The sequence below is a fragment of the Sciurus carolinensis genome, chromosome 6 (assembly GCF_902686445.1).
Source record: "Sciurus carolinensis chromosome 6, mSciCar1.2, whole genome shotgun sequence".
NCBI lineage: Eukaryota > Metazoa > Chordata > Mammalia > Rodentia > Sciuridae > Sciurus > Sciurus carolinensis.
The window spans coordinates 18478377-18622555 of NC_062218.1; the positions used below are offsets into that span (position 1 = coordinate 18478377).

The following is a 144179-nucleotide window of genomic DNA, read 5'->3' on the forward strand; positions in this document are numbered from 1 at the left end:
GTCCTGTGGGTCTAAACCAAGGAGTGAGATAGCTGGGTCAAATGGTGGTTCCATTCCAAGTTTTCTAAGGAATCTCCATACTGCTTTCCAGAGTGGCTACACTAATTTGCAACCCTGTCAGCAATGTATAAGTGTACCTTTTTCCCCACATCCTCACCAATACCTATTGTTGCTTGTGTTCTTGATAATCGCCATTCTAATTGGGGTGAGATGGAATCTTAGTGTAGTTTTGATTTGCATTTCTCTTATTACTAGAGATGTTGAACATTTATTCATATATCTGTTGATTGCTTGTAGATCCTCTTCTGTGAAGTGTCTGTTCATTTCCTTAGCCCATTTGTTGATTGGGTTATTTGTATTCTTCGTGTAGAATTTTTTGAGTTCTTCATAGATTCTGGAAATTAGTGCTCTATCTGAAGTATGAGTGGCAAAGAGTTTCTCCCACTCTGTAGGCTCTCCCTTTACATTGCTGATAGTTTCCGTTGCTGAGAGAAAGCTTTTTAGTTTGAATCCATCCCAGTTATTGATTCTTGCTTTTATTTCTTATGCTATGGGAGTTCTGTTAAGGAAGTCTGATCCTAGGCCGACATGTTGAAGATTTGGACCTACGTTTTCCTCTGTAAGATGCAGGGTCTCTGGTCTGATTCCAAGGTCCTTGATCCATTTTGAGTTGAGTTTTGTGCAGGGAGAGAGATAGAGGTTTGATTTCATTCTGCTGCATATGGATTTCCAGTTTTCCCAGCGCCATTTGTTAAAGAGGCTGTCTTTTCTCCATTGCATGTTTTTGGCACCTTTGTCTAGTATGAGAAAACTGTAGGGTTTGTATCTGTGTCCTCTATTCTGTCCCATTGATCTACCTGTCTCTTTGGGTGCCTATACCAGACCAGAAGACAGGAAATAGTTAAAATCAGAGCTAAAGTCATTGATATTGAAAAAGAAAAAAGAAACAATTGAAAAAATTGTCAAAATCAATAGTTGGTTCTTTGTAAGAATAAACAAAATCGATAAACCCTTAGCCACACTAACAAAGAAAAGGAGAGAGAAAACTCAAATTACTAAAATTTGGAATGAACAAGGAAATTTCACCACAGACACGATTGAAATACCAAACATAATTAAAAGCTATTTTGAAAATCCATACTCCAACAAACTAGAAAATCTCGAAGACATCAACAGGTTTCTAGAGACATATGAATCATCTAAACGGAACCAGGAGGACATACACAATTTAAATAGATCAATTTCAAGTAATGAATTAGAAGAAGTCATCAGAAGCCTGCCAAAAAAATAAAAGTCCGGGACCAGATGGGTTCTTAGATGAATTCTACAAAATCTTTAAAGATGAGCTCATTCCAATATTCCTCAAAGTATTCCATGAAATACAAGAGGAGGGAACCCTTCCAAACTCATTCTATGAAGCCAATATCACCCTAATATAAACCAGACAGAGACACACCAAGGAAAGAAAATTTCAGACCAATATCTTTAATGAACATCCACGCAAAAATTCTTAACAAAATTTTAGTAAGTTGCATACAAAAATATATTAACAAGATAATGCACCATGATCAAGTGGGTTTTATCCCAGGGATGCAAGGTTGGTTCAACATCTGAAAATCAGTAAATGTAATTCACCGTATCGATAGACTTAAAGTCAAGAATCACATGATTATTTCGATAGATGCAGAAAAAACATTCGATAAAATACAGCATCCCTTCATGCTCAAAACACTAGAAAAAGTAGGGATAGTGGGAACATTCCTTAACATTGTAAAGGCCATTTACACTAAGCCCATGGCCAATATCATTCTAAATGGTGAAAACTGAAAGCATTCCCCCTAAAAACTGGAACAAGGCAGGGATGCCCTCTTTCACCACTTCTATTCAACATTGTCCTTGAAATTCTAGCCACAGCAATTAGACCAAAGAAATTAAAGGGATATGAATAGGAAAAGAAGAACTCAAATTATTCCTCTTTGCTGATGACATGATTATATATTTAGAGGAACTGGGAAATTCCACCAGTAAACTTTTAGAACTCATAAGTGAATTCAGTAAAGTCACAGGATATAAGATCAATGCTCATAAATCTAATGCATCTTCATTCATAAGTGATGAATCCTCAGAAAGAGAAGTTAGGAAAACTACCCCATTCACAATAGCCTGGAAAAAAAAATACTTGGGAATCTATCTAACAAAAGAGGTGAAAGACCTCTACAATGAGAACTACAGAACACTAAAGATCGAAATTAAAGAAAACTTTAGAAGATGGAAAGATCTCCCATGTTCTTGGAATAGGCAGAATTAATATTGTCAAAATGGCCATACTACCAAAAGTGCTATATAAATTCAATACAATTCCAATTAAAACCCCAATGATGTACCTCACAGAAATAGAGCAAGCAATCATGAAATTCATCTGAAAGAATAAGAAACCCAGAATAGCTAAAGCAATCCTTAGCAGGAAGAGTGAAGCAGGGGGTTTCGCGATACCAGAACTTCAACTATATTACAAAGCAATAGTAACAAAAATGGCATGGTATTGGCATCAATTTCTCTTTTTATGGGGAACAAGTAAGAGGTGTTCTTGTGAATGTACATCAGTGAATTGCACTGTGAGGCACATGATTTAATCCCCTGAGGCTGGGGATTCCGCTTGGTTGTCTGGGTGGAACAAACCTCGCAACAAATTATACTTTAACAAAGACTGATTGAACTGTAGAAAGGCTTGCAAGTCAAAGATGTATTAATTCATGAACAAGTGAAACAAAGAGATGATGTTTTGGTTTCAATTCTTCCTTCTCCAATGTTTATATGTTAAAGTCCTAACCCTCAATTTCTGTGAAAATGACCCCATAAGAACTCTGCAAATGTGAACCAGGTGAAGATGAGGTCATTGGGGCGGAATTTAATGCAAGTCAGTGACTTAGAATTGGAGGAGCCAAAATATGTGGAAGAGAAAACCATGTGCAGTCAGTCACAACAAGGACATGGGGCAAGGGCTGAGGTTCGAAGAATGGATGTACATACCTGCAAACCAAGGAACAACAAGAGTTAATGGCAGTGTCAGAAGGTAAGAGAAATGTGTGCAAACATGAGTGGAAGGAAGGAGGGAGGAAGGAAGGAATGCCAGGAGAGAAGGAAGGAGGGAGAGAGGGAGGAAGGACAGATTTAGCTTGACCCACTATCTGAACTTTAGCATAATGTGAATATACATAAATATATAATATATGCTATAATATATAACATAAATTCATATTCATATATAAAATTTCAGGTATTAGAAACCATCTGTTTAAAATTCATGTATGTCTATGCACTGAAATATATCTGGAATAGAAGAAAGTTTGAACTACATATGTTTACTTAGATCCATATAAAACATAACTTATGGGAGACCACAATATTTCTAGTAAAGAATATTAACAAAATGCCCTGTAATAAATCCATGGAACAATTTACATGAGTCTAGGCTCCAGAACTGCGGACAATAAATTCGTATTGTTCCAAGGGATCCCACTTGTGGTACCTTGTTATAGCAACCGAAGGAAACTAATTGAGGTGGTAACATTGGTTCCAAGAGCCTTTGAAGGACTGTTAATATAAGCACTTTATTTTCTCAAAGTTACCTTAGGCTAAAGTGAGATTCAAACTGGGTAATTTCCTAAAATGAGGTAAAGCTTTAATTTGTGATTGAATTTTAGTTTATTTTTAAGTTATAAGTAATGTACACTAAATCACATATTTCAGAGGTGCAAATTTTTAAAATTTTAATATATGTATATTCCTATAAAACTATCACTCCAGAAAGTGACCTCATCATCCTGCTTTTTGAGGTCCAAAGCATAACCAACCCAGCACTAGTCTGGTTTTGTTACTAGTATACAATAGTTTGCGTTTTCTGTAATAAACAGAATCACAGAATAGAAAGTCTGTTTTGTCTCTTTTCCTTAACCACATTTTCAAGATCCAAGAAAACTTTTGCATATTTAAAATGATGCATTTTTATTATTGAATATTATTCCATTTAATAGGCATATGATTTTTATTATTATTATTTATTAATATTAATAAATTATTTATTAATATACCTCTTGCCAAGTGTTTCTCATTTGGGAGAAATTTTAGGTGCCAGGTGATATTGGATGTGTGGAAATGTTTTTGGCTATCAGGATTCATGGAAAATGCGAAAGTTACTGCTATTACCAGCTAGTGGGTGCAAGCTCTACACACCCTGACAAAGGATGAGCCTACACCCATGTCAATACAGCCAGGGCTGAAAAACCTGCTGTTAATGGACAGTTGAATGACTTTCAGCTTTTGACTATTATCAATGAAGGTAGTGTTTTAAAAGTAAATGTAAGGTTTCTTCTTTTATTTTCCTAGGTAAATGCTTAGTAGGGAAATTGATCTACTTTTCTGAAATAGTCGTAGGATTTTATGTCCCTCTCATCAGTATATGAGAGGCATGGATTTTGATTTTGTGATTCTTGAAACAATATTTATCAATAATATTTATCAAATAATCTTTAAAAAATAAATTTTGTAGTAGAGGTATAGAATTTTCTTATTTGATTTTATTTTCATTACTAAAGATCTCATGCTGTAGGACTATAAGAAAAATACTGTTTTACCACATACAATTAAGTGTCAACATTTTTAGCTGTATTTTGACAGACTAAAACTCATTACGACTGCATTGATTTGCAAGTAAATTATCTTTTGCTTTTTGAAAAGTATGGTAAGCCAGGATAAACAAGAAATACTCTTATTTATTTATTTTTGCACTGCTTGGGATCACACCCAAGTCTTCGTGCATGTTGGGTATTTGCCATTCCACTGAGGTACACACCCAATCTTAGAAATTTAAATTTTAAAATAAAATGCCAACACCAATAATTTAGAATCAACTTATTTACACAAACTAATAACGGGAAAATTTTGTTAATTCTCAATTACTCAGTATCTGTGGTTATGTACTTTCTTCTATAATTTTATTATGTTGCTGCAGAAATAATAATACAGCTTTCAAAGCCACTGGCATAATAGAAATTGGTAATTACAAATTAAGAACAATATGTTTTGTGGATTATGTATTGAAATGTCTAATTTTAAGACAGTTAAGTATGTATTTTTACATATATTATTATTCTTTCACATTTTAAGGATTCTAGAATATATGACTTTATGATCTGCATTTTCTTGTTATTTTATTAAAAAGTAATGGCAAAATAATGATGTAGAAAGTGATATCCTTCATAAAAATCACAACATGATGAACACAGATTTTACTTTCAGGTTATCTGGAATTTTGAAAATTTTGTTAAATATAAAAGCATCCTTAGTCAGACATTTTTGCTGTATTATATGAAAGAATATTTAAATTATATTAAATATAAACCCTCTAGAAATAAATTGGAAAAATAATACACTTTTTAGGGTATGAAGATAAAGAACTCAAGAACTTAACACCAAAAAATCCAAATTACTCAATCAATAAAATACATTTTATTGGGTTTTAAGTCTGCCTCACTCTCCAGGGCACAGCAGAGCAGTTATCCCAGTTCCCAGTCTAGCCTGGTCCAGTCTTGGATCTGTCTGCCAACAGGCTTCTGTTCTGGGCCAGTGGACGTCTTTTTCCCTTCTTCCAGAGGTACAAAGCCACTCATCCTTAAGATTCTGTTCAAAAGTAGCCTTCTGCCCACCACCTAGACACCATCGAGAAGGAGTGGTTTGCCAGGGATGCTCAGGTCACTTATGGTGCGGTATTGTCACTTGTGCTGTCTCCCAGATGGGACCTAGGCATCTTGAGGATGGGCAGGTTCTATTCACGTGGGCTTCCCACTCTGTATGCAATGTCTGCTACACAGAGTCCTCAGTTTGTCACAGTGAGAAGGGTAAATAAAGGAACGGATGATATTTTAAAATACAATTTGCTGCCTTTGGGAAGTTAGGAAAAATTAAAGCCTTTCATCAATGCTGCTTCCCTGAATGAAAAGTTAAATGTGAACAAATTCCCTGGGACCTGAGGCTTGCACTTCACCGCAGCAGCTTCTGCCAAAGATCTGGTGCAAAGCTTCACTGCAGAGGGGTTGCTCTCTGGAGCTTGGGAGGAGCCCCAGGTCCCCATTGTCTGTGAAAAAGTAGCCACTTCCCAGAGTGGAAGCAGGGTGAATTACAAAGGCACTGCTGCGAACCTTGAGCAAATTGAAGTAATTCTGGGCTAACAAAATGTAAATTCATTCCACAAAAAGCTCGTTAGTGCATAGCTCAGGAAACAGTATAGGGTCCATGATCATCTCAGTTCAGAAAATGCTGTGTTGCTATGGACATGGTTTGTCTTGACCCTTGTAACTATCTAATAAAAGTAGGAGAAACAAAAGAAAAAAAAATTAAAAATAAATAAATAAATAAATGGCAAAATAACTAAACAGCTCAAAAGAAGGAATACAAGTGACCAAAAATACTTGAAAATGCTTAACATCTTTAGAATAAGGGAAATGCAAAACAAAACTATACCAAGATTTCCTCTTACTCCAGTCAGAATGGCAATGATCAAGAAGACAAACAATACATGCTGTCAAGGATGTGGGGAAAAAGCTACACTTGTACATTGTTGGTGGGACTGCAGGTTAGAAAGCAGTGTGGAGATTCCTCACAAAACTAGGAATACAGCCAACATATGACCAAGCTATCCCACTCTTAGGTACTTTTCCAAAATATATAAAATCAGCATATAACAGCAATTCAGACACTCAATTCATAATAACTAGGTTATGGAATCAACCTCAGTGACCATTAATAAATGAATGGATTAAGCATTGTGGTATATATACACATGGGATTCTACTCAACAACAAAGAAGAATGAAAATTATGGCATCTGCTGGTAAATGAAATAAGGCAAACTCAGAAAGTCAAAGGTTAAACATTTCTCTCATATGCAGAGGCTAGAATAAATTAAAGAGTGAAAGAAGGATAGGATATCATAAAGATGAATGGAGATCAATAATGTAGAATAAGGGAGGGGAAAGAGGGCTTCATGAAGGAAATCATATTCCATGCATGAGTAGTTTGTTGGAAAGAACACAACTACTATATGTAACTATAAAGTTCTAAAAAAAATTGAAATTAAAGAGAATATTCCTTTCTCAAGGAATGGGTAAGGAAGACTGGAGTCTTGGACTGAATTTTTCTTCCAATTACATTCATTATGATTTTCACTTGAGTAGAGCACAGCCATTTAGTATCTGTAATTATGCCATATGTAACAATTTGTCCATTTATCTGCCTCTGTATTGATCCACTTAATATTTATCTGTCAACTTATATCATTAACCCCAAATAAATTAAACTGTAGAATTTTTTCATCATTATCTCTCTCATGCCAAGAACCTCTTTTTATCTCAGCATTCATTTATCATTTTCATATATGCCTTGCCATAAATTGTCTCTGGTATTCTATTACATGGATATGCCATCCATTAGTACAATGTATATTAACTACAAAAGGAATGTTTGTTCTGTTCCAACAATAACAATAAAAGTTTTGTACCTAAACAAATGACCACAGTTGTATTCTAATAGAGGTTTAGAAAAATATCACAAACTCATGAAATAGTTTGAGATTAAATTAAAAACAATAACATACTTCCTGATTTATTTCTGTGGGCAAATATTTCATTTATACCCAATAAATCTTAATGCATATTGTCAACTCTTTATCAGAAACATTATGCTAATTGCCTGTTATCTTTCTTCCACACAATTACCATCATTGTATATACCTTCATATTTTTAATAATTTTTATTTTGAAAAATAGCATTGCAGCTTCATTCCTTTTTTTTTTTTTCATTTTCAAAGAGATTGAAACTTTCTTCAATTTTTTGAACTATGTATTACTTTCTGTGTTACATGCATTCATTACTTTGGTTATTTTTCCATCAGAGAGTTTTGTACTTTGCAACTTTAATCTTTATTGATTTATCATGTACACACAGATAATTTCACAAATGTTTGCAGCTCAGTACATTTTAACATGCTGTGATCCCTCAGATTTAGGTGATTCTCTTGTCCTGTACCCTTGTAATTTCTATCCCTCTCTGCCAGGGTGACACAATTCTAACTTCTAGCCTTATGGAATCATACAGCATGTAGCATTTTGTGCATTATTCTCTTCCTTAATACTGTTTGTGAGATTGTTGGTTGTGCAGTGTGTGATTAAAATCATTTATTTTTATTGTAGTGTAGAATTCTATTATGTTTATATGCCACAATTTATTTACTCACTCTACTCTTGGTGAGATATTTTACTTTTAGTTTTTTCCTCCTAAAACATTTCTGATAGTTTTTCTGGATAGTGCTTCCATTAACATTCTAATTTCTATTTCTTTAGAAATTTCTGGAGGAATCATTCTTAGACGCAGAATTTCTGGGTCTAATATCCATGTTTGCCCATGATGTTTGGCAGTCATTCACACCATGAAGGGCAATGAATGAGTGCTATAACAGAACATCCTTACCACTCATTTGCATTTTCTCTTCATTTCATTTCAGAATACTGAAAAGTTTCTTCAAATCGAAGATTCTGAATGAAAGGGTAGGAGCTACTTTAAAATTCAATGATTAAAAAGAAGCATATTATTCTCTCAACCTGGCCTTTTTAAGTGACTTTGTATTTTCCAGTTTCATCTAACTCTGGGAGTGAAATCAGCACCTCTCCCTTTCCTCAAGCCCAGGTACGAGGAGAATACCAGCAGAACAGGGAGAACGAGAGTTGCCACCTGTCCCTCTTGCCTGGTCAGCCCCAGAGCCTGACCCATTACATACACATGCATACCCTTTGACTCCAGCTTCTGCTCTTGCCTGCATAGAACCCTAAAGTCCTTGGTACATGGAAGAAAGATTTCTAGGCTACCTGCTTCCTGATTTTGTCTAAACGAAGAATAACTTCATTTCTTGCTGCACCAGTGTTTCTCTTTGTCAATGAAACTCCATGTAGCAGACCTGGTCTGGTCTCTCTTCTTCTTGCACAAAAGGGCCAACTGAGTGATACCAATACCAATATAAACTATCTTGTAAACTTTCTAAAATTAACATCACTACCTCAATAAAGTCACATTAAAGAAACCATAAAGGTAATCACACACATGCAAATATATGGAAATGTGAAACAGCATCACAATATTTCAAGACGGGGGAGAGAAGAGTCTGGTCTTTTAGTAACCTCACCCCCAGCCCCCAACACCAACTCTCAGGTGGTGGTTACTGTCAACATTATTTATATTGCATTGCAGTTCTAATTGCCATGTTTAAGATAACTGTGAAAATAAGAACATTTTATGAATATTTTATATTTTGCATTTTTGAACCATCCAAAATCTTTCATTTTCAATCAAATCCAATTCTTTTACCATTGTTAGTATCTTCCTTATTAATTTCATCATCTTTTTCTTCATCTTTTCCAGGAAACTCTTCTCTCCCCCGTCGTGAAATATTGTGATGCTGTTTCACATTTCCATATATTTGCGTGTGTGTGATTACCTTTATGGTTTCTTTGATGTGACTTTATTGAGGTAGTGATGTTAATTTTACAAAGTTTACAAAATGGTTTATATTGGTATTGGTATCACTCAGTTGGCCCTTTTGTGCATGAAGAATAAAAATAAAACATCGTTAACAGAGGGAAGTTTAGAGAGAAATATTTATTATAGTTATTATATTTAATAAATATTTATTACATTGATTCCCATAGCAAGGTGGATACCCCATAGGCAGATGAACAAGGAAAAGTGGCTGCCCCACAGGCAGAAAACAAGGAGATCAAGGGCTGATACCGATTTGGACAAGGTTAAAGATGTACCTAAAATTTTGTTACCACCACCAGTGTTGCTTATCTTTCAGCATGCAAAAGCATTTAAATGAGAGTCCTGGTTTCTTTCTGGCAAGTGACTGTGATCCTATCTCCTAATACTTGTTGTGTGTTCTCCTGTTGTTTTTTTTGAGCAGTAGAGGAGGTTGGGAAGGTCCTCCTGACTTTAACCTTAAGCATGGAGCATGCAGTACATTTCTTTCAATATTTACCATCTTAAACTTAACCAATATCCCTGTTTCACTCTTTCAAAGCTTGACTGACTTATTTTCTTGTCTAGTTGTACTGTTTTACTCCTCCAGGTTAATTTCAGTAAAATTATATGACTCTAGTAAAACAACCCCCCCAAAATTTTATTTTGTGACACTATTTATGTTTTAGAGAAACGTGCCTTTCCAAGAAAAGATCCATCTGCTTTGCTTGTCCTTCTGCTTCTAGGATTTTCTTTAGATCAACTAATTGTGAATGCAAGAGAAATGAAGAAACCAGTGCCTAAATAGAAAGTAAAGTTTCTTGTTTTGTCTAAGTAGTGTTTTGCAATAATATGAAAGGAAAAGTTCAATTAAAATTGACATCTTTATGATTTTTATCTTTTGTAAGAACTTGATATTTGTTCCCATGAACACAAGCCTCAATGTGTGTTATTCCAGAGTACTTCATAATATTCTTCATACAGGTATTTTTTCCCCATATTTCTGTTGATTTTTTTGTCAAGGAATTTAATTTTAATTTAGTTAGTGATGTTGTTAATGGTGGTGTTTCTCAATTCTTCCTTCTAAATATTTCTAATTCATTATGAGTCCCCACATTATAGAGTATTTTAACAGAAAAGTGCTTGTTTACAATATTATTATGTCAATTAGACAAAATTAAATCAAAACAAAAAATAAAAATCATATTTTCATTAAGCTTTCCTCTCACTTAAGTACTCATCTAAATATTAATTATTCTGTACTATCAGACATGAGGAATGATGTCTAGTGATAGAGTATTATTGTTTGCTAGGTAGGATAGTCAGCCATGAGCAGGGGTGGAAGGGAAAGAATGATAAAGGAATTTAATGGACAGAAAAGACATGAGACATATGCATCAAGAAAATCCATAAGTCACAAACTGAAACCATGAGAAGTCCTTTTCTTCCCCAGGGGTTTAACCCAGGGACACTTAACCACGAAGCACCAACCTCAGTCATCTTTAATTTTTTTTTTTTTTTTATTTTGAGACAATGCCTTCCTAAGTTGCTTAGGGCCTCCCTAAGTTGCTGGGGTTGTTCTGGAACTTGTGATCCTATTGTCTCAGCCTCCTGAACTACTGTGATTACAATCATGTACCACCACATCCCCAGCAGGCGATCATCTAGAAATGGGGTCAAAATGTCCAACCTGCTCCAAACCCTAGAAAATTATGAACCTTTAAGGGAACTATTGCTTAAAATCCTGGGAAAACTTATCAAAGCAGAAAAGCTTCAGGAAAATGGGACCTTCAGGAAAATGTTGATAAGGAACAACATTCCCCAGCCATACTTAATGATAATCTCTAGAACAACTGTTGATAATTGATATTTTTATAATTTTTTAATGTTTTTTAAGAATATGGTATTTTTCTATGTCCACACGTCTAAACTGTTATCTGGAGTACTGGCTTGTGCCATTCCATGTGCTATTTCTAGACTATCCTCAACCACCTCTTGAAACAAGGTCATCATGACCCTCACATAGGAAGATCACACCCCAATGAATAATTAACCACTTAAGCGGGGAGAAGAGAACAGAAGGACAAAGAAATTCCAACTCTTTCAATAACCCTTGGTCCTGTCAGATCCACTATTTTCTGCAGAGATGGCTCTGCACCACTCACTGCCTGTACTATATTCTGTTCTCTAATTCTCCCTTTCCCAAATTAACTCCTGCCTGCTACTATGTGTGACTTGTCTCAAATTCTTCTTGAAAAATTGTGAGAACCACTGATTGTGAACCTCCAGCAGTCACTTACTCTCTGTGGGTGGGTTCCCTCTGCAACATAATCATGGCTTATTCATGTATCTTTCTCCATGGAATGTTTGTCTGCTGAAGTGTTCACTAGTTTTGTTTGTTTTTTGTTTGTTTGTTTGTTTGTTTTGTATTGTGCCTAATTCCTTGTCAAACCTTAGTTGAAGACCCAAAGCATTAAGACAGTAATGATGTCATTAATTTGGACACTTAAACTGGACAGTTGAAAGTTTGCAGGTGAAAGAAATGTGCTATCAGCCACAAACTTTCTTAAAAATAGACTTAAATTAAGACAACTGGTGGGACAAATGATCATATCAATATGGAGGAAAGGACCTCTTATACACAAGTCATTGAAAATCCAAAAATTAATTCATTTAAAATGCATACTGATATAAATTCTATCCACTTATTTTTGGATATGGTACTTATCTTAGTCTGTTTTAGGTTGCTATAACAAAGTACCTGAGACTGGGTAATGTGGTGCCGGGAATTGAACTCAGGGACACTTGACCACTGAGTCACATCCCCAGCCCTATTTTGTATTTTTTAATTTGGAGACAGGTTCTCACTGAGTTGCTTAGCACCTCCCTTTCACTGAGGCTAACTTGGAACTCTCCATCCTCCTTTCTCAGCCCCCAGAGCCCGTGGGATTACAGGCGTGTGCTACCACACCTGGCTAATCAATCTCTTTATAGTGAATTGCGATGGTCAGCTCAGGGCTTTCATGCATAAGCAACAAGATGATCCCTTTTTTGACTTTCTTTATAAATATTTTGCAGTGTCAAAATTTAAGGAGTATCAGTCTTTTAAATAATGGTGAAATGTACTATGACTGATATAAATAGTGTCTAACCTGATTTTGAATTTCAAAAAAGTGGCACATATTTGAAAACAGATGACATGGAAAGGTAGAATAATAAACACAAAAGGAAAATGGAGGTGTTTTGAATGGGAATCTAATGTATTTTTAGAGCTTTATTTTTTGCAGCGGGAGGGAGTTGGGGTTACCAGGGATTGAACTCAAGGGCATTAGACCAGGAGCCACATCCTCAGCCCTAATTTGTAATTCCAAATCCTCCTGTCTCAGCCTCCTGAACCATTTGCTGGAATTACAGGTGTTCTCCACCATGCTTGGCTTAGAGCTTTTGTGAATACTCAGATTGAGCAAGTAGAGGATGTCTCTACATAAACATTATCCTGATAAGAATAAAGAAAACTTGAAATGATGTAGAAATTCTTAACCCTATATAGACAAACACACACATACACACACACACACACACACACACACACTACTTGTATAATTTATCTTTCTTCCTTCCTGCCACCCATCCTTCTTTCCCTCTTCTTTCTTTCTGTCCTTCCTTCTTTCATTCTTACTTTTTTTCCAACTCATTTCCTCTGGGATGCCTTCAGCACCTCTCTTGGAAAGACCACGTGGGTGGTGTCGAAATTAGTTCCAGATGTCTGTGCCATTCATGTCCTTGTCATTAGAATTCACTAGATTTTTAGTAAGTTAGTTGATTTTTCCCAAAATTTAAATATATCATTTATTTCAGACCTAAAAAAATTGTTGATACCATTGACAAATACAAACATTCTCTGCATTAGAATGTTTAAAAATAATTCAAAGTAACCAAACATTTTATTATTAGGTACAATCACAGGTCATGAGTTGTTTCTGTGAATCCTCATATATTTTCAGACTCTGTAAATGCAGTCTCCATTCTAAACACTTCAGTACATGTGTCATGTTTTCCTCCCTTGTTCCTAGATATATTTTTATTTTATGCCAAATTATTGATTACAGTCAACCATCTATAAAACTAGTAAACTATAAAGTTACCAAAAGAACAAGTAAATAAAGTCCTCTGAATGGTGGGAACTAACCCAACATCTGAGGCTTGTCATGTTCTTCTCTTCCTTATTATTCTGAGTATTAGTGACTGTTACTTGTGAGTCATTCATGGGTGAGTATATAAAATCAAAGTACATGCTATGTAGTATTCTGTTTTTCCCTTCAGTGGTACCAGTGGTTATATGATGTGGGGTAAATATGTAAGGGAAAAAGCACATACAAAATTTACTACTAAAAGTCAAATAAAAAGCAAGTTAACAGATGATGCAAAAACTGTTCTCACTGAAAACAGAATTTGTTTTTAGTGTTTTACACTTAATAAAATGTTCTGTAAGGTCTTCAATACTTTTGACTACTGAGTCATTTATACAAGAGTGCTGGGATCAAATTATTACAGAATAAGTTAAAGTTTTAATGATAAAAATGGAATTGAGTTTTGTTTATACTTTTGAAATTATATATATTAGAATTTTACAAATAATGTTAAAAGGTGGTTATTTTCTTTTTATTCTTGTAAAACAATATTGCCCATGTTATATATAGATTTAAAGCATCATTTTTTTCATCAGAGTAACAAAATTTTTTCAGTACAGTTAAAATATTGATAGTTATTCATACCTTCTGATCTAGAATTTCCTTCCTAGAAATTTATACCAAGGAAACAATGTAACAAACATGAGAAGTCTAAGTCCTTTAGGTGATAGTATTTTGTATCATTGAGCTAATAAATCTCTTTTCTTATATCTTAGGGTTACCTGCACACTTAGCTGAGAGAAATGATAGAAAAAATTTAAATGTGACTTTCAATATTTACTTACTTTTTATGTTCAGTTTCTCAAACATTTTATATTTACATATAAATTTATAAGCACACAAATCAATATAAGAGTGTTCATTGGGACTAAATAGACTTCAGATATTCTGGTTTTCTTACTTATAGTTTTTCTGATCTTAAAAAAGATTGATAAAATTAAAATGTTTAAAATTAAGCTTTATTGGTAGTAAATTTCTATTTTAATAATGCATTTAATGGAAATATAGTGAATAAATGCCAATGAGGCAACTTGTAATTTAAAAACAACTACAGTAACAAATATGTCACAAGTTATGCTTTCATAGAAGATGGAGAAAATATATTTTCTTTCTCCTTTTTTATTTTTTTTTCCACAATACTGGGATTTAACCTAGGGATGCTTCACTACTGATCTATGTCTCTACCCTTTGCTGCTGCTGCTTCTTCTTCTTCTTCTCTTCTCCTTAATATTATTATTAGCACCGTCATATCATTGTTTCAGTACTGAGGATTGAACCTGGGGGTGTTTTATCACTGAGCTATACCCCCAGCCCTTTTATTTATTTATTTATTTATTTATTCTTTTGAGTCAGGGTCTCACTGTTTGTTGGGAGAAATTCTAGTTCTTGGGTGGCAGCAGTGAAAGTCTCAAGTGTGTAAACCTGCGGGGAGGAGCGTTCCGTTTCGCCCACCTAGGAAAGTACACAACTCCCCCAAACTGACTCAGTGTTACCAAGGGAATCCGTATAGGAACATGGTGGTCTGATCCTCCGTGGCACATTGTGATTGGGCAAGAAACCTATAAATGTATAGCTGTTCCCACAATAATGGCGTTTGCAAGCTGCTCACCACAAGTTTGCTTCCACTCAACTCCCAGAGTCTGGGTCTTGATTCTGCGCTGCTTACCCCAAGTATGAGCTAGCCTAGCACAAGAGAAGCTACAACTGTTGTTGAGGCTGGCCTTGAACTTGGGATACTTTTGTCTCAACCTTCTTAGTCACTGGGATTAGTTCTGTCTGGACCACCACCATGCTGGCTAAAATTTACTATATTTTACAACTCTATAAAAAGCATAAAAAAGCAAAAGGTATAAACTCTCAACATAATATTGTCTGTCTTAGAAGCAATTTTATGTGACAAGCATCCTAGGAATATTTAAAAAACTTAAACAAAAAAATAAAAATAAAAAAGAAACAACTTGACATTCAGGCTGCATTTATTTCATTCCACAGTATATATTGTCAAGCTGTATTACATCAATTTTTACTTTCAATGACTCTGCTTTCATTAAGTTTAAAATGTGTTGGCAATTTGTTTTCAGAATAAATTTGGAAAGCACTTCTCTGTTCTCTCATTGATGAAAATATGTTTCTGCTGATAATATTCATTATAGATTAACAATGCTCTACTGAATTGATACATATATTAAATATCATTTTAATTTTAAATTTTAACCTGAATAAGAGATAGAAATTCTGAAAATCATATGTATTTCCATCTCATTAATTTTTAAATTAATGAAAATTATGATCTGTGGTATTCTTTTTACTATTGTTTTGTGAGCCAACTCTAATTTAACACATAACATTTCAGGTATTACTTGTAATTATTAAACAGGTATACAGAATAATACATGATTTATCAAATCTTTTTTCTAAAGCATATGCATATCTGTAATGGTCAAAGTGGATCATCGAAAATTAATTCATCAAGAAGGCAGTAAATACTTTCTTCCTGCAGTCTTTGTGATAGCTTTTAGTTAATTTTCCAAAGTTTTGCTTTGTTTTCTATATAGTTTGTATTGTCTTTGTTTTTTCTACTTTTTCCCCATTGATATTTTATTCTTTCTTGTTTGTGATATATTGCTCAACTCATTTTTTTCCCTATTTTTATTATTTCTTTAGGGATATCTTGAAAAAAAAAAAACTTTCTATATGGAGAGAAGATGCTACCTAATCTGCTCTTTGTATATTCTGTTTCCAAGTGTTGCCTTTTCTCTATGAGCTAATACTACAAGTGATATGCAGTGTGCATGATTTTAATTAAATTGAAATTTTTGTTATTGTAATGACTAAATATTTTGTATTTAGACATATTTCTATTCCATTAAAATTTCAAAGTGCATAGTAAAATCAAATTTTGCTGTTGTTCATTGAATGCAGTTGCTGACACAACTATTATTTAGTATTTTCTGATCACCTAGGGAAATAGAACTAGAAAAGTTTCTTTAAAATTCTACCTGCAGTGACTCAAAAAAGAGATCTTACTCAATACAGAATATTAATTAGCAGTTTAGCACACCAATAAAATATCTCATAGTTTTCATTTGGTTGCTTATTCCATCTAGAAAAAAGAAATATATATATATATATGCATATATATATATATACACACACATGAATATGTGTGTATGTATGTGTATTTTAATTATATATGTGTATATATATATTTAAATATACACATAGGATAGAAAGTAGATATTATAAGTCATCAAACTACATACAAAATACAATTTGACCTCTACTTAGTTTAAGATTCTAACATTTTTCATTCTTCGACACAGGACCTACAAACTTTCCCCATGCAATCAGAAATTCTCTAAACATGTTGTTCTGCATTATTCCAAGGTGTCTCCGTAAATTTTATTCCCACATTGTAGATTACCTGGATCTATCTTGACTGCCTGCTTTTGCATGTTCTTTTCAATATTCTAACTCAAGCATCACTTTTTTTGAGTCCTCCCTTGATATCTCCCTTATTATAGTCATCATTTGTTACAGTTACATACTCTAGTACCTATTAGCACTATTAAAAGTAGGTGTTTCTCCCCTAAAACTGGACTACTAAGACCATGTATTATGCAACTTTGTTTCAACCTCTTCCAGAATTCAAAAATCTTAAAACACATTGTTTATGATATATTTGTTGTAGATAGGATATTGGGAGCAAAGTAGGAGTGATAGAATTTGAGCATCTTCTATTGCAGCATTGGTTCTATTTTCCAATATTTTAACTAGGAGTAGTTGCACAAATAATTATGGAACAATATCTCTATGTTTTTAAAATTTTATATAAGTGTGTAAATATTGAGTCTGAGTGGGAAATCTTTCTTCCTCCCCCATATATAAATATATACCTGTGTGTATACATACATACATACATACATATATATATATATATATGCATCCACAAACACACACACACACACACACACACACACACACACACACACAATCTGTACTCTTGCATTTTAAAATAAAGAGACAAATTTTGAGAAATAGCATTTAATCAGATTTTATAAAATGTCAAATGCGAGTGTACGTACAGCCTTATTAATTATGGGAAGGGACCTGTAAAATAAATACCCTCATCATTTCAGAAATGTATAGTTAATATGAAATCATACAATACACATTTATTCTCTTAATGTTTAATTTTCCTTAGAAAAGTAATAGTTTCATGCTCCTTATGTTCTGTTAAATAAGTTTATCCCATTCTATTCTCAACATATTTTAATCCCAAAGAATATATATACTTTGGAATATGTTATCATGTTACTGAAGAGAAGGAAAAATTAAAATTCCTGGCAAACAAATACATTCCAATCTGAAAAAAGATGTAACAGTGAATTTAACAGAAGGTGAATTGCTCACAAAAGGAATCAACATGTAACTATATAAATATTTATAAAAATGTTTATATATTACTTTAGAATCCCCGGAGAGAAAGTGCAAAATTCAAGCAACTGTAGTTTTTATTTTACAATTTGCAATTATGAAAATCTACCATTTCATTTGTATTTATCTCAGTATAAGCAGTTTTACCTGAAGTTGCACAGAATTCTGTGAAGAACATTTTATGAAGGGCATTTTACTTATTTCTATACCATGAGAATAAATTGTATGCTTTCTATGTCTTGAAGAACTGACTTCTATAAATGACATATGGTCCTGAATCATTTTCGGAAAAAAAAAAAAAATGAAGAAGAAAGAAAGAAAAAAAAAATACCTCCTATTTTCATGCTGAACAGTCATTTAAGTTCATGACAACTTAGCAAAGTTTGCCATAATAATACAGAGTAATCAACTGAATAACATAATATTTAAGTAATAAAGAATTTAAGCAATCCCATATTCTCTCATTTTAAATTGAAATTTTAGAGAAGATATTTTGGAATACTAACATAGTGCACATTCACAACTAGCTCAACAAATTATCATGGTATGTTCACTTCATTAAAGAACAGAAAGTAAAGTTTCCTTTGGACTTTCACCCAAAGTTAATAATCAATAAAAATAGTGTCATTATTTCTGGGTATACACTACACAAAAGCTACACACACACACACACACACACACACACACATATATAAATATATATATTAATTAGCAGAACTGAAACCTGAGGCCATCTATGTCAACATGATTTAAAAATCTATTACATAAAAATTTTTTCAGGAAAATAAAGCTGTCAACCAATAAATAATTTCATTGCTAGCTTTAGAAATTTCCTACAAACCAATTAGTGTGGCAAAAAACTGTCCTCTGAGACAATAGCTTGCTCACCCATGCAAATAGCTGTTTATTTAACAGCAGCTTAGGAAGACTCACTTCGAGGCCCTCAACTCCCAATAGCTTTCAACCCTCAATGCTTATGTCATGCACTTTACTAATTTTATTCAGCTACTGCACATGAAAGTCCCCAAATAAGCACTGAGTGCGGAACCACACCACATATAAGCATTATCTCATCATAAGGTGATGCAAGGCAGTGTTCTCCCACACATTTATAATTCTTTTAAACTTTGTTTTGCTTAATCGACATGTTTGATTAGTCTTCTGGGAAATTAAAAAATAGCAAATAATTCTGAAGATTTTTCAGGAACCGAGCAAGATCCTCTTCCCATTGTGGTTCAACAAACTTAACACGGAAAGAGGGAGTTTTCCCAAGGCCTTGTGAACAATGGTAATGTAAAGTTAGTTTTGTGTGGAATGGGAGACCATTTTTTCACTAGCCTCTCAAATTTTTAGCCCTGGGAATGAGAATTGCGTTTTAGGGATCTTTGATCAGTTGATGATCTTTCACACTTGATTAAAAAAAAAAAAAAAAAAAAAAAACCTGCTGCTTAGATTATTGCTGATTTTTTTTCCCTGTATTTTCTCACCAGAGGAGACTTTAATGAGCAGTTCATGGGGAGAAGATCAGGAATAAGTTCATTAAATTTGTCTCTCCATTTGACTGTAAGTACAACTGAGTTCAGAAGATATCATTAAAACCAGCATCTTTATAGAACCAATTCTGCTTTGAGTTACCTGTAAGGATTTTATGAGACCTTTCTTGGATCTCTCCTGTTTTATGTGTGAGAATCTGCATAGAAGAAGCTTTAACTCCAAACCTTTGTTTGACTGGAGTCACAGAGGCACTGGTATTCAAACAAAGAGAGTAAAATACTGTATAAGCGGCCCATGACAAATTTCTAAGTTTGTTCAGGAATCTCTCACCTTAATCTCATAGGTTCATCTCAGTTTAGATCCACCTCTTCCTTCATCCTACATTCTCCACATGATAATCATGCTTTATGATATTATAATTTCAAGTGATAAAATTTCTCCACGCATCTTTGGAAATTAAAATAGTATATTTAGGACCCTTTTGTATAACAAGTGTTTGAAAAGTTTATTAGAATTATAATGGAGGGGAAAAAAGACCAATTTTCTTATGCTCTGACAATATTTGTTGTTATAGAAACTTCCAAACCAATTTAGAATTCCAGTTTCTATTCTTAAAATAATTTTTAAAAGTCTATAGGTAAGACAAGAGAATGAATGCAAAAATGATGAAAACCCCCTCCTTCCCATGCATTTCCTCTTTAAATCTTGACTTGAATGGCCGGCTTTCATCTCACAATTCTTTGTTATTCTTCAAAGGCTCTATTTCTAGCACCTCTTTTTGGCTCCCTTTTGGTCTAAAACACCAAAAGCGCAATTGTTTCCTAAATTTAAACATACTTTATTAAAGAGAAAAACCATTTTTGCCCCATTTTAGCTCTGGTATTAATGATTTGAAGGTCATTTTCAGTTATACCACAAAGCCTAGATAGGACTTACAAAATTATAGAAAGGAATTTAGAATAACCGTAACAACACATAATGTACAACTTCCAAATTTATGTCAATTGATTTATACCATAAGGAATCTCAGTGGCAAGTAAATAAATGAATTGAAAGGCAGAATGTGAAAAATCCTGGGGTGACATAAAAGACCCCAATATGCATGAGAAATCAGAGGGAATTAGCAACGTATAAACATCATACAAGCCTTAATGTTTTTCTCATAAATCAAACAAACAAACAACACTTTGGATCCTAATCCTGTCCTTTACAGATCTAAGTGATGAATGAGGTTGCTGGATGTGAGAACTGAATATGAAATTCATCATTGCACCCATAAAATCACAAAAAGTGATTTACCTCAATATTAAATGACAACATAAAATGTTAATTGATAAGGATGCTGAAATATTAATCATAAATCCTGCTATTTTTACATAATCTACCTGGGAATTAGCAAATTACTTGGTATCTTTAATAACCCTCTATTATTCCGTTTCTGACACAATGACTTTTGACTAAGATTTTTAACTAACATTTCTTTCATCCCTTTTGACATTTTGTTTACTAGTTTATTAGTGAAGATCTCTTTTGCAAGGTGAATTGCAAACTGAACGCTCATTTTAAATTCCTGAGGACCTCTTCTCCCTGCCTCAATCAAAATTAGGTTTTAACTTATATGAATGTTACCTTAAATCAAGCCTAAACGTAATTAATTCTCAAGGTATCCAATACTTTTAATCCAAAATTTCAAATGGATTAGTTAAATCTATCAAATATGTATAGAACCTTTGAAAATCAATAGCTGAAGAAAGTTTATTCAAATGTTTAATGTTCCTCTAATATTTAGATGCTAACAAAACAAGGCAGGGGGAGAGGAAGAAAAGAAGTTCATTGGACTAGACAGAGGAATGAAAGAAAGGGAGGAGGAATAGGAAGAGGAAAAACAGTGGAATGAATCGGACATAACTTTCCTATGTTCATATGGGAATACACAACCCGTGTATCTCCACATCATGTACAACCACAACAATGGGATATTTTACTCCATGTATGTATAACATGTCAAGATATACTCAACTGTCACATATATTTAAAAGGAACAATTAAAAAAAACAATGGGTAAAAACTGTAGGACAATGTTTAAATATGCCTTGTATCAGTTTTTGTCTCTTTCATAAATTCAGTGAATCAGGATATAGATTTGTTTAGGACATCAAAGTCAAAAAGAAAAATAATTTCAGTACTGTGGTTTTTTTCTTTGCTACTTGAAGGAATGCACTTAAAATTGTAGATCTCTTATCTATTTTCATAGTGGAATAGCAGATGAAGTTAGTATATCTATCTGTAGCATGATAATCATAATTCCAGATTTGAGATTTTTTTATTCAGTGACAATTTGTCATATTCGGATTAATTATTATAAATTAGAATAAATAATTTTATAGGATTAATGTAGCATACATCTCACCGATGGAATATTTTTGATGAGTTTTTACATATTAATCAATCCCCTCATTTGAATTTATACATTGATGATCTTAAACTTTTGTGTTCTGTTTGAGTAGATATATAGACTACATTTCTCAATATTATGTTCATTTTAGTAGGGCATGGGGTTGAGTTCAGAATAATGGAAATAAGTATTAAAGATATTTTGTCTTATGTACTAAACACTGTAGTGCTTATTTTAAATATATCTTTTCATGTTATCTTTGAAAAATCTCATAATATGTGTACTAAAGCAATACTGATATAAGAAAGAAAAAAGATTTAAAAGACTTCAGTTGTCTAAGAAAGTACATAATTGGTTCTAATGTTCAAATGAGTAATAGATCATGCATATTCAGTTAATGTTTGTCAACAAGCTGCTATGTTCTGGTTTCTAGAATGTGTAAATATATTGCCTTACACAGCATGAAAAAGACTTTGCATACATGGTTATGTTAAGGATGTTGAGATAGGAGACTGTCCTGAGTGTTTTTGTAGGCCTAGTTAAATCACATGAGTTTAAAATAGAGATGTTTTCTTGGCTAGAATCAGTTGGAGATGGGATTACAGAAGAGCAGAGAGATTCAAATTGCTGGCTTTGATGAATGGAGATAGGGTCCCCCACATCATGGAATGCAGAAAACCCCTGCAGTCTGCACACAGCAAGATAATGGAGTATCTCCTAGAAGTTCCAGAATGCACTGGTTCCCACAGGCCCATTCTAACCCAACTACACTCATATCAGATATCTGACCCATAGAAGTATATAATAATATACTTATGTTGGATTAAACCACTATATTTGTAGTAATTTGTTACAGTAGCATTAAGAAAATAATGCAGTTGTTTTAATAATAAAGATGAAATTACAACCAAGAGAATAGGTTTTCTTTTCCCATGAGAGTTTATAGTATAACAAGAGAACAAACATTAGTAAGACCTTATCAAATTATTGTACCTTAATTTTAACTGGGACTATGGAAGGAAAAAATAAACTCTATAGATCATAGAACATAAGGTATATAGCATATAAAAAGGAAATGCTTATTACTGAATATTATTTGGGTTCCAGGTAATAAATGTACAGTGTTACAGTAAGCCAAACCTGCAAGTTTGTTGACAGGGAAGTGAGATGCTAGAAAGAAATGGAAGTCATCAAAGTTTTAGGCATTAACTATAACTTTAAAAGAATTTTTTTTTAATTATAAGCAGTCTGACACCCAGAAAATATGTACTCAATTTTCAAAATCACAAATGTTCTCTAAAATTAATAATCTAATAAATGTTTATCTTGATTAAAGTGCATGGAAAGCTGGAGTTTAAATTATTTGGTCACAAAGTGTTTCTAATAATACAAATTAATTCAAATGCTGCAATGCTCTGTCATCTTCTTTTACACTATAATAGAGATGATTTAATTGTCCTCCACTGTCATGGAACACAGCCAGGGATTAAGCTGATGAGGTTGCAAACAATAAAAAATGATGAGACGTGGAAAAAAGAATCATTACTTAGTGAAGGAAGTCTTGCTTTACTCTTTCTTGACAGCAGAACTAATATAAAAACGATTGCCTTGTTCCTGCTCGGTTTTGCATGTGTTTTGATTGTGTCAGCTGAGGGTTTTCAAGTGATTTTCTTTTGAATGTTTCAGAGACACTCATCCCCCAATAGGTTTTCCTGTGTAGATTCGAAAGTGCAAAGTGTGCTTAACCTTAAGTGCGAGGGTTGTCTGTGCAGTTTGATTTTCTGTGTGATTACTTCCAATGATTGTCTTTCTTCCCAAGATGACATGTACTTTTCCAGCCAGATTATTTTTTCAAAAGAATTACATTCCCTGGTTCTACAGAGAGCTGTGCCCATTTACTGAAATATGAACTTGAATTTCTGAAAAAGAAACACCAGATTCTCAAACTAATATGTGTATTAGCTATAAATTGCTGTAATTTTTTTTCAAACTGAGGCGTATTTCAAACAGGCTAGTTTTGCTGCACAATAGAAATATTATTTTATCCCATTTATTATTATGTGCAGAATGTAACAGATTGAGGTATATGTACATGTGCAAGTGTGCGTGTGTGTGTTCATGTATGTAAAACAGGATATAATACATTGAAGGAAAAAGTTCAATCAAGTAAATGAACACTGATAAATAATCCAGAATTCATTTTATTTATTTATTGCAGAGCTTTTCACAATTAATCATCCAATGATTATTGCCTCACTACACACAAGCAGACACAAGTACATAAATACACTGCATATATGAGTGAATGTGCTTTGGTAAAGAGAAGTACCCACCAAAAATTTGTTGTTTTCACTTTATATAATCAATTCTCTTGTAATATAACATAGATATGTCTATGCACATGATATTTCACTCAAAAATAGACTAAAAGAAGATGTATTTCTGTTTGACCTTTCTTATTCATATTCTACAAAAGAGCACCTGAAATCTAGTGTATACCCAAAGTATGTCTGTTGACTGCAGAATAACTGATTTTGAGGCAATGGATGCTGGTGGGGATTTATCATACAGCATAATAACAGTCTTACAAAAACTTACCCTGGTTAATATTAGTTTATATTGTTACCAGTGGAACGCCCCAAATATCATCAGACAATTTATTATTAAAGCAAAACTACACTTATTACAACCTCAGTGAGTCGAGGAAATACAACACGGTGACAGATTTTCAGTGTTTTGATAGGGAGGCCTGAAGGGGAGAGATTTTGTAGCTGTGACTATAGCTCAAAGGATTCTTTCAAGGTGAGAAGCAGATTGATGATGGGCAAAATGTAGAGCAAAGAATATTCAAGTTGTTGGCCACAGTATGGTGAGGGTTTTGAAGCAAGTTTTGCTAACTATTCCTGAGTAGGTAAGCTATTTGCCTAGGTTGCTTCAGAAAAATTGTTTGTTTTTCAGTCATTTCCTAAGGCAAATATTTATTTTTTTTTGGTGCTTCATACGTTTTAAATTTTCCTTCAAGAAAAAGGTTTATAGCAGAGAGAAGAGGAAAAAAAACCACTAAACTAACCTCAGAGGCCTCATTCCTGTCCTTCAGTCTAAGCTAGAGGAGAGGCCATTATTATGCGGAGCTTTCTCCATCCAGATCCACACTGAATGTTGAAGATACATGATATGTCAGTTTTCTGTTAGTTATTCTGACCACCATTAAGTTGTTTTTTCTATTCCTTGTTTGGATGAACATCTTTTGTGTCATTTAATAAGACAGTATCTGCACACAAGAACAGATCCTACCCTCCATCCAGTAAGCCTAGCAAACCATCGATGAGAATTGTATTAGTTATCTATTTGTGAATAAGCAATTACCCTAATGCATAATGATTTTAAAAATAATAATCTTTTTTCTTTCTCTTACTATTTTGGAGGTCAGATTTTCAGGATAGTGAATGAAGTAGCTAATTATTTTTTAAGGAAGTTGATTCTTGATAAGAATCTGTCAAGAAGTTAATATGTATTTGTTGATTGGGACTGAAAGAATTTTTACTTTTAAAATTTGGCTTTTTTATTATACATGAAAGTAGAGTCTATTTTGACAGATTTGTGTGAACATGGATTACACCATATTCTCATTAGTATCCCAGTCTTGTGGATATACATGATGGTGAGATTCAGTGTGGTGTATTCATATCTCGACTCTCTAGAACATCTGCTTGTGAACTGGTGGATTGTGGGTAGATGGCCTGAGTTCTTCCTAATTTGCATCTCTTCCTAATGCCACATAGACGCTCTACAATACCACTGTTGGAGTCCACCTGATTAAATGACTAAAGAGGTCAAAATGGAAGCCACATCAGAAGTCACATACTGTCACCGCTTCACACCTGGTAAATTACATAGAACAGTTTTATGAGGATATAGGGAGAGACTACTTGAGTTTATGAATAAGAGGAGGTGAAGGTATTTCCATACTCACTTGGGGGTTGTCTACCATGTGACAATTTATCAAATTGTATAGTTCTATGATATATGTGATTATTCTCTGGGACTTCTTATATTATAGATCTCATAAAGTTATATAGATATGTAAGTAAGCATTTTTTCTCCTGAAGTAGCTACTGAAATACCCAGAATGGCAAATGTGAGATCTAGAGTTTAAAGTCATCAGCTCTTCATTCTCATTTGCATCTTAGTTGAGTTCTTTGACTTTATGCATTCTATAGTGTTCTTGCTATCATCAAATTGTAGTATGAAATGTCTCAACTTCTATGCATTGTGTAAAGTCTGCAATCAAAATGTTGAATGACTGTCGCCGCCTGCGGTAACAGTCGTGCGGATATTGTTACCGCCTGCAGCAACAATTGTGCGGTATTTATGAGAGGTGGACTGGAAACAAACTACTTCTACTATCTTTCTTTAGTGGGCTGCTTTCTTGCTTATTTGTTCCCTAGCTTATAGAGGAAAAAAGACTTTGCTTAGGAGAGAAACAGAGACTTTGAGAGGAAAGACAGAGACTTTGCTGAAGAGAAGGAGTCTATGCTCATCGGAGATGCTATGCTTATCAGAGATCTATATCTTCTTAGTTCTGCTGCTTCTTCTTAAAGGTGCATCCTGCATCCTGTGTCCTTCACTCTACTATCTAGAGGTGTGGCTTTACTTCTCTGTTCTGCAATCTGCAACCTGCATTCTGCCATCATTCAGAGGTGCTGCTTAACCGTGCTTATCTGGTTATCCATGGTGCTTCCTACAGGTGTGTCTTATATACCTAAGGCAGCCAATCAGCTTAGGATTAAATAGCACAGTTGGAGCATGCGCCACGGTACCAATCAAGAAAGAATGAGGAATATCTGTTGACCACTAGCACAAAGGAGACATTAACTAATTAGGCAAAGGTAGATCACGCTGTGTTAACATTAATTATGTGCCACCTCTTAGCTCAACGCCAGCCGCCATCCTAGGGCTACCCAAACATGTCTTCTGCAAATGACAGAGGAAAACTTTGAAGAATTTTCACTGAGTAATTAAGATTTCAAATCTGGATTTGAAGTTCTGTTGTTCTTCTTTTAAAAAATTATTTAGTAAGTTTTTTTGGATATATGTTTGTTTTGTTTTGTTTTATTGTTGGAGGTAATAGAAATAAGTGTCCAAAATAGACACTGAATGTAGTATTGGCATTGTGAAAACTGCACTAATTTTTTAATGCGTTAGCTTTCTATGGTTACTATAAAAATGGTCACACAGTGTTTAAAACAACCTAGACTAATTGTTTACCATTCACCAGATTAGAAGTTCAATACAGGTCTTTCTCCAGTTTCTAGAGTCCAACCACATTCTTTGACTTAAGAAACTTGTTTTTGTCCTTGGGGTGCTATAAAAAAATACCATAGAAAACACACAATTATTTCTCACCATTTTGAGGGCTGGGAAGTCTAAGATCCAGATGTTGGCAAATTTGTTTTTGTTGAGGACCCACTTTCTGATTGGTAAAGGGCTACCTTCTCCTCTACTCATTCGTTCCTTCTTAGGTGCATATTCATGGAGAAAAATGAGAGAGGTAGATGGGGAGGAAGAGAGAAAGACACACATACACATACACATACATGCTCAGAGCAAGAGAGAGAAAAAGGGAGATCTCATAACTCTGTGTTCTCACTAATCCCATCACAAAGGCACTACACTTATGACATCGTCTCAACCTAATTACCTCCTAAAGGCCCTAATCTGTGGTTATATCAAACTTGGAATTAGAGCTTCCACATGTCATTTTAACAGTCTGCTGCTCCATCCTAAAAGGCAGAAACAAAGTCAAAGTTTTCATCACATGATAATAATCTAGCCTCATTTATTCTCCTTCTTTCACTTAGGAAGATTGTTGTGATTGCATTTGAACCACTGAAATATCCACTATAGTGTCCTAACTTCATGATCATTAATTAGAATCACATTTGCCACATTTATTTGCCACATAAGCTAACATATTCATAAATTTTGGGATAAGGACCTTGCATCTTTGAGGAGTCAATATTCTTCTTACCAAATCATTTTGATTCTATGAAGTCAGCTCTAATAGTCAGTAGGTTCTACTATAAGAAATCCTGTAGCAGTCACAAGAGTTGATTGACCATTCCAGTGTTAATCAGTAGGGAGGCATAAAGTAGAGACCTCAGCACACAGAAAAGAGGTAGACTAAACATGGCTTAATAATAAGCCATTTGTAAGGTTTCCAAAAGTAAGAAATATAAACATATTCCACTTACTCAAGGTCATCTTTCCAAGAGTCCTCTTTCTGAAGATTTAGTTGCAGAGGTAGTCTTCTATAAATGGTTTATGAGTGCTGTTTCATTGTTGTTTACCTCCTCGTATGGCATGATCAGTTTTTTCTTCTGTTTTGTTTTATTTTGCTTTTAGCTATCTAATTCCTGGTTGTCTGCCAGATAAAATGTCAGCGAGTAGTGCCTCTAATTGTCGATGAACCCAAATGTTTCATCATAAGGACTCAGTGATGAAAAGAGCTAGCTTACCACCTAAGAAAAATATTCTTCCAAATAGCACTGAAACAAATGCATGTTTTTACCAAAATTTGAATAAATTGTAGCCAGTTCTTAGACTCTTCTAGGCAATGACAAAATATGTCAATAGAAATATTCAGAATAATAACTTTATAAATAAACATACTTAAAAGTAACCTGAAAGCACAAAAAGAGGTAATTAGAGCTGGGACTGCTGAGTCACAGGCTCTCTGGGGACAGCATGGTGGCCTTGAGCAGGCTGGGGACGCAGGTGGGACAGGGCTGCCCTGACTTGTGCACTGGTACAGAACAGCCTATCTTCAAACAGCCAGGGTGATCCAGCACAGCGACTTGGTCTCCAATTCAGGGTCTGGGCGAACTGTTCCTTTCAAGGAAAGCTGGGTGGTGCTAGAGTATGGAGGAAAGGGCAGGCCACAGTTGGCACTGAGCCCCTGCCTCCAGGCTTACACCTATCCTCACTTCGCCCATCCCTTTTCAACAAAAAGCCTTGGTGTCCCAGGAAGGCGCTTTGGCCCCTCTCTTCTGTGCCTCTGAAAGCTGTTACAGAGATTTTGTTCTCATGTCCCAATTAACTTCCTGGATGGGTGGTAGCGGTAACCCCTGATATTTTCTAAGTGGGAATCTGCTTTGATGGTATCTTAAAATGTAGATGAATCTCAGTATCTCTTTAAACAGCAAGACCAGTTGGAGATTGTGGCATTAACACATAAGGCATGGGGTGTACCTGTCCAGAATTTTGGCAACATAGAACTCAGGCCATAATACTGCTACTACTCTAGCATCTTTATCCCTGAAGAGATCTGAGGATAGAGAAAATGAGGAAAGTTCAAAGGAAAGAAATAGAAATGCAAAGAAAACAATAAAGTTTGAAATTTTTCCAAGCATGTATTACTTTATAGTCAATGAGTCAGCAAGGTTGGAAACCAGAAACATGTTGTTGGTGTGCTTTGGAGGTTGTGGCAAAAAAAAAGTACTTAACGGGTTCAAGAGTTTTGCGGCCCCTTTGGTGAAGATGACAAAGATGGTTCTGTCTGGTTCTTAGGTCATGATTAATTGGAAAACATGTATGGAATATTTAAGAAGGTTAATACCAGAGAAAGAACAGTTGATGGTACCTCACAGGCCCTAAACTACATAATGAACTCATTGCCACTAATGAACTCATGAAAAGATACTGCCCTAACTCAGTACTGGTAATTACTGATGTGAAGCCAAAGGACCTGGGACTGCCCACAGAAACATATAAATTCAGGGGAAGAAGTTAATGATGATGGAAATTTAACCTCAAAAACATTTGAGCATGTGACCAGGGAGCAGAAGAAACTGAGGAAGTTGGGGTCAGAAACTTGTTATGAGATATCAAAGACACTACAGTGGGCACTCTTTCCCACTGGATCACAAATGATGATCATGATTTGAAGGAACCTCCAAGCTTTTCAATATCAGGAGCTACCTGGAGAAAGTAGCCATGACCAAGCTGCCCATTAACCACCAAATCAGCAACCACGACCAAGCTGCCCATTAACCACCAAATCTTCTACCAGTTGCTGGACATCTTCAACCTGCTGCCTGATGTCATCCTGCAGGAGTTTGTCAAGGCTTTTACCTGAAGACTGAGGACCAGACAGTGGGGCCTGGCTGATTCACTCCATAGTTGCTCTGCACAACCTCATCAACGATAAGATTGCCAATCAGGATACAGAGAAGAAAGAAGGGCAGAAAAATGACTAGGAAAGATGAAGAGAAGAAAAAGTGATGTGAAGAAAGAAAGAAGAGAAAAAGGAGGACCAGTAAAACATGTAGTTTTTTTAATTTATAAATTTAAATCTTATAAACTAAATCAGTGTGCCATCAGAGAATTTTTTTTAACTTTCACTGCTTGTTAAAATGTTGTCCTGATGAGAGCTCTTTGTCTTCAATGACTCTTGCTGTGGCATTACATGATGTAAATGACGGAGGGACTCATCTCCAACTCAAACAGCAGCCTCAGCTGCTGTGCATTGGGGATTATGATCGCACAGGATGCATGTTGTGTGAGAAAAGTGAAGAGACAACAGCAGAACATTTTGGAGCTCTTCATTCCTTAATAACAGAGTTATTAAGGAGTTGAATTTTCCCCATCTTGAGAGATTCTTGGGGTCTCTTTCTCATAATTGACAAAATTGCTCCACAGAATGTGCAGGTCTTGTACATTCTCTGGTTTGTAAATCTTGAGTAATGACACTTCTGAACTCTTGATAACCACACCACATTTTGGAACCACACTCTGACATTCTCAGGACTTGGGGTCCAACTTCATGTATTGTTTAGCTTCGAAGACTTAATTAAATGGCTTGGTTTAATTTAAAACAAAAAGGAAAAAAAAGGAAATTAGGTAGTGGGAAAAAGAAAGAATAAAAACACAGATATAATGTGACAATGTGCAGATTTTTCTCTACAGGATTTCTATCTTGCCCAGAAATCTGCATGATCTAAGGGTCCCTGAGGGAAGCTATCTTCTTGCAAATACTATTGCTGCTGGAAGAATCCTAAGAATCATCAATGAGTTGTAGTTGGGGCAGTCTTTCCATGATTTGAAGACCTATGCCTCTTTATTTGAAATAGGAACCCCACAATCAGTCTCCTGAAGTGCTTTGGTTTTACTAGTTGTCCATGCTGCCTGATATCAATCTTTGCATTAGGGTCTTTATCTTATGTCCCTTCCAGAAGACCAGATATTAGATTTGAAAAGCAATTAAACACACATTGTTTAGAAGAGTATTGAGATAAGGATTCAGGTCCTTTCACTGATAAGAACATATCTCTCGATTTCTTACAGAATTTACTTAATTAAGGACATTTTAACATCAGAGGTAATATTCTTAGATGTAGTGGCCTGTTACTAACTCAACCCACAGATTAACTGAAGAAAGAAGAAATAGCATAGATGATGAAGGTCATTTTATCGATTTTACTTTCAGAATGCCTTGTGTTCTTTTTATCTTCTCTAAATTTAAATTGGTATAAACAAGGAAGTCTGATAAAGTAACAAAACTTTGCCAAATTCCTTAATAACATTCTGGTAAAAGGGTTTTTCCTTCTGGTTAAAGTGGTGCATGTCTGTAATCCCAGGGACTCATGAGGCTGAGTCAGAAGGATTGCAGGTTCAAGGTCAGCCTCAGCAACTTAGTGAAAACCTATCTCAAAATGAAAATAAAAAGGGTTGGGGATGTGAACACCCCTGGGTTCAGTTCCAAGTACCATAAAGACAAACAAAACAAAACAAAACAAAAAACAAGTGAAACCAAAAAAACTTTTCCCTACTAGAGGGAGATAGGTTAGATTTCCTGAGGCTGAAAAAATGTCTCTAATGCCAAGAAGAAACAGTGATCAGGACAAAAGTAGAGTCCATTTCCACATTAGTTGTATGAGTTCATTTGGATTTTCACAAAGGAACAAATTACCTTCTGCTAAGATTCACCTGGTCAATGATTGATATAAGCTGCAAAGGTCTACTTAGAAGTGTTCGAAAAATCTCTTCCTCACTATTGAGTACATAGTTTAGTCAGTTTATTTTCACTGGGCTGAAGTAGGCAATTTCACGGAGTTTTATGTTAATCCATGCTAGTAGAAAGGATTAGAGTGAAATGCCTTCTTAAGTTATAATATAATTTGTGGGGATACAGTTAAGAATTTCCCTAAGAACAAATTGAGAGAAGGAAGAATAGATCAACTGACACAATGTACTTCGATTGCATCTGATGGAGGAATTAAAATCTCGAAACAAATGTGTTGTATATACATAAATCTGAGATATTAATTCATTAATTTGTTAAAGAGCTTTTAAAATACCTTTAGGTTAATTACCATTTGGAACATGTCAAAAAAATGATATTATCTTTTATTTTTCTTCCTTTTATAAGGTGAAGGAGCAAAACTTTGGGTCACTGAATGCATCTTCCAAGAAATTTCAAGAAAGTTTATTCATCAAAGACATATTAACAGTGTATAATTGGAATTGAGGGACTAAATTTGGATGAAGCAACATCAAATATGTCCAAAAAGACAAGGTAGGAGTATAGGTCTTCATTTGTCAAAGTCAAAATACTTACTGAAATATAACACTTTAAAAACCAGAAACAATTAAAATGACTACATTATTTGTTTAAATTATTTCATATTGGATAAAAGGAAAAGTTTTATTTTCTTCTTTTAAAATAAAAATGTGAATTTATTTTTATCACCATAGCAAATAAATTAACATATGTATTACACTGAATGTGGAGTCTTTGTTCCCAAATCTTTAAGAAACAAGCCAATATCCTTTAATTGGCAGGTTTATTCACACCTGGCAGTAATTATACAAGTATGGTCTCTATCATTTCTTTAATACCTTAAACTCACACACAAAAAAACCAAACAACCTAATCAATAAATGGGCTAAGAAACTGAACATATTTTCACAGAAGAAATACAATTGATCAACAAATATATGAAAAAAATGTTCAACGTCTCTAGCAATTAGAGAAATGCAGATCAAAACTAGATTAAGATTTCATCTCACTCCAATCACAATGACTATTGTGAAAAATACAAGTAATAATAAATGTTGGGGGGAATGTTGGGAAAAAAGGCACACTCATACATTACTGCTGGGAATGCAGACTGGTGAAACCACTCTGGAAAGCAATGTGGAGATTCCTCAGAAAACTTGGAACAGAACCATCATTTGACCCAGTTATCCCACTTCTAGGTTTATACCCAAAAGTCTGAGAATCAGCATACTACAGTGATGCAGCCACATCAATGTCTATAGCAGCTCAGCTCACAATAGCTAAACTATGGAACTAACCTAGGTGTTATTCAACAGATAAATGGATAAAGAAACTGTGGTATATATAATATGATGGAATATTACTCATCTTTAAAGAAAAATGAAATTATGGTATTTGCTGGTAAATAGATGAAGTTGGAAAACATCATACCAAGGGAAATAAACCAAACTCCAAAACCAAAGGCCAAGTGTTTTCTCTGATATGCAGATGCTAATTCACAATGGAGGGGTGGGCGCTAAGAAGATAGAGTTACTTTAGGTAGAGTGAAGTAAAGGGAAGGAAAAGCGTATGGGGGTAGGAAGGATAGTAGAGTGAAACAGACATTATTACCTCATGTACATATATGACTGCATGACTGGTGTGATCCTACAACATGTACAATCAGAAGAATGAGAAATTATATGCCATTTATGTATAATTTATCAAAATGCATAAATGTATTCTACTGCCACTTGTAACTAATTAAAACACACAAAAATAATTTAAAAAATGAATCCAAATTTTTTTTTTTTTTTTTTTTGTAAAGAGAATACAAAGCCCTCAGGTGTCAAGTAGGTACACTAGCAATGCAGGGTGGGAGTTACCAGGATGACAGTAGTGGCTTCATTATAATCCTGAAGTGAAATTGCAACTGAACCATTACTTTTACAGAAAGAATCAGGGTCAGGGAGATTAGGTAACCTAGAGTTTATTGTGTGAGTAGTAACCACAAGAAACAAGAATTAATGTCAGCTTTGTATGGCTAAAAATATAATCTTCCTGGCTTTGAATTAGAAAAGTGAACCAATTGCATACATGTTTGGACAGAAATAAAAAAGAGAAATCACAGATTAATCCTAAATTTCAGAATCTGGAGATTAATAATCCTGAGTCTTCTACTGATGGGAGGTAAGGAAAGGGACAAGTGAGCTAGGGTATAAATAGGATAATGTCTGTTTTAGGCCTAGGTGGAAATGCAGATAAGATGGTACCTAAGGAAGACTGGAGATTGCATTGTGTTCTCACTTTTGTGCTTATGCATGAGAGGATTTCCAGTAAGATACCAGACTTATTAGAAGTCTAGTAAATTTTATTAAAAGGGAATGGGGAAGACACTCTGAATGGGGAGAGTGGGTCCCCTCAGAGAAGAGAGTGACAACTCTCTTGTTGTTGTCACTCTCTTCTCTGTGTCCCAGTTTTTGCTGGGGTAGGAGGGGAGGTTTCGGGAGAATCCTGGCGGACTATTGCCTCTGAACTTTTGACTGACAGTAGAACAGCATCAGATTTTTAGGTTCTTAATGTGCATGTTTTTACCTAAAGGTAACTTCTGATCATGTTGGTTTGTGTAAAGGTCATGGTCTCTTTTATCCAGATATTCCTTGCTTCAGGGTAACTTGTGATCTTTTTATAAGTGGAAGAGGTTTTAGACATCTATCCCTCAGCTTTGAGAAAGAAGAACAACCCTAAAAATAGCAAGCTTATTGGTCAAGGATTGTAACATATTATTATCTTTTTAAACCCTTGCTGGGTAGAAATGGTTTGTATGAATTGCTTCAAAGGAAGACATGCTGAGAGTTAGAATATAGGCTCAGGCTACAGGTTTAACCCTTTATTTAACCTCTAAAGGCCATATTTCTACCTCCTTAGTCTACCTCCTTAGTCCTACCTCCTTACTTACTTAGCATAGTAATTTTGAAAGGACTACAAAGTACACAAAATACTGATAATTAGGAGGCTAAGGTGCAGATACATCAGTAGTACAGAATGTGCTTAGCATGTGGAATGTCCAGGTTTCAATGCCTAGCAATGGAAAAAAAGGAGGAGGAAGAGGACAAGGAGGAGGAGGAGGAGGAGGAGGAGAAAAGAAAAAAAGAAAGAAGAAAAAAGGAAAGGAGGAAAGAAAAAAATTGTGATCAGTTCAGAAAAGTAATTTTGAGATTGTTCAGCATAATAATTGTCTATAATATTATGTGAATAAAGAAGATCAGATGGAAAGACAGGTAGAGTTGAAAGAAGGCTCAAGACAAAATTTGAGACATTCTTAAAATTTAAAGTTCAGAGGGTGAGTAAAGAATCATTGGTAGATGACATAGGATTGACCAATATAATGTGATTACACAGAAATAGAGCAGAGATTTTTCAAACAGTTGGAGTCAATGGTTAAATTTTGCCCCTAAAATACTGAGATTAGTATTCAACAATGGTTCAGATAAATATTACCCAAAAAGCAAAGTCATCCTATTAAAAACATTTCTTATGAATGAACAAGAGAAGTGAATTATTCTAATGTTTTCTTAAGATTTTTGGAAGAAAAATATAAAATAAACTTTTATGTTTGCCATATTCTAAAACTAATTCCAAATGAATGAAAGACTTCTACATAGAAAAATTAATTATTAAAACAATGGAAATAAACATTCTGTCTAAGGTCGTTCCCTGATTGTTTAACATTTAGTGACTGGTTTAATTTTATCAGCAACTGCTCTGATTTAAACAAAATTGTACTAATTTCATGCATTATTACCATATCCTCCTAACCACTCTCCTAATACATTGAGGCAAGAAGAGATGGTGAAAGTTGCCATCAATGCCACTGATGTGATGGATTTGGAATTTGAAAGCAGGCAATCTGGTCCCCAAACATTGATTTTTACCCATTGCAGCACACAGCATGGTGACTCACTGAGTAAAATACAATGTTATTGATAAAAGTGTGATTGATCTAATTAGCATTCAAATTACCTCTCAAAGATTGAAATTCAATTTCTCAAATTTAACATAATTTAAAACTAAAAATAAAATTTTTGTTAACCTATTTCCAGTGAAAAGTATTCATTATCATAGTATGCTATAAAAAAGTTAATAAAGTTTTTAAAAATAAATACTACTTAAAAGTTCTTTTTAATTAAATGAGAAGAAAAATTGTTGAATTTGTAGTTTATGATCAGAAATAATTTTTCTAGGCAGATAAAGTTTATAAATGAATGAATCTCACTGAATTTGCTTTTAGGGAAAGAGTAGTTTTTAAATTTATGTATACTATTGTTACAGTTTGGATGTTAGGTATCCCCAAATGCTCCTGTTAATGCAGAAATATTCACAGGTGAAATAATTAGATCACAGTGTAACAGAATCAGTCTATCCTAGTTTGAACGGACTGATTGTGATAACTGTGAGCAGGTGGAGTGTGACTTAAGGAGGTGGGTCACTGGAAAGTGCACAGAAGAATTGTTCTTCCCGTTTCCCCTTTGCCCCTTCTCTCTGTCTCTGCTTCCTGACCCCATCATGAACTGAGCAGCTGTCCTCCATTGGGCCTTTCTCAACCATGTACTGCCTCATCTTTGGCCCAGAGCAATGCAATTAGTCATCTATGAACTGAGACCTCCAAAAGTATAAATCCAAAGAAATTTTTCCAACTCTAAGTGGTTCTTGTTGGGTGTTTTGGTCACAGTGAAACCAGAAACCCCAAAATCTTTTTCCCCTCTAATTGGTTCTTGCTGGGCATATTGGTCACAATGATAAAAAAAAAAAAAAAAAAAAAAAAAAAAAAAAAAAAAAAAACTAAACCAACTATGAATCCTTCATTTTATAAAATTTTATCTACACTCATGTGCATAGAATCTATAAGGCAAGCATGTAATTAAAATGGCAACAATTTTGATCAATGAAGGATATTTCATGTTTTATTTATTTTGTACTCAATTATATTTTATTTATGTTATATTATTATAATTCTTCTTATGAGTTTTCCTAATTTTCTTCAATGCCCATATGCAACTTGGTCATTGAATAAATTTATTTTAATTGACACTTTTATTATGATTTTCTACAACACTAACTTTTGTAATCATCTGAAAATTCAACAAAAGCATGCTTTAGTTGAATATTCAATGATGGGAGAAAATGCTGGTGATTAATTTTAACTGCTGCAGTTACAGGATGAACACTAAAATATCATAAAATTAACTGACTTATGAAAGTGTAAAGTTAAAATTTATTTCTGTGTTTTCCATTATAACCTAATATTATGCCACTATTTATATAACTGGGAATACAAAATAGTGTTGCCCAAAATAGACATGAGCAAAATTTAAATATCTATGATAATGATGGGAAAATATTTTGATTTAGTGTGAATCAGAATAAACGCTGGAAGCAGCTCTGAACTTTTTATTCTCTTAAGTGTCATATCTACATTGAGCATTACTGCCTAATCTCTGCCTTCCCTGTAGCTGCGAGTGTCATGAGAAAAGCCAGGAAAATTGGTTCTGCTGTTAAAGTTATTCTTTCCTTCATATTTCCAGAATCTTCCAGTGATTTAAGGATGAACCATGAAAAGAATTTTGAAATTCAGCATGATTAAGCAAATCATTTTCTACAATATTGAAGCAGTATCTCTTGGAGCAAAGGTCTATGGGAATAATATTATTGAAATACTAGGATTCAGATTTTTTTTTAATAATTGTAACCTTTAAATGATGTCTTTTTGCCCCACAAAGATAAGTAGCACACATTTTCTTTCATGATTTTCAGTTGTGCTTTCATAGGGAAAGTACTTTCTTGAAAGAACTCACACTATCTGAATGATGCCACATGTAACATTAACTGGAAACCTTTTGAGAAAAGCAGACCTCCAATAAATCATTTAGCACTGTGTCTTGTTCAGTGTGACTTTTAAAACATACCATACCTCCCTTCACAAAAAGCATTTCAATGTCAAATAATTTGCTCTCTTTAAAATTATGCACAACCTGACTAGAGATAGCAATGAAACTAATTACTTTGGCAATAATCCTTCAAGACTTAACTGTAAATTCACAGTATTTATTTTCACTACAGATTTAGTTCATAAACCAATCAGGTCATTAGGATCAAAGGCATATTTTAGTCTTGATTTATGTATGAAGGAATTTATGAAATTACAGAAGTATAAGTATTACTTTTTTAACATTTCTGGACCTTGTGATTTTGATATTAGAGCATTTAAGAAAAAAAAAGGAAGCATTTAAGAAAAAAAATAAGGAAACAATTTTGATTTTTTAAAGAGCTAACTGGCAAAAAACAAACAAACAAACAAAAAACCCTCTGGGATGGATACAGATTCCTCTCCAAGGAAGGAATTCTATCTTGGCTGCTGGGGTCAATGTTACAGGATGGCTTTAGCTGTCAGCCCATCAAGGACAGCCAGAACTGTAAGAACTGGGTAGCTAGCTCAAAGTTAGGAAGTTAGGCAGGCACTTCCTGAAACACCCCACAGGCTAACACTGATGAAGACGCGTATGTGACAAGCAATCAATTTGGTCCCAGATGGGATGATTCTGACAGATTCTTCATGTCCATATTTGACCCTGAATTGATAATTATGTTTTTAAATCTCCCACCAAAATAATGGTTAAATGATAGAGAAAATTGTTTAAACTTATTTTGCATTAATAAGATACTTTTCCTGATGCAGAATTAAAGAATAATTGTTCTAGAATTTATGTTAATTAATTCAACTCTGCACAATTTATTATTATTATTATTACTGCTAACTCACCTATCAACTGTATATATTTGTGGAATACATTGTTATATTTTTATAACATGTTTACAAAGATAATAATCAAAAGTGTTCTTATCAGACTATTCTATGTATTTGAAAACCACTTGTTTCTGTAAGTTTTAATTGATGAGTGTGAAGTGTGCAGGAGAGGGGAGGAGAATAATGAAAATGTGTGCTCTTTGAATTTTCTTCCCTGCAACATAACTTAATACATTGATTTTCTACCCCCTACAGACCCCCAAGTAAAATTTTGCAGCATGCATCTCGGAAGCTGTGGATAAAAGGAAGAGAATTTAATATCCTACACTGAGAAAGCAGTGACTTCATTTTGATATTCCACTTAGAGTTTATAGTCTAATTAAAGAAAATGTACATATATCTGGAGATAATCATGGATAATAAACACATATAATTGCCATTATCAGTAGATAGTACAACAACTAAAGCACAAAGAGAAAATGAAAAAGAATTATCAGCAATATGCAAATGCATATGCTCTTAAAGAATTCCAGTTATAGTTGAAAGTATTAAAATAACTCAACATATGCAGAGCCCATATACTCTTATAATTTAAAGAACACATTCAAAAACATCTCTGTATGCAAAAGATTTTCATAATGATCTTGTATAAATGAAAATGTTTACAATAGTGCAATGTAAAATTACATTGCAGAACGAAATTATTTTTCTCTTTAGAACACATACAATAAAATGTAATTATTGGTGTTTTTATAGGAATATATGTTTTAGTGGTGTATCTTGATCCTGAATTACAAGGATATTTTTCCTTAAGTAAATATACTATATTAATTATTTCTTAAAGAGAATATTGACAGTCCATATAGAAGAGATCTAAAAATTGCACACCTTCAATGAAATAAATCACCCACCTGTGGTTCCAGAGAAATTTTTGGAAACTCTAAAGTATTATTATTTTATATGCTGTTCATAGTTCAAAAGTGACTATACAAAATTGTTTAACAAAGTCTCCTTTTTATCCCCAGAAAGCATATCCACAAAAAATGCTATTGATTCTACAGACTGTCATTTATGTACTGCACAAGAGGAGACATTATTTATGAGACTGGTGAGCTTCCTGGAAAGTCTAGGCACATGCTTCCCAATCATTCCATTTTTTTTATCTTCTTGTCCAAAGAAGTTACTGTTGTCTGCAACTACACAATATAGTAAAAATACAGAGCAGGCTCTTGTCCTTTGGTGTAGTCCTGAGGTTTCATAGAACAGTTCACAGAAGTGAAAAGTAGGAACAAAACCATTAACTAGCCTTAGACTATTCCTTAAACAGTAGACAAGAAAGCTCGCATTTCATCTTTACCTGCTTCATAACTGCTCTTATAATTCTATTGATTCTAATATTAAATGAACCATTAAATTTCTATGTATTCTGAAACCATGAGCATAATAAATACATATCAAATATAACCTCATATTCTATGTTCTTAAGATAATACTGTCTTTTATTTTACTTTTGAAAACTTTTTAAAATTTGCCTTTATGCTTCTATCTTTCATACTATCAAGTAGAATATCTTAAGCCACTTGTAAAATATACATGGGCAATATATATGTGTGTGTGTATGTGTATATATGTATGTTTTATAAGTGGCTCAAACATAGTTCCTAACCATAGTGTTTTAGAGATGTTTAGCATACCTAAATAAAATTTTGGCAGTCATGTTACTTATTACTACTTATTTTATATGTTTGATCACTTTTAAAAAGTGTCACTTTTTGCCTATATCAACATTGCATGACACATCTACTAACAAGTAATATTTCATTTCTTCCCTGTAAAAATACTATTTTTGCCTGTTAATATTCTGGCATAGCATATTACTCAAATAATTGATTCACTGTCTTTACTGTGTATATCATAGGGCATCTACTCCAATGTTCATGGTCCCATTCAATGACATAATCCCAATTTTAACTGAACCCTACTTCCAAGTATCTTTTGCATCTCAACTCAATCATGTTAAGACAATTTCTATGTAACTTCTGGGACAATTTCTTAAATGTAGTTGATTCAGCAGGCAGATATGTCTTTTCACTTCCCGACACTTTCTGCACATGGCCTGGAATAAAGAATTGATGACTGGCAACTTGAGGTTACCTTGAAAGTGGAAATCATGTATAAGGTTAGGGAAAGGCAAATATACTAGCTCATGCTTCTGATGACAACTTGACACTTGCACACTAACAATAGATTTCTAGTTTGCAGATTTCTTTTATGAAAATGAATGAAATCTTTATATTTTCAAGTTTCTGTAGTTGTATCTCTAATGCTATTTCAAATTGCTATGAAGGTCCATAATAAAATGTCTTAGAAGTTTATCCATTATTTTAATGTTTATAATTTACTGGAATAATACTTAAGAGCTTGTACTCTAGGCATAAAAGCACTTGTACAAAGCACAGTGAAATACTGAATCTACATGTCTTAATTTTTTTTGTTGTCTGATATGATTTTTTTGATCTAATGATTTTGTTGCTTTTTATTATCAAAGTTGCATGCATTTCAAATAACAATGCATTACTTTTGGTAATTTTGGAATGAAAAGGCCTATCCATTGTGTACATTACTGCTTAGATGAATTATTTACTTCAATAATGAAATGACAAAAATGTCTTATATATATATAAATGGATCTATAGATTTTTGTAGACACACATTCTGAAAATATTAGAAAATTTACTAGTAGTTTTTCTAAGTCTAATCTTCAATGTAGCTATTAAAAGTAGACACAGTGCACCTACTTTGGATGTGAGATGGGGAACTTTTCCTTTGGTGTGTTGAATACGGTACAATGGAGATGATGTAGCTCTATTATATGGAAGTATTTATTTAGAAGAGCTATACTGCAGTAGAGCTAGCTAGTCAAAGGAAAATTATCAAGACAAATTCATAAGTGATATGCTGGGAAAAAAACCTTTCAAAATGAGTATAAGGAGCATTCAAACTTATAGGTGTCCTTTAAAGTATATAAAAGTTCATACCTGGGACCTGCAACAGCCAGCACACCTACAGACTAACAGAGACTTGTCCATACTGATCTCACCTGCTGAGAAAAGGAGAATAGCATGCTCTGCTCTTCTTAACAAGAGGGCTGTAGGAATAATCCTTCAGTGTACAGCAAAAGAAGTAACAAAACTATTTTCCTTTGTTAAAAAAGAATGTGGAGATGCTTAAATGGCATGTGGTATCCGTGCTGGAGGAAAGTCAGCGGCACCCACAAAGTGCTTGCTCACTGAAACATTTTGTGACTACCTGTGTCCATATCACCACTATATGCCTGACTATTTTTACTCTCCACACACTCTGGGAAAGAACAAAGGAGATACAAAAGGTGGAAAATGCAGAACTTATGATCACCCACCGCCCGTGGGGACAATCACAACACGTACGCTCTTCTTGATCACAGGAACCAAAAGGGCTTTATTCCACAAGTCTCGGACTTATATTGAGAACATCAGCCTATCAGAGAGTAGACTACCAGGAAAGTCAGCCTATCAAGGAACAGTCTCCAGGGAGATACCAGGATCGCCTCATGTACAACAGCCAACCAGAGTTACTTCCTAAAACTTGTATATGAGTGCAGCTAAGTCTGGCAAGCTGCCAGGTGCCATCTTAGAGATCAGGCCATGGTGGGGCTCTGGGGCCCTCAGAGCCCGCCCCTGACAGAACTGGCATGGAGAAAGCAGCAGTGGACGTGCTTTTTGGCATCCTGAGGTTGGTCACATCACAAAAGCATGCTCCAGTTTATAGTCATGAAAGAATAAAACCTCTTATGCCTTGAGGTTGCCTTTATGTTGATTTTGAGTAGGTCAGCATTTAGACCATAGAAAGCACATCTACAAAGTGAATCAGCCCTGAGTGGATTCAGCAATCTTGCCACTCAGGGTCTGGCTGATGTTTGGTGGTACCAGCAGTCACATGGATTAAAAAAGCCAATAGTTCCTTGGATTTCATATTCTCAGGACTGTGGCCTTTCAAGTTGTTTTAACAGGTAGGTAGAAAGCAAGTGTCCATCAATATTCAAGTGTCTGATCTATTGTTATATGAGAAATTCACGATGTGCCACATCTCAATTTTTCCACATTGTATTTCTTATGACATCACTTGGTTTTCTGCATGACTTTTATAGAGATATCCTGTCCCTGCTTCATGAAAGACACAAGGTTTGATATATATAGACATCAGAACTTAGCAGTACATTTGCTAAAATTTAAGGTGGCATATATTTGCAAATTGACCCATTACAGAAAAGCTGCATGCACAATATCCTTAGCCAGCCTGACTTCCACCATGCTTTGAATGTAGCCAAATTTAAATTCTGCTTGTACTCAAGTATTTGAACACATAGCAGTCCCTCATCTAGTTTTTCTTTCAGCTGATTCGGTCACTCCAAAGTCAACTTCCATCTGAAAATATTAAATGGAAATTTCCAGGAATAAACAATTTGTAAGTCAGAAGTCATGTGCCTTTTGGAGTGGCAAGATAAGTCTCACACCACCCTGCTCCATCCCAGCTGGGACAGACATCATCCCTTTGTGCAGGTGTATATGCTGTATGCACTTCCCACACATTAGTCTTTTAGGCATCTCAGCTATCTGATCAACTATCATTCTATCACAGTGCTATGTCCAAACAGCTCTCATTTTACTTGATACTGTCCCTAAAGCTACAGAGTGGTGAAGCTGATATTTGAATTTGCCAATGCAAAGCCATAAAATGCCTCCTTTAAGTGAAAGTTGTACATAAACAAAATATTTTAAGAGAAAGATGACATTCACATAACTTTTATTACAGTGTATTGTTATAAAGGTTCTATTTTACTTTTATTGTTTAATTTATAAATTAAATTTTATTGTAGGTATGTATGCATGGGAAAGCATAGTAAATATAATATTTATTGCAAGCTGCTGTTTTGAGCAACCCTTGGGGATCTTAGAATGTATATGCCATGAGTGAAAGCTAACTGCTGAATCTGTCATTCTTTTTTTCCACAAGATGCCTCTTCAGAGATAAAATTAGGATGCCAAAGAGCAATTTCTTATAGAAATGCCTAGGGCTGTGAGAGTTATTATCTGTTCTCTTTATTTGACTGCTTCTAAGGTGTTAAAGTTATTATATTTTATAGTAAATCACTTAATTTTATGCAACAGTTTGTCTGCCAGGATTCTGGTAACAGTTGTCAGCATATCAGTATGCATTACCCTCCACGTGAAGACTATGTTTCTTACTATAGTGTACTTAAAATTATTAGTGATTCTAGGGTCTTTTTAAATAAGATATAGTTCTTAGGATGACGATTTTAAAGTAGATAACCCTTTTACAAAAAGACAAAATGATGACTTTTTATAAACAATGTTTCTGTTATTAGAAGATTTAAAATGGTATGCTGTATGGGTTGTGAATTCCTTTGTCTTTCATTTTATATATTTGATTCCCATATTATTAGAAAACATGACACTTAAAAAACATTATTCAAAGAATTCATTTGTTTTCATGTAAGATGTTAGAACAAAATCAATTTTCTTTATCCAGTAAGTATACATGTTAAAATCATAACTATATATTTATAAGGTATAGAATTCTAAACTTTTTATGTCATAATATTCATTATATAATTTAATAAAGCTTTAAAGAAAGTTCAGAATGTAAATTATTCACAACAAATATTCATATAATAAGTAAATACAGCATAAAAATAACTTTAAAAAATGAAAGTATAATATTGATCTCCCCTTAAAGAAAGGGATTTAGAAACCTATAGGGCCACTATAAGCCTATAGGGGGAAATCTGCAATATCCCAGATCTGCACTGCTAGAGGGGAAGATACATGAGCAACATGAAAAGACAAGGGAAGAAAATGATCCAAACAAATCAAGATTCTATATTAACAGAATCCAATGACAGTATGTTAGAAGAAATGTCAGAAAAGGACTTCAGATTATACATGATTAAGATGATTTGCGAAGCAAAGGATGAGATAAGAGAGGAAATGCAGGCAATGAATGATAATACCAATAAGCTGAAAGAGAACCTGCAGGAAGCAAAAGAGCATTTCAACAAAGAGATAGAGATTCTCAAAAAAAAAAAAAAAAAATGGAAATCCTTGAGATTAAGGAGACAATAAACCAAATAAAAAACTCAATGGAAACCATCACCAAAAGACTAGACCACTTGGAAGACAGAACCTCAGACAATGAAGACAAAATATTTAATCATGAAAATAAAGTTGCCCAAACAGAGAAGATGGTAAGAAATCATGAACAGAATCTCCAAGAACTATGGGACATCATGCAAAGACCAAATTTGAGAATTATTGGGATTGAGGAAGACACACAGATACAAACAAAGGAGTGAACAACCTATTCAATGAAATAATATCAGAAAATTTCCCAAACCTGAAGAATGAAATGGAAAATCAAATACAAGAGGCTTACAGAACACCAAATGCACAGAATCACAACAGATCTACACCAAGGCACATTATAATGAAAATGCCTAATGTTCAAAATACAGATAGGATTTTGAAGGCCAAGAGAAAAGCATCAGATTTCATAAAGGGGGAGACCAATACGGATAGCAGTTGACTTCTCAACCCAGACTCTAAAAGCTAGAAGGGCCTGGAACAACACATTTCAAGCTCTGAAAGAACATGGTTGCCAACCAAGAATCCTATACCCAGCAAAACTAACCTTCAGATTTGAAGATGAAATAAAATCCTTCCATGATAAACAAAAGTTAAAAGAATTTACAAATAGAAAGCCTGCACTACAGAATGTTCTCAACAAAATATTCCATGAGGAGGAAATTAAAAACAACAATGTAGGTCAGCAAAGGGAAAAACTACCTTAGAGAAAAACCACTCAAAGAAGAAACCAAGCCAACTTAAAAACCAAAAATAAGCCAAATGACTGGGAATACAAATCATATCTCAGTAATAACCCTGAACGTTAATGGCCTAAACTCATCAATCAAAGACATAGACTGGCAGAATGGATTAAAAAGAAAGACCCAACAATATGCTGCCTGCAAGAGACTCATCTCATAAAAAAAGACATCCACAGACTAAAGGTGAAAGGATGGGAAAATCCTACCACACACATGGACTAAGTAAAAAGCAGGGGATTCCATCCTTATATCAGATAAAGTGGACTTCAATCCAAAGTTAGTTAGAAGGGATAAAGAAGGACATTTCATACTGCTTAAGGGAACCATAAATCAGGAAGACATAATGATAGTAAATATTTATGCCCCAAACCATGGTGCATACCCTTACATCAAACAAATCCTTCTCAATTTCAGGAATCACATAGACCAAAACACAATAATTCTGGGTGACTTTAACACAGCACTGTCACCACTAGACAGATCTTCCAAACAAAATCCAACCAAAGAAACCATAGAACTCAATAACACAATCAATAACCTAGACTTAATAGACATATATAGAATATTCCATCCATCAATGAGCAGTTTCACTTTCTTCTCAGCAGCACATGGAACCTTCTAAAAAATAGACTATATTTTATGCCATAAAGCAGCCCTTAGGAAATGCAAAAAAATAGAGATACTGCATTGTGTTCTATCAGATCATAATGGACTGAGAGTAGAAATCAATGACAAAATAAAAAAGAGAAATTACTCCAACACCTGGAGACTAAATAATATGCTATTGAATGAAACATGGATAACAAAAAACATCAGGGAGGAGATTAAAAAATTCTTAGAGGTCAATGAGAACGACGATAAAAACATATCAAAATCTCTGGGACACTATGAAAGCGGTACTAAGAGGAAAATTCATTGCATGGAGCACATTCCAGAAAAGAATGAAAAGTCAACAACTAAATGACCTAACATTATAACTCAAAGCCCTAGAACAAAAAGAACAGAATAACAGCAAAAGTAGTAGAAGACAAGAAATAATTAAAATCAGAACTGAAATCAATGAAATTGAAACAAAAGAAACTATTCAAAAAGTTGACAAAACAAAAAGTTGGTTCTTTGAGAAAGTAAACAAAATAGACAAACCCTTACCACACTAACAAAGAGAAGGAAAGAAAAGACTCAAATTACTGAAATACATGATTCAAAAGGAAATATCATGACAGACACCACTAAGATACAGAATATAATGAGAAGCTACTTTGAAAATCTGTATTCGAACAAAATAGAAACTACCGAAGACATTGATGAATTTCTAGAGACATATGCTCCTCCCAAACTGAACCAGAAGGACATACACAATTTAAACAGATCAATATCAAGCAATGAAATAGAAGGAGCCATTAAAAATGTACCATCCAAGAAAAGCCCAGGACCAGATGGATTCTCAGCCAGGTTCTACAAGACCTTCAAAGAAGAACTCATTCCAATACTTCTCAAAGTATTCCAGGAAATAGAAAAGGAGGGTACCCTACAGAACTCATTCGATGAAGCTAATATCACCCTCATTCCCAAACCAGGAAAAGACACATCAAGGAAAGAAAATTTTTAGACCAATATCCTTGATGATTATAGATGCAAAGATACTTAACAAAATACTGGCAAACTGTATCCAAAAACTTATTAAGAAAATTGTGCACCACGATCAAGTGGATTTATCCCTGGAATGCAAGGATGGTTTAACATTCGTAAATCAATAAACGTAATGCATCATGTCAATAGACTTAAGGATAAGAATCCTATGGTTATTTCAATTGACGCAGAAAAAGTGTTCAACAAAATACAACACCCCTTCATGATCAAAACACTAGGAAAAATAAGGATAGTAGCAACATACCTGAACATTGTAAAGGCTATTTATGCTAAGACCATGACCAACATCATTCTTAATGGAGAAAAACTGAACCATTCCCTTTAAAAACGGGAACAAGACAGGGATGTCCTCTTTCACCACTTCTATTCAACATTGTCCTCGAAAATCTAGCCAGAGCAATTAGGCAGACCAAAGAAATTAAAGGGATACGAATAGGAAAAGAGGAACTTAAGCTGTCACTATTTGCGGATGACATGATTCTATATTTAAAGGACCCAAAAACCTCCTCCAGAAAACTTCTAGACCTCATCAATGAATTCTGCAAAATAGCAGGCTATAAAATCAAAACACATATCTAAAGCAATTTTATACGTAAGCAACGAAACAGCTGAAAGGGAAATGAGGAAAACAACTCCATTTGCAATAGCCTCAAAAAAAATAAAATACTTGGGCATCCATCTAACCAAAGAGGTAAAAGATCTCTACAATGAAAACTACAAAACATTGAAGAAAGAAATTAAGGAAGACCTTAGAAGATGGAAAGATCTCCCATGTTCTTGGATAGGCAGAATTAATATTGTCAAAATGGCCATACTACCAAAAGTGCTATACAGATTCAATGCAATTCCAATTAAATCCCAATGATGTACCTCACAGAAATAGAGCAAGCAATCATGAAATTCATCTGGAAGAGTAAGAAACCCAGAATAGCTAAAGCAATCCTTAGCAGGAAGAATGAAACAGGGGTTATCGCAGTACCAGAACTTCAACTGTACTACAAAGCAATAGTAACAAAAATAGCATGGTATTGGCACCAAAATAGACAGGTAGATCAATGGTACAGAATAGAGGACATGGACACAAACCCAAATAAATACAATTTTCTCATACTAGACAAAGGTGCCAAAAATATGCAATGGAGAAAAGATAGCCTCTTCAACAAATGGTGCTGGGAAAACTGGAAATCCACATGCAACAGAATAAAACTAAACCCCTATCTCTCATCCTGCCCCAAAATCAACTCACAATGGATCAAGGACCTTGAAATCAGACCAGAGACCCTGCATCTTACAGAAGAAAAAGTAGGTCCAAATCTTCCCCTTGTTTGCTTAGGATCAGACTTCCTTAACAGAACTCCTATAGCACAAGAAATAAAACCAAGAATCAATAACTGGGATAGATTCACACTAAATAGCTTTCTCTCAGCAAAGGAAACTATCAGCAATGCGAAGAGAGAGCCTACAGAGTGGGAGAATATCTTTGCCACTCATACTTCAGATAGAGCAATAATTTCCAGAATATATAAAGAACTGAAAAAACCCTACATGAAGAACACAAATAACCCAATCAACAAGTGGGCTAAGGATATGAACAGACACTTCACAGACGAAGATCTACAAGCAATCAACAAACATATGAAAAAATGTTCACTATCTTTAGTAATAAGAGAAATGCAAATCAAAACTACTCTAAGATTCCATCTCACCCCAATTAGAATGGCGATTATCAAGAATACAAGCAACAATAGGTGTTAGAGAGGATGTGGGGAAAAAGGTACACTCATACATTGCTGGTGGGGCTGCAAATTAGTGCAGCCACTCTGGAAAGTAGTGTGGAGATTCCTTAGAAAACTTGGAATGGACCCACCATTTGACCCAGCTATCCCACTCCTCAGCCTATACCCAAAGGGCTTAAAATCAGCATACTACAGAGATACAGCCACACCAATGTTCATAGCTGCTCAATTCACAATAGCCAGACTGTGGAACCAACCTAGATGCCCTTCAATTGATGAATGGATAAAGAATCTGTGGTATATATATACAATGGAATATTACTCAGCTATAAAGAATAATAAAATTATGGCATTTACAGGCAAATGGATGAAATTGGAGAATATCATGCTAAGTGAGATAAGCCAATCTCAAAAATCCAAAAGATGAATGTTCTCACTGATAAGCAGATGATGACACATAATGGGGGTGGGAAGGGGGCAAGAATGGAGGAAGGAGGGACTGTATAGAGGGAAAAGAGAGGTGGGAGGGGTGGGGGGAAGGAAAAAAATAACGGAATGAATCAAACATCATTACTCTATGTAAATGTACGAATATGCAAATGGTGTGCTGTTACTCCATGTACAAACAGAAACAACATGTATCCCATTTGTTTACAACAAATTAAAAAAAAAAAATCATGGTGCCTTTGTTCCCTGTAGTTAATGCATGGTGCACAGTGCTGTTCACTAATTTGTGGGCCACATCAGAATAGCAACAACTGGCAGTGGTAATCAGAGAGCATTTCTTTACCTTTGGGAAGTAAGGTCCACTGTGATAACCAAAATACTTCTGCTGGTCATTGCCACATTCAGCCCCATCCCACATCCCGTTCTGAATGGAAACCAAGAGCTGTTTTAATTGCTTCATCTACCCTTTATATATATATATTTCTTTTCCAAATGACCTGTTATTAGTTTCTACCAAGAATGAGTAAAACTTCATAAAACTTCATGTGTTTACAGTGTTTGGTTTATCTTGGTGTATTAGATTATAGAAAATAACTTGATTTTTAACAAAATCTCCTCTAAGACAAGAATATCAAACAATTTTGCAATTTAATTAGTAGTTTAAATAGTATGCATAATGTATGCATTTGTATATTTTATATGTATACATTTATGCATATGAATTATAGCATCTTGGTAAATAACTATTTACAAATTATATATTATAAACTGTTATTCAATTCAGGAAATGGCTTTCCTGTGTGCAAACCATTTTTTGAATTTCTTTTCTCCAAATATCTGCTCACATTTAAAAATTTTGAAGACACTAAGGAAAAAAACTGAACATAGAACCTACATCAGGAAGTTTTGGTTTTGCCACATCTTCGGGAGATAGAATTAAAATGACTGAAATTAAAAAAAAAATGAAAGTAGTTATTCTCCTTGATTGAGTCATGAATATTTTTTGAAATTTAACATTATTCAACATGGGAGCTATAAAGGCTGAAAAAGAAAAGAAGACAAAAGTAGAAAAGTGCTAAGATATTTTATTTTAAACATAGTGGTGACAATATATCTTGATATTTATGCATTCTAAGTTTCTTTGTATGATTCTTGAACTTGTTTGTTTCAAACACGTGTTGTACGATTTAAATATTTCATAGCATAACAAGCATCTTCAAGAATCTGAAGGTGGGCCAATAATATTTTTGTTTGAAGGTGTGATGAGTCTTCAGGATCCTGGGGAAAATTCTTGAACATGATAAAGACAAATTGTTCCCGCTTGCTTCTGCGTCTAATTTCTTCCTGGACAGTCAATCCTTTAAGTAAAAGCAGCAACCTGCCTACATAAATAAAACTGGAGAGTGAAAGACTGTTGAGTCCAAAGTTCCATCCATTCAGTAATGATGATAGAAGAGACTGGCATGTGTGCACTACTTCTAATTGAACCAGTGAGAAATGGTTACATTCTGTGCCAGTAGCTTTCTCTCTTTGCTCTGCCTCTCCTACCCATTTATCACCTGTCTGTAATCTCTTTATTTAAGTTGTTCTTTCATAGTTTACTTTGCATATTATCTCCTGTGTCAAACCTTCTCAAACTATCTTTACACCAACGTTCTGCTAGGTGAGCTATTTAGTCCAAAAGTACTTCTGCCTCTATATGATATATGTCATAGTAAAATTGATCAAATTTAATATGATATGACAAAAAGATGGGGAAACCATTGTCAATGTAACCAAAATTGGGTCAAGTCCTGCTTACTCTCTGATGGGCTTTCTATTCCTCTCGGCTAACTCCGAACAGCCTCATCTCTTTAATTATTTTTCTAGCACAAAAGCAAATATCTTTCAGTTCTCTCCCCCTTGTTATATCTATTTCTCTTCTCGAGAAGGTTCTAATAATTTATGTGCATCTATTAATTTTAAATTTCAGCTAATTTTATTTCCACTAAATACCTTTGATTCACTTTCTTCCTGCACAAAATAAGTTGCTCAATAGAATAGTATTGCCAAATCAAGTATTAAGGTCAATCTGAGACATAGGAAGAGGTACAATGGAGGGCAAAGCCTACACACCTTTATAGTTTTAGAAAAGCAATGGAAGTAGAAGGAAAGAATGTAACTGGACACCACAAAGGTTTCCACACTCAACCTCATTTGCTAAAGGCATATTTCTTATTTATCCTACTCATGTTTGCCTCCTTAAACTGTCTTCACTCCATAATAATCAGTTATCTGACAACCATTTCAAATTTTTGTTTTTATTTTGTTCCAAGCAGTGCTCTCAGTGTTGAAAATTTCAGTAAAAAATCAATAAGCAATATAGATGATTCCTGACCTCATGAATCTTATATCCAGAATGCACTAAAGAGATGTATAGAAGAAAAAATGCATTCCCTTTAGGTATGAACAGTGTTTTAACTTCAAGTGTAATAATCTGGTGTCACTATAGTCATTACAATTCATTTGGTAGTAAGGGATAGTAATCCAACTAGAGAGAGCAAAGCTACAGGAAATACCCTGCACATGTCAAAGGGGCATGTGTTATAGCTTATAACAAGTCCCAGTGAAGAGGTTCAAAGTCTGTGGGTGTAACTGGTCTAAAGATTGGCATCTTAACTGGACATTGTGGCTCATGCCTGTGATACCAGCGGCTTAGAAGCCAGCCTTAGCAACTTAGGGAGGCCCTAAGCAACTCAGTGAGACCCTCTCTCTAAATAAAATACAAAAAAGGGCTGGGGATGTGACTCAGTGGTTGAGCGGTCCTCAGTTAAATTTCCAGTACCAAAAAAAAAACCCCGATAAAACCAACAACAAAAGAAAGGGGTTATAAAGACTGAAATACTGCCATTCTTTTGGAGGGTTTTATGTTGATGTTTCCTGAACTTTATCACCACCATTGCTAGTTCTCACTACCAAGACACTGCTTAGAACAAAAAAAGAAAAAAGAATTGCTGGATAATTGTATATAGGACAAGACTTATCCTCTTGGATGTTTTAATGTGATGCAAAACCTAGCTGATATTTTTAAAAAAATCTTAACAAAATGTAAAGTCACAAAGACCTTGGGCTTGCAGATGAAAGCTGTTAAGAGGAAAGTTCCTTAATAGAAGAAAATGTACTTTTTAAAACTTATCCAATAAATATATTTTTGTTGTTCATATTTAAAAACTAACATCTGAAGTCTACATATATGCGAACATATACATTCACAAGAAGGGAAAGGGTATTTTGTTAACATTTTTTATGTTCTTAAGTTTATTTATTTTTTTCCCTCTACAAATCTTCCACTGAATCAGCATTTCTAATAGTAAACAATAGTATCTTACAATTTGGAATAAATTTTCCTCTCGAATCTTCTTTTCTTATGCATCTCCACTACCAGGAACAGTCTGAAATAGGTATTTGATGTATTTATAAGCTAACATTTATTACCTACATAATACACCATTCCGACAAGCTAGAGTAAATAAAACAAAAATTGTTACGGGGGTAAAAATAATGTGAGTTTTTGCATCTACTACAACTTACATGTCTAGCACTGTGCTAAGTATTTTACATACCTTTCATTATCTCTGTGCTCCTTACTTTCTTGATAATGATATGTACAGCAGGTACTTTCACTATGTTAATGAATGATACAAATTATCCATAAATTTTTTCAAGTGATTTTCTACATGTTTATAAAAGTCCAAATCAGTTTTCTTGTTTTAAATAAAAATTTCTAGATATTTTAACAAGTTAATAAGTGTCCCATCCAAATCCTTCTAAGAATAATATATCAAGATAGGAAGAAACTTTTTCATAAAGCTTTACTTTTTCCCTGTGGCTTTATGTTTCTTATTGCTCAACTAGTCCAGGTCGCTGAAAAGACACTCAAGTCAGGATGAAATTTTGGAATCGGTTGGAATGCAAATCTTCTGCTTTGTTTCCCTGTCTTCTTCCTGTCTTTTCTCTTTGAGTCAGAGCCCTGCTCTGCTTTGAAATCAGCAGTTTAGCTTTGAAAGCTTTGGCTTAGATTTTTGTTTATTTATCATTCTTTGACAATAATTTGGAGAGATTATAGTTTTACTCTTCCAAAAATATCATTTTTCCCTAAAGAAAGCAATGATGAAATTTTATGAGTACAAATAAAGATGGCACATGATTTCCAAAAAATATCAATTTTAAATTGAATGATTTCCCTATTAAGGCAACAAGGGATAAAACTGGATTAATATATAATAGATTTGGCTGCATCAATTATAAACAACTCTCTGAAGTCCAAAGTAATTAAATAATACTATGGTTTAGACAACAGAACTGAAATCTTTGATAATAAATAATAAATTTAGTATGCTTGAACATAAGTGTAGGACATGGAGTTGTTTACGTAGCAAAAATATATTTATATCAAATATTGTATCAATATTTATGCATATTTATATTTCTGTAGGAAGTATTAAGTAATTATGAATATTTATGAACTGATTTTTATCATTGTAAATCTTAATATTGTGCCAGATGTGCACTCTTCAAGCTTGTCTGTTTGATCAATGACAAGTGTAATCACTCAATATGAGTCAACATATGCCTTCAGGGTGTATTTGCAGAGTAGCACTGCCATAGAATCAAAATTTAAATCCATTTTATAGAAAATATAATGCAATACTAGAGAACTCTTTCAAATTTTGTGTGATTGATCCTGGATAAAAGTAAAATGTTTCTGGAAAACATTAACATGAGTGCATCTGTATTTTTCTCCACTTGTTGAAAATTAAAATAGGAGCATTCATCTTGGGCTTAACTTTGATAATGGTGAAAAATGCTGACATAGAGGGTGACCACCTACACTTTGAAATTCCTTGTAATTTTTATAAGAATTGACACTGCTTCATCAGATTGAGAATCCCTGAGCCTCTGTGCTTATGCAACTGGCAATTTAGAAACCTCATTTTTTTTTCAGATACATAGACAAAGCTATACTTCAGTGTCTTTAAATTTTCAAATGTTGATCTCTTAGAGGAAATTAAAATAACTAAAGTCATATTTAAACAAAAGTATACTTGGAAACAATAGAATACAGTGAGTGTAAATAATCAGGAGGTCAAAATATATGAGCTTAATATCTCTACTAATGTGCAAATCAAATAATACGCTTTATTCTATTAAGGAAATTGACAATATAAAAATGATTTTGCTGCCCCACATGGGAAATTCAGTGCATGATTATATTATGAATTAGTCTTCACTCATCATTCATGTAGGCATTCATGCATTCAACGGACAGTGGTTTTCAATGGAAAATAAGTAATCTTGACTGACAGTTCACCATTTTACTTGTCCTATTTGGGGGAGACGAGTAGATACTGATTTTCATAATCTGAAAAACAGGCTCGTACCTGCTTTATAAGTTGCCAAACAGTAACACATTGGGCAAGTTAATGAACCCATTAAGAGTCCTAGTAATTGATTCAGAAAACACATCCAGAAATAAATCTTTACTATTGAAAATGCTATAGTAAACATAAAGTAAACTAAGAGATGGGAATGTGAGGGGCATATGACTGAAGAAAGTAATTGTTACAGCGTGCAATTTAAAAAATTTTTCAGAACATTCTACTTCATTTCACCTTACAGTTGAAAAATTTATGCACAATCCTAGAACTAATTATATCCCTTATCATTTTGCCAAAATAGCAACTGATGCTCCAAAATACAAGCACAATAGGGAGTCAGGGATTCAAGCTAGCTCCAATAAGGAGACAATATTAAAAACAGAGACCAGAATAAAATATGTTTGAGGATTTGTCATGTAAGATGATTTCAATCCAAACCACATTTAAGGATTTATGCAGTTCTGTCAGTTATTCAACTTGAATTCACAAGTAAATTATATGCTAAGTTGATAAAATACAAAGGGAAAAGAGGTAGATTAGCCAAAAATGTGGCACCTATAACCTCTAATCTACACACTTTCAGCCAAAAATATGTAGTATTACAAATACAACTTTAATTCTGAATTCTTCCTTGACAATAACCATGTTGTTGACATACACCAAAGAATAATACCTATAATTCCTATATATAATTTTGTGAGTATTAATATTACTACATTATATTTATATTTTAATTAATATAATTGAATACAAACAATGTCTTTCTTAATTTTTTGTAGTAATATACAGGTCTATCTCTTTCCTCTTTGACATTGATTTATATATGTTTAATGACTGTGTTGTTTTAACTCTACCAAGAGATTATTCAGTGAGTTAAAGCAAAACGACTCCTAAAACAGCCACAAACCAAAAGATTATTAATTTTAATCAATATAAAAAATAATTTTTCATTAAACTTGGGCCAAAATATTTTTAAAAATCATTACAAAAGAAATATACAAATTGGTCTAGGTCAAGTTGTATAACCCATCAAAAAGTGGTTGATGTATATTAAGGTCTATGGCACAGTGTTAAGTATGTGTCATCGTCACAATCTTCCTTTCAAGTCTTTCTCCAGTTACTGCAACCCTGGATCATCTCATCTGAACACATAAAAGCTCCATGAAAAATAATATTTTTATCACAATTAGCATCAGAAACTGGAAATCCACTGTCTGAAATGATCTAAATTTGATAGACTTCTTTGTAAATTTAATTTACTTTTTAAAATATTGGCTTTATTCTTGAGAGTAACAAAAATCAATTCACTCTTCTTCACATTTATATTGTTTTATCTGTAGTTTAGGCTTTTCATGTAATATGAGATTATGTGCAGAAGTCTATATCTAATTATTCTGGTAGATGTGCTTTCCAAAATGCAACAATAAAATGAGATTCATATCAGTGGATTTACGTTTGGGATCAAGTGCTTTATTAAGTAAAAGGTTTTGTTTAAAATCCTTAGCCTAGCACAGTTTGATGGAGATACACAAATGTCAAAGCATTCACAATGCATTCTTACTTTAAATCTGGCATATCTCTCATAAGGTACAATTGAACAGGACTGTCGGTAAAACTATAAATGTGATCAGAATAGACTCAAATTAAGTTTTACCAGCCATTAATTAATTCCAAAATAGCACTAGCATGAAATGTGACTTATTGATGTTCGTAGATCTTATTTTGTTAGCTGTTGCTAGCGATCAGAGATTTTCAACTCAGATATAGTTCAAGACATAATCTTCTATTAGTACTCATATTCAAACTATTTTCTTTTGAATGCTTAAATACACACTTCTTAAGATAGTTTTAACATTCTTTTTCACCTCTAAATTTATTTCTAAATAACTGTCATTAATTTAAAGATCTGAAATTTTCAAGTTTGTTTATAATTCCTGAGTTCTAAGGTAGAGGAGTTAGAACAAGGCATTCAAGCTTCACAGGCTGTGCTTATTTGAGAGAAGAGATAGAATTATATTACAAGCACATTGCATGAAAAGATTAAGGTGTGATATTATAACCCTAGGAATGTTCTCAACTTCAGCACTATTCACATTTTGTGACCTGATAATTTTGTTCTGGGGTTCTGGGCATGAATTGAGGGATTTAATGATATTCTTGGCCTCCACCTCTTAGTGGCTCACATCACTCACCACAGTAACAACTAAAACTATCTAGACATTGACAAATCTTTCCTGGTGAGAAAAATCACTCCTGGTGGATAACTTGTTGAAATTACAAGAACTCTCACAGCAATCACCACATTGGGCATCTTATGTTAAGGATTGATATTAAGACAGAATGGAGCACACACTACAAGAAATTAGTGTCTTTTTTAATTGCTTGCTCATTCTTTTATTATTGTTACTAATTTCATAACTATCTAAAGACTATACATGTCTTAATCATACATAAATATCAGCATACAGAATTCCTTCAATCTTTCGGTTATTGTTACGTAGAAATTCTTCACATTTGATTTACATAAGACTCAACTGCTTAGGACCTGTGTGTTTATGTTGTGTACTTTCATATACACATTCATATACATATATACACATATAATTTATATCACTGTTTATCTTGTATTTTTTGAGAGAAAATTGGGAAATTTGTCAGGGTATTTTAAGTTACAATTAATTTACTAAAGTTACAAATATTTTAAATTAAAATTAATTTAACTAAAATTAATACACTGTAGTACACTGAATTAAGAAGATGAACGTAAGCTCCACATCCTTCTCCCCAACCACTGGAAATCTGTCAATGTTCATAAACATTTTCAAAGATCAAGGCCGGTTGGGTGCACTTCTGCCCTCTGGTGGTGAAGGCCATGGTTGCTGGCAACCATCCCATAATGCATAAGACTGACTGAGAAACTTCTAATTCTAAAATCTGTCTAACATAGGACAGATTTTAATCACATACAGGGGATGAAGAGGTTTTAGCTTAAAATGGAGAGAAAAAAAAATAAGTATAAAAGATGAACGGAGACTTTTACAATATAAATTAATTGAAATTAAAAGAAAACGAGACAAAGTAAACCCTCATTTTATAAAATCTTGTGGCCTTGTGAGACAGAGTAGACAAATCTGAGACATTTTTTTAAGTGACCTAAAGAATTTATGGTATTGCAAGACTGAGTAATCCTAAATTTGGAAGGAGTTAGAGAAATGTTTTCTACTAAAAGCTTTCAAGGTACTATATGGAGTCTTCAGGAATTCTTTAGGGATTGGGAGTTGACAGGCAAGAGGGAGACAATAAGAACACAACAACATATCAAGGTGTAAAAATCCACAAAATCCTGAAAGTCAGAATGGAATTCTAGACCCAAAACAATCGCTTAGTATATTATTTGCATTATGTGAAAGAAAGCAAAACAAAAATGTATGTTACCTTTTCAAGCAGTGAGAAAGAAAATACTATTTTCTAAAAAATGAAAAATCATAAAATTAGAATGGCTTCCAACAAAAATTTTCTTTTTATTCATGTTTATTGACAGAAAATTAAGTGGCTATGTAGAGACAGTGTGGAGGGAAAGACTAATTGGTAAGAAACTCAAGGAGGAAACTTTTTAGGACACATGGACTATCGTTTCCATGAGGGTGGTGATGGTTCCACAGGTACAAAAAAACATAGATATAAACTTAAAATTGTACATTTCAAGTGTGCTGGGCAGACTGTACAGCTATTATTATACCCTGAGAAGATGGATACATGATGAAAAAAAACAAAACCTGTGAACATCCTTCCTTTAACTAAAGTTTCACAACCATCAGGCATGGAGGTGCATTCCTGCAATCCCAGGTGTTTGGGAGACTGAAGTAAAAGGATCACAAATTCAAAGCCAGCCTCAGCAACTTAGCAAAGTCATAGGCAACTTATTGAGACCCTTTATCAAAATGAAAAATAAAAAGTGCTGGGTTGAGACTCAGTGTTCAAGCATCCCTGGGTTCAATATCCCGATATTAAAAAAAAAAAAAATTAACAGTTAATGAAAGAAAATACAGAAGATAACCAAAATTGTCCATACTTAACCACTGATACGCTGTTATTAATACAATATGGAGAAAAACTGTTTCTTTCATAAACACTCCCCCAAATTTTATGGACATAACTCAGTTCTGGGGCTCAAATCAAAAGATATCACTACTGATTAGCTGGGGAAAATGCAAAAGCAAAACTGGAAGCACTAGGTTTGGATGCCCATCAGGGAGGACTTGAGTGACCTGGGCAGGTCAGGCACTTTCTCAGTCTTTAGTAGAAGCTTTCTCATTTTCCTCTCAGAACAACCTAGTCTTGGGATGTGAGTCTGAGAGCTGCTATTTCTCTAAAAATGTTTTCTCTGCTCAGACCCTCCGTCTCCATGTCAACCCGACTGCTCCTAAAGTATTTGAATCTGGATGTTTCTATTCCAAAGACCCCTGATTGTAGTCATGTACCTTTCTCACTTTTCCCTTTCCCATGATTCCCTTTGAGTTTAGCTGCATGCAGAGACCCATGAGTGACCCTAGAGTGGCTCTTGGCAGAGCCTGCTTTTGTCTCTGATTCCTTGTTGGTGTGCAGACTTTATTGTAAACTTCTATCCACCTTTTTTTGTTTGTTTGTTTGTTTCCTAAAGTCATAGAGTGTATGATGTGATATTTTATGTTCCATTAAGCAAGGATATGTTGCTAATTAAATTAAGACATACCATTGAATTATAAAGTTCATCATATTTCCTGGTGGTATGTTAATATGTTTCCAGGAGATATGTTAATATGAAAAAATGAATCTTAGAATAGATAAATTATAAGAGTATCTTTGGACAATAATTTTAATTTTTATGTAATTTGTCTTTAAGAATTGAACCACCTCTATTAGTTTGAGTACATATATTTGGAATTTTTCTTCATAGGAAATTTGCCTCTTTTTCTTTGTATTCTTATTTATTCAAACAATTATTGCTAAGAGTATTGACACAAAATTTACATCTTAGATTATAATCTAATACTAATTTATTTTGTTGCCCAAATTGTTCTAGTCACTCATCAAGAGTTCTTTGATATTCTGGCAAGAGTTTTTTTGTTTTATTTTCATTTTTGCACTTTGTTACTTTCTGGCACCACACGTTGCCTCTGGATTGTTTTATATTATATATTTTATTCCCCATCCTAATAATCATCTTTTATGGCCACAGATTCCTAGTGTCTTCATAGGAAATCAAGGTTTAAGAGTGAGATATATTTGAAGCTAAAGAGTTATCAATTCCTCAGATTCTCCACTGAAAGAGAAAAACAAATATGTTTGTAATCTTACTCAGGTATTGACACATCTGTATATATTTCCATATGTAATCATCTGTGACTATAGTACGTTAAACCTGGGTTCTGACTGATTCCCCAACTCTAATCTACTTTCATGAGTATCATTACCAATTTATTCTCTTATTTGTAAATTCAACAGTGAGAAATCTGACTTTCACCATCTGCTATTATTTATTAACTATGTAATTCCAATATATGTGAATAGTGGTTCCAGAAGACATAGTCTGTTCCTGATGTGGGAACATCTTATTAACTAGATTGAAGAGTTTATATACAATTTCTTCAACCTTTAGAAACTCCACTCATTTTTAATAGAACCATGGTCAGCTCCAGTCCCCAGAAGTCTCTTCAGTGTAATTATTTTGTATGTTTATAATGCAGCAAGGTAATTTTGTAATATTCTGTGTTGTGTCCTGTGATCCCAGAGTCTTCTAATTGATTTTCTTAATTGCATATATAAATGTTTGCACTTTGACTTTTAGAGCTTTATGTATTCTGCTATTGTTCAAAGACATGTTCTATAAATATCAATAAGATAGGGTTCCGTGATAGTTCTATACAGGTCAATTCTCTCCTTATTAACTTTTTTTTTTTGCTTGATAAACAAATTACTGAAGAAGGAATGTTTAAGCCTCTAATTATAAATTTGAATTTGTCATTTATTTTCTCTTTCAGTTTAACAAGCAATAATTTGATAATTAAGTTTCTAAATCAGTTGACTTGAAGAACAACTATTCCTGGTAGGCCTGATCTAATCAGGAGAGTCCTTGTAATGACTGGGCTTCAACTGGATGAAAGAATTAGAAGCAGAGATGGACTTGGGTAAGGATGATTCTGGCTTTGATGATGGAGGGGTACATGTGACATACAAATCCGACTCCCTAGGACATGTGAAAACCCTGGTTGATAGTCATTGAAGAAACAAGGAACTCAGTTCTACAAGCATGACTGATTGTGCCAACTACCTGAATAAGTTGTGAACCACATGCTTCCATTATGCTTCCAGACCAAAGTGTAGCTCATGTGAGAACTAAGAGAGCAGCATTCAGACTTCTGATCTCTATAGATGCTTGGTAATTAATTGGTACTGTTTTAAGTGGTTGATGTTTTTGTTTTCACAACAATAGCAAGCTCAGGCAAGAGTCTTGAGTCGTTGCTATGATTAGTAAATAATAAATAATACGGAATACTATTTAAAGAATAGCCTACCAAATAGAAATAAAATACATAAAAATTATGCATTACAAGTACAAGGTACCATTACTAAATGTATAAACACTAGATGGAGCCAGATCATGGGCTTCATAATTTATTAGGGCTTGACCTTGAACTAATTAATTGATCTATGCCTCATTTTTTTCCACCAATAAATGGGGGATAAAGAAAAGTGTCATTAAGATAATTAAATGAAACAATATTTGTAATTTACTTATAATAGTGCTTTGTAAATAGCAAATAATACAGAAATGTTTGTTAAATGAGCACATACTTGAAATGTTTCATATTTTGATTTCATATGTAACCACTCATCTTACCTCTTGTTATGGTGTAGGTATGAGATATCCCTGAAAAGCTCAAGTGTGAGAGAGTTCAGAAACATTCAGAGGTGAATTGATTGGATTATGAGTCTTAACCTGATCAGTGCATTCATTCACTCAAATGGTTAACTGAGTGGTAACTGTAGGCAGATAGTTTGTGGCTAGAGGAGGTGGGACACCTGAGATATGCATTTGGGGTTTTTATTTTTTTCCTTGTTGGGCAAAATTCTCTCTCTCTGCTTCCTGGTGTCCATGTCCACAGCAGCTTGCTTCTTCCACACCCTTCTGCCATCACGTTCTGCCTCATTTAAGACCAAGATCAATGGAGATGGACAACTATGAACTGAAATCTCTGAAACTGAGAACCAAGCTATCCCTCCTCTACTTTATTCTTCTCAGATCTTTTGGTCACAGTAATGAAACAGCTAACTAAAACACCTGTGTTGATTTTTCTAATTAAAATAAAATATATTATGGTACTATTTTATTAGTCTGATTGGAACCTAGTTTTTTTTTTTGCTTAATATCAAAAATAAATGATTATTTCCCATATTATACAATGATTTATAATTCAAGTATTTTGGAACATTATAGGATTTTGAAGTCAAATATAATTTTTTTCAATTTTTTAATCATTGAATTCAATTGTACATTTTTTAATTCATTAAGTGTTTATGAAATTTTCTACAAGAGGCTGAACTACAAAATTGAATTGAAATTGCCACTCATCTGAAAAAAACTAATTATAAAGACCGATTCTGCTTATCCTATTTGATATTTAAAGGGCTATGAAAGAGAATTCAACAGTAACTTGTATGATAATAAATTAATTTTTTTAAAATGAGGGGATATTAACTAGATAAAGAAAAAGAAAAAAGAATATTGTAAAAGAAAGAAAATAGAGTTTTCATGGTCAGCTTTCATGAAATAGCTTCATGCCTTCAGGAAACCAAAAGTCTTATTGTGTGTGACAAAATTAATGAGTGTACTTGGAAGGTTTTTTCTGAGAAAAATATAGGGAGTTGTTGGGTTTCACTTTCTTGGCAAAGTGAGCTAGCTGCTTTTGATGGGTTTGGGTAACACTGCAGGAATAAGCTTGTTAAATAAAACATGTAGGCAGAGAATCAACAGAAAGATGTGAATACTAGAAATGCATCATGAGAGTAATTGGCACATCATGGGAATTGGACTCACAGTGATGGCTGATGGCATGTGGGGAGATGGTGGGACTTGCGAAAGCAAATAACTGGCAACTTGAAGGGAGCGCTTAACTTCACCAGGTGAGAAGGAGATGAGAGATGACAAAGAAGACTAGGAATGAGAAAAAGAGTGAACATTGATACAACCACAGAAAACTTCTAAATAAACTTATAGGAACTAAGGAAGAGGGAGATCTACAAGTGAGAGTGTGGTCAAGAATTCCACATTTTAGCTAGTCACAGTGGAGCATGCCTATAATCCCAGCGGCCCCGGAGGCTGAGGCAGAAGGATTGTGAGTTTGAACCCAGCCTCAGAAAAACAAAATGCTAAGCAACTCAGTGAGACCCTGTCTCTAAATAAAATACAAAATAGGACTGGGGATGTGGCTCAGTGGTCAAGTACCACTGAGTTCAATTCCTGGTACCCCACTCCAAAGAAAAAAAAATTCCACATATTAAAGAGTAAGAAACATATATAATGGACAAGAACAGAAATTCAGTTACTGGGCCCAGACCTGGATTACCTCTTTTTTGAGCAACAATAATGGCAATAGAAATAGCAAATAATAGACTATGTCAATCAAGCTGCTGGCGTATGTTTGGTGACATGCTTAAACTGTGTTAGTTGATACAGGAATAAAAGTATTAAGTATTGTTATCAATATAGTCATAAATGTGTTTTCTTAGTTTTTTATTGCCCATTAAGGAGTTGATGCTCCCTGAGAAAGTTTTAGTTATTGACCAGAGAGTCAGACCCTAGATAAAAAGAAAAAAAAAAAAAAAAAAAAAGGACCAAATACCTGCATCACTGGTCTGCAGTGCTTCCTAAAGAATGCATATATGAATGGTTAGTTTGGGGTCACAAAAACCAATTTTTTTCTAGTTATTGTAGTTGAGGAAATACAATATACTGTACATGTATGTATAAAATTAACTTATTAACATGCACATAGCTATAGTAATGTATACTGAAAATAAAATTATAGAGCAATATGTATCAATTAATGAAGCATTGGCCTAAGTATTGTATATTACAGCAGATTTGAGGAGGAATTTTAGCTATAAGCAAGCAGGGATTTGGATTATATAGCTGATTGTTATTCCTTCAGTATTTAATAATTAAAAGTATATTTATTAAGCACAGTTGGAAAACCTTATAATGGATGAATAGATTGCAGAGATGAATGACACTCAGGAGATTTCAGGGTGCATGTGGGAACAATATTCCCTTTAAGAGTTATAGTACTGGGGTAAGTGCCACACTGAGAGGGGGGGGGACACAGTGTCCAGAGAGGATCGCTATTGTATTTCTAGAGATGCTTGAGAAGGGTTTATGACAGATGTGTAGTAGACCTTGTGCACAAGTTTTCTGAACACCTCCACCCTTCTTAAAGTTGAAGAAGTTGGGAAATTAAAACAAATCAAAGTAAGCAATGCAGCTTCATTTGCTGCAGTGTCCTGAACGCAATTTATACCACGTATCCATCAGATGCCCACGATCAGACCTGAAGGATGAAGTAAGTCAAAGCCCATCTCGCTGTTGATGATTTTGTCACATAATGTCAAGGAGACAGTAGTATCAGAGGTGGTGGAAGAGAAAGGACTCAGTGTCCTTGTGGGGAGTCACCAGTTCTGTGGATATGACAAGCTTCAGGTTTTGCAGCAGGAGCATCCTCCTGACTTGGGAATGCAGGAATAGCTGTGTGACGTTGAATTCAATAGCCCAGGACATCTCCATGTCTTCAGCCACAAACATACTTCAGCTGTTTTGTCTATTACAATTGTATATATATCAAATGCAATTTCTGCTGAAGATGCCCACCGTGGTTTCCATTTCCTTCTCAAAACAATGGACAATGTAGTACCTTAAAAAATCGTTTTTGAAGAAATTCACTGGGTCAACAAAGCTGGAGGAGGAACGAGTTAACAATCTCTACCACTTCCTCATCAAAGGGGAGGTGCTAAAGTATGAAGAGCACACATTTTAATCACAGTCTGAGTTTTGTTGGTCTGGAACACAAAGCAGTTAGATGAGCCTATTAAGAGGACTTTGGTAGTGTTGCAAAGTGGTGACCAAAGTCCTAAAGTTTTATGTCTCGTACAAAGCAGTTTTGATTTTATGTGTAAGCAATCAACCTCAAGCCAAATGACGTTCCCATCAAGAGTATGTCTCCTGTAAAGTACAGAGCTTAGGAGGATTAAGGTATAGATATCAGAAGCATTTTTTTGTAAGCATGATTTCTACCTATGACAAGAACATTAATAATTAGAAAGTCCAAATGTACCTGCATTTATGGCATCATTTGCCCTCAAATCTTGTTTATCTCCTCTAATGCTCTAATTGTTTTTTCAAATTTGTTTCTTTTTTCTAATGCTGTAATGAAATTTCAAACATTATAAATTTTTATTTAAAAATAAAGATGAACCCAGTGCGTTGGCACACACCTATAATCCCAGTGACTTCAGAGATTGAGGCAGGAGAATGGTGAGTTCAAAACCAGCCTCAGCAACAGCGAGGTGAGGTGCTGAGCAACTCAGTGAGACCCTGTTTCTAAATAAAATACAAAATAGGGCTGGGGATGTGGCTCAGTGGTTGAGTGCTCCTGAGTTCAATCCTTGGTACCCCCCAAAAAATAAAAAAATAAATAAAATTATAAAACAAAAATAATGGAGAATAAAATGCAAACCTGCTCATCGTTTTTTAATTGTAAAAATATGTATTGGGTTTATGTGGATACCAGACACTGTAGTAGCTGTGACAGATAGATGTTTATACAGAATATTCTTATAAAATATAACCAAATGAATAAATAATAATTATTGGGTCTAAAAGTTTCTGTACCATATAGTTATATATAAGGAAAAGTTGGAACATGTTGAAAGATTTTGATATTGCTCCCCTGATTTGCTTTAGAGTTAAGTACTGATATCACATTCCTGAGGAAGAGAGAATTCAGCTGAGAACTGATTAACAATGCTTTAATCACCATCCAAGATAGAGGAAACAGTTCCAGGTAGAAAAACTGGAATGGCTAAAAATCGTTAAGTGGAGCAGAGTCTAGCTTTCAGATAAACTGAAAAGTTGTGTCAAAATACAGAGATTGAGGGTAAACAAGTACGGCATGAAGCCAGAGGGCAAGTCAAGAATTGTGGGCCAGGATAGTGCTAAGGATCTGAATATTTCACTAAGCATGGGACCTCTGTAATTAAAAGATTATTGAAAAATGTGGTTCATTACAATTTTGAGAATGAATTGAGTGGAATTTCTGAGGAACGAAATGTTCAATGTGGAACAAAGGACTAATTTAAGATCCTTCAATAATTCATGGCTCTTTAAACTCATATTTATGAAAATTAGAAGAAAAATGAATAGAATTATTTATTAATGAGGATAAATTTTCAACATTTTAAGGTAGATTTGATATAGATAATGACAGGAAGTAGATGCAAAAACAAATTTCCAGAGTAAGAAAAAAATAGATTTATGAAAACCAAAAGTGAACTGCATTACATTATCTTGAGTATATGTGGATGTGACTTTTTCAAGAAAGTTAGGAGTTAGGAGTATAGATCTGACCTGGAAATATACATTTCTAAACTTAAAATATAAGTGGGTTTTAAAGCCATGGAAGTGTATGTATTTGCCTTGGGAGGGAGAAGAAGAAGAAGGGGAAGGAGAAGGAGGAGGAGGAAGAGGAGGAGGGAGATGATGTAGAACAAAAAGATTAAATGCAAAAAAAGTTCAAATTTAATTGGCAGACATAGCAAGACAAGGATAAGGAAAAGGATACTGAAAATATATAAAAATAAATATAAATATATATTTATATAAAGAGCAAAATAAGAATAGAAAGTTATGGAAGTGAAAGAACTAGAAAAAAAATGGGCCATAAAGAGAAGAATGAAATATTGATGAGAGGATAAAACAGTATTGAGATAGTCTAACCTACTTAGGTTTGGTTTCTGAATCTTAGCAGGTTGTGTGTGTGTGTGTGTGTGTGTGTGTGTGTGTGAGTGTGCATGTGTGTATGTTCCTAGGAATTGAAGCCACGGCCTGGCATATGATAGGAGGCACTGTACCACTGAACTGCATCCCCAGACTGTGATTAGTAGTTTTACAATGAAAATCTTCCCAGAGAATAATCAAAGTGAGAAGAAAAGTTACAGAAATAGCATATGATTAGCCCAAAAAATATAAGAATAGTTAGGAAATGGATAATATCTTTAAACATGGTAATCTATCTGCTCAACATACAATGACTCCTTATTATTTATTTTCAAGTTTAGAAGTAGTGATTATCACTTTTCCAAATCGTTTTATTATCTGTTATGTTGGGAGATATACTTATTATTCAAGCAACAAAATGTCATGTACCTTAAGACTCTTTAAACAATTAACCTGAAGACCTGAATATGTCAACCCACTTTCCTATCGATCCTGACTAACATCAATGAAAGGAAAGAGTCCATTATATGATGAGATTGATTATATAAATAAGTGAATATACCTTCCTCAATTACATCCATAAATTGTGTAAATTAGTTTTATTAGAAAAACAAACAAAACATAATAGATAAAGAAATAAAACAAAATGCAGAGAAAAATGTACACCACTTTCATTTTATAATTGCACTTTTTTATATTCTTAATTGTATATTTCTTGTTTTCACCTGGGAATTACTTGAATTAAAATATCACCTTACATGCTATAAGAAAAGTTGTGATTAAAGTAAAAATATGATTAACTTATATAGAATTGACCCCCTTCAATAATGAAAGTGGCAGAATGAAAGGATTTCTTCCAGGACTGCACCTGTTTACTGCCTGAGATCATCGCTCTTGGCCACAAATCAATATTGCTTTCTTTCATTCATCAGTGATCATAAAGCTTTTCAATAATTCTAATTTTAAAGAATGATTACAGCAAGTATATAGTCATTGATTGCTTAAAGGTTACAGCTAAAATAAGCACAAAGGTAATTTTATTTTTAATGAATGAGCCTATTTGAAAAGTCAAGGATTTTTCCTGCACAAAACTTTATATAATAAGGTTATCTATCTGATTATGTATGAGTTTACATGCATGTATATGTGTTTATGTATATGTTATTTCAGGAACAAATCACACTGTTTGTGTCACAGGTGAGAATTTACAATGCTTAATTGAAAATTCTGCTTAACTCAAAGAAGAAATCTTGAAATTTCTAAAATGGTTTTAAATGGGTTACTGAGTTATGACACTATTCAAGACAGGTTCACAATTATTTTTGGTATTTCTCACATCATGATATAGAGTTTAATGTTCTTCCCCTTTAGCGTGAGCTAGGTTGAGTGACTCTTTTCTAAGAAATGAAATGTCTCAGAATTTGAATGCAACTTCTAAGACAAGCTCATATAAAAAGGAGGGCTTTACCCCTGAGTGAACTCTTGCTGCACACTGACTATATGTGACTGCCTCCTCTTCTCTCTGACTGTCTCTATTTCTATCACTATCTCTGCCTTACTATGAATCTAGTCACTAGGGTAAATTTTCCAGAATACCTTATCAGTAAAGTCACCTGGAGAACAAGGACCCTGGAAGATTCAAATTACGTGGAAGGGCAGAGAGACTTGAGATGACAGTCAACTAACTGAGTAAGCCTTCTTAGTAGTGTGTTATGGAATGTTCACGTCCTTCTTAATTTCACTTGTTGGGATCCTAACATCTAATGCAGTGGTGTTAGGAGGTGGGGCCTTGGGTAGTTGTCTAAGTCAATCCTCATGAGTGGGAGTGGTGCATTTACAAAGAAATGCTGAAGAACTCCCCACCACATGAGGACAAAGCAAGAGAATAGCGATCTATGAAACAGGAACTGACCAGGCACCAAATTTGCTGACACCATGATCTTTGTCTTTCCAGACTCTAGAACTCTGAGCAAAAAACTTTGGTTACTTGTGAATTATCCAATATAAGGCATTCTGTTAATGAATTCCAAATGGGCTATGACATACCTTCTAACATTTAGAGGATGCAACAACTTGACTGTAACCTTGACTCATGAAAGAAGATGATCAGAATATGCTACCTTGGTGATGTTTCTGGCCTTCTAAAATTGGGTAATAAATATTTGCAACATTGCACTGTTAAGTTTTATGGTATATTTTACCTAAAATCAAATAATACCTGATCATATATAAAAGTTTAATTCAGAGAAAATACAACTGAAATAGTATGTAGCATTAACTGATCATAAAAATCTCTACTAAAGTGATTTCTATTTTCCTTCTATAAGCCTAGTGATATATCCAGATGAAATAGTCACTTAAACATGTTTGTGTGTTGCAATAATCAGTGTTTGTTAGTCCAAAACATATCTCTAAGTTGATTTCACTATGTGAAATCTGAATCAAACAAGATGCTTACAATATTTTGACATTATATTCATAGATGAGTATTCAAAAATCCCTAACACTAAGAGGCTGAAGTAGTTTACAGTATATACTGAAAATATGGCTTCTATTTTTTTTTAATTTTTCTTCCTAAAAAAATGGTTTGCATTTTTTATATCTTCATTTTTGGGAGGATGGAAGATGATGCCAAATAAAGATGGGGAAATATTTGTTATAGTGTAAGTGCCTTGCAGGAAAGTGAGGGAATTAAATAGCATTGCAGAAAAAGAAGTAAAGCACGTATAAAAATAAGTAAAAGATCACATGTCACAGTCATCACTTTTCTTCCTATCCTTATGGACAAAATTGATGGTGGTAGAAAAGAAAACCACAAGCAGGCAGTGTTTACTTTCTCTCTTGGGATGTTGGTAGGACCCACTATCACATAGTGTCCTCAAACTCACATCTATGCAGAATATAAATAAAAATTGTATCAAAGAGTTAGGTAGCTTAACCCCAGTTTAAAATAAGCCTACATTTCTCAGTTCTTCTAAATATATAATCATGTCATCAGCAAATAGGAATAGTTTGAGTTCTTCTTTTCCTATGCGTATCCCTTTAATTTCTTTTGTCTATTTGCTCTGACTAGAATTTCAAGGACAATGTTGAATAGAAGTGGTGAAAGAGGGCATCCCTGTCTTATTTCAGTTTTTAGGGGGAATGCTTTCAGTTTTTCACCATTTAGAATGATGTTGGCCATGGGCTTAGCATAGATGGCTTTTACAATGTTAAGGAATGTTCCCACTATCCCTATGTTTTCTAGTGTTTTGAGCATGAAGGGATGCTGTATTTTATCAAATGCTTTTTCTGCATCTATCAATATAATCATGTGATTCTTGACTTTAAGTCTATTGATATGGTGAATGACATTTATTGATTTCTGGATGTTGAACCAACCTTGCATCCCTGAGAAAAAATCCACTTGATCGTGGTGCACTATCTTTTTAATATATTTTTGATTTGCTAAAATTTTGTTGAGAATTTTTGCGTGGATGTTCATTGAGGATATTGGTCTGAAATTTTCTTTCCTCAATGTGTCTCTGTCTGATTTAGGTATCAGGGTGATGTTGGCTTCATAGAATGAGTTTGTGAGGGTTCCCTTCTCTTCTGTTTCATGGAATACTTTGAGAAGTATTGGAATGAGCTCTTAAGAATTGTGATCTTTTACTTGGAACCAAAAGAGGTAATCATAATATTTTAATATTTAACATGAATGGCAGATATGAATTATACAATTATTACGTTAACTATAGCATGGAGTTTAGAACAGAAAAGTTCAGCAGAGAATTTATGTAATATCTTCAAGCTAATGAAGTAACCCATGTAAAATTGCAGCTTTGAAATGTTGAGTAGAGAAGATGACCAGTGAGCATGTTATTATAATATTTAGAAAGAGCAATCAGTAAGCAATGAGAGTAGACAGAATATGTAATTCTAGTGGAAGGGACAGACATCAGAAATAGTCCCTAAGATATTGGTTTGCATAGTGGGATAGACATGATGCAAGTTGGTGAACTAAGAAGCATCAAACAAGTTCTTGTTACAAAGGGGACATTGGGGATTTAATTTTCTAATGTTGGGTATAGAATGAATGACTTTGAGATTTCCAACAGGAGCTCTAATAAAAGAAGTTTTGTACATTTTTCTGAGGTTCAGAAAGGATGCCTGAGTTATAGTGGAGATTGAATTTAGAGTCTTATAATTAATATTGAAGTGCTCTATGTAAATGCGATTGCCTGTTGAGCACATGGATGGAAAGGAGAAAGGACTAAGAATTGAATTTGAGCTTTCCTTGGCTGCGGATAGGCCTTGAATCTACAGAGAAGACAGAAGAATCTGAGATGGAGGAGAGACATAAGGTAAAGATGACATCATAGAAGAAAAACCATCTTTTTTGTTGGAGTTTTTGTTCAACATGAATAAGTGATGTCCAAAGATCAACTGACTTTCTGCCCCCAGAAAAACAAAACAAAACAAAACACACACACACACACACACACACACACACACACACACACGTCCATTTGTCTTAGAAACATTAGTAGAATTTACAAGTTTTGCCATGGTAATATTATAGTCATGGAAACTAAGTAGATATGGATTAAGGATCTGAAGAGTAGGGGAAATAGAATTAGTGGGTAAGGAGCTCTTTGATAAGCTTGGTTGTTGACATGAGGTGAGATGTAGAGAGTTTTATCTTTCAAATGAAGTGACTTAAAAGTAAATGATAAGTGTCAGTGTCAGAGAAAGAGGTTAACCATTTAAGAGAAAGAAGGAGCAAGAGATTTCAGGATTTCTGAGAAGTTAGTACAAAATTCGAATTTGGGTGGAGAGGATTACATCACATACCAAAGGAGTTACAACGTATAAGGGCTTGGGGTTCACTACCAGAAGCAAAGCAAATAGGAAGAGAGCTGAAGTGACAAAGTTGCAAAGAACCTCTCAGAAAATGTTGCTGGCTTTTGTGAAGCTGCCTTCATAAAATTGTGGTGGTTCCTGCTGGGGTCCAGCCCTAGCAGGGAGGGTAGTGGGAGTAGGCGTCGGCGTGGTGGAGAACAAAGCAACACAAACTCAAGGAATGGATGCTAAGTTCTAAATTTTATTTTTCCCAGTCAGCTTTTTATACATTAAAAGGTAGACAGTTACACATGTTTTTACAGAATAAGAAAAGGTCACAAGGAGAAAAAAAAAATATTTTGTATAATCATTACTAGACTAGACAATGAAGTATTCTAATTATTCTAGTAATTATTTACTTGTGATAACCTATAACTAAACAAAAAGACATATTAATATTTAACTAATCATAAAGGTTAAAGCAAGCTCAGCAGGGTTGAGTAAACGTCAGTCGTGTGACTACTGCTATTGTTAATAAATGCTAGACAGTTTAAGCTAACAATAATATGATATCATCTTATACTGTGTGAACTTAACATTGGGGAGCCCTTTATTTCTTCTGTTCCTGGTAATCCTTCCTGATGGGGTTGGAGTTATTTGCCTACGTGCTTCAGGTCGTCTGAGAGTAGTCAACATGGGATCGGCAGCTAGAATCTGTTTTTGTATTTTCTCATAGCAATCTTGGTTACTCAGAGTTTCATTGCAAATGACTAAATCTGAAATCACTGTTCCATTAGAAGTCTGGTTTTTATGTTTTAACCCTGGTTCTGTTAAGACCCCTGTTTTCAGGGAAAACACATAAAATATTAATAGTAAACCTTCACATATTAAGCAAGCAAGGAAGGAAAGCCCACAACTCAAATTCCCAACAAGATGAGACTTTGCAAACATCTTTACTACTCAGCAGAATCCTTGTCAAGCACTGAGGGGATTGTAGGTGGTTTACCCGGTTCCAATATGCCCCATTTTGTTCTCCAGAATTTAGTGTTTCTTTTGTTGGTTGGTTTGGTTTGGTTTGATGTGAGGTAGAGGAAAACAAACTTAGAGCCTTTGCAAGAATGTTACTGAAATGAGAGACCACACATGTAAATGAAATAAATAAGCAACTAAAGGTAGGGAAAGACTGGCAGTTTAGAGGAAAATAGAAGTATATGTGATTTTGAAGTTGGAGTGAAGCAGAAAAAAAGCAAAATAGCATACTAAAATGACAGACTATAACAACGAGAAGGGGAAATTTAACCTACAAGTCCCTTGAAAAGAAAAGGGGGTGAAGCAGTTTCACTGTGCAGTGATTACCTCCTTATCTGGATCCAGAGACACATTCATACACAGCAAGATTTATGAAGCATGTTTATTACTTATACATAGGCAGCAAGGAACAACAGAAGCCTAGGATTCATTATGAGTTAGGCCTTTCAGATGCAGAAACCTGCCCAACACAGACTGAGCTTCAAGCACATACACCCCACTTGCACCACAAATGAAGGACCCTGAAAGACCACTGCCGGGGTCCAGCCCTAGCAGGAGTCCGTGGGTTCCACACAGGTAAACGGGGCGTGGGGAGACAGCGTCGGCGATGGATGGAGAATGAAAGCCACAGACTCTAGTTCTGGTGCAATCAATCCCACTTTATTCTGGGGAAGGCTGGGTTTATATACATTTTTCTTCAGGCTATAATGGCAGTCTTGTGGTTAATATTAAAGAAGTTTCCAAAGCATAGGCAGAAAACAGCAACCTTACAGATTATCCTTAACTAATCACAATTGTTTTAAGACTATCTAACTACGTTGATGAGCTAATACAATGTTTATTTCCTTAATATCTAAACTCTATGTGACCTAAGACTATTCTTATTATTCTCGCGGTTAAAGTGATAGACAAGTAATCTCATGTGACCATCTCTACTAGGTCCATCTGGTTAATATCTAAATTGCTGAGTTAAGGGCTACAGGAGGGCAGCGGTCCCAATGGTTATTGTGTACCAATGTTTATTATAGGGGTGACATATTCTTTGTAGGAAGGAAGGAATGTTGTGAAACCTTATTCTCTTACCTCACCACCACACATAAACAAAACCATTGTTAGAATTTAACCAGCCTGTTGGAGACAAAGGCAAATCTATAACTATTTTCTCCAGAGGCTTTCAGGGACTCATTGCACGGTTGCAAAATTATTTTTGACTTTGTTAGTGGTAAAGACCCATTGTTTTTCAGATTGTAGGTAGTATTTTCTGGAATTTTTGTTGTATTCCCCTCATCCCCTTAAGCAATCCGTTCAGACTGAAATGAGTGATATATTATCAGAAAAAAAACAGCAGAAAAAACACCATGCTCCGGAGCAAAACATCCGGCAACTCCTTTTAGGATGAGCCTTTGCAATCATCCTCCAGAGGATCTTTGTCAAGCACTGGATGGAATTCCGGACGCCCCCACAGACCACCTGGACTAAGGTCTGTATCTTGGGATCACAGGAATCACTGGACTGAAGCAGCAAAGGACATCCTGTTTTTCACAAGGACTGGAAAATAGAGTCCAGTTGTGTCCTCCTGTTCCCCACTTATTTTAAGAGATTGCATAGTTATTCTCTAGAACAACAAGCAACAAATTGGGAAGACTGTGTCAGTTCAAGGCTACTTGGGAGAACTGTCCTGAATAGATGACTCCATAGCCTAAAGTTTACATAGGAGAAGGTCAATAGATATGAGGTTGCAAAGAACCTAGAAGATGACAAGGATGGATCATTCTTGTTGATGCTGAGAATGACCAAAATACTGAGAAATATGAGAATGTAAAATTCCATAGACAGGAGGCAAAGTCTCAGATGAAACTGAGGAATTGACTCAGCTTTCTTTGGATTTCAGAAAGGAAGAAGAAGGGGATGAACATAGTTAAATGCACCAGTTCTTCAAGGTTTCGCTTTTGGGTATCAGTTATTTCTTTGCATGCCTATTCATAAGAGGTTATAGATTAATGGGATAGAAATAAAATTATTTTAAAAAATTGAAAGAAAGAGAATATCAACCTCATTTCCTAAACAGAGACACAGTCAACCATGGATGTCTTTGAATGATTCAGAAAACTATAAAACCCAGGATGTAAAGAAAATGCCAGGACCAAGTTTCATAGCATAGGAAATGTTCTAATTTTATTTTATTTTGTATTTTTATTTTATTAGTGCATCATAATTATACATAACAGTGGGATTCAATAGGACATATTAATACATACACATAACATGATTTTATAATCCAAGGCTTTCTTTTTCCCTCCCCTCCTCCTTTCCCCTGTCCTGTTTCCTCTGTCCAGTGGTCTCCATTATAATTATTCATTTTGCTAGGTGGTGGATTATAGTTACAGAAAAAGTGGAATTCATTTTGATACTTTCTGTTATGCACTTGGCACTTAGCATAATTTGGTCGGTTTAAGGATATGCTCTAAAATTAAAATGATAACCTCTGGAAACACATGAAAATTGTGAAGATTTATGAGTAGCCAGGTGTGGATGTGCAATAAAAGTTAAATAGCTCAGAAAAAATATAATATGAATAAAAATATGGAAGAGATGAATACTGGTCAGTGAAAGAAAAAATTGCATATTTACTTGTTTGGTCTATAAAAGGGACGTGAGGAAAAACACAAGAAACATCTGGATCATCTGTTCAAGAAGTAATTAGACAGTTGGAGAGAAAACTATTCAGTGCCAAGAAAATAAATGCTTTCTCAAAGAACAAAGATGATATTTTAGCAGAGTTGTATTTTAAGTTTACAAATTAGACCAGAAAGATGATCAAGATCAGCTCTCTTAAAATATTTATTTTCTCATGAAGCCAGGTGCCCTTTAGCTTTTCAGATAAATCCAACTTTCTATGAGATTGTTTTACCCTAACTGCAACCCAACCCTTCAACAAGGGCATTTGCATTTTCGTGGAGAGTTTAATGTAGAAAACTTTTGTTTTAAAGGAAAAGTTACAAGTAAAGGACAAAGAAATGGGGAAGAGAAACTAAAATAATATTTTAGGCACTGAAGTATTCAGGAATTTAAAAATCAATCAGGTGAGTCAAAAATAGGTAACCAGCTAGCATGATTGAGACAATCACTGAGGAAGAATTGGGTCAGTATGCCTTCTTTAGCAACTACTTTCCTTTCCTTTCTTTGTTCCTAAGCAACATCATATAATTCCATTGCAGTTAACAAAGGTATGGGGATTTGGCACTTTTTAAAATGGTGTATTTGTGTTGTGGAAGTATGACATGTAAGTAACTTGGAAACTGGTATTTCAACACAAGTCATAAACTCCTCTTCATCCATTGTACATTTCCTCTTAGCTCTGACGACTTCCTTAGCATTTTTCAAACTAACTGTTTTTTGTCTGTACTTCCCTTGTTTATTTTTGAGGCTAATGAAATAAATGTTAGCGGCTAATGGATTAAATTTCAGAATCAATATAAAACACTGGAGAAATTATAAAAGAAAAACTCCTTGTTTTCCCTTTACTGTGACATTTGCTGGTCAATAAATACAAATTTTGTTTCTACTCCAGGATTAAATCTGAGAGTTCAAAGAAAATGGCGACAGATCTTGATTTGTCCCTGTGATGGTCTACAGAGCCGGCTGAGGAGAGTAAACCATGACTATCAACATGAGAGTGTGTTCCCACTACCCAGCTTCTCCAACTCTTCTCACCTCTGACACCTGCACGAGGCGGTACTGCCTCCAAAGACTGTCAAGAGCATCCTCTTGCCAGGCATGGTGGTGCACACCAGTAATCCCAGTGACTCCAGGTCGGGGATGCTGCTCAATGGTTGAGTGCCACTGATCCCGAATACCAAAACCAAACAAACCAAAACACATCCATCAGCCTCTATTTCCAACCTAAGCTTAATGTATGATACTCCAAATTAAGGAAGTGACTACATAATCTTTTTCTCTGTCTCCCCCACCACCACTAGACAATTGACAGGGAAGAAGAACATACCTCCCCGAAATTAAAAAGAATCAACTAATCTGAAGCAACACACTTATTTTTCAAAGGCTCAAGATACCAAAGAACAAAACAACAGGAAGTTATTTTGCTATTGAAGGTTTTCCAGTATGCAATTTTCAACATGTCCACTTTCTCTGAAACAAAGATAGGTAAACAGTATCTAACCACACATGCTTATACTCTAGCCAATATTTCTTACTATGGTGGTTCTCAGTCTATAATGTGAGAGGACTTTGATTTTGAGTGCCCTGGGGATATTATATAAATACTTATTTACTAGCAGATTATACATGTTTAGAGAAATATAATTAAAAATAATGTCTCCTGCCAACCATCAAAAGCTCTCCATGAAAGTGAAAGATTAAAAAAAAAATTAAATAAACCTTAAGTGAAAATGTACTATATATAACAGGTTATCTTTTAAGCAAGCAGCTGCCTGCATCTTAAGACAGGCCATAACCAATCTTTAAGCAGAGGAACTGGCAGCACTACTTATCACATACAGTTCATTCAAATCCTCTTGATAATTGGGATATCCCAACCTATCTTAATACACTTAATCCAAAGAAACATTGAACACCTCACATCTCTACTTTAGAAAACAGTTTTGCAATTTGAAAAAGGAAGAAGATTAAGTTCCTCTCCTCCCAAAGAAACTGGGAAATAGGAGTCTTATCTCCCTGGATATTTCTATCCTAAAGAGATGGTTTCCAAGAGGTATAAAATTGGTAAGTGTCTTATTTAGACTTTGTAAAAGCTTACATGTATTTCAAAGAGACAGAATAAACAACAAATTTTATTTTAATATATGTTTTTCAGAAAACATTCAAAATCTTTACCCATTAAATAAAACAATTTTCTGAAAGTTACATTTTTCTTTATTATTTTATTTTAGTTGATAGGTAAAAATTACATATGTTTATGGTATACAATGAATGAACAAATCAAGCTATTCAACGTCTGCATTACTTCACATACTTTATCATTTATGATGAGAACATCTACTTTCTTAGAAACTTACAAGTATACAATATATTATTATTAACTGTAATCGCCATGATGTACTTTAGACTTCTTGAAATTATTTGTCCCATCTAACTGGAATTTGGGGTTAATGCTCAGTATCTTATATCAACACGGAAATGCTAATCAAAACTACCATATACCTATTAGATAGGCGAATGTGTCAAGACAAGAGAGATCAAGTATTGGCAAGAATGTGAAGAACCCCTGGGGTGGGAATACAAATGATATCACATCCATTACAGAAAAAGTATGAAAGTTTCCTCAGAAGTTCATTTTGTCTATCAAGCCCATCCTCACTGGCTCATGTAGCTGCCAAAGTGGATTAAGCAATGACCTTTCATAGCAGAGGCACTTAGCAATGTGCTGTGTGCAAAGTAAGATTCACTACACAAGAAAACCTTTGCACCTTCATAGACATCTTTGGGCTTTCAACTGCAGGCCTCCTGTCTCACCCCTGGAGACCATTCCACTCAATTCCACCATAGCTTAAATATTAGGGAAGTTTTCACCACCAGAAGAATCCCTCAGTGAGGTGCAAAAGCTGAAGAACAAATATTTTAAATTTCATCTTTCAGGTGGACAACGTAGAGCCGCATATGACATGCTAGGAAAAGAAATACTTTGAGGTCCTCAGTGTAGATGAACTTCCTATTAAAATAACTTTTTAAAAGACAGGTTACAGAGATCCATCACCTAACATCAGAGTGACAGAAACATTACTGGGAAGAGTTTTGATAAAAACCAACAAACAAAAATAAATGACTCATAGGATCAAATCATGCAATCTAGAGTTCCACCTGCCTACAAAGTTTCATGTAAGGAAATGTATTCAGATTAAAGTGTTGGAGAGAACCAGAAAGTGAATGAGGGGAGTGGAGCTGGTTAAAGGGAAAAATTACCATTTACACTAGACAGTCCTTGTACACAGGGTTATGGATCAGTTATTTCTTGAACATTTTCCATTCCTATGTATCTCTCTGGAGTATATAAAATTTAGTTACTCATCAAAATATAGGCGGTGATATCTTTCTTCTTTTCTTTTTAAAGTCATCTCCTAGAGTTTCCTGATTTTTGAAACATCTAGTCCTCAAATCAGTTATCATTTCCCTCAAAACACGCTTAAATATAAAATTAAATATAAAATAAAGGAAAAGAATGAATTTTTGTATTTATTATGCTTTTCTGCCATACAAATTCAGAAACTTGAGAAAAAAAGTTTGTCATCAAGCCACACTGTCTTGATTCAGAAAACTGATCATTCTCATTAACCTCATGCTAAGTTCAGGATTTAACACAGTAATCGCCCCCAACACCCTTAAAGATGGCTTAGTGATTATGTTTGTATGAAATTAGATTAGCTTTCTCAAGGTCATATTTTAAATCTTCATCTTGTGTATTTATACTAGATTCTAAAGGTCAAATAAAATTTTTTTATTTGTATTTATTTATTTTTGAAAAAGTGTTTCGATTTGTTAGCAAAAGTTCATTTTGGCATCTGCATCCACCACCAGAGCCATGGAACAGCAGAGACCTTTCACTGTCCTCCTGGTGACGGCCCTGCATATATTAACTAGAAAGCAGTATTTCAGCCAAAGCTCCCAGATTAACTTTTCCCTACTTCGGAGCTGTGACCTTTGGATGATGAATGTGTCACTAACACAAATATTTTACTAGCTTTTAAAAGAATTGTCTTTGTCAAAGCTTGGGAACAGGGATTGTTTTCATGCAATATCTAAAATAGATTTATAATATTAAAATATGATGAATGAGAATGGTGAAAAATAATAAATTCTAATGTGACTGAGCTCTCAATAACTTAGAAACTCACACTTATCAGAGAACCACAACTGAAAAGTTTAAATCTCCATAAATCAGAGGTTTAATATCTTACACTCAGCAGAATCACATGAGAAACTTAACCCTAGATTATTAGATTCTGCAATCAAATATTCTAGGAGCATAATCAAGAATGTATACATTCAACATCTTCTCCCACATGGCTCTACCGGGAAATCGGCAAGTGGTTTCGTGTTGGGTCTCTGCATTTAAACTTCTTACACCCTTTCACGACCTCGTCACCCCTTAATCTTGACAAGTTCCTTTAATGATAAGCATTAATTTCCGTATCTATTTAATATGGGAAATAACTGAATCCAACTTAAAGGATGGAACAGTTAATAATACACACAAAAATGCACATAGCTGAACTTCAAAAATGTTAGTGTCATGTGTTTGCTGACAGTAAAATGAACATAAAACAAACTTGTCCTTTGAAAACATACTGTGTATGAGCAATGTGGTTCCAAGTTGATATTTTCTAAATATTAAGTAGGTTTCTTAAAGTATTTGTGGAGATTTACATGCAGAGATCACAAAAAGAACACAATGACCTTGTGACAATATGTCAGTTGTCATATGTCATAATATGTTATGTGACTCATGGAAACCTATGGAGGAAAACTTGCACAGTCTAGAAAACAGGCTGAGTTGAATTTACTTTTTCTTCATAAATTGAGAGTTTAAAACATACTTTCACCCATCAATTCACTCTTTATTTCCTGACATTGGACAATACTCATAACTCATTACCTAAGAAATAGGGAAAGTGAAACTTGTACAGGGCTTACCATTCCCATGTTTTCATGGCATGCTGGGAGAGGACATTTTTATGATAAAAATCCACATTAAACCACTGGCATTGTTTATCTGAGGCCCCGTGATTCATATTATTTGGACCGTCTGAGAAGACATTTAAACACAATAAAAAGTCCAAAAAGGGAAAATGTCTACAAGATTCTTTCTAACAAAGAAAAACTTAGCAGCTGCAAAGCTCTTGTTCTGGGTGCTTTAGACCTCCTAAACTACTAAACAACAAAGCAAAAGAGCCAGGGGCTTTCTTTTATGAAATTATATCCCAATTTGTAGAGCACAGGCCAAGATCTAGCAATGGGATAAAGCCCAGGGGCTTCAAACTCTGTAATAAGCCAAAGCCTTCAGAAGAGAAGTAGAATAGAGGGTAGGGTTATCTTCTTATCTAATGTTGTTTAATAATAAATTTCTAATGCTTCCTCTTACATGGAATGTATATTACATCAACTTTGATGTATACTTGAAGTAAATTATTTAATACATTAGGTGTCATATCATCTGATAATCTTGAGAAAACTTTAGTCCATGAGGCTACATGTCTTAACAAAAAAGAGTGGTTTGAACAGTTCCCAGAGTTATGGGCATTAAGTTACTAAGAACAAAAAATTACTGAAACTCAGGGCTGATGACTGTTTTAGGTCCAATATAAGTCCTGTGCTGTGTCATGAACAAAGTGACATTATCCTTGGATCCATGACTACAGTTTTTGAGGAGTGGATTCTGAGAGCCCTTGGAGGAACTGCAGGATAATGACCTGGTGGAAAAGCTGGCAAAGGTAAGCAATATTTCCTGAAGTGCCACCTGAGATGGATAGGCGGTACCAATGGAATACTCCACCAGTAAAATTTCAGGATTGGAGCATTCTCAGAAATATCCAGTTTCTAGTTAGAGTGCACTGCAAAATCTGTTTCATCTACCTGAACTTTTACATGCACCCAATCAGAAGAGGCTGTTGGTGATCTCCGTATGTCTCTGGCACATTGAGCCTCCAGGAACTCAAGTTGGTACTGTTGACCATTTTTAGATGTTAGACGAGTTCAAAGACACAGACTTTTGAGTTCTTATTGAAAAGATTATAGTACAAGCATTGCCATATATAAAGTTGAAAGCAGGATACACTTATCTTTGAAGTCTCCTTGAAAGGTGAAGTTAATGGTGATAATGGGAAAACCAGTAACAATTATCACCAACAAGGAAATAGCATAGCACAGCACCTAAGTTTCCTAACCTTTGCCATAGCTTTGCTATATAACAAGTTATTTAGCTTTGCTTGTCCCCTGTTTATAGGTCATTTCAGAAGGTTGTTTTTATTTAAGAATAAATGACATAATATATTTAAAGTCCTTAGCCTGTGACTGGTACTGTATAAACACTGTGGAAATGTTGACTATTAATATGGATTTGAGATTCAGAGGTAGAATGTAAGGTAGAGGATATCTAGTGTTGTTATGAAGGAGGATAAAGTGCCCTAGCAAACCACAGACCATTTTGGTCGAGGATTGTGACACATACTTATAATTCCAGTGAGTATGGAGGCTGAGGGAGGAAGATGGCAAGTTTAAGCCAGCCTCAGTAACTTAGTGAGACTCTAAGCAACTCGCAAGACCCTGTGTCAATAATAAATAAATAAAAAGGTCTGGGGATGTAATTCAATGGTAAAGCATCCCTGGTTTCAATCCCCCGTATATGTATAATCCATTATGTGTAGAATATTCCTCTTTACATTTATTATTGACACTCATCTGGATGTCCAGAACCACATCTTCAATTTCAGAGATTCACTCATGTCAACTGAGCCCTTTGTTGAAGGCGGAGTTTTAATGAGGAAAACTGGATGAAGAAAGGCCAGACCTCAGGCATCAAGTTATCACTCTTACTAGGCAGTCAATGCTTGCCAATATCTGTCAGAGGGACCTTTTTACTGAATGAATGTAGAAAGCAAATTCATTTATCATTCATGCAATTTTTAAAGCCTGCTCATGTGTATTTATCAATTAAATATGAAGTGATTTCAATCTATAGGAATTTACAGAAAACTGAATCATAAGCTCTTAATTTCCAGAACAAATCCTTGTGCTCTTCCATAATTAATTTTGATAGCCTATCAATTAAATTGAGTGGACACCATTAGTGGTCCCCCATAGCAATTCTCCAATTCTATCCTCCTCTCTTCCTAGGTGAGGTAACTGCTCTCTAAACATGTTGTTTACCATCTCCATAATGTCCCTTTTGGCCACATATTATTATATCTAAAAATAGATATCATTTCTTTTAATTTTCTTGACCTTTATAGAATAGATTTTAAGTATGCTGCCTCAAAGAGGAACCCCAATGATTCTTGCCTGCTCACACTTTTGCTCTTGAATGGTATCATCCATTACTGAATCAGAGCAGGGCCACATAATCAGTTGACATAAAACTGTGTGTGACTTCCCTGGTTATAAAGGCACTGAAGTTTGTACCCTGGTATCCTGATCTTTCCCTTTTGATGAGCCTGCTGTTATGATCTGATGACACAGAAATAGCCATTTGGATCACATGAGGAGGAACTGAGGCCTCCATCAACAAAAAGTACCACGTTGCTAGCCTGTGAGTGAGCCTCCTTGACAGAAGTTCCATCTTTTAAATTCAATAGATCATAGTACCTTAAGCAACACCTGACTGCAATCTTATTCAGACCCGGAACCAGGTTTTAGCTGTGAAGAACACAGCTAAGACACTCTCATGTGTTTCTGACCTACAGAAACTATGAGAAATAATCAAAGCAGAATGTTATTTTAAGATAGTAAATTTGAGAGTAATTTGTTATAAAATAAAATAGATCATATTGTATATATGTCCTACACTAAATTTATTTGTTTTACTTAATATTTCTCTTTTTTAGGTTTATTTTGATTGATACATGTAGCTCTATATCATCACTTTTAACTGTTTTATCATATTAGAGCCCATCTGTTTTCGTCAGCTCTTTTGCTACTGTGACTAAAAGATCTGACCACAACAATTTTAAAGGAGGAAAAGTTTATTTGAGTGTTCAGGGTTAGTCCACAGAAAGGTGGCTCCATTCCTCAGGGTTTCAGGTGAGACTAAACATCGTGGTGAGAGAGCGTGGCAGAGGGAAGGTGCTTGCATCAGGAAGCAGATAGAGAGAGAGCCTCCACGCTCCAGATCTAAAATATATACCCCATACCTACACCTCCAATTAACCACTTTCTCCAGTCACACCCCAAATTGCTCCAGTTACCACTCAGTTAATCCTATCAGGGATTAATTCACTGATTAGGTTAAAATTCTGGCAACCCAAACGTTTTTCCTCTGAACTTTCTTGCATTTTCTCACATGTGAGTTTTGGGGTACACCTCACATTCAAACCATAACAACACCATAATTTTTTTTAAAATTCATTTTTATTGTAAACAAATGGGATACATCTTGTTTCTCGTTACATGAAGTAGAGGCATACCATTTGTGTAATCATACATTTACCTTGGGTAATGGTTTTTGATTCATTCTGTTATTTTTTTCTTCCCCCACTCCTCCCACCCCTCTTTTCCCTATATACAGTCCCTCCTTCCTCCATTCTTGCCCCCCTCCAACCCCCCATTATGTGTCATCATCCACTTATCAGCGAGATCATTCGTCCTTTGGTTTTTTGAGATTGACTTATCTCACTTAGCATTATATTCTACAGTTTCATCCATTTGCCTGCAAATGTTATAATTTTATTATTTTTTATGGTTGAGTAATACTCCATTGTATATATATATACCACAGTTTCTTTATCCATTCATCAATTGCTGGGAAAACTGGAAATCCATATGCAACAGAATGAAACTAAACCCCTATCTCTCGCCCTGCACAAAAATCAACTCAAAATGGATCAAAGACCTTGGAATCAGACCAGAGACCCTGCATCTTATAGAAGAAAAAGTAGGTACAAATCTTCAACATGTCGGCTTAGGATCACTTAACAGGACTCCCATAGCACAAGAAATAAAAGCAAAAATCAATAACTGGGATAGATTCAAACTAAATAGCTTTCTCTCAGTAAAGGAAACTATCAGCAATGTGAAGAGAGAACCTACAGAGTGAGAGAAAATCTTTGCCACTCATACTTCAGATAGAGCACTAATTTCCAGAATATAAAAAGAACTCAAAAAACTCTACACAACACCAAAATTTCTTTGTGCATTATTTTTAAGTACAGAGGAGCAAGAGTTCCTTTCCATTTTCACTGTTAGAGTATATGCCCCCATAAAACTCTCGAAATCTTTTTCTATAGCAAATGTCCAGGATTGTATATAATTTATTGGGTTACTGGTGGAAATTATGGAACACAAGTTCATGTATCTTGAAATTAATATTTCCAAGGCACTCTCCAAAATAAAATCCCCAAAACAAGTGGTTAATATTTCCATACATACATACTCCCACTAATGATTGGTGATATTAGACTAGTTTTTTCTAAACTGATATTCTTTGCACTATTCTCTAAGATATTATTGGTAATTAATAAGTTTAAATGTTCTGATTTATGATGGTAAAGCAGTATAAAATATCAAACATTTCCCTTAAAATTTCCAGTTAGTATCCTACCTCTCATTACCTCAAAAGGGGAAAATTGTAAGTCTTTGTCATAGTGACAACACTAGTCACGTCCCTAATGCAACCACACATTGAATTCAGCATCCTCTGGCATCGTAAAACATTACAAACATGTACACTGGTTACCTAGAGGTGTCTATGAATGCAGCATCTGTGACAAAGTTGTCTTTTGTGGGCATATGATGAATTTTTCCTATATTTGCATATATCCCATGTTCTATCAGGAGTGTGGCAGAAGCCTCTTATCATCTGATGATCTCAAGACAATCTAAGGAACAAAAGCTAAAACTAGGAAGGTTTTATTCACATTTCGATTCCGATGCAATTTTAAGGAAACTGATACAATGCAAAAGAGCTAGAATGGTCTGATTGCTATAAATTTCTTAAACAATATTAACACCCATTTAAAAAAAAAAAAACTATCACTGGAGACAAACTGCTGGAGATAAAGGTGTCAATGGAGAAAGGAAATTTCAGATGAAAGTATGGAAAGAGAAATGTGCTGCCACAAATCCCTAATGTCACTGTGTTAGGGAAAGTGTTGGGATCAGCTGTCTGCTGCTTAATATCTCATAAAATAAATTTGAAACAAAAATCAGTAAGCTAGATATGTAAGAAAATGTGCAATGTAAAATCTATAAACTATGGTAATGTAAGGACAGAGGACATAGCTCTGTGGTAAAATATGTGCGTAGCATTGCAAGGCCCTAGGTTCATCCCCAGTACCACATAAAAACAAGAAAAGAGTGAAAATGTAATAACTATTTTATTTGTGCACCTGAGAGTAAAACAACAACTTCCATAAAATAGAGACTACTGGAAATGAAAAGAAAAAGGAGGCATACTGCTTCAGTTCAAGGTTGATAAAATGTTCAGAAATTAATAATGATAATTATAAATTTAGATTATAATAGTGTTCTATCAAATTGTTCTCCAATGCAAATTATTTTATACAGGTGCATTTAATTTGCTAACAAAAATTTACATGAAATATTCTCAGTAAATTGTAAATAAGAGTTATAATTTGTAAATTTTATTGTTTATGGGTGATATAAATATTTAAAACACATATTGCCTGAAATATCTTGTTAAGACACATATAGGAATTTTGATACTGGGGCTTAAAACCAGGCAATATCTACCAGGAAAACATGAAAGATTGCTTTCAGTTTCAAATATTTATAAAACCCTTGAGATTCCTCATCTAAAAAAAAATTGCTTGTTTATACTAGTTCTCAACTTTCAGTGATTTTTTTAAAGTTTCAGATGATTGTTATGTAGTAGTATAGATTCTAGTTAGTCTCAGAATTGATTAATCATGCTGTGATGAAAAAAAAGAGAGAAATAAATGAACAGGTTCCTGTCTGATTCGTGATGCACATTCACTGTGAGGCAGCTGGACCTATGTTTTCCAGTCTTTGCACTTAAGAGACCCAAGTGCTCCTGAAACTGCTCTCTGCTTTAGGACACAGGAAGTCTGCAGGGGAAGGGACAGGAGGGAGTATGCAGAGTACTGGCTTCTAAAACTCTGACCCAGAAATGACATTCTGGCATATGTCATTTTGATTCACAATTCATTGATCAAAGCACGTTGAGCATCTTACAATTTTAAGACAGAAAAAGAAAGTCCAACCTATTATGTGTCTGGCAGGAAAAATGGAAGTTTTTATTGAACAGAACAGAAAAAGAAAATGTAACAACCAATGAAAAATGTTTCCTCCCTGTCACTTGCCATGACTCATTTATTTATTCATTTATTCATGTATTTATTGGTACTGGGATCAATCTTTTATTTTTTAGCAGTTTGAAATGGTTTGTGGGTGAAAGATTTTCATGATAATGATAAATTATCTAAACCTTCTTGTTAGTTCTTTCTTGAGTAGTTTTAAAGAAATATATTCAAAGCAATTGGAAAGACATTCTACTATCTCATTAAAATGCTTATAAAGTTCAACTTTTCACATTCCACATTTAATTTACCTGAAAATTTTTTTCCAGTTGTATAATCTCTAAAAATTCATATCCATCTTTTCATTCACTTTTTAAATTTACATATCATATTATGTAATTTTCTTAAAAAATGTAAGTTATTCTTCTCAACAACAAGATCTCTTATACCACCCAATCTGTTCAAATTGTCTAGAATTTCCATTATACATAATCTAAAAATTATAACACATAGAATATTTTACTTTTAGGGTGATTTTGAGAATCACCAAAATATTTCATTGCTATTTTCCAATCCTTGTTGCTTTTTTTTTCATGTGATTTTCTTATTTTTTTTCTATGATTGAATTACCTAATAAATTCATATGGAGAAGACTTTTATGTCTTAATTTTATGACAGAATATCTTCATCATTCTCTTAAATTATAGTTTGGCTGTTTTAGCTTTATTTATTGAATCATCACAATCTCTTTGGAAATCATTACTCCATTTTTTTGTGTTTTTTTCCTGATATTTATTAATATTCTTAATGTCATTCAATTTTGGTAATCTACATCTCTATTCTGGTAGTGTTTAAGAAATACATCACTATTTCTTATAGTCTGTTACAGATAAAACATAAAAACTAATAACAGTAGCTTAACCAAGAGAGAAATCAATATACAAAGAAAATCTGAAAGTAATAAGTACTTTTATGAGAGTCCCCCATCATCAGAGAACAAGGTCGTTCCTCTTGTATAATTTTTAAAAATTATACAAGACTTGTAAATTAGACAAAACATCTAAAAATATCACTTCTATTTGATAATACAAATTGATACTTCAAATTGGCTACATTATTTGCTTAAAACCATCCTTAGAACAAGAAGAAAAGGAAAATGGGTGAGGAAAGACATTCTTTCTCCAATTAAAGACAATGCCTGAGACCTGCTTATAGTATTTTTGCCACCATCTCACTGCACAATATTTCCTATATATTTCTTTATATTCAGATATTATCATTTTTCTTTAGCTTAAAAAATATAAATTTCATTCCATCCAAATATTATTTTTAATATAAAATTTCATAACTTTAGTATGTTTTGTTTGAGTTACAGTATTCAAAAAGGTTTTATTTGCAAAAAAAAAGGACAAAAAATGCACAAAAAACAGAAAAACCCAAACTGATTTTTTTTTTTTGTATACTATAGATTTAATCCTATTTAATCCTATTAGGTTTCATGTCAGTTTTTTTTTTTTTTTTTTTTTTTTTTTCCCCCTTGCTGGAAGTGTTTCCTGGAAGATTTTACTACAGTTTCAATTATATTTTGAAACCCATTCAGAATACCTGTGATGGTTAATTTTAGGTGCCAGGTTGGCAAGGTCACAGTATCCAGATGATTGGTCAAATACATCTGGAGGTTACTGTGAAGGTATTTCTTAGGTGAGATTAACATTGGAATCAGTAGACGGAGAAAAGCAGTTTATTTTCTACCATGTGGGTGGGCCTCGTCCAATCAGTTGAAGGTCTTAAGGAAAAAGACTGACCTATTCCAGACAAGAAGGAATTTTCCCAGCATATTCCCTCTGGAGTTGGCTTGCCACATTAAATCTTCCCGGGGTCTCCAGACTGTTGACCTTTCCTATAGATTTTGGACTTGCCAGGCTCCACAATTGTGTTAGACTAATTTCTTACAATAAATCTTTCCATGCATGTACATATATACACATTCTGTTGCTTTCGTTTCTCTTGAAAACTCTGATTATAAATGCAGTATCCAAATTCTTTCAGTCACAGAGAATTGAAAGGGATTTATTGCATTTTATTTTGCACACACAAATCAATTTTGATCAAAAGAGTACAATATCCAAGTGCTCTTTACAGCAACCTAGGAATACACATAGCTTACACCTTTCCCTTCATGAAGAAATTCTTCAGTGAAATATGCTAGATAGGCATTTGAAGATCAGGACTTCCTCATAGGTTGCTGATCTTTAGAATTCAAAACAGATAAAGAAACAAAGTCACATCTACTATTCCCAGCGCTACTGTCCCACGTACCCCATCGAGAACTTCAAGTGGAAGGGAAACGTGATGTTCTCTTTTCTGTTGTTGTTGTTTTCGTTGTTTCGGTTATTACAAATAATGTCTTGCACCTAACGTTCTGATAATTCGTCTTTTGCTTAACAACATAAACCATTATTTAAAAATTTTCCTGTTATGCATTAATTTTAATGTTCTTTATATTTCTGATATTCAAATGAATTGTATAGCCAGGTGCAGTGGCACATGCCTGTAATCCCAGCCGCTCAGGAGGCTGAGGCAGGAGGATCTCGAGTTCAAAGCCAACCTCAGCAACTTAGTGAGGTCCTAAACAGGTCAGCAAGACCCTGTCTCTAAATAAAATACAAAAAAGGACTAGGGATGTGGCTCAGTGGTTAAGTGCCCTTGGGTTCGATCTCTGGTACAAAAAAAAAAAAAAAAAATTGTATAGAAGAAGATTTTGTTTGCCTATATATATTAAAATGTCTTTTGAGTCATTGTATTTAAGACATTTAAGCCTCTGGTACAGTCCTTTGTCCTAGAGGAAGTGAATTAAAAATAATACTGTGGGAATAATTGAAGACCAAATAGGCTTTATTTTTCATTGAGTGAACGTCGAATGGTCTACTCTTAGATTTCTTATTTATATTTCCCAAGAGAAAGCTCTGGGTCACTTTGTAATAATCAATTTCAGGAACAAACCCATCATGTTTATACTACTAACACTCTTGAGCCATGAAAAGCTAGATTCGCAAGAGAACACTATACAATACTGACGCCCAGGTCTCCTCCAGAACTCTGGGGGACGGACTCCCACGGTTGTGGAGGCTGAGCCGATCGGTCTGCACAGGCTGTCCGGAGCCTGGAGAACCGGCGACCATCAAGTTAATTCCATCTGAGTCGGAAGGCTTGGGGCTGGGGTCGGGTGACCATACAAGACCCAGTCTGTGTCCAAAAGACTGAAAACCAGGAGCAGCAACTGAATGCAGGAGGAGACGGGGCTCAGCCCCAGTGAAGCGAGGGTAAATTCACCCTTTCCCTTTCTGTTCTGGTCAGACCTCGGCGGGTTAGGCATGGCCCACCCACACAGCAGGAGGTCACTTGCTTTGCATACTGTGAAATACTGTTTTCCCAGCACCTGCAGCTCCCCCCAGCCCAGGCCAGGTGACACATCAAATTAGCCATTTCACAGGCCTATCCTGTAAGCCCTGCAGCTAAGTCTTCTGACACTGTGTTTTCTCTCCAGCTCTAGGTCCCAATGTGAGTTGATCCCCACAACAAATCTCTTCAGATACCTCCACGTAGCCTACTGGTCCCGTTTCTCTGCAGAACCCTAATACGCTCATATTCGGGACGATCTTTTACCCAAATATTGTTTTTTACACTAACAAAAGAACAGAGCAAAGTCTGAGGTTAACCAACTTTCAAGATAAAAAGTTAACCTGCAGTAGTTTTATAGATGCTGGCAGAAAACATAAAATCTTTGTGACAGTGTCTAAGAAACTTTATTACTTGCCCAATAACAGGTAATCTTAGTATCATGATTTGTTCTCCTTGCTCCTGCTCCCCCCCCCCCCCCCCCCACAAAACCTCATGGTGGCAAAGCAGACAGCAGGGTTGATACTGTGAACACAATGGGTTTGTGTCACAGCTGAGCAGTGCTGTGCTTGGCAAATCTGGCCAATTTTTGTCCCAGAACCATCATTATCTTTACTATCCTATCAGAAAGGAAATGTGTCCACCTCCCAAGAAAGAGACTGAATTTTCTATACATTCTTCAGAAGGTTTTCTGGAACAACTGCTGATTCAAAACACCTGAAAATGCCAAAGAGAATTGTCTCCCAGGAATGAAATTCTTTATTCTTTTCTTCTGAAGTTTCTGTCAGACATGTTGCTATGGCTTGGATCTGGGATGTCCACCCAAAACTCATGTGCTGAAAGCATGGTCCCCAATGCAGCAAGGTTCAGAGGTAGGGTTGTCGGCAGTGATTGGATCATGGGGCTCCATTGATAGCTGGATAAACTACTGCATTCTGGGAACTCGATGGAGGAAGTATGTCATTGGAGGTGTGTCCTAGAATAGTTATCTTCTCCCTGCCCCTTTTCTCTCTTTTCTCTCATTTTGTTTCTGCCGTTCTCTGTTTCTCCCTCTCATCCTCCCCCTTCTTCCTGGCTGCCATGAACTGAAAAGATTTCCTCCACATGCCTTTCTGCACTGGTATCTTGCCTCACTTCATGCTCAGGGACTGAGACCTCTGAGGCTGTGAACCAAAATAAACTTTTCCTCTTCTAAGTTGTTTTCGTCAGCTGTTTCATCCACGGAGATGAAAAGTTGAATAACAGATGTATCATAATTTCCTCATTCTTAAATTTGTATCTTTTAATTCTGTTTGCTTTTGGAGATATTCTGTTCTTTGTTTTTCTGTCTTTTCACTAATTCATTTGGTATTTATTGCATAAAAGAAAGAATATGTCTAATGTACTAAAGAATCATAGTCTTTAAATTTCTCTCTGTAGTTAAATTTTTATGCTTTCTTATGTCATAGGGACTTACCTTTCATATTTTTGTTTTAACAGTAATGAATAATGTATATCTTTTCCTTTAACATTTCAAATATGTATGATGCTAAATATCATACCATTTCATAAAATAAATTCAACTTGTAGAAAACCACAATCCTCTTGTTGATTTTGGTAGTTATCATTTTGAAGAGCATATTTTCATGTGGAAGAATTTGCAGTGCAGGCTCATTTGGAGTGGGACAGTGTGTGTGTGTGTGTGTGTGTGTGTGTGTGTGTTTTCTTTTCAGTCTATTTTTATCATTATTTTTTCAATTATTTGAAGTTTACCCATGATAAAATGTCCCAAGCTGAGTAGATTATAACATCAGAGCACACACTTCAAAGTTCTTCCCCCTTGGTATTGTTAGAAATAAATTTACTGAGTCAATACTTGGTGGTACAACTTAATTCTTTACGTATCTATAAGAAACTTATTGACTATGGTTCTTAACTCACTTTTTTGTTCCCTTAGCAATTATCTTCCACTCACTCCTCCTTTTAGTAGGAGGAACTCAATGCCAAACTTTAATTCTAAGTAAAGACCTTGATTGAAAAATGTGACTGATGTCCTTGTTCCATTATACAAGATACCCTAACATAATGAATGCCACAGCTGAACTGGGGATGGAAGACCTCCCAACTCCTGTGTGTGTGTGTATTTGTGTGTGTGTGTGTGTGTGTGTTTTCAAAGAGTTTCCTAATTCTTAATTTTTTTTCTATGTAATTGTGATTTTCCTGATTTTACTCTTTCTTGAAGTTACTCTGTATTTCGATCAGAAGTTCTTGATCTGATTGCACTCAAACATCTTGATAGAAGGATTGGTTCTTTTATGTTTATTTGAGGTCTGCCAAATTTAGGCATATTTGACATCTCAAACCTGGACCAAACTTTATTTTATCTATCTATCTATCTATCTATCTATCTATCTATTTATTTGAGGTGAGGGAGTGCAAGGCAAGCACTCTACCAAATGAGCTATTTTCCCAGCCCATGGACCAAACTTTAGACATTTAGTTACAAGTAAATAAAGTTAGCAGGACATTAATTGACAGAGATACCTTAGAACTTTTTTTCCCTCTCAATCCCCTATTTCTGAGTCCATATTTATTTTAGTGTCACCTAGAAGCTGGAAACTACCTGTGGTTCTGAGAGTGTTGCCTGAAGGAGGAGGCTTTGATGCTGCAAACGATTCTGCACAGTGAAACTCAAGTAGCTTTACCCCTAATGGGAACCAAGACTGCTCATGAGTGAAAAATCAAAATAAGGGAATTTCTCATATCACAGAAATTTTTATGGGAAAAAAATTTATTAGGTCACACAGCTGATCTAGAAAAAAATTGCCAAAAATACTATCTTCCTGAAAATAATGATACTATCTCAAGAAAAACTATACAAGGAGGATTAGAAAGAGAGAGTCAAAGTTGAAAATATGTAAAACCTTGTTTATAAAGTGTTGACATTGCTCAAAATGGTCAAAAGTTTAACACTAGATTTTTGACTGTATAATATAAATCATACTTGCTTGGCACAGAAAAGCATAAAAAAGTATGATGTGATAAAGTGAGTTAGATAGGTACAGGACATGGAGAATTATATTTATGAATAAATCAATCCTAATTTTATTTTATCCCTAAACTCTTTTTTCCTGATCATAAGTTTCTGGTCTTTCACTGAATAGCAACACTTGACTGAAACCCTCACATATTTCAGGGTCTGTGTTTCAAGTTTCTTCTACTGTCAGTCATGATATGTAAATTTAGGGAGAATATATTTGGTGATAAAAGAAATTTAAACCTAAGGTTAATCCTTTTCTAAATCTTCATGTGGCATCAAAGCTTTCAATATTTTCAGAGAAATTCATATTTATATTTAATATTATTTTAAGGTAGAATAAAGGGAAACATCAAATAAAAAGTTGACCTATTCAGTTGTATTTAATTACTAAGCAAAGTATGCAAGAAAATGTTATTTTTTAAAAATACACAATTCATCAAGCACCAAACAAGTTTTCACATTTTTTTTTTAATTTGCAGTAGTATAGGTTATGCATTAGAACTATTTTCTTTTTCCATTCTTTCACTTAACAGTTTATTTTTAAAAATTTAAACTCAGGTTAGTAATTACAATCTTCATTTACCTCTCCCAGCACCATATAAACTAATATAAAGGAATCATTCTATTATTTTTATAAACTTGTTAATATTATAAAAATAAAATTTTAAACTTCCATTGTTATCAGAGTAAAAAATTTCTCCAAAATGCAATACAATTAAAATTAAGATTTTAATTCAAAAGTATAAAATATGAACTTCTATGGAAAGCCATCTGGAAAATTTTCTATGTTGATTCAGAGTTTAAAACAAAATAGACATTATAACAACAATGCAAACTCCTTCAGTTTCTTCTATAAGTTTTGCCATTGTCTTCCTCCTTCCCTCTATCCACTCTATTTCCATTTTCTACTCATTCCATTATTTTTGCAATTTTTAATTAAGTACTCCTGCACATCACACACCATCCCTATTCATTGCCTATGAATGTAAAATTCTAGGCAACAATGTCAGTCTATTAGGAAATTGACCTTCAAATAAATAATTGAAGCATAATGTGAATATTGTTCTATTTAACTTTTCATGCTACATGTTTTAACCATTAGCTTTCTTTTGACTAGGAAGATCTGTGCTATCACTTTTGTAAATTTTAATTATGTAACATTATTTGTAGGAATGGATGAAGCATTTTTCATACTGTGTGTTTTGCTTATTAAACTGGAAGCAAAGCATGCTTCGCCCTTAAATTTCTTGCATCTTTTGTGGATAAAACATATTAGGCTGAATCTACATCTTTATTATATGCAACACATAATGCACAAATAAAATCCTGCTACTGTAGATAATAATTATGTCAAGGCCATTTTGTCTTATTTTATAATGGAATGTCAACTTTCTCTGAAAAGGCAAATTCTGTATTTCAAAGGTTAAAAAGGATAATATTTAAATAGAATTATAAAAGGTTAAATACAGAAGATGTGCAATAGAAGACTGATCTCTGGCCCTATCCAATTGTACTTAAAGAAATATGGGGCACATTAGCAGTCACTTTAAAGTCCGTAATTGCTGTACCATTTCAAGTTAAAAATTCATATAGAACTGCTCCATGAAAATATTTCTAAAATACCTACTGATAATGAAATTCACTCAGATATTAAAAGTATAAATGAAACAATAATGTTGGGGGAACAGAGGCATGGAAAATGACAAATAATGACAAATGCAGGTTGTACAATGCTGGTGATTTTTTATTTTAAGTGGGGTTAGGTACTGGTGAACCTAACAGAAATTGAAAACACTCTCAGTTAAAATTAAATTTAATAGATCTACTGAGCATTATAGCTCAGTCACACAGTGTGTTGTGGATTATAGGTTATTTGCTCTCATGATTGTGTGGTAGACTAGGAGTCGTGGCTCCTGCCATTGCCCTTATCACAAGAGATGCAATATTAGCACACCAAATGTCTCTATCCTGGGAAAAGATTAATTTTCAAAATTTAAAATAAGACTTCTACTAAAAGCCTCGAACTTTTACACCATTATAAAGTTTAAAAAATCCATATAGGACCACTCTAAATTGGAAACCATCCCCAGTAACTATACAATGACACATGTGTACATGGTAATACATAAATACATATTTCCTAGTTTGCAGACAAAAAAGTTACATTAAAAGGATTAAAAATTTGACTTTTCTTCCCACTTATCTAATGGGAAAACTTATCTTCTACATATATTAAAGTGACTTATAAGGAGGTTTATATTTATTTACTGAACATTAGCCAGAGAACTACAGTGCTTGTCAAATTCTGATATGGATAAGGAATCAAAAGGAATCTGAATAAAATCAATTTGTTATCTTTTGAATTAACCTTTTAAATACTGGAAAATTCACTAATCATGCTGTTTGATATTGTAAAATTCTGTTATTTCTAAGATATGGCATTTCATAAAATTTGTATTATCCCTTTATATATTAATAAGAAATAGTAATTATTGGTTAACATCTGCTTTTCATGTGGGTCAAGGAGCAGAAAAATATTACTAAACACAATTGCTATGAAATATGATGAGTGTTAAAGTTGCCTGGCTTCAGGGGATTATAGAAGAAACACCTAATTACATTAGGAGCGTAGAAAGACCTCCTTAGGAAAATAAACTTTAAGCTCAATTATAAACTATGAAGATCCAGACTAAAGAGATAAGGAGCTTGGTGGAAATAAAAATGATACTTTACATTTTCTATTAAAAATGGATACCAAAACTAGAAAATATCCTTTCCATAAACAAATATATGTGAGAAACAAATCCAGTTAAAACAGAGGTTCAGAAGAGTATGATTTAAAATATATATTCCTCATAATTCAGAATTTATTTAGAATAAATTAATTAATCTCATATCACTAATATCCAAGAATATAATACCTTTGCAAGATAGTATAACAGTTCTATTTTTTTTTTTCTTTTTGCAGTACTGGGGATTGAACCCAGAGTCTTGCGCTTGCGAGGCAAGCGCTCTAACAACTCAGCTATATCCCCAGCCCCAGTTCTATTCTTACAGTAAATTATTTCATGTTGTTTCTATTTCCTCCCTAGTGGCCATAAATATGGCACAATATGCATTTAACTATTCAAACAGATATTTGTGTGTATATATTCCTGCTTGTGTGAATATGTTATAATTTGGAAAACTTACTTGTTTATTTCTTCACTGTTTATTTTCTAAATTATTTATCTATAGTTAACTACGGTGTCAATTAAGTATTTCTTACCTAAAATATATTAGCTGGACTTAATATGCCATTTTTTTCTTTATTCATATAACACAGTTAAACATTATAAAATTTAAGACACAGAAATGCTAATTTCTATTGCTTCCATTTTCTAAATGTGCAAAATCACATGAAAACAAACAAAAAATAAGATTATTTGCAAGTATCTATCAGCCCCCAGCAATTGATAAAGTAGTAAACAAACAGAAAATAGATGGGCATTATGACACAACTTACCATAAATTCCCAGGAAACAAATGCAGTAGAACCTAGTTTTGCATTCACATGAATCTACAACTGCTAAAGGCAAAGTTACCCTGACAATAGCAAGGATAGATTTAGAAAAAGGGAATAAGGTTTGTCAAAATGTTTTTCTATGAATGATAGGGAAAAAATCAAGTCATCCATTTTACTTGCCTGAAAATATCACTATGTCTACTGTCACAGAAGACCATAAACCTTAGGAAAGGAGACTACACGCAAATAAAGAGAACTATTTGAATAAAAGAATGGCACATTGTTAATTTTTTATTTTCATTGTTATTGCTCATGTGGTACTTCCCCATGCAGGATGTATTAACTCTTTAAAACTCTAGGGGAGCATTTAATATACTGAAGAACTTAATTTAATAGGACCCTGGTAACCTGAAAAGCAGCTTACACTGTGGGAGAATCTGGCTTATTAAGTTCAGTGATGCAGCACCCAAAGGTATTGAATTTTAAATGGATTCAAAAACCTACTAAATCATCCTCGCTGTCAAGTGAAATATAATTTGTGAAAAATTTATTACCCATGATTATCATGTATTAAACATAAGGTTTAATATCTAAGCAAATGTTATACTCCTAGTTGGATAAACAGTCTAGATTGCAAGGAGTCATTAATGCAATTTGATATCAAGCAAAGTTTATATTTCTAATGAACATGGTTTTATTCTTTGATAGCTAGCTCATTCCATTTCTTGTCATTCAGAGTACTAACTCCATCTGTAATCATGTCACATATATCCTGTGCTTTCATTTCTAAATCCACTTATTCATCTCTTTTAGAATGCCCATATATCTCCTTGACTAGATTCCATGTTCTCAGTGCATTTTGGAGGTGAAGAAAGGTAACATACACTCTGCATAAAGGGTCTGTGGCCACAAAATACACCTGGGTGTCTCTAAAATCAGCCTTATGATTCATGGCTGCCTTTCATTGATGGAGTACAACTCAGTGAAACATTCTTGTTTTTAACTTTTGTCCGGACCAGATGGGCTTTCCCATACACAAAAAAAGATATTATCTATAGCTTTGTTCATTTTTGTGCATGGCAAAAAATCAAAATTCACACAAACATACCTTATAATTGTAGCCTTATCATCAGCTATACACCTGATAGTAATTATCAAGCATTTTTTCTATTGAAATCTGTGATTATTGATACAAAAGTAGATAAACATTTATTTTGCAGTAGTTTATATGACCATTTAATTTGTATGTTGGGCTTCTGCAATTCAAATATCAGAAATGCATGTCATATTTCCAATACTAAATGATAAAATGCCTGGAAAACTTTTCATTTTATCTCCAACTTATAATTATGAACAATCTCCATGTGATTATTTAAAAATTTTAAAATGTTTCCAACAATTTCTTAAATGTTTGACTCTATTTGTAAAATTTATTATGAGACAAGTATCAAACGGGGAAAATAATCAACTCTCATCAGTTTATAAATGATAAATAAATTCACATCATGCATTTTTATGATAAATCACACAAATTACAGTAAATATATGAGCAATTACATGTTTTAAAAAGTAAATATAATTTCTAAAAAATTTATTTTCATTCTGTTCTTTATTTTAAAACTAAATTAATATTGCATTTATTCATCCATTTATAACAACATTCAGTATGTAATATAAGTTCTTCTGTGTGTACCAGGAACAGGATATGAAAGAAAATAAATTAAAGATTAATATTTTGGATAGAGTAACTGAAATAATGTTGCATCCATTCACTGATATAAGAAGAAAAAAAGAGATCATGGAATAAGTTTAAGACAAAAGTGGATAAATGGAAATATCAATATGCAGTTGGGTGTATAAAAAGGAGTGTATGTGAGAATGATTTAATTATTAATTCATTGATCACAAAATAACAATTTCACATTAAACTCAGTTCTTGGGATGATTTCAGGTTACAATTTTATTTTCTTTGATAAACCTAGCAAAAAAGAGAAGATTATTCCTTGCTTCCATACCATATAACCTCTAAGCCTACTTTTTATCATCTATATTCAATGTAAGACAAAAGCAGCTCACAATGGTTTATGGGGAAAAAAAAAAAAACACATTTTGCCACCAATGGGGTTAGGGGGCTTATATGAGTGCATGTGGAGTCTAGATGAACAAAGTAGGCAATAATGATGGTGTATGAACAGGAAAGCCTATGTTTAGGGATGATTCAGCTGATTTTGCCACTCAAAATCAATTTTGATTTCCCTGGTTTCATTTATCTCTGGTCAACAGGAATCTAAAGACATTGCATTAAATTTTCAGAAATCATTCACAAGTTTTAATTCTGCATCATTCTTAGTATGGTATAATCTTATGCCATCCCACTCAAGAGGTGAATTTTTCCTAACTCCATGTCACAATGCCTGTCATTGCTAAATATATGAATTAAACTTTATTTAAAGGTAAGCATGTGTTGTGAAAAAAATATATTATGTTGAGGTGTCAGTAATATCTGCAGTTTCAGGCTTCCACTGGGATCATGGGATGTATTCCTTGCAGATAGTGTATATGAAAGAATCAAAGCCTCTCAAATATTTAGTATATGGCTCCAAATTTGTGTTATCCAGTAGCCCACTTAGTCAAATTAAATGTTTATTTTCAATATTGAATAAAATCAAAGTTGAAAAATGGATGGAAGAAAATTGCACATAGAACTAAGCAGACATATTGCTGGTGATTTTTTATAAAAATCACAAGGCTACAACTCAATAAGAATTTATTAAATCTTTGATTACTCATCCAGTATGTAAAACAATATCCACCAAAAATCATGGTTACTTCTGTATACCAGGGGTCTTTATTTTTGTATTTAGGAAGAATGTATTTTCCAAATAGTGTCTGAAGAAATCCTGCTAAGAAGGGGCAAGATGCATAACTATCCCATTTTTACATAATCAATATCACTGTTCAGAACTGCATCATTATGGAACCATACTGTCTGGCAGACTTCAGGATCTCAAACTACTTCAATTATGTAGAAAAATGATCACTACTTATAATTTAACATCTAAATGGTAAGTGTAACTTTCTATTTCAAAATAATTGAGACTTCCACTAAATACTTATTGCTGTAACATAATGCAGATAACACTTAAATTCATCAGTCTAGCACAACTGCTAGGGGTTTGTTGCTCTTTCACATCCTCACCTTCACAATAAAGGTAAACATAATGGCAATGGAAAAGACCCCAAGAAATGGAAAGCTATCAATGACCTCTTTCAGCAATTCCATGTGTTACTTTCATGTGCAATTACTACTTATATTTAAAACTACATTTACTGTATCTAAACATTATTTTACTGGCAATCTTCATAACCACACTTAATAATTCAAGCAACTTTGAAAGCCAGACACAAAGAAACTGCTGTGTGTATGTTGGTTCCTTGTTTTCTTTTGCATCAATAGATATTTCTAACTGATATTTCTCTCTTGGCATAGGTTCAAATAAATGGAGTAAACTACACCAAAAACTCCACTTGAAATAATGTTATTATACTATAAAAATCAACACTAAGTTATCCTTCTAGTTTATGTTCTTACATAATGCATGCTATTTATTTTAGAGTTCATAACCACTTTCTACAGCAAATATTAAAAAGAACTAAATTTAATATAATAATATTCTGATGTGATCATTTCACAAACATTAGTGATATATGGTATATTTTTCATTAGATTTTTATACTGCATATTTAAAATTACAATTTGCCTAGTTAAGAACAATGGATTAGGTGTCATGAACAACCATCTGAAATCCAGGAGAACTTTAATAACAAGGAGCCATTTGTTTGGTAATAACAATCCATTCAGTTCATCTGTTTAGCATATAAATTAAAGAACATGGATCAAACTGATTACTATAAATTGATTGGTTCTCTGAGTGCTAATACTACTATGTTAGGCTAACACTGGCATCTGTTATAAACAATATCTTATCATGAAATTCATGTATTCATTCAAAATCATTTTGTCAAGTTCACATATAAATATATATTTAGTTTATAAATTTTCTGCAATAACATTTATCATATTATTAAAAGGAAAAAAGCAGAAGTGAAATGTCTTCTAAGATAGTCATATAAAGATATCCATTAAATGCTAATCTATACTTACACTTGGTTTTAATTTAATTAAAAACATTTTTGAATGTATGTTCTTAATACAAATCTTAAATTCTTAAGAAGTAGAACTTTAGTTAACCACATAAATAAAAATTTTATGAAATACATGATCAGGTTGTTAATATTTTGCCAATTAATCTATTATATTTTATAGTTTTAGTTTTAAATATTTTCATCAAATAGGTATTAAGGAAAATCTATTTTATATTGAATGCATTATAAACTATAGGTGACAATTGTCTATACCACTGTGATCTAAATTTTGATTAAAAACTTAGGGATTATCAAAGATTTTCACAAACTCTCATTATGTTGAATGTGTAGGTAATTTGCAAATAATCGTTTTAAAAGCATAACTTCTAAAATCTCTCCTCTTTGTTCAGTCCTTCTGATTCTTGACTATCCTCCTTAAGAAGATCATTCCTATTCTGCCACAATTCATGATTCATTGCTGAAATAATAGTACATTTCTACCTTCTTAAAAAGTTTCATAAGGATTATAATTTTATTTACAGGAAATAAAAAAACAGTGCAGTCCTTATTTGGCATGACATTTTGAGTTACACAAGTCAGCTAAATAGACTGATAAAGATCCTGAACTGCAATGGGTTACACTGATTATCTGCAAGTTGTATTTTAAGATTGCTAAATATTAACATAGTAGAAGTCTAAAGAGTTCATATGAATGCAGCATTTGCACATTTTATAAATAGTTAAAGAATATTTTACTTGTGTAAGTCTTCCCACTTGGTGCAGGGAATACCAAAATATTAAAAGACAAAACTTCAAAGAATACTGATTCTAGCTTTGGAGTCAAAAGTAAGTAAATAATATTATGACATAAAACTGCAATAATAGAAGAAGCACAAAGCATAGAGAGGAATTTGAAAATTCTTTCAATTAAGGTGAAAAAATACAAATAATATAGCACTTATGTATAAATAATAAAAATCATTATACAGACAATATAATACTTAAAGATAAGTATAATCTTATTTATTGATTCATGGGTATCAGGTCTAAGTGACAGCTCACTTTGCAGCCCAAATTCTGATAAAAAAAAAAAAAAAAAGATAATGTTCAACTCATTATCAGTCTGACTAGAGAAGAATCAGGAAAGCATCTTGTGAATTGAATTTGCTGTGGATGGATGGAGCATTGAATTGTTGTGGGAGCTTGAAGGCATATGCCTCTGTGGAACTGCAAAAAACCCCACATCATGAAGGTTTCTTATGACCCCTTATGGAGTAGTAACTGTTCAGCAAGTGCAGTTTTCCACCATCTATTCAGTGGATAACTATGGAATAGCCAATACATGCTTGTCTTAGCTTACACTGCTATAACATAAGAGCAAAATTTAGGTGGCTTAAATAGCACACACCTACATCATGTAACTTGGGAGACTAGAACATCCAAGGTGAAGGTGCTGGTAGGTATGGACTCTGGTGAAGAGCTTCATTCCAGTCAATAGGTGGTACCTTCTCTTTAAGAACTTACATGGTGGAAAAGAAAAGGAAACTGTCTTAGAATTTTTATAAGAACAATAATCTCATCCATGAGGGATCTATCCTTATGTCCTTATCTAATGCTAATTACATCCCGAATACCCCTGCCTCCCAATAAAATCACATTGAGAGTCAATGTTTCAGAATGATAATGTTCAGTGGATGTTAGCATTCATTCTACAATACCTCTCTTTTAGGTTTATACCAGAAACAGAAAATAAACCAGCAACAGAAAATAGACAAGGATCTAAATTCTCATCAAGGTTACATGTTTAAGAAAACTAAGAAATCATGTGTGCTTTGAAAAAGAAGAGAAAATAGAGAGTGGAGTAAGGAGATAAGGAGTATGAGAATAAGATGGCAATATAGAATACATAGAAGTCTGGTTATATTTACAAGGTAAGGTTAGAACAAAGACTTGATGGAGGTAAAAGACCTTGACAAGTTGAAATTCCACATTCCAGACAGAGGGAAGAGCTAAGAGACCAGTGTGAGTCAAGTGAACACCAGAGAATGTCAAAAGGTAGCAGTTTATTCAAATATTTAGCTTGGGCACTACATGAGGGTTAAATTTATAGGTACATGCACCCTTACCTAATTTTTGTGTGTTCTATGTTCAGAAAGAAACATGATTATTTTCCACAAGCAAAAGACTATGCATATAAAGACAATGTTTTGAAGACTTGTTTATTATGCATTTGCTAACAAATTCAAACTCCACTTTTCTATTGTATATTTAGAATAGATCTTTTCAAGAAAATCACTTCAAACAATTGTTTTAAGAACATCTATCTTAATTTGGCATGGTGGCACATGACTGTATTTCCAGCTATTGTAGGGGCTGAGGCAGGAGGATGGCAAGCTCAAGGCGAGCTTGGGCAACTTAGTGGGACCCTATCTGAAAATTAAATAAAAAGGGCTAGGTGTGTGATTCAGTGGTAGAGGGCTTCTAGGTTCAATCCTCAGTACTGAGGGAAAAAAATACCTGTGCTTACCATACATTTAGTGTAATCACATACAAGGAGTAGGTCAACCTAGACAACTCTACCATACTAGTCTATCAAATACACAGAACTAATTACATCTACCAAAAACGCTGATATTGATTTGAATTTTGCACAGGAGAACGTAGAAGTAGTGGATTCAATTAGTAAAATTCTCAAAAACAATGTTCATATGGAGAAAAGGCATTATAGTGATCAGAAATTCCCTGCCACACTATGCAGTGGCAGTCAGCAAATGAGTGCCTATTTCTAATTGAGAAAAAGTCATGAAAAATAGTTACCTGTTTCCAGCCCAATTATAATCCAGGGAATCTCTCTATTGGCACAGGTAGAAACACTTCCCTCTGATTGTTTATGGATTCATGACATTATTTAACAGTAACAGGGTACAGTAGAATAAGTTGTGTCCAAACTTAAAAATATAGATTTACATACAGTCTTTAATATGAATCCAGATGTCTTTACACTATCAATTTTTGTGGGGGTCTCTCAGCCAGGTCCAACGTGGATGAGAAAAGAGTTAACTGCCAGAGCACGATGTTGGCTGTAAATCAATCAATTACCCATAAACTTATCTAATCAATAAACACAAGAGCCAATGAGAGGAGGAGGCATGATGAGTCTGGATCTACCAACTCTGACCTCTAAGAACATGGAGTAGACCAAATCTCTTTTTATAGTCACATAGGTAAAGGGACCCGAAACAGGAGGGGCCTCTTCTGTGATGAACAGGATAGGGTGGAGTTAGGCCTCTGTGTCATGAGACTCGACCTCATCTAATTCTGATAGATAAGGATGACGTCCCACACATTTTATTGCAGTCTAGATGAAAAGTGCTTAGAGGGCAATCATTGGACACATTCAATTTCAAGTAATGTAACTGTTGTTTAATCTGCAGAGTTTCATTGTGCTCATTCATGTGGAAAAGGAAATGCACATTTGATCAACTGAATTAGAAAAGGGCTTCAGTTGCTTCCTTAGATCTTATTCTCCTCTCCTGACCATACAAAGGAAGAACACTTTCTTATACATTGTGGTTGAGTGGGTTCATGTGACCAACTCACACAAATTACTTGTCTCTTGTGGTTCACCTGAGAAGCAAAGTACTAAATTATAGTGGAATATGGACAAATTCTATTACAATATTATAGTAAAGGAAGAAAATTGTTGTTTTTTGTTTTTTTTTGAGACATATCTACAGAATCAAAATAGCATGGATCACTAAGGCAATACACGGGGCATAGTCATGCTGGAGAGATAACATAAAAGTTTTGAGCATAAAATATTTTATTATGTGTTGCCACTGAGATTTGGGGGTAGTTTGTAAAAGAGCTCAAAGTAAGTATTAAAGTACAAGTCTTCATATATCTCTCGAAATAGTAACTATCTTTCACTTTCCTTCTAAAATCACATAACCATAAATAATCTTATACCACAGAAATCTGAAAAAATAACAACCACATGTTAACATATCATCACATACATGCACATGCATACACACACAGGAATTACACAGAGGGATATACAAACAAAGAGGGATTTTTGAAAGCTGATGCTTAGCAGAGACAAGAGGGCAATTTTTAGTCAATAAGAACTTGATACGTTCTTGTAAGAAAGATTTTAATGCCATCGTTTAAGGCTTATATTTTAATGTTTTTGATAGAAAGACATATTTCTTTGCAAATATCATATTAACATTTGTGTAGTCCAATGTTAAGATCTTTGAAGGGATGCAAATACCAAATAGATCAAGAGTTGTATTACTTTGCTTGAGATGCCCTAATAGAACACCCGGAGTGGTGGAAACAGCGTAAGTTTATTTACTGATGGTTCCCAAGGCCAAAAATCTAAATAATAAATAAAAGGGAAACCAAGAGAATAAAGGAAGTAGATCAGAAGTACTGAGGAACAAAATCCACCAAATTATACTACATGCATTACGAATATACTACAATGAATACAACTTTTATGTATAATTATAAGGCACTAATTAAAATAATAATATTTAAAATAAAAGAAGAATTAGTAGAGTAAAGCAAGCAATCAAGGACAGGGAAGAAGGGAGAAAAAGGGAAGTAATGAGAAATGAAAATAATAAAATTATACTATGTGCATGTATAAATAAGGCATAAGGATTCCTGCTGTTATGTATAATTACAATGATCCAAAATAAAATAAACTAAGGAAGAAATTATTTTGTATATACCCTCTAAGATTTTGATTCTAATGTGCACCTTATAAATGTCCCATTATATCAATGATAAAAACAATCATCCCTGAGATGAGAAGGGAGTAGATTTTCACCCTATTAGCCTAATTAGTGGATTCAAATTCTAAAAAAGTGAGGGACAATTACACCTGGACTATTGGAATTTTACAATCAAAGATAAAGTCAGTGTGATATTATCATGATACATTGAATAAACTGCATTTGGGGAAATACTGTGCACTTTATAGCTATGTTTTAAGTGAAGAATCAGAACTTTGTGGTCTTAGATGAGCTCAATAAATTAGGAAGTCTGGTCTCTAACAACTTCTCAAATTGGAAATGTATACTGAACTACATTTTCACTGAACTTTCCTATTTTCATTTTGATTGTTTCTTTTCAACTAGGTTCCCATGTCTGCATTCATTAGTACAAGTCCTGCAAGGTAGCTATGCGGATAGAGTGCAGGTCATGCGTAGTCACGTCCTTCAGTGACCACAGCAGCTCTCCTTTCCAGAAACCAGCAAACATTAACTATTTTCTTAGATAACTGGGAACTAACCCTGGGAAGAATAACTCAGAGGAATATGGTACTTTATTAACCAAGAGGAGAAAAATGTTATTCAGCAAATGGTAGCTGTTCCCTCAAATGTTGGAAATATGCCAAGACTGGTCTGTGCATTAAAGTAAGACTAGGTTTTCTTGGAAATAAATCTTCCTATGGAGCTTTCAATTATACAGATTTTCAGGTACAAGCAAACTGTGTAGGTAAGAGAATGTCTGTGATAGAGAGCATTATCATTGCATAATCAGCAAACTGTATTAAAATACAGTTTGTTGCAGAAATGAATCAATCATTTGTACTTTAACCCCAAGTCAGGTGGGTCAAGAAATCAGAAATTCTTGCAGTTGATATGGCTGCTGATGTTCTATGATACGTAGGAGGGAGGTAAGGCAGGTGATAAAATTGGGAGGAATAGATACAATGCATTTCTAAAATAATTTAGTACACTATGTACCTGGAAGGAAAGGAGATTTTAGAAAGTAAGAGTAAGTGTTACCAATTGTATTTGTTTCAATTTTCATCAAGATATTTAAATAATATTTTATTCTCCTTTGATTTATAGGCTGACAATTTTGTGAATGTAACTTCACAGTGATAAGGAGCTAAATGTATCCTCAGTCTGAATTTAAATTACATGGACTTCCTTTAAAAAATTATTTTTAATTTTAATAGAAGTTAAAAATATGTACTTTGGTTAATTGAGATAATCAGAAAATTATCAACTTCAAACAGTAATTAGTACATCATCAAATTGTTTTTATTAAAATAGAATTAGTTTAGTCATGTGCTGACTTTGAGGGATTTTTGTTTTATGATGCCTACATTTACATATCTCATGTTGTTGACCTATTATTTACTAATTTTATCATTTTATTTTCATGAGAAATTATGAGTTTCTTTTTTTTTTTAATGCAATTGAAGCAATTACATGTCTTCTGATGACAAAGCAGGTTTTTGTATTATGAATCTTGGGAATCAGGTCCCTAACTTTTTTGCATTTTTCACAATCAGAAAACCCAGTCAAATTAATGTTCAGGATCTCTAGTGCATACATCATCCTCCTTAATCAAAAGTATGATATCATACCAAAATCATGGATACAATTTTCATTGTCACTACAAAAAACAGGTTAAAAAAATTCATTACAGCCAGGCATGGTGGCACATGCTTGTATTCTCAGCATCTCAAGAGCCTGAGGCAGAAAAATCGTGGGTTTGAAGCAGCGTCAGCAACTTAGTGAGGTTGTAAGCAAACTAGAGAAACCCAATCTCAAAATAAAAAAAATAGAAGGATGGGAATGTAGCTCAGTTATTAAGCACTGGCATGTTAAAATACATATACTGGAATTTTATGAAAATCTCATTCTTATCTATAGGCAGACACTACTACTTATACCTCCTAAAGGCAACTGACTGCAAAGTACATTTCAACTGAAGATTTTATACACTAATGATTATGTGTTTATTGTTAAAACTATAAACTCCATAAGGGCAGAATTTTGTCTCCACAGAGACTATTACAGTTGATTTATACAAATAAGAGGCTGGTAATATTTTGACAATTTAATAAGTTGGTCACAGCATTTTCTTATGCATCAGTAAAAATTGCTGAATGAAAGTGCTAAATGCCAGTTTAAATTAAAACTGTATTCATAATCTTGGAATCCTGAATACATGGGACAATGAGAAACCCAAACAACCAAAATCAGTTTTCCTCAAATGAACGAAAACTCAGGAATTCCCCAAGAAAGCACGAACTTATTAATTCAACTGAAGACTCTTTTAGGCAGAAATAATTTCAATTTAACATGTTCAGTAATGTTTTATTTAACTACCTCCAGTAGAGTTCACTTGATCAAAACCTGAAGTGTTTGAGATCCTCAGCAGTTTTATCTGCTGTGCTGCTGCCTCACAGGTCACACAGTGACCTTGCAGACCACAACCATATAGTTCTGTCGGTTGCCATAAACATCTCACTCGCAGTTGAAGAAGGTAATTAAAAGGAGTCTATGATGAGCATGCCGTGATTAGAGCAGAGGTCTGAGACGGCGCTGCTGAAGGATTTATGAATTAAATTTGCCTGCTGAGCTGCAGCAAAGGTGACAGAATCTCCAGTTTACAACCATGTTTTTAATTTAGACATGTTATGCATGGCCAGAAACAACAACAGCCATTTCCTTTTTACATGGCTTATTACTTATAAATCATGACAGCACTACAGCTGCTTTAATTTGAAGGGATGAATAGATAACAGTACTCTTATCATTTAGATGTGAGAAGCCCCCCAATAGCTTATGTGTGAGACAATGATGGAGGTCTAGAGGTAAAATGATTGGATTATGAGAACCTAAATTGCACTGGTTGGGATTAACGGTATGCTAACTGTAGGATGTGGCTGGAAGAGGTAGGTCACTGTGGGCTGGCCTCCGGGGAGAATATTTTGTCCTTGTTGAGTGGAGCTCTCCTCTGATTTCTGATGTGATGTCCTCAACTGTTTTCCTCGACCACACTCTTCTTCCACGATGTTCCGCCTTCCTTCAAACCCCAAGAAATGGAACCGGCCTTCTGTGGAATGAGACCTCTAAAACTGTAAGCCCTCAGATCCACTTTTCCTCCTCCAAATATTCTTGTCAGTTCTTTGGTCACAGCAGAAAAAAGTTGACTAAAATAAGTAGCCAAACTTTTTATTTTTTCAAGTTCTAAATCTCCAAAGATAAAGAAATATACAAAACAGCATTTTCTAAATTTTGGTATAGAAGTCTGTACTAATGCTGTACTATTTAGGAGGAAGTACATTGAGGCACCAACAATTTACTTACGATATCATCAAAATTAAAAGATGATGATTCATAAAGAGGTGCAAAGATGGACAGATACAGCAAATGTTGTACAAAGTTAATGCTAGTATTCATATGACATATGAATTTTAACTGTAAATTCTGTCAAATTTTTTTCTACTTTTTAAGCTTTCATAACAAAATGCTGGAAATACTATCAATGTGTATGTGGTAATAATCTGTTTCAAGATATATTTCACAGTTGTCAATTATTCTTGGAAAATAAATAAATTGAGTTAATCCTCAAAGTGCTCTCGGTATATTGCTATGTTGCTGGAAATTGTCATGTTTTAAGAATTTAGTAAAACTCTGAATCTTTGCTCTTTGTAGTGCAAACCAGTTCTACTCATCATAGATAAGTGGAATGCCAGTTGGCATAAGTGAGCCATTTATTTCCAAATTCTCCAAGTTGAAAACTACCTCTTATCCTAATATCATACATATTAGTCAGCTCAAATGATGATTAAATATAAAACTTCTTCCTTTGAGCATTAAGTGCTTACTAAACGTTAGTGATGACCATATGCTGCCTTGCATTTTGCTCTTCTGATTTCACTCTCTGTGACAGTATAATTTAGTTACTACTACAAAAATATCGCTGTAAGCTTTCAATGAATTCTAGTTAGTATAATATATCAGAAGATATAAATCAAATGTCTGGGGGATGGCTTGAGATTTCAATAACAGATAATACATAAAATCTACTGAAATGATGTTCCACTTAGGACTAAGGGAATGTTGAGTAATGATGTTCTGGAAGCTCAGAATTGCACAAGCACAGGAGTCAAGAAAGGTTGATGCTTTTATTGAGATAAAATGGTGATATAAAAATAAAACTTTTACCATGTTTTTCAGGAAAAAAGTGAGTTTTGCAAAAGTTGAGGCAATATCATGCAATATTTAAGTAAAGGAATCTTGAGGTCAGGAAGGTTGAACTTAAAGCCCTCCTCACCAGCAGAGATCATTGAGGATGGGCAAGACCAGAAACATCTCTAAGCTTCAGCTTACTCCTTTGTAATACTGAGGTAGAAGTGTCTTTTTATTTCTCAGGCTTACTGTAAATTAACCAATGAAATCCTTCATACCACATACATTTCATAATGTGTGTAGCAAGATGTCAATCGATAATGATCATTTGAAAACAAATAAAAATAAATTACTCAAAACTAAATGTTGTTTTCTTTAAAAACAAGCACTATAAGTATGATTTTGGATTCATAATATAGTAAAACCATGTAAATTGTTTCTATTTGATAAAATCTATGCATCCACAGTGGCAGAAAACATTGGAAAACTTGATGGAGTATTACAGAGGGTTCTTTTAAAAGTAAGAGTTACCACAAAGAATGAAGTATCTCATTCTTCTGAGAAGGAACATTCTGAGAAAAACAATTGAATGAAATTAATACCAGTGGCTGAATTTATGCTTAAAAATATATCTATTTCCTTAGAATTGTATTGAAAAGAAGATGCTACTTTTATTTAAAAAAATATGGAACAACAATGCTATATATTTTAAGGTTGATTGCGTAGAAATACAAATGCATTTATAAAAATTGATATTCACATTAAAACTACAAATAGTTACTTTGCAGATGGAGATGGAATAAAGGGCATTATAATAAAGATTGTATATCTTGATATCCAATGTTTAACAAAGAGAAGATATTTAACCAAGATAATGGCTATACCTGTGTATGGGAAAAACTACTGTAGGATGGAGGAAGTAAAACTGATTGTAAAATTTAATTGAGATAAGTAATACTTAATATACTTTTGTTTGAAGAACAATTTAATTTCAAAGAAACATTTTTCTCTTATGCCAGTGACATGGCTGGTCATCGATTGTCTTATTATTTCACTCATTCATTTATTCACTTAAGATGCATGCACATACTGAAATCTTACTTAATCCTTGTTATTATTAGTACGTGAAGAGGACATGCAGGATGGTTGATGGACTCTACCCTTCTTTAATGGTTTTGGTAATTTCCATTTTTTTCTGGGTTAATCAACTTCTTATTGCTTTGATGAATATTCCTGAGAAGAAAAACTTAGAGGAGGAAAAGTTTATTTTTGCTCGCAATTTCAGAGTTTCAGTGCATGGTTTGCCAACTCCATTGCTCTGGTCCTAAAGTGAGCAGAGCATCATGGCTGAAGGGAATGGTGGAGGAACTTTGCTCTGCTCTAGGGATCCAGTGTGCAGAAAGAGAAAAGGGTAGATGAACACTTCCTTGGCATACGCCCAATGATCCACTTCTGCCAGCCCCACCCCCCTTGCCTACAATTGTCATCCAGTTAGGCCATGAAAACTAGGATGAATAAATTAGGCTACAGCTCTCAAAGTCTATTTATTCCACTTATGAATATTCCTGCATTAACACAGGAGCTTTTGGGCAATACCTTATATCCAAACCTAATACTGTCCTAAATTTTAATCACAAAGTTATAATGTCATGATGAAATAGAAGAGATTCTACATTTCTTAAAATAGATAAATTAATTATTTGCATTCTTTAAATTAATGGAAATATTTAAAACAACAGAATCTTTATTTTGAATCATTGCATCTATATCCCTTAATGAAAGTTAAGCTAGAGTGAGTATCCATTTGCAATTAATTTCACTGAATTTTTCCATGTAGTTAAGTTTATTAAATAAAATGAAAAGAATTTCACTTTTTCTGTAATATGTGATAAATAAATTAAATAAATTTATATAGAATGTAATATAAATTTATATATACATACGTATATATATATTTATTTATAATGTAAAAATTGTACCTCTGAACTCTCAAGGTCTTGGGTCCTAATGAAAATTCTTTCTTTCTTTCTTTCTTCTTTGTTTCTCTGTTTTTACTTTCCCTCCTATTTTCTATTTTTGTGGTACTAGTAATGGAATCTACAGGCACTTTACTACTCAACTACATTTCTGGATTCTTAAAAAGAATTTTATTTGTTTTATTTTGAGACTGAGTCTCTCTAAATTGCTGAAGCTGATTTTCACTTGCAGTTGGCCTTTCCAGACACTGGGATCACAGACTTGTACCATGTAATAGTTAATCTGAATTGTCAACTTGATTGTATTAAGAGATGCCAAGGATTAAGAGACTTCTGGATGTGTCAGTAAGGGCATGTCTAAGAATGCTTGCAATATGAGATAGTGAACTGAAGTGGAGTCCCTCCCTAAGAGTGGGTAGCACTGCCCAGTAGGATGGTGACTTGGATGGAATAAAAGTTGAAAGAACAAGGAAGCAGATTCAGATGCAAGCTCAGCTCTTCTTAAATGGGTTCTTAATTGATGCTTCAATCCTCTGAGGATATTGAACTCCTGCTTCTTCACTTTTCCAAAGCAGACTCTGCCAGTGATTATCCAGGTAGTTTCCAGAAGCCTTAGTCTTGGACTAAGGTAACACTGTTGATCCTTCTTGTTCTTGGGATTCCACTTCTTGGACTGCACAGCTGCTGGCTTTTCCAGCTCTCCAGTTGCAGATGGCCATTGTGGACTATCTAGTTTCTGGTCATGTAAGCCAATCTAATCAATCCCCTTTTATATAATCATACTTTCTGTTGATTCTGTTCCTCTAGTGACCCCTGACTAATACAGAAATTGGTACCAGGAGTGGCTCTGGAGAAACAGAATTGTAAGGATGAATTTCCTTAGTTGGTTTTGTGGGTTTTGTGGTTGGCTATCTAAATTGGTTAGACCCAAAGGTACTAAAGTCTCTCCTACCAGTACTATGGAGAGCACTGATAATCCGTGGTGTGAACTATTTAAAGAGATCCTTAAAGTAAATGCATCTGATGCTCCCAATTTGCAGCTTATAAAAAAACAAGGCATTTAGTGACTCTATACATGATACATGTGAACAGTTCTGGAAAACTAAGAAATATGATGATGTTAGTTGGTTGCTTCTAGCTTCACTAGACAAAGTAACAAAGGAGAATGATGAGCTCAGAAATTCAGTTTCTCAGCTGCAGATGCACATAACTAATCTGAAAGGTGCTAAGTGTGTTCTGAGGGATACTCTTCTCTCTTATAGTCATAAGCCTGAAGTTTCTGACAACCAAACTAAAACCCTCATCTTACAATTGGCTGAATTAAGATGAAAGTTTAATGCTCAGTCTCAGAAAGTGTCTGTAGTTCAAGTGAGGGCACTGATTGTAAAAGAATGGGATCCTGCAAATTGGGATGGCAATGTATGGGAAGCACCAGGAGATGGGGATGTTGAACTCCCATATTCTGATGAGTTTATTTTGCCAGAAGTTGTTGAGTCCACACCCTTAGCCACAACTGAGGCATCCCTACCCCCACCCTCTGTGGCATTGGCTTCTCCACCCTTTCTGGAGGCAACTAATCCTGCTTTGTTTATGGAATCAGTGAAAACCTTCTGTGATTCACTTACTCAGCATGAAGATGTTGATACTACTCAGAACCCACCCTCACCACCCACTTTTGCCTCCTGGCCTATACCTAGATTCAAATCTAGGCAGGTTCCTATAGGTGAGGTACAGAGTGTGACCCAAGAGGTGGTACGCTACACTCCAAAGGAACTTCTTGAATTTTCTAATTCACACAAGCAAAGGTCTGGGGAACATGTGCAGGAATGAATTTTAAGGGTGTGGGATAATGGTAGAAGAAACATAAACTGAGATCAGGCTGAATTTATTTATATTGGCCCATTAAGCAGAGATTCTAAATTTATTGTAATAGTTGCCAGTGTTAAAAAAAAAAAAAAAAGTGCTAATTGTTTGACTGGCTAGCTGAAGAATGGGTACAAAGATTGCCTACCATAAATGATTTGGAAATACCTGACATCCCTTGGTTTACTGTTGATGAGGGAATTCAGAGACTCAGAGAGATTGGAATGCTGGAGTGGATCTGTCATGTACGACCTTCTCCTCCCTACTTGGGGGATCCAGAAGATGTGAGCTTCACCAACACTATAAGAAACAAATTTGTGAGGGGAGCACCAGCATCCTTGAAGAGCTCTGTCACTGTTCTTCTTTGTATGCCAGACCTTACTGTGGGAGCTGCAGTCAATCAACTGGAAGACTTAAAGCATTGGGAATGATTGGATTTGGGGAAGGAAGGGGCCAAGTGGCAGTCCTCAACTGCCAAAGACAGGGTGGTCATAGTTGCCATAATGCATAGCAAAGGGGAAGAAATGTTCTGATTCATGTAGAACTTTGGTGATGACTAATTAATCGTGGTGTTTCTGGATGTCAAAAAGATGGGAAACCCATCAAATTCTTACTTGACTTACATAAGCAGAAAAATTCCAGGGCAAATGTACAAAAGTCTGTCCTAGATCATAAGAGCAGAAAATCATGGCCCCTCAACCATTTTCTGTATTTGATCCAGAACATCTTGAATGAAGGGGAGGCCAGGTCCCCTTGAGGAAGGACCCTGGTATAGTACAAAAAGTCTTCACTTTTAATCTTTCTCCCATCCTTCCCCAAAGGAACCTGTGGCCTTTCACCAGGGTAACTGTACACTAGGGAAGGGCAATGGTCAGACATTTCAGGGACTACAGGCTCTGAATTGACATTGATTCCAGGAAACCCAAAACGTCATTGTGGCCCTTTGGTAGAAGTAGGGGCTTATGGAGGTCAGGTGATCAATAGAGTTCTGGCCAAGGTCTAACTTACAGTGGGTCCAGTGGACCCCTAAACTCATCTTGTGGTGATTTCCTCAGTTCCAGAATGTATAATTGGTATAGATATACTTAACACTTGGCAAAACTTCCACATTGGTTCCCTAACTTATGGAATGAGGGCTATTATGGTGGGAAAGGTCAAATGGAAGTCTCTGGAGTTGCCTATACCTGGGAAAAGAGTGAATCAAAAGGAATCCTGCATTCCTGGAGGGATTACAGAGATCAGTGCTACCATCAAGGACTTGAAGGATGCAGGGTTGGTGATTCCCACAACATCCCCATTCAACTCTCCTATTTGGCCTGTGCAGAAGACAGATGGGTCTTGGAGAATGATAGTTGATTATCATAAGCTTAATCAGGTGGTGACTCTAATCACAGCTGCTGTACCAAATGTGGTTTCTTTGCTTGAACAGATTAATACATCTCCTGGTACCTGATATGCAGTTATTGATTTGGCAAATGCTTTTTTCTCCATCCTAGTGCATAAGGACCACCAGAAACAATTTGCTTTCAGCTGGCAAGGTCAGAAATATACCTTCACTGTCCTTACTCAGGGGTATGTCAACTCTCCAGCACTGTGTCACAGCTTAGTTTGCAGAGATCTTGATCATCTTTCTCTCCTACAAGGTATTACATTGGTCCATTATACCGATGACATTCTGTTGATTTGATGAACCAAGCAGGAGGTAGCAACCACTTTGAACTTGCTGGTGGAGCATTTGCATATCAGAGGATGAGAAATAAATCCCACTAAAATTCAGGAGATTTCAACTTCAGTTAAGTTTCTAGGAGTTTAGTGGTATGGTGCCTGCCAAAATATTCTTTCTAAGTTGAAGGATAAGTTGTTGCAACTGGCCCCTCCTACAAATAAGAAAGAAGCACAACACCTGATGGGCCTATTTGGATTTTGGAGGCAACACATTCCTCACTTAGGTGTATTACTTCAGCCCATCTACCCAGTAACTAGAAAAGCTTCTTGTTTTGAGTGGGGTCTAGAATAGGAGAAGGTTCTGCAACAGGTCCAGGCTTCTGTGCAGGCTACTCTGCCACTTGGGTCATATGACCTGGCAGACCCAAGTATCTGTTCCAGATAGGGATTGCTGTCTGGAGCCTTCGGCAGGCCCCCATAGGTGATCACAGAGGAGGCCATTTGGATTTTGGAGCAAGGCCCTGCCATGATCTTCAGACAACTACTCTCCCTTTGAAAAACAGCTCTTGGTCTGCTGCTATGTCTTAGTAGAAACTGAACACTTGACCATGTGCCACCAGTCTGCTAGGCAACCTGAGCTACCCATCAGGAACTGAGTGTTATCTGACCCACCAAGCCATAAAGTTGGACGTGCACAACAGTGCTCCATCATCAAGCAAAAGTGGCACACATGTGATCAGACATGGATAGGATCTAAAGGTACAAGTAGGTTGCATGAAGAAGTTGCCCAAATGCCCATGGTTCCTACTCCAGCTGCAATATCTTCTGTCCTTCAGCATGAACTTATGGCTTAATGGGATGTACCTTGTGATCAATTAACAGAGTAAGAGAAGACGAGGACCTGGTTCTCAGATGATTCTTCATTGATACACAGGTACAACCTGGAATTGAACAGCTACAGCACTGCTGTCCCATCCTGGAACACCCTGAAGGACAGTGGTAAAGGGAAATCTTCACAATGGGCAGAACTTCAGGTAGTGCATCTGGTTGTGCATTTTGCCTACAAGGAAAAATGTCCAGATGTACTACTGTACACCACTCATGGGCCATAGTCAATGGTTTGGCTAGCTGGTCAGGGAACTGGAAAGAACATAATTTGAAAATTGGTGACAAGGACATTTGAGGAAGATGTATATGTGGATAGACCTCTCTGACTGAGCAAAGAATGTGAAGATATTGTGTCTCACGTAAATGTCCACCAAGGATGACCTCAGCAGAGGAGGATTTTAATAAACAGATAGGATGGGATGACCCAATCTGTGGATAGCAGTCAGCCTCTTTCCCCAGCCACCCCTGTCATTGCCCAATGGGCTCAGAACAAAGCGGTCATGGTGGCAGGGATGGCAGTTATGTAGCACTTAGCAGCATGGACTTCCACTCACCAAGGCTGATTTGGCAACAGCCACTGATGAGTGACCAATTTGCCAGCAACAGAGACCAACACTAAGCCCCCAATGTGGCATCATTCCCTGGGGAGATCAGTCAGCAACCTGGTGGCAGGTTGATTATATTGGACCACTTCCATTATGGAAAGGCAAGTGGTTTGTCTTCACTGGTATATACACTTATGCTGGGTATAAATTTGCCTTCCCTACAAGTAGTGCTTCAGTCAAAATGACCATCTGTGAACTTACAGAATGCCTTATCTATGGTCATGGTATTCTGCACAGCATTGCTTTGTGTTGTTATTGGAGACCGGGAGCGGGGGTTCCGCTGAGAGTGAGCGACGAACGATTCCTCCCAGTAAACAGACATTGGAGACCAAGCTCAGAAGGCACAGATCTAATTTGACTTAGGATTGTACAAGACATATATAGGCACATTATCCAATCAGGTTAAGACACTTGTTAAAACATAGCAGAACCAACCTATAGGTAAGCTATTCCTCATACTAATGTAAACAAACCAAGAATCCCTGAGTGGTTCTGTCCTGCAACAATTCTGAGACAAAGGACTGGGGGAAGGGCAAGCTCCAGCACACAGCATGAGGCGAAGCAGCACTCACATCAAAGAACTCACATCACAGCCTGCTGTGATGCCTGTTGAGTGAGGCTTTCCCTCAACTCTAGCTCAGCTTTGTTGGGACTAATGACACTGTTAACTAACTCAGGCTGACTCCTTACTCCTGGCGGGTGAGGAAGATCAAGGCCTCAAAGGCGGTTTCAATAGTTAATGACGATAAATCTGACCACCGTCAGGGATTGGTTAACAACAGTTCCGCTACCGTGATGAGCTCGTGCTTGCCATATAGTCCTATGGGACTCTCACCTCCGGGAACCCCCCCTGCCTTGCTGACCTTTAAGCTGATTGGTTCCCGCTTAGCTCCCACCCTACATAAAAGTTGTGTGACTTCCTCAATAACCGAGTTCCTGCTGTGATTGGTCTCCCTGACGCATCTGATTGTCCTCTGCCCGGAGGGCTGGGAGCGGGCAGTCAGTCGGCCCTACCTTTCCTGGTCTGGCCTTGTTGGGGAGTGTCCCCTTCCCTTGCCGCTAAGTCAAGAAGAGCAAGGGGGCTTAAGACCCTGACAAGCCTCATTAACTGCAAAGGCCTATGATCTATGGCAAGTCTTTACAATTTCCTCAGTTTCTTCGTCCAGACTGTATGATTTATTTAGACCATGGTGTCAGAGACTGCTGTCAAATAAGCTTGAGGAATGTTCCCTACAGCTTTGGACCAAGGAACTCACTTCATAGTGAAAGAAGCAAGACAATGGTGTCATGATCATGGGATTCATTGGTCTTACCATTTTACCTACCATCATGAAGCAGCTGGTTTGATAGAATGATGGAATGGACTCTTGAAGATGCAGTTACAGTGCCAGCTAGGTGGCAATACCTTGCAGGGCTGGGGTAAGGTTCTTCAGAAGGCTGTCTGTATTCTGAATCAGCAATCCACTATATGGTACTGTCTCTCCTATTGCTAGAATTCATGAGTCCAGGAATCATTTGGTAGAAAAAGGAATGGTGCCACTCACCCTTACCCCTAGTAACCCACTAGGAAAGTTTTCACTTCCTGTCCCTGCAACCTTACACTCTGCAGGCCAAGAAGTCTTAGTTCCAGAAGTAGGAATGCTTCAGTAGGGAGATACTACAATGATTTCATTAAACTGGATGTTAATACTTCCCTCTGGCCATTTTAGGTTCCATGCCTCTGAGTCAACAGGCTATGAAGGGAGTTATGGTGCTTGTAGGGGTGATTGACCCAGATTACCAAGGGGACATTGGACTGTTACTCCACAATGGAAGTAAGAAAGTGTACTCCTGGAGTGCAGGAGATCCCTTGGGGCATCTCTTGCTATTACCCTGTCCTGTTATTAAGGTCAATGGAAAACTACAACAACAAAATTCAGCAAAACAACAAATGTCTCAGACCCTTCACGAATGAAGGTGTGGGTCACACCTCCTGGTGAAGAACCAAGACCTGCTGAGGTGCTTGCTGTAGGTAGAGGGAATACAGAATGGGTAGGAGAAGAAGGTAGTCCTAAAACCAACTAGGCCACGTGACAAGTTACAGAAATTAAGATTGTAATTGCCATGAATATTTCTTCCCTATTCCATTAAGAGTATGTTTATGCATACTTACACATGCATTAGAGAAAATGTTGATTACTCTCCTGTTATTCATCATGTAATGTAGTATTGATTGACTTAACATCAGTAATGTTTCTGGTTTTTTTTTCTCTTAAAGTTATATGATTTCTGATGAAAATGACTTTTTTTGGTCTAATTTCATTTCCTTTTGTTTTACAAACATATCATAAACTTTAATCATGAAGAAATATATAAAGACCTAAATACATGAATAATTGCCAATTGTAATTATGTGTAGTGATATGAAAATGAAAAAGAAGAAATCAATAAAAAAAGAACAGAAATAGAAAATAAGAAAGACTTTTTCTTTTTTTACCAGATCTTTAGTTTATTTTAACATTATGGAATTGAAAACAACATACTACTGTCTCAAGGGAAGATATACACACCAATGCAATGGTATAGTCTAGAAAAGGATGCACTCATAATACTGCCACGTCTGAACAAATAATAAAGATGGCATTTCATACTAGAACAAAATTATGTTTTGCTTACATATGTCATTTTTGATAACTTTCTATTTATATGCCGTTAAAAGAAACTTACATTTACCTTACCTAATTCATACAAATAAATCCACAAATTGCTTCAAGTATACTGAAAGGCAGAATAAGTTTTTTAAAATAATACTAATATGCAAAAGTATGCATGGGATTTTGGTAAGGAAAATATTTCTTCATAAATTATAAAAAACTAATTACATAGAAAAAGATGTATTAGGTTGTGTAGTAAATACAACTTAAGTTGTTCATAAGGCATAAAGCAATGTCTCTGGATGGTTCCAAATGCCACCATACAACATATATTGAAAATTTTTAGCAAGTATCTAAACACGAATAATGAAACGAATGCCTGCCAAATCTGCATCAAGGACAAAGACTTAAATAGGTGTGTCTCAAAGAAACCTATTTAAATAGTTACTGTAAAGAACAATTTTCCACTGACCTTATTAATCTTAGTTTTTCCTCCCTACCCAACATTGTGTAGTCTCTACATAGTGGATGCTAAATGGCTGTATAATTTCTCCAAGAAGTACAGTTTATATCCAATTATTCCTAAACTAGAAGGATTTAGGTGTACCCCACTTATTAAGGCTCTATGTAAACCTCACCCTCTCCTCCAAGGCACAACTCTATTTCAAACTCTTTCTCATGTGTCAGCACCATGTGTACATTTTGGTTTTGCTTTTGGTGGTACTGGAGGTTAGCCTAGGATGCTACTGACAAGTTACTAAGACAGAAAGATAAACCATCTCCAGGCAGATGGGAGTAAGGGTCTGAAAGAACAAAAGGAAAGGAGACCACTCCATCCTAAAAAGGAGTCACCAGGCCTTGGAAACATCCTCTTGCTGCCCCAGATAGTTTGAACCACAAGAATTCTTCCTTAGCTACTATTAGCAATCACCAACCACAAAATCTGTCTCTACCCAAGAACTTCCTCTCACCAACAAATGTGCAGTCCCAAGACTTGGACCAGACTCTCAATTATGCAATAAGGGATTAAACTTGTGCACCTCTAATTGGCCTTGTAAACTCAGAACTTGAAGGGTCCTTGGTAGCATCTGCCTTTTACAAAGGCTCCACTGATTGTCTGCACTGGGCCATTAGAAATATCTTCAAACTCCCCAGATAAAGAAGAGCTAGTGATACCCTTGCTTGGGACCCACCTGCAATGTGGGAACATTTTTCTTCTTCAAATAAATCTTGCTGCTGTACCTTTCTCTTATGCGTGAATCTCTCCCACTGCTACCTATGCAGGGAGGGAGTCAGCAAATTGTACAGAGGTATGGGCTGGCTGGAAATAAAAGTCTGAAATAAATAGTATTAAGAAATAAAGACAAAGGACACAAAGGAGAGAGTTTAAGCAGGGGTTTTATGGATGGAAAAGACCTGATGGTTCTGACCCTAACAAAGGGAAAAAGCCCACAAATGCTTTATTTACAGTGAAATAAATCAAAGGAGGTTTTACTGTGAGGAAAAGTTTTTCAAGATAAACAACAAGTGAAAAGCTACAGGAAATTGGTCTGATTGGAGACTTATCACTTGCACAGTAATTCTTCCTCCTCCAGGCCGCTAACACCTGAAGGTACCTGGGCTCACTGGTATCTCTTTCCACCTCCCAGGAGTTGCATTTGAACCTGAGGCTGTCTGAATCAATAAATTCTGCAGTATCAAAGAATTCTCTTTGAACAGGACATTGCCAAGGCAACGAAGTGGTCTCAGATCAGTGAGATGACATGGAGAGTTCTCTCAGGGGCACATCTCCACTTACAGATGTCTCAGACAGGCCCACGATTCATTCACAGCTCCCAACAGGTCTTATTCTTTGAATTCGCAAGGAAAAGAGCCCACCTGAGTCAATGTTCTATGATAGGGTACAACCTCAGTCAGTATTTTTTCATTATTTATTTGGTTTATTTATGAGACAATCTATCTCTGAGTTTTCCAGATTAGCCTGGAACTTTCTATCCTCCTTCCTCAGCCTTCTGAGTAGTTGGAATTACAGGTGTGGATCACTGGACCAGGCATATGAAAGCACTTTGAATGAAGTCCCACGTTAATGGTGCTCTGGTTATTTTTTGCCACTTCACTATGCCACCACTACAATAGCAAAGGTGCAAAAATTCCACAAAAATAAGTGTTGGGCTGGGTGAAGCAGCACACATCTCACATGTCCATAACCCCAGCAACTCAGTAGGCTGAGGCAGGAGGATTCCCAGTTCAAAGACAATCTCAGAAGCTTGGCAAGTCCCTAATCAACTTAGCAAGATCCTGTTTCAAAATTGAAAAAATAAAGGTGGGGAGTTAGGGATGTGGCTCAGTGGTAAAACGTCACTACGTTCAATCTCCAGTACCAAAAAGAAAACAAAACAAAAAAAAACTCAACAGTGGGTGCAGGTGAACAGCTACTGGAACTTTCAAACACTGTTGTAGTAGTGTAAATTTGTAAAACCATCTGGAAAACAGGGTAGCCCTAAGTGACAAATTTTGTTATACATATGCCACAGTTCCCAGGATTTGAACTCTTAGGCACATGCCCTACATAAAAAATTTCAACTTATACACATATTCACTGCATGTTTCTGTCTTTTGCTACACTCCCTGACCCTGGAGTGTAAATTGTAATATTATTAAAGAGTGGACATTATAAATTATGGTTATTTTCAAATGTTGAATATTGTGTAACAGATTGAGATAAAACAATCACTAAATCCAAGAGAGCAATGACTAGTACATGATATCTTTGGTTAAGAGAGACATATTAACTTCAATATATATCAAAGATAAGCAAAATTAGTTTTCATGTTCACTATTACATATATCAAGACAGCATAACAATACAGGGATGACATTTAATGTAAGCAGGAAATGTAATCATGAAGGGATATATGGGGCTACCGGGTTCTGAAAATGTTTATCTCAAGTCCTGGGTGTTGATTTCATACATGTAGTTTTGAAAATGCTTTTTGTTTTTTTCTGGCAAACATTTATTTATTATGCACTTTTCTATATGTTTACTATATATGTATTACAAATAATGAAAATCTGTTGTGCTTTGTATTCTTTGAAGTTGAAAGGTTGTGGTTTCCCTATCAGTATTTGGGTCCTAGATATTTGTAAGAATTGAACTCTCTCTAAAATGATGTAATTATTTGAGGCTAGACAGAAATTCAGTACATTCACCTTTATCTTCAGCTCCAACAATATTCTGTTGCATTTTTATAAGTATGTTTGTCCCAACTATTTTGATTCCTTAAGCAATATTAGGTATCCCCTCTTCAGCCCTCAGGTGTACCATTCAGTCACTTTCAAAACAGTTTACTTTTCTAATTTTCAAGCAATTACTTTGGAGACTTTTCAAAAATTTCACTACATTGTTTTGAATCACTTAGAAGTATGCTTTCATCTTACATAGTTGCCCTTTTATGCTATTTCATTGATCCAGGAACACATTCTTTTACTTCTCCAGTCAATAATTGATTTCTAAGATTTTATGAGTATTTGCATCAACTCTTAAATATGAATTTGTTAACTCTAGAACATCTTTCAAAAACATCTCTATTTTTCTGTTTTCTGCTACAATAATAAAATGTGTGAGTCTGGGTACTTATAAAGAAAAGGGGTTTATTTTGCTTATAGTTCTGGTTGTTCACTGTCACAGTTGCAGTTTTGACTTGGGATTTGAGTAGAATTTTGATTTAGAAGGCATCACCACATTGGGAGTCCATATTATTAGACAGATGCTAAATAAATTGGGGAATAGCCAAGCTTGTTTCTTGTTTGCAAAAACCCTCTGAATAGAAGAACTCTCTGGTCCCACAAGAACTATTTGAATCACTCTTGATTCCAATGACAAAGTACATTCCATGGACTCCACCCCCTCAACATTCTACCACCCCAACAATGGCACATTAGGAACTCAATCACCAACATCCAGACCACAGAAGTCTCCATTTCTTTATCAGATACCCCCTTCCCTTCTGTAAGTTTCACATTTTAAAAACTTTTCATCAAAATTTCAGGCATGGAGTCTGACTGGGACTAGAATTTTTTTTAAAAAAGAGCACGGAGATCATTTTCAGAGAAATTCATACTTTATCTAGAGCACTTCAAATATTAGACTATGTATGAATTTTTAATAACAACTTAGTAACATGGCAGCTTGTATAAAATGAGGAAGTAGCAAAGGCAGGGATAGAAAATACATTTTATCTCTATGTTAGCATTAACTTTTGTAATATAGATGCATTAGTTGATGATTTTTTTTATATATATCTTTGTTCCTTTCAACATATTTTACATAATAGTTTACCCACATAGTATATTTTATTTTCAAATAGTATAATTTATTACTTCATTCTAATTAAAACTTGGTATATATCCATCAACTTTTCCCCAATCCTCACCTCCATACTATGGTAACTATGAGTCTACTCCCTACACCTATGAGCTTGAATGTTTTAGTCTGCACATGTAGATAAGAACATGAGGCATTTTTCTTTCTGTGTTTGACTAATTTGACTTAGCATAATGCTCTCCAGGTTTATCCATATTGTCCCAAGTGACAGAATTACATATATATATATATTACATTTCCTTATTCATTCTTTTGTTGATGAAAACTTAAACTAATTCCATGACTTGGCTATGATAAATAATGCTGCAAGAAACATAAGCATGTGAATATTTCTTCAACATGCTGATTTCATTTTCCATGTGTATGTGTGTGAATATATATATATATACACATATATATATATATGTGTGTGTCTATGTATACAAAAGTGACATTCCTAGATCACATTATGATTTCATTCTTAATTTTCTGAGGAATTTCAAATGATTATCCATAGTAACCATATTAATTTATGTTTCCACCAACAAATTTTCCCCTTCCTCCACATTTTTCAGCTATTCTTTCACCATTTCAACCATAGTCACTCTAAGTGGGGAGGTGATATCTCATTTTGATTTTAATTCATGTTCCCTTAATGATAAAGTGACATTGACAATTTTTTTATACACCTCCTGGTTATTTGTAACCCTTCTTTAGAAAAACTTGAACTATACTGTAGATCAAATGGACCTAATGTATACAGAAATTCCATCCAACAGCAACAGAATACACATTCTTCTTAAATACACACTACTTTCTCAAGTATAAGTTATACTTTAGGTCAGAAAACAGGTCCATGTCAATTTAAGAAGATTAAAATCATATCAAGTATACTTTCAAAAAAATGATGGTTTGAAACTAGAAATTAGTAATGGGAAACTTCTTGGGAAAAAAATCACAAATATGAGGAAATATGACAACATTTTCTTATAAAAGAGAAGGTCAAAGAAAAATTTAAAATGAAAATTAAAAAAAAAAATCCTGAGAAGAACAAAAGTAAAGACAACATAGCAAAACCTATGGGATGCAACAAATGTTAAATGCAAAGTACTGAAAGTACTCTGAAGAATGTATAGAGCAATGATGTTTATATCAGAAAGAGAAAGATCCCAAATAAATAACCAAACATTACACCTAAAATAACTGGAAAACAAAAAAAGATTGCTATAAGAAATTATATTATAATAAATTGCTTCATTTATTTATTATAGAAGTGACTAAATTCCCAGACACATTAACCTAAAAAGACTGAACCTTGAAAAAGTGAAAATTCTTAACAGACCAATAATGAATAAAGAGATTGAATCAGTAACAAAAAATCTCCCACCAAAGAAAAATGTAACACTTGATGAATTCACTGCTAAATTCTACCAAAGTTATAAAGAAACACAAGTTTATATCCTTCTCAAATTCCTTTTAAAAACCAAAATGAAAGAATACTTTCAATCTCCTAATAAGGCAGCATTACCCTCATACCCAATCCAGATGAGGACATTACATATAAAGGAAACCAGAGACCAGTACTCCTAAGGATGGTAGATACAAAAATCCTCAATAAAATACTAGCAATTCACATTCAACAGTTGTTTAAAAGAACCATACACAGCAATGAGTGGAATTTATCCTAGGGATGCAAAGGTGGTTGAACATATGCAGCCCTATAAATGAGTATATCACACTATTGTAAATAAGAAAAATGTTCTCCTCAACCTTTCTTTCCATAGAGAATAAAACTGTTCTATTTTATTTTAGTTCAGTTTTCATTATCTCTGTTATAGAATATTTAAATTGTATGGCACATTAATGGCATTCTTCATTATTTTTCTGTGATGTAACTTTTTCCTCATTTTTACTTTTCCTTGGTTGTTACCTTGGGGGTTCTAAAAAGAGAAATTCTATCACTGTTTTTCAATAACAAACTTCAACAAAAGATAGCTATTTAGTCATTCAATAAATATTTATTTGGCAAAGAGTATGTTCTAATAAAATCAGTATAAATTCCTTGGAGAAAATGCCAGATGAATAAAGTACACTTCAGGCAACTTTACATATGCATAAAATTCTACACTTCTCATGTCTCCCCAAGTATTTTATCTTCATCCATAGGAGAGGTTCTTTTGCCCCTTATTTTATTTTACTCAGATGTATTTATTTTTTATATTATGTGGCAAATTAGTACTGTTTAACCCTCTAAAAGACTATATATCTTAAGAAGTCATTGGGTGCTTTAGTATGCACATACGTGTATATAAAAGATAAATAGATAGATAATGAGTTTTCTTTGGTCAAATTTTGATAATTTGTATGAACGCTTACATAAGAAAAGGCCAAAATGGACTAGCTGATCCACATAATGTATTGTTTTAAGTTTTATGTCAAGTCATACAGATTTCCTATACACTTTAATTGACAGTTTATTTCTTAGTTAGCCAGTTATATGAAATTACTTTCACATAAGATATAAAAGTACCACTAGAAAGTTTTGGCCAGTTACCTTGAAAGTCAGGTTCCTCCCACAGGTCTTGATTTTTTTGAATCCAAAGATGAAGTCCCTCCTTTGTGATAGAGGAAGCAGTCTGAAAACCCATGCCTGGAAGTGTCTTTCGATCTCAATGTGATTTTCTTCAGTTTTTCCTACACAATCCCAGTTTTGATTAAGGCTCCCTGTGAGTTCTCCATAAACTGACTTGGATATTCTTTTGTTTATGGACTCTGAGTGATTCACTGATACAAACATTTTCCTGATCATTAGCACTGATGAGATCACTATTTTGAGGTAGAGAAATGATCATAGTTTCCCTTCAATTGTATTAGCCATGGTATGGTTATTCTTTATGCACTATTTAAAATAAAAAAAAGTAAATATGTCAAAATCTCTTAATGTCTTAATGATTCATAATTACGTTGTTTCTCTGAATCAAAATCCTTACGGCATGAGCAACTTGAGGAAACCAAAACTTGATAGCATCTTCCTTCTGTCAAGGCTGTGGTTCCAACATATTGAATCTCCACTGACTCCATAAATGCAGTATTTCACTTTCTCAAGTGAGCAGTTATTGCCACATACAGAAGTATTTCAGACCTTAGGGGAATGTGAACTAAAGAAAACTTTTTACTTTCTCTTCTTTATAAGTGATCATGAAATACAATCTCTAGGATCTAGTAATGCTTAATTTAAATAATATATCATCACATTGTCTTTACCATTCTTTTGATTCACTGCTCTTATTTCTCAATCTTGCAGACTGAAATTGTCCTCTCTAATACATATTAGTTCAAAAGTCCTCTGCCTCAGGGTTTGCTTTGTAGAGAATCCATGTACCAATATTAGAGCAATAAAATTAAACTACTTAACCTAGATGGAAGGGGATTTGATAAAATAGCTACCTTCTGGAGTCATTAAAATGAGATACTGCTTTGGGTGTCTAATCTTCAATATGATCATTTCCTGAGGTTAATCTCCCATTCTAATGCACTAATGATTTTATTTAAAACTTCCACTTCTTCTGTATTCATTGCAAATATTAACTGTCTCAATATTATTAATTTGAACAGTGATTTCAACAGACCAGGATGGCTCTAGTGACTATCATCAGTGCAGGGTCAATGCTGGGTGGTTTGCAGCAGCAATTAATAAAGCATAATAAATCATATGAACTATATTGTTTAATAGTGGTGCTTGGGACACAAACAAAATTTTTAAGATTTTTATATAAGAACTTGCAAAATGAAAACTATATTGAGTTAAAATTATGATCTTTTAATTAAGAAGATAGTCTATAGGGAAAAGGAGTTACAAAAATTCCTCAGCATTTTAAAGTTAAAACTAGTTTTCTAGATCAACACAGAAGTTTTATAACTGTAAGTTAAAACATTTTACAAACTGTGCTGAATCTGACTTAGTAGAGATATTTAAGCATTTCAAACTTCCTTTTTCACCTGAATTGGGTGTGAAAATATAAAATTGCCAACTGCAAAAAAATCTCCCCTCTCTTTTATACTGCTAAAGAATGAAGCATCTCTAACTTGGAATGTTTATCAAGTATTTAGAATTTATCTTATTCTTTGGATGTTCAATAAAGTTTGATAGAAAAATGCATCATTCTATTAATGCAGTTAAGTCAAACTTAACAGGTCTTTTGTTTTGTTTTGTTTTGTTTTGGTACAGAGTATTGAACTCAGGGGCACTCTTCCACTGAGCCACACCCCCAGCCCCATTTTGTATTTTTATTTAGAGGCAAAGTCTCACTGGGTTACTTAGTGCCTAACTTTTTAAAATATGCTAATTTTTCTTGAATTCAGAATTTTTTAAACTTTCATGTTTTAAGCTACTTGTGTCCATTTTCTAGCTCATCTCATATACTCTAAAGACCTAATGATATCAAATTATGTCTTTACAACGACTTTGCAAGTCTGTTTTTCATTAATATGATCAAATTACCTGACAACAACAAGTTTGAGGAGGAAAAGTTTATTTGGGGCTCATGTTTTTCATTCCATGGTCATCCAATATCTGGGCCTAAAGTTAAGGAGAATCAGATGGAAGGACATAGCAGAAGAAAGCTGCTCAGCTCATAACAAACAGAAAGCAGAGAGAAAGATAGGATGGGGTCAGGAAAAATATATAGTCCAAGGCCATATTTCCAGTGACATACTTTATCTAGCCAAACCCCACCTGCTTATGGTTACCTCATAGCAGTCAGTTCAGCTATCAATGGATCAATCCAACCACTGCATTAATTCACTGACAATTTCATAACCCTAATCATGCCTAAAAACTCTACCTCTGAATCTGTCTGTATTGGGGATAATTCTAATGCACAAAGTTTTTGGAAATACCTTACATTCAAGAAATAACAATACTATGATGTATTATTAACACGTATCTAAACTTCTAATCTCTCTCTCTCTCTCTCTCTGTTTCTCTTTCTCTTTTCACACACACAAGCACATACATACACTCACATACCCCTCTACCAATTTTAAAGAACAGTGTTACCTTTTATAGATGGAGTCATCCTTCAATGATTTTCTTTCAACTGATAATCCTCCCAAATTGAGATTTTTTGTTGTCTCATTGCAGTGTTATTTTCCTTACAACATTTCTGTATCTTTTCCTGGGTTGATTCTAATATACTTCTTAATCTAACTTCACATGTATCCTCTGTTAGGATCGAGTTCCTAACCCTTTACATTGACCCCAATAGGCTTAGACAGTACTTTTCTGGCTTCCATGATATCTTGCCCTTATGTAGATTACTGTATTTGAAATTTTACCCACCTTGGTTTGGACTTTTAAGACAGAAGTTTCTTTGAAAATCAAAGTACTTACTGAAATGCCAAATAAGTGGAACAGTGTTTTACTACATTGAAACATGTAATAAATGCATTCATCCTCAAGGCAATTTAACCTTTACAAATATCTTGTACTAACTCCACAGGACTGTTATGGTTTATAGATTAGGTACTCACCAAAAGTTCATGTGTGAGAAAATGCAAGGAGTTTTAGAGGTGAAGTGATGTGTTATAAGAGTTTTAACTTAATCAGTATAATAGTCTCTTAATAGGAATAAATGGGGTATGGTGACTATGGGCAGGTAGGGTGTAGCTGAAGAAGGTAGGTCATGGGGGGTGTGACTTTGTGGTATATATTTTGTTCTTGGCCAGCAGAGCCCTCTTTCTGCTTGCTGGTGGCCGTAGCCTGAGGCACTTTCTTCTGGCACACTCTTCTCCCATGAACATTGCACCCAGAGCAATGAAGTCAGCTATCAATGTATGGTGGTCTCTGAAACTATGAGCCCCCAAGTAAGATTTTCCTTCTCTAAATTTTTCTTGCCAGGTCTTTTGGTCACAGTAGCAAAAAAATAAATAAAAAGAAAAGAAAAAAAAAAAAGAAACCTGATTAAAACAAAGCTCTTATTTCAAAAAAATTTCATAATTAGCATTTTCATGTTTAGTTCATAGACCTCTATATAAACCAAATAAATAGGCATTTTCTGCAGCATAATGGAAATTAAATTGCAAATTAAATGTTAAAATTTGTGTGCACAAAGAATGCAATATCTTTGAAAATCCAATGAAAAAATGATCAAGTATTGCAATTTATCAGTGCCTTGAATTTCATCTACTCTGCTGATCTAAAATTAATGATTTTGATTGGATAAGATTTAATCTAAATTATCCAAAGTCAGTCTTTATGTATGCCTTATCCTTTATTATTTTATTGCAAATCAGTGAGAAAATGTTTAACAACTTTAATTTCTTTCACTTTTATTAGGTTAACTGTTTTTAAAGCATTCAGATAAATTCGTGTTCACTGCATAGTTTTAAATAATCCATGATGAATTTCTTATTTAAACCATGATTAATTTCAACATGATTAATATGCTTATTTTCCAGAGTGACTTCTGTTCCTGAAACTTTGGGTGGGGTTGTCCTGCTTGAATTCATAATGCCATCACATCATGCCTCTGAAGTATATTTTTCAAAATTATTACAGGTCTTTATAACAATGTAACCTGGACTTTTCAACATATACAGTACTGATTAAACTTTGACAACAGTAGAATAGTTTATCAGAATGTATGCCCCAGTGATGTATTAAATAAGTGATAGACAAAATTGGTTGGCTTAATGCAACAATCAATTCCATAATTGAAAGTATTCAGTCTCGTTAGTGAAGCTGGAGGACAAAAAGACAGTCAATATAGATAATAAATAATTGGGTCCAATCAGGAAAGTGAGCGGCTATTTGGAAAGAAAATCAAAGGCTGTCCTTTGCCCTCCTCCTTCCAAAGCCCTTTTCCCAGTTCCTGATCCGAACTGTTATTAAGGAAACCTGTCCCAGGAATTGTTCCTCCTTGCAGGGAGTTGTAAGGGTTGTTAATTACCTTACTGCCTGTATCTCTCCACCTTTTGGCTCTCCCCCTTGGCTTTTGGCCCTCACCATTTGGCTCACCCTGGCCACTGGTCACTTATGCTGCATGGGGAGAGATAAGGGGGAAGGAGGGCAGGAAAACAAAGAGAATCTAAAATTTGTAAAAGGGGCATGACACTCTCACTTCTTTGGATACCATCTCTGGTCCCCTTCATCCTCCAGTGAGAAGTCTGTGTTACTATTCTTTAAGTAAAACTTACCTTCTATGCTTGCCAGCATTTCTCTGATGTTCAAATTTCAACACCTGGAGAGATGGTACTTGTCACAAGTAACCATTTGTATCATTAGCATTCAAATGTTGTTAAAACCCAAGACTTTGACAGAGTTTTCAATAATTGTGCTCATACTAGAATGTTTATGGTAGTTTTTAGCATCTACCAAACATATATATGAATTATACAAATTTCCACCCAAATAAGCTTTGCTAAATTCAGCAAAAAATTACATATTACTTCTTTTTCACCTATTAAACAATAAATAATTGGCATAAATATGTCTCAAGTAATAGTTAGGATATACTGTACTAAAAAGCAACTTGACTATCTAAAATTCAAATTAAACTGGGCACCTTGTTTCATCTGGAAACACAAATAGAAATTATGTTAAATGATTTGTAGCTTCCAGAATTTTTATGCCAGCTTTCTTTTTCTCCATTTTTCATAAGCTTTGAAGTGAAGATTTCTTTGAACATCAAAAATTATTTTATTATGTAACATATGCAAACGCCTTGTTTGACATCATTTGGAAATGTGAATTCCTAGAAATGGTATGAGACATATTGTATTTAATATATATCTATGTATGAATATATTTTTCTAAACTTAATATTATATTTTTCTGTGACTTTATATCCTTTTATGTACTTAGTTTATTTATAAAAGCAAGTTTGGAATATTTAATACATTTCTCCCATGACCATAGTATTAAGCAAAAATAACCAATGCAGTTTTGGCACCACAAAAGCACAAATAACCAGGATGGAAGCATATCTCAAGCAGATCAGCAAACTTTCCTTTATTCTGCAGGAGAGTCAATCAATCAGGTACTGGAGGGCTCACTTTCTGGGAAGAAAGATGGCTATAGGTTACCAATGGGCTCTGAGTTTTATAGTTTACAGTTAGGGTGGTTTAATTATTGTAGACTGAGGCAGGACATGTTGTTTTGGAAAGAAATAGTAAAAAGTCTGATACTCATTCAGGGAAAAGGTCAGATCTCAGTGTTCATTTCTTATCTTCTTCCACTGGGACCTATTTGCTTCTTTTCTTCTGGGACTCATCAGCAATGGGAAAGGGTAAAAGTCCAAGGCTCAGCATTTCAGTATCTGCCTCCTCCCTTCAGGACCCATTGTAGTTGGAAAGGAAAGAATGTTTGCAATTGGTGGAGATGCTGGGAATGAACTCAGGAAGGGATGAGAGATTTTTTTTCCTTCAGGGACCATTGTTACTGGGAAATGATTTACTGGGAGAGGTTTAATGTCTGGCTAATTTCCCTCCCTCCTCCCAAGTCACACCATCTTTCCATTTTCCCTGGAGGCAGTCTTGTAGAGACATTATTTTCCATAACCCTTCATTTCAGACTCTGAAAATGCAGAATGAATTAGGACAATGGTATCAGATCTGGCTGCTTCCTGCAGAGAAGGGGTGAAGTAGGGAGTTCCCTCCATTCTGAGTTCTGGAAGAGTACATGGAAAATTCCAGCAGCTGAGGCTGAAGAGGGTTAGGAGCCTCAAAGTCATTGTAGTTGAAGTCCTCCTTTGGTGGTTTCAGAAAGTCAGGCTGTGAGTGCTGGAGAAGTGTGTTCTGGGAGACAGTTTAGCTGTGCAGGTTTCATTAAGAAACACCTCTGTACAAAATTAAGAATAGGGAGAAGAATGGTTACTATAAGAAAGTTGGAGATTGTTGATTATTAGAAAGGTGAAGATTAATTAATTTGCTAGTGCTAGAAAAGCAATTTTCCAGTGTCAAAACAGGATATGTTCTAAAATGCCAGGAATCATACATCTAAAGTATGTAGCAGGTAAGAATGTTGGAACACCACTTTCCTTAATCAGGGTCATCATGCCATACTCAAATTTAGGGTGTACTAGCCATGACTTCAGGATTATGGGTCCTCTGGTACATAGCAAGCATGATTAACTTTGGAACCATAATTTCCTGATGTTTTAATCATCTTCATCCTGCTTGACAGACTAGGAAAAATAAAAAGAGATAAAATTGAGAGTATAATTATAGCTAGAAACCCAGCAACATGTGTAGACAAGTATTTAAAAGGGTCAAGTGAAGAAATTCCTTCAGGTACCTGCTGCTGTAATACCACTGCTGAAGTAGATGCAGAAGCAGTTATCCCAGCCAAGGTATTGACCATGAGATAAAATGTTTAGCACTTTTACAGGGAGTCAGATGGTTACTGGTGTTTTGGAAATCATAACAATTTGCCCTGGATTCTGCCATATAGTTCGATTGACAAATTGTTGTAACATATAATTCTCACATTTAATATACATCTTGTGAGGCATTATTTTGCACTTGAATAGGTCCAGACTATAAAATGTAGGGATTTAATACACATGTTGTGAGATAGAATTCCTCATGAAAGGAAATATTAAGATGGGTAACATTTTTAACCTTATGTTGAAAATTCCATTCCAGATTCAAAAAGACTCCCGAGTCAGACCTATTTTTCATATTCTGCATGGTCCTAGGGTCATTTAACCTTGTCTCTTACCACTCTCGATTGGTTTACATAGAAATAGCATTCTTCCCTGAGCAGTTGTGCAGGATGACAGATGCCAGGGAGTCAATTGATTTTGTGAAGTCAGCACCAAACTGGTGACTTGTCCAAAATCTGCGATAACCTGTGATGACTATTTTTATAGTGTATAGGAGTTCTCAATCCTTTTGCTCCTGTGCTAATTCCAGTGGATACTTTTAGCCCTATGCATAAGGGAATAATTTGGGGAGCTCTCCTATGTCTGGTGTGTGCTGTTATTGGAATGTGTAGGATTTGGTTGTGGAGTAAAATTTCAGTTTGAGGAGTAAGGAAGAGTAAGGTACAAAGAATAGTTTAATTTTGGTAGGCAGGGATAAATATGATTCTCACAAAGGAAAAAAATAATCTCAGAATTTGGGAGGCACCAGGGCTTTGGAACTGACACCAGTGTAGGTCTTAAGTTTCATTAAAAGAATTATTGTCTTTTCTTCAAAATACAGCCTAGATATTGATGCATTTTAGTTATAACCCTTTTTGCCAGGTGTTTATGATCAAGCTGAGCAAAGTGACCATGTTCCTCTCTATTGTTAAGAGTAAGCTGAATTCTCATAGGGGTCACTTTTGGGGAACTTGATAGCAGCTTCTAAGCTCTTTTAGTGCCATTTGCTAGCATGAGTTTGGTCTCCTTAATGAGATGACTTCCTTTGGAAGCATCAGGTCTATCTCCTTTCTCCAAAGACCCTCTACTTTACAGCAGGTATACTGGTTGGGTTTTTGTTTTGTTTAGTTTTGTTTTTTAAGGTCTCAATGAACCCCCTGATTGGGAGGTCATGTGACCCAGAGTTGCAAAGTTATTCCCCAGGTTTAAGCTGACTCAGAGGGCAAGAGCTGAATATTGGCATTTTTGGTCCTTTTATTATTAGCTTTAATCTTTAAGTCTCCATCTTAAACATCCAACAAGTCAGTCTAAACAGTCTTAAAGTAACAGTGCTGGGTTTTAACTTTATTGTTTATCACTTCATGGTCATTTACCCCTTTTATTTAATTGGGGTCTCTATTAGTACTGGAAGTTTGCCTTCTATCCTATCTGTCCTGTAAGCGATGGCTGTTATCTCAAATTAACCCAGGTTGTTTGTGTTTAAAAGTAGTATCTCTGCAAAACATTAGCAGGCAAAAATACAAAATAAAATTAATAAGAGTAAAAATATTTTGTTTATATAATAACTCTCTCAAATATTGCCTGAGTTATACATTATATTCCTTGTTTGAGATCATAGAAATCTTTATAACAGAAATCAATATTTTGAACACAACTCTAAATGAGTTGAAGTCTGACCTATTTTGGAGGTATTCTAACATGCAGTAAGGTGGGAAGCAGAGTCTTATCTCAGGTAAAGCAGGGCTCTTGACAAATTTTAGGTAAACTGTTCTAGTTCTGAAGATGATCTTTGCCTCTTTCTTGAATACCCTATCACAAAGTTTCAATATATTATGTCCTGAGTCTATATGAATATTAGATAATATAATATAACATTACATTTAAAATATGAATCAAAGAAAGGTTAAGAGAGCTTTTAACTTCCTTTTTGTGTAGAAAAGTAGAAAAATGCTTTCATATTTAACAATATTAACCTTTAAATATATCAGACTATAATTATTTTTTAGATATACATTTACATTTCTACCCAAGTGTAAAATGTAATATAAAATTCGGGTTCAGTTACAGAACATTAAATAATATAAATATATCCCCAATTAAATTTGATATTTTTATAAGTCTAAAATTACTATTACAGACAACTTCAGTTTGGAGAATACCAGCTTAATAAAAATGTTTTTTTCTTAAATATCCTGCATTAAAATAAAGACTTGTATATCTAGAAAATATGAACATGATTACTATGCTATACTGATGCTTTTATATTAACCCAGTTTAGCTTTTAAAGGAAAATTTAGACTCTGTAATGTAGTGTAATACTCGAAAATTGTTGTATGACCACTGTTGTACAGACCCTAATTCCTTTAAGATAAGTTGCTTGAAAGAATAAAATGTAATAAACACAATGTTAAGAGAAATTAATGTTTTAAAAAAATCCTTGTTAGTTTAACATATAGATTAAACCTGGGTTTTATGTCAGTTAATTAGTATTTGACCTTAGGGAAAAACCTTAAATAGCTTTAACTGATTGTGACACACACACACATTCATATATAACAAACTTCGTTACACACAAACTTGTTGAAATTTGCCCTTTACTTACACACACCTTCTTATTACTTACTTTACTGAGAGCCTCTTTTTGCTTATTTCATAACACAGACTTTCTTACCCAGAAACATTTTATTTTCTTTATAAATATATTTCCATACCTAGAAGCTTATAATTCTTCTTTCCTATATGTTAACTCCTTTTCTTAATTCACACTCTGAAATAACCCTTATGAAATTTTTGAATTTATACAAATTACTCCATTTTTCATTTTTAAAATTTTTTTTAATTGTAGACAGACACCTTTATTTTATTCACTTATGTGATGCTCAGGATTGAACTCACTGCATCACACATGTGAGGCAAGCACTCTACCACTGAACTATAACCTCAGCCTGAAATTACTCCATTTTAATAAGAAGAATTTCTTTATGCTGTTTACAATACTCTAATTGAAACACAGTTGAAAGTTTTGGATTCGTTGTACATAGAATCACATCACTTTGTTTACCAATTTATGAAAACACAAAAAATACTCAAGTATATCACCCCATGGAATTCAAAAAGTTAAGAACACTTCATGATGTATTTAACAGTGAGCATTTTAACTTTTTAACAAATGTATTTATGAAGATTAATCCAGCTGATGTTAAATCTAATTTTTTGTTAACCATAAGAACCAAGGTGTCAGACAAGTGTATTGGACAGCATTCACCTCTTCCTTGTTAAAAAAAATATATATATATAGAAACAATGGATTTATATATTTACATTTTACTAGTTATTTGATCACCTAGAAAAACCTGTGAGTTAGTAACATTAAAGACATCCTTCACTCTCATCTGTCTAGCCAATGTAAACTGAATCCTTCAAACCACGTGAATCAAAGGCACTTGGATTTTTATTTTTTTAAATTTTTAATTTAAGAGCACTCATTTATCCATATGCCAATTTTGATACACACATACATGTAAATAAGACACTTGTGTATACACATCCCAAAACTAACAAAAGCCTTGTAGTTTTTAAAGCCTATTATTTTATATTGAAACCTAACCCTTGAAAATTACCCTCTGAAAAAATGTAAAAGACGTGTATGATTGGATAAAATAGGTCTGATCACAAAAACACTAATCTAGGCATGAAGGATCAAAGAAAAAATGTGAATACACCATTTGAAATGAAAGAAGGAGAGTGAAAGAGAGAGAGCGAGAGAGCATGCTCAAATCATTTTTCTCCCCATGCTGCAGTTATTTGTTTTCCATTTGAATTTAAACTGTCACTTTTCTCCTTTTTTCCCTTCAGTTTCAGACTGGTCCCCTGCTGAGCCTGGTGGTCTCTGCTATCTATATTGCAATGCAAGGATAAGCAAAGTAATTTGGGAAGAGCTGAGGGAAACTGCTTCTTCTAGCAGAAGTTTTATGCTTAGGGAATTTTAACCATTTTCCCACAGTTGATAATCATGCCACGTTTGGTTTAGGTTTTCCATTACTTTTTGAGGATGAGGCTGCTATGTCAGCTTATTGAGACATGCCACTGGTTATTTGACTGATCTATTCTTTTGTGACTATTTCCAGTGTTAATCTTCCTATCTCAGTGACAAGTTAAAGTTTTGTTCCATAATTAAGTCCTTTTTTCATGACTTTGGAGTTGGGTTTCATTCAGAATGGTGGATACTAATTAAGCTTTTAATAATTATTTTAAGTTAAGGGAAGACATTTACCAGCTACTTTTGTACTTAAAAGTTCTTCAGAAGGGAAATATTCACCTGCTGCTTGACTGTTCACCATTCCTATAAGCTGGGGCTCCTCAGATGTATTATGAGACTTGGAAAGCTGACTGCTCCTTTCCCAGGGACAGTCCACCTTCCAGTGTCCCCATTATCCATGGTTGAGACAGGGCTTGGTGGAGGGGGGGTCTTGTGTTATGACATGATTTTGCTCAGTGCCCAGTCCACCCACATTGGAAACAGGGTCCAGGAGGTGTATCCGATGGTGTGGTGGGGCCAAGAACAGCAGTGGTTATTTTTAAAGCTATGGATGGCTGAAGCCAGGAGCTGATGTTTAGTTTTAAGATACTTTTCTTTCTTCTCTTTGGCCTCATGTTACCTATTGTTAAAAGTCTTGAAAACAGTTTCTAGGAACAGCTTCTGGGATGCCTTGGGGTCCTTCTCTAACTATCTAAGTTTTTTATGGGTATTAGGTGCAGACCTGCTGATAAATTGAACAGGGAAAAAGAGAGTACCAGTAGGCATATGAAGGTGTAGGGTGATATATTTGGTAACTGAGTGAAGAAAAAATAAAGCTTAGAAAAGAATCTCAGAAAATTTTGCCATTCCATAACAGGTAATTTTTTAGATTTTGGAGAATTCTTGATTGGAGAGCCCATATTTGAGCCATATTTGAGCACTGCCCTGCTCCCATCAGCCTCCGGCCTGCTGTCTTCTTGACACCAAACACCATGCCTTCAATTAAGTTGCAGAATTCTGATGGGGAGATATTTGAAGTTGATGTAGAAATTGCCAAACAATTTTACTACTGCCATTTATTCTACTACATATTGTCAACTAATGTATACCCAAATCTCTGCTAATTAAGTGCTTTCAACAGTCACTCCCTCAGGACGAGATGTTCAAATTGAACCCTATGCGAGAGTGCCCTCTGGTGGTTCTAGCAATCATGCTTTTTATGTTTGAAGTGGTGTTACTCCCTCATCAATGGAAGTATGAGAACTGGGTAGTTTTTCATGAAGCTGTTTATTCAATGTAAAGGCCCATCCCGCTTTATGTCATTTTTAAGTGTCTGCTAAAACAAGTAACTGGACACTTCATAAAAATGTTAGTGATGCTGGGCCCAGTTGTATACACCTGAAATCCCAGCTACGTGGGAAGCTGAAGTAGGAAAATCACAAGTTCAAGTTTGAGGCCAGCAGGGGCAACTTAGGGAGAACTTATCTCAAAATAAAAAAGGGTTGGGGATGTAGTTCCATGGTAAAGTGCCCCTGGATTCAATCCCCAGTATGCTAGTGGCAGATGGGGGTTGATGTTAGTGGTAGTGGATGACAGATTTCTACGGAGTGGAGGGTGGGGGGTAAGAATGGGGGAAGTGATGCTGCTGATGGAATGTTTATTTGTTTAGCAAAACTAAAAATCAGTCACCTATGAACACCAAAATTCCACCAACTACCATGTTAATCTATATTTCCAGTACAATAAAATTAAAGTTAATTCTCAAAAAAAAAAAAAAAAAAAAAGAATCTCAGAAAAATTTGCCATTCCATAAGAGGTAATTTTTTAGATTTTGGAGAATTTCTTGATTAGAGAGCCCATATTTGAGCCATCGGTATAGATTATCTGATTTGTATTTTGACCAAATTTGAGTGTTGAGCTTAATGAAATGTTTGATTTTAAGCCCAGTTTAGGAGTAATGTGTCATAAAATAACTAATGAGACAATCCAAAGGGGAGTCCCCTGGAAATGACTGAGTGAATCCCATGTTGAGGAGGTACAGGTGTGCGTTTGAAACTAGAGCATCCTCCAGACTTTTTCTGACACTGGCTGGAGTGTTCCACAGGAGAATAGAAGAACATCTTCATACTAATCTGAATAGTGGGGGAAACCTTGTGGTCCCCAGTGGGTCAAAAGGTGAGGTATTGGAGTAGGATACCTATTTGCTGGAGACTAGATGGGGTCTTACATCTCTGGAGGATTTAAAGGGTGGTGTTAGATGCTGCAAAAAAATGGCAAAATGGTCTCTGATCTGGAGGTCAGCAGGGTATAGGGGAAGGGAGGGATTGGGAAGAAGATGGCAAGGGTATGGGATGGGGGTCAGAAAGAGGATGCATTCAGCACCAAGAAAGGATTTGATACAAATCTTTACTTCATCCACACAGTGTAAGTCCAGTACAACGTACCCCAGAGTCAGAGTTGATTAAGGGACATGTACAAGAAGCTGTTCAGTCAGAATGGACTTGGAGGATGTAGAGGATCTTTTTCTGTAGGGTGGGGAGGGAGGTGAGGGAGACAGTCAGTCTGGGAATTCAGCTGTAGCTGCAGAAGCTTTGGCTGGGTGCTCTTCCAACCTCAGAGAACCACAGGAATGCCAAACCCTCTATGGTCATGTCCCAGGTCTCACTGGCCATTTAATGTGACTGTTAGTGAGAATGGTTTCTTAGGACCAGGAGGGAGAATATTTTCTCACTACCATTCTCAGGTTTTGGCAACAATATATAAGCAAAAATAACCAACACAGTTTTGGAAACATTATGAAAACACAAATAACCAGGATGGAAGTAGACCTCAAACAGACCAGCAAACTTTCCTTTATTCCACTGCAGAGTCAATCAATCAGACACTGGAGGGCTCACTTTCTGGACAGAAAAATAGCCATAGGTTACTGAGAGGCTCTGAGTTTTATAGTTCACAATGAAGGTGGTTCAATTATTGGAGACTAAAGTAGGACATGTTGGTTTGGACAGTCAGGAAAAAAACTGTAAGAAAGTTTTTACACTGGGAAAAGCTCAGAATCCAGTGTTCACTGCTTACCTTCTTCCTCGGGGACTTATTGTTACCTAGAGCTTCACTATTTGCTTTTCTCCTTCTATGATTCATGGACAATGGGAAAGGGTAAAAGTCAGGGCCCAGCGTTTCAGTATTGGTCTCTTCCTTTCAGGAACCATTGTGGTTGAGAGGAATGAGTGTTGCTATTGGAGATGCTGGGGATGAACCCAGAAAGGGATGAAAATTTGCTTTTTTCCCAAAAAGGAAAGGATTAACTGGGAGAGATTTAATGTTTGGTTAATTTCCCTCTCTCCTCCTGAGATACACTATCTTTGTTTTTCCTGGGGACTGTCTTGTAGGAATATAATTTTCCATAACCTTTCACACAGCACACAATAAAACATGACATGCTTTTTAGAAAATGCTATGTTGTAGAGAAGTGTTATAGTAAAGCATAAATTACAACAATGTAAAATGTGTACTATAATTAAAAGATACTTTTGTTGTATGAGTATGTTTTCATGAGAAAGTAGTAATCATGAGAAAAGATGGATGAAGTGTTTGCTAAGACAAGGGGGTTGATGAAGAATATTCCTAGATAGAGACAATAGGATTACAGTATCACAGAGGAGTAAATGTGACTTTTAAAGAAAAAGGAGATTTGATACTATTGAAATGCAGAATGTAGTGAAATAAAGATAAATGAGTCTGCAATAATAGGAATGCACTAGATCCTTTGTATCTATGCAAAAGCATTGTGATAAGTGAACACATGAGAAGACTAGGCATTTTCCCGGCTACTCAGAAGGCTGTGGTAGAAGATGGCAAGTTCAAGGCTAGCCTGGGAAACTTATTAATACCCTTTCTCAAAATAAAATAAAATGGTCTGGAAATGTAGCTTAGTGGTTGAACACTTGTCTAGCATGCTAGAGGTTTTGGATCAATCATCAGTACTGTAATATTAATAAACATAAACATAAATAAATCAAAGGAAACAAACAATGAAAGTTATTTTGCATTTTAGTGGGATAATTAGATTCACACTTTGAACATGGTGTGTTTTTACTCAAAGTTTCTAATTATCTTGTTCAATGAATACAGGTATTATTCTCTTTGTTTTTTTCATTTCCATTAAAAACACTGTAATTATCTTTTTTTCATTTAATATATTTTGTAAAAATGTGCTATGAAGTGAAAATGCTATGAACTGCTTTGAATGCTACCAATTGTTTTACTAGATCACCTGGTTTTGCATCATTTGGAAATGTGAATTCCTTAATGTATCAAATAAAGGATCACAGAATTTAATTAAAACGATGCAAGTATCAGGTATCATTTACTGCTAATGAATTATATGTTCTCACTTTGCAAAGTGATTTCTGCATCCTAGGTAATTATACAGATGTCCTTATTTTTGCCATTAAGATTACTCATATGTTATCATGTATTTAATAATTAGAGAGATACCGGTATGGAGAGTTGATCACACTTGGTGATCTATGTTTCCAGTCACTTCTTCCATCAACACAAATAGAGGGCTTAAAATTTTCTATAATTTTCTTAAAGCAGTTTGGTTATACTGATATTTTTCTCTTATGTATGAAATTCAAATATTTTCAATAAAAATCTCTATTTCAAGACTTACAATGTTAGTCTAGGTATAACGTAAGGAGAGTTACAAATGATAGTCAATCTTGGAATCACACTGAATTCTAATAGTGGGAAGGAAGCAAGTGACTTGCTAGCACCAACAAGTTGAATGTGAACTTAAAGTACAAGGACTAGTAGAAATATTGTTAAGAGAAAACTTGGATATGAACTACACGGTAAAATTCAGAAATCATCACATATACCGCACACAGTATAGTGATATGGGTGTATAAATAAGTCCACATTTAGTCATACTACCCTCTTTTAACATTGTATCCTTCTACAGGAAATAGACCTCTATAAAAGAAGCAAGACATATATCAAGTTTAAAGAAGAGAAAGACAATTATTGTTTTTGACACAATCATCGTAAAACATAGAATGTTATTCTAAATAATACTTGCAATTTTAAAAGTCTTACACTAATGTAAGGGGCTGCAGTTTTCCTAAGTAACCATGTTTTTCAAACTCAATTTATAAAACTTTAATCAATTAATTCAGTGACAAATAAATACCTTAAAGCCCTGTGCCCAATATTCCACAAAGTGAACTGCAGGAAAGAGAAGAGTAGGTTAGGGCAATGAAGGGAAGGTAGAGTAAAGCAAGGCAAGATAAAGTAAGGGCAAAGGGAAATAAATTGAAAGAGAAGAGGAAAGGAGAGAAAGGGCAAGGGGAGAAAGGGTAGGCTCAGAGAGGACAGGGAAGGAAAGGAATTAAGAAAGCAATGGGGTGTTTTCATTATTTTCTTGGAGTAATGCACATTAAAGAGGGATGATTGACTTTATTTTGCCTCTCCAACAAAGGGCACATTTATGTATTGTCAGTTAGTACCCCTAAAAAAGAAATCCCAGAGAGCTGGTTAGTTCCTACCATCATGCGAGGGCACAGAAAGAAGCATCTATGAATGAAATAAAAATCTATCTATGATTTTAACCTTGCTGGCTACCAAAACTGACTTGATCATGAACTTCCCAGTCTAAAATTGTAAGAAATATTTGTCTATTAAAATATATATATTTCCTAAGTTTTGATGAGTAACAAAATACACATCTCAACAAGGATTGTTAATATTAAACACCAACGTATTATATTCATTTATAGGAAGAAATCAGACATTAAAAATATTATCTTGGGTAATTTAATTAGTTTTAGGCACGTATAATTTATTTGAACTATTTTATACATTGTATAACCACATTGTGATTTTAAGTTTATTTCAGTAGTAGAAAAAACAGGGCATGATGAATTAAAAATAAATAGAGGAGCTGGGGTTGTGGCTCAGTGGTAGAACGCTTGCCTAGCCTAGTGCATGTGAGGCACTGGGTTTGATCCTTAGTACCACATAAAAATTAATAAATAAAGGAAGGTATTCTGTTCATCCACAACTAATTTTTTTTTTTTAAAAAGTAAAAAATAGTAAGGACACAAAATAGTAAATTGGCAAAGTTAGTTGTAGAATGAGTTATTAACCTTTTCCTGGTAGTACAACCCTCTTGGATAGAAGTATTTTAAGTTCCACAAAAACTTTAAATGACCTTTGAATTGGTAGATATTGTAAAATTTAATATAATCAAGTTTATAATCATCAATAAGATCAAATAATTACAAATAAGATTTTATTGAAAACTCTAAGACTTAGAAATTAAAGAACACTAGAAATCATGCAGTCAGAATTTACAAGTGAATGAATGGATATAAATTTGATACAAATAATAAATTAATCTTAATTTTCCCATTTTATCTAAGTACAAAACTTGAGGGATATTGACTTTACTTTTTATATTAATAGATTTTATAATTAAGGTCTATTCAGTTATACCAAAAATTATGCAGCAAGTACAGAAAATTTCCATAGATAGTATTCCACCATTACCCGCAGTTTCATTTTCCCCAGTTTTAGTTTCTCAAAATAATCAGTCATAGTCTGAAAATATTTAATAAAAACTGCAAGAAATAATTCATGCTTAAAATTGCATATAATTCTTGGTTGCGTGATGAAATCTCATACTGTTCCATTTAATCCCACGTGTCATGTGAATCATCTCTCTAGCATATCAGTGCTGTATACCTGCCTGTCAGTCACTCAGGGGCTGACGAGGTTGTCAGATTGACTGCTGTAGTAATAACCGTGCTTTATGTAAGACCT

General features: G+C 34.6%; 1 pseudogene; it reads left to right on the forward strand.

Moving 5' to 3' along the window:
• The first annotated feature begins 26371 nt into the window (after positions 1-26371).
• LOC124986985 (26S proteasome non-ATPase regulatory subunit 7-like) lies at positions 26372-113784 on the forward strand (annotated as a pseudogene).
• Positions 113785-144179: the final 30395 nt, after the last annotated feature.